The sequence below is a fragment of the Dermacentor andersoni genome, chromosome 2 (assembly GCF_023375885.2).
Source record: "Dermacentor andersoni chromosome 2, qqDerAnde1_hic_scaffold, whole genome shotgun sequence".
NCBI classification, from domain to species: Eukaryota; Metazoa; Arthropoda; class Arachnida; order Ixodida; family Ixodidae; genus Dermacentor; species Dermacentor andersoni.
In genome coordinates this window covers 153,166,748-153,299,997 of record NC_092815.1, presented here as the reverse complement: position 1 = coordinate 153,299,997, position 133,250 = coordinate 153,166,748, and the positions used below count along the sequence as shown (strand labels likewise).

At 46.1% G+C, this 133,250-nt stretch overlaps 1 protein-coding gene across 2 annotated transcripts; it reads right to left on the bottom strand.

The window, feature by feature from the left end:
• Nucleotides 1–24,370: 24,370 nt before the first annotated feature.
• LOC126540573 (rifampicin phosphotransferase-like) lies at nucleotides 24,371–122,798 on the bottom strand. 2 transcript variants are annotated; one of them, XM_072286567.1, is made up of 40 exons: nucleotides 122,684–122,798; nucleotides 114,830–115,011; nucleotides 111,236–111,486; nucleotides 107,757–107,822; nucleotides 105,955–106,065; nucleotides 104,956–105,068; nucleotides 103,613–103,665; nucleotides 102,379–102,431; nucleotides 101,899–102,014; nucleotides 100,574–100,721; nucleotides 100,250–100,305; nucleotides 88,955–89,094; nucleotides 84,517–84,623; nucleotides 83,855–83,893; nucleotides 83,249–83,364; nucleotides 83,099–83,169; nucleotides 82,960–83,024; nucleotides 81,171–81,318; nucleotides 80,516–80,633; nucleotides 79,553–79,653; nucleotides 76,675–76,746; nucleotides 76,486–76,592; nucleotides 72,246–72,318; nucleotides 71,352–71,456; nucleotides 68,860–69,018; nucleotides 64,131–64,265; nucleotides 60,693–60,777; nucleotides 56,494–56,579; nucleotides 52,219–52,281; nucleotides 51,512–51,604; nucleotides 46,263–46,322; nucleotides 43,285–43,376; nucleotides 42,450–42,513; nucleotides 40,054–40,217; nucleotides 38,961–39,039; nucleotides 36,517–36,562; nucleotides 34,085–34,161; nucleotides 31,301–31,403; nucleotides 27,349–27,423; nucleotides 24,371–24,503 (listed from the first exon to the last, which is right to left on the bottom strand). In XM_072286567.1, exons 1-40 carry the CDS (start codon nucleotides 122,775–122,777, stop codon nucleotides 24,430–24,432), a joined length of 3,960 nt encoding a protein of 1,319 aa, XP_072142668.1. In that variant the 5' UTR covers nucleotides 122,778–122,798; the 3' UTR covers nucleotides 24,371–24,429. The 2 variants fall into 2 exon arrangements, with proteins under 2 accessions (XP_072142668.1, XP_050043369.2); XM_050187412.3 differs by having other exon boundaries at nucleotides 88,955–89,085.
• Between the last annotated feature and the right edge of the window lie 10,452 nt (nucleotides 122,799–133,250).

Here is a 133,250-nt window from a genome sequence, read left to right as displayed (position 1 = left end):
CATAGTGAGCCTTGCAAAAGCGTCGAGAATGTGCTAACTTCTGGTGGAGCTCCACACACGCCCAGTACAAAGTCGCTTCCATGTCACAGGCCAGCTGCAGATGCGTGCACTTTCATCGCAAGACGAAACTACGTGAAACAAAGAGAGCACATTCGAAAAAAAGTCAACTTCAACGCGCTAAAAACCACGCAGAGCATGAACATATACACCTTTTCGAAGCGGAAGGTGTCAACTAGGCTCAAAAGAAGAGGTTGTGTGGAGCCGTGGCACTTACTTCACGAAGCCGTGCGTTCTTTGCCACTTCCTTGGACGCATACGCCCCCCCCCCCTCCCTGCCAACGCCACCACATCGCACAAACATTCCTAAAGCGTCGCCAAATCAATGTTCAAACTTGACAGCCATTCGGCGGTCAACATTTTGCTGTCTTTTTCACGCATTTTGGATGGCGGTAGTTATCGGCCTCTCCTGGGATGTGAAGGCCAGTTTCCTCACCAATTCGGTGCCTGCAGGCATAACTCCAGATGCATTCAGTTGTCACCGTTTATTCAATGGTCACGCGCATCGTTGTTGCTTCGTTAGTTCAACCTTCATTTAGACGGATCCAGGGACCAGGAAAAGGATTCGGTTTGTGGTCAGCTAGTCTGTATGCACATGAAACGAGTTGGGGCCAGAGAAAATGCCAATCGCGTTTAACTTTTCTTTTTGTTTCATTATTTCATCGAGTGACGGTGAGCTCGCCGCGACGCTGACAGATCTTCGGTACCTTGTACCCGTAGTATGGGTTAGATAAGGTGGAAAATAAGATAATGCGAGACAGCGTCCATCATCAAACCCTGCAATAACCCATACACTCATAGGCAATATGACTGTCACCCGTTAAATTGTCTAGTTTTTCCCTAATTGTACAGCTCTTTTCGTGCAAAAGTGCCAACTGGAAACAAGAGTCGCAAGGATTTGAGAAATTAAGCGATCTACTAAGGGAGAGTACCAAGGCAACAGCCAAACAGGAAGGAAAAGCGAAAATTAACAAGTTTAACCGTTATTTATGAAAATATTCATGGATCAACATCTTTTTATTTAAAAAGGAAGTAGAGAAAACGCCGCCAGAAGTGGAGGACAATTCCGTGTGTTCTGAATGACGCTGTTACAGTTATCATTCGAGCCGCCTAACGTATAGCCACTTCTCTGCTGTGTCAGCATCCATCGTGCCTCCTTACCATCGGGTTTCACACCCTCTGCACGTTCAACCTCAGCTTTGTGGTGTTTAAAACAACCTCAAGTGCGTCTTACGATTCCAGGGATAAGAAAGAAGACCGACCTGCCTACCTTGGCCTTGAAGCAAGCAGCTCTGGATTGTTTGCACACTTTCTACTTTGATCGAGTACATATATATACAGATGGCTCTTCTACTCAGACCAGCTCCACCAGCGCAGTAGTTATACCATCCCGTTCACTAAGCATCCAATACCAGATTTCTCACTTGACAACATCGACTAGTTCGGAGCTTGTAGCCCTCCGAGGTGCCGTTGATTATATTAATAACCAACCGGCTAATCGGTGGGCTATATTCTGCGATTCGAAGGCGGCCTTACAATGTCTTCTGGCATCTCTTCGTCGCGGGTCATGTGAACAACTCGTGTCGGAGATACGACAAATGCACCATCACATGATCGCGAAAGGACACGACGTCGTGTTTCAGTGGCTGCCTGGTCATTGCGGTATCTCCGGCAACGACCTCGCTGACGAAGCTGCTAGAAAAGCTCACGAGGGAGCAACCCTTGTTTCAATACCTTTATCGCGGACCGACGCAGCCCAACACTTAGGCAAGCTAGCGCACTCTTTGACATTGGAGAAGTGGCACACACCTGAATTCACTCACCATCGCTTGCATTCCCTCGATCCCTCTATGCAACTGCGGCTGCTACCAGGTCTTCCGCGAAATGAGGAAACAGTGCTGTGCCGCTTACGTTTGGGCGTCGCATTCACAAATGCTTATGCATTTCTGATTGGAATGGCTGATAGCGCCGAGTGCAATGCCTGCGGTGTCGAGGAAACCATAGAACACCTACTGTGCTACTGCCCATCTTATGAAAATGAAAGGCAAGACCTCTGCACAGCTCTCAATCAGCTAGATGGAAAGCCGTTCACCTTGAACAAGATCTTGGGATCATGGCCTCGCATCTCACAGCTACAAAAGGCCACAAAAGCGCTGCTGCGATATTTGAAAGCGACCGGATTGAGTCAGCATCTGTGATCCGGACTGAGTGACCGACTGATATCTCCAGTGGACTTTCTCTCTCTTTTCTTTTCATCTTTCCGTCCCCCTTTCCCTTTCCCCAGTGTAGGGTAGCCAACCGGGCTCAGTCCTGGTTAACCTCCCTACCTTTCATTTATCATTTTCTCTCTCTCTCTCTCTCTCTCTCTGCTGTGCTTATGTAAGTGTTATTCTAACCATCCGCGGTGGGCCCAGTATCTGTAGAATCGCAGCTTCCTGCGCCATACGCGGTTGTACGCGACTGGCGGCCACACATTGTTACGCAACTTCCCAAATAACAATACGAGTCGGTTGTGGCACTTAACTTGTTAGATCAGTAAACAAGGGACCTAAAAGAACTATGATTGTCCCACAAATATATGTTTCTGTATAATTCTTCCAGAGCTAATGAAAAAAAAAACGCTGCTATAGTCGGATACAACTGAAGTGTGCAATGAAGCCCCGCCAACGCCCTTATAACCGCCAGCCACTGTTCCTCCGCGAGGCTGCAAATAATTCATACTTCAAACTTTTTCTGTAACCAAAATGAGGCAGTAACTACAAAAATAATATTAATAGCGCGTAATTTTCCCTCACCTATTATAGTGTGTTATAGTGGAATGGCGAATGCCTAATTCTTTATTGAACTGAAATAACAAGCTTGCTTCTCTGCAGCTATTTTCAAGGTGTCTACCGACCGCGAAAACCGGGAATTCTCAGGTATTTTGAGTAGTCTGGAAAAACTCAGGGAATTTGTGCCTCTATTAGCGCAAATTAGCTGTAATTTTATTGAAAGGGTCCAAAGTCGCGGTAATGCTGGCTCGAGTACAGAGAGGAATCGTAATGAATCGTCTTTGACACCCTGTCGTCGGCTGGAGAAGTTGCCAGTGTACGGTCAACGACCGACTTCCCGGATTTCCGATAATTTGGACAGCTTCACGGCACCGCCACCACGTGCCCCATAGAGTCAATGTATCAGAACGTCTGAAATTTTCCGACGCAAGAACTCTTCGCCGTCCGATTTTGCGGACGTTTTGCCGCGACCGCAGATCCAAAACAGCATTAATCAAAGCCACCACTGCATCCATATTGATTACCTCGCCGCCTCGAACCGGCGCTCTCGCTTACAGATCCGCTGGCAGCCGTAGCCACCGTTGCGGCAACGTTAGGCTTAACTGCTTCGCCGTTCGCTATGAAGCTTCTTGCCGTTGGGTGCCGTGTTTTTTACTGGAAGAACTCGCTGCTGTCAGCAATGGCACGGACTCTTTGTGGTCCTCGCGATTGGCTTAGAAGCTTGGAGAGCATGGTGCGTTGTATAATGCCGCTTCCCGAAAGTCAGCTTCGCCTCGATACGGAAACGTTGCTTAGTGAAGCATACGCAAAAGTATTGCAGTGAAGCATAACAAGCGTGGGAAGGGCCTATTGCCACGGGACTCAGTATATATTCCTTAATTATACACGCGTGCACCCGGTATTTCCTGTCACAGTACGAGCACCGATAAGCCTGATACGTGTACCTACAGGCCTTCAGAGCGTTTTCGAATGTATGTGCCTGTGGTGGTTTGAGCCCCTAAGGGCAGTAAATGACGCATTTATTTCTTCCCCCTCGCCGATTTTTCGGACGTTTTCGCGGCCCCTAGGGAGTTCAATAAATCATACGTGGACTGTGTAACTGACCAAGAAGATTCTTCAAATTGTCCGTGGGACGAACGAGTGGCGGAAGGACAAGAACAGAAAGGGCCTACGCATTGAGGAATGAACTGGATAGGAAGCGTGCTGCCGCCGTTTTGAAGGAGCTTGAGCTCAAAAAACAAACTGTTGCCTGACGACGAGATGCAGGTGTCCCTCATCCAAACCAAAATAAACTCTTTAAAGCAGTGAAACACAGCACTAAGGCGTTGTGCCCGGGCTGCGAGTATGTCAGGACAGTTGAGGTTGACTTACGGGCTGTTGAGAGAGAATCTTAATCGTGACAAAGTTCGGGCCTCATACCACTGAGCTTGCTATCAGTTGATAGAAATCGTTCATATTCGAAAATATTTGCTCCTGTATGCATCTCCTTTTTATTCGTATTTGAGAATGTCCGACTCCACTTGCAATTTTTTTCGAAGACATTTTATCTGCTGTGCATTTTTAACTCCTCCCTTCCGTACTATTTTTGAATAACATAAGCACTACTCCTTAGTATTCAAATTGGAATAAATAGCTTTTTTTTTCATACGCCCATTAGAGAGTGACAGTATCTGGCGATATCGTTTCAGGCCGTCTGGACATAAAACATAGTTCTGCATCACTCATGGAATTCTGCAAAGGCACCCAGGGAAAACCTGGAAAAATCTGGGAATTTGGAAATGTCAACTTGTTAGTCACCCTGATTTGTTGTGAAGTTTCACTTCAGTTGGCAGTGAAGTTTCATGCAAAATGCGCAGACTCCATACATTTTGTCCATGTCTGTTACATACCTCAATGCTTCCGCCGATGAAAAGACTCTTCATGAACAGCAGACGCTTCCGGAGGTGTCAAGTACGACGCCATGTTGACAAGGCACATGACGACCATTTTGTTTGCTTTTGTGATTGACTGGCGGAGTAACACATCTCCGCGTGGTCCATGTGCCTTTGTTGCCAACTGCTGTTTTTTAAGTCCTATTCTACTAAAGTAATCTTTATTTTACACGTTCGGGGGGCTTCCTTACTTCTTCTTGGCAGTGTTCATCCTGCGCTTCTTTCCTGGGCGAGTCCATTTGGGGTGGTTCTTTATTTGCCAAGTAAAGGAGAGGTGTATCGCACGGGCGTACCTGTAAAATATACCTTGTTTTATTTCTCTTTTGTGTGTTTACGCGCTTTTTTGGCGAATGGTGGGCGTTATTCACATTTGTACTAGTAAAGGTACCCCCCCCCCCTAATTTACATAGAAAAGTTACCTTGGGTACCTGATAACTTTTGCATGAAGAAACGAATGCATGAACTCGTTATTAAAGTGGATGATGTGGAGAATAGAAGTCACCGAAATAACTTACTAATTTATGGCGTTACTGGGGACTCAGACGAGGATGCCGAAACACTGGAAAACAAAATAAAAGAATGCATATTAAAGGATATACTCGGCCTTGAAGTTAAATCTATTGAAGGAATTCATAGGATTCGCAATCGTTACAGTCAGCGCCCACGCCCAATCATTCTTCGAATTTTCGATTGCAGGGAAAAAGCCAAAATTCTTTCGTGCTGTAACAACCTCAAGGGCACACAGATACCAGTATCAGAAGATTTCTAAAAAAGAACAAGAGACATCTGATCTAACTTATGGTGTTCAACGGCAGTTGAACGGGCAAACGGTACAAAGGCCTCACTATCATTTGATAAACTAAGACTAAACGGACTCATTTACACGTGGAATCATGATAAACACACCACAGTAAAAATAACTAGAAAAGTTGCACCTACCTTAAGTGATTCCCACACCTCGTTATCGGCACAGGGTAGCACGAAAGAACACAGAAGAAATGACAAGATAAGACGACACAACGAATTTCTTCGCCGCTTTCGATATTGTGCCTGAATGCTCGAACTGTCATTAATAAAGTTATTAAATCAGAAGAGGTAATCATACTGTATTTTCCAGATATTGCAATAATTACCGAAACATGGCTGCATGCCCATATACATGATACTGAAATTGCGCCTGCCTCATATTCATTGATACGCACAGATCGTGACGGCCGCGGAGGCGGCCATAGCTATTATGATAAAGATCAGTTTAAAATTTCAAGAAGAGCCTGGAATAGCTAACCATGAATGTGCTTGGTGCACAATTCAGTTTAATAATACGTCATTGTTAATAAGTGCTATTTACAGACACCCTGAAGCGCCTGAGGAATACCTTTTCAAAGTGCATGATTACCTACACAGCAGTAGTAATAACCGTACAAAGCTGTTATTAACTGGGGCTTTTGATCTAGCTGGGATAGACTGGAATAAGTTAACTATCGGCAACAGAGATGCAAAAAACTGTGAGCGCCTGTTTGATGTAATGTTTAGTTTTTCTTTATCAGAGATTGTTAATGAACGTATGCGTGTCCAAGGAAATGCCTGTTCAGTACTTGATCTTGCTTTAGTATCGCAGTCGATAACACCACATATACGCGTTGAAGAAAGGATTTCAGATAATAAGATGCTGGTTCTAACATTTTTTAATCTGCGTATGAGCGCTGGGTGTAAGGCCAAACCATCTCGAATAGCTTTCAAAGACTATAGCCAAACTAACGATGAGTGTTATTGACTACTTAGAAGAAATCTTGGATAGTTTCTCAGCTCAATCCTGCGGAAGCGTTAATGGCCTTTGGATAAAACTAAAAGAGGCTATAATACATCGCGAAAATAATTTCATACCTACAAAATTCAAAAGAACTGAGCGGAAAACACCGTGGATCACGCGGAGCATAATTCACCTAAAACGAAAACTAAAAAGACGTCGAAGAAAAGGGATAAATTCTGCGGGGATAAGAGAGCTCACATGCACATTGAAATTAGAAATAAAAGCTAAATAAGTTAAAAATTTCAAAAGGAATCAACCGCAAAAGTTTTCGCGCTACTTGTAGAAGCCAGAAGGCGTGAGCAGTAAAATAGAAGGGGTAGGTTTGGTCATAAAAGACATGCGCGTTGTAGCAAATACTTTTAATACCTATTTCCAATCCGTTTTCACGCGCTGGCTAACCTCGAGTATGCCCGTGGCAATCGCTGACACCCGGATGGGCGAAGTTGTGATAACAGAGTCAGGCATTTTAAACTTGCTTTTGCAAATAGACACCAAGAGGGCGCCGGGGCCTGATAATATATCAAATGTATTTTTGAAACGATACGCGATGTAGCAGTCTCCCTTTTTGCAGATTATATTTTCCGAATTGCTGAGTACAGCCTCTCTTCCCAATGACTGGCTATGTGACAAAGTAATACCCATTCATAAAGAAGGCAATAAATTACCCGTGGAAACATATAGACCAATATGACTAACAAGTTACTGCTGTATATTAGTGGAACACATAGCAAGTAAAGCCGTCATGACATACTTAGAATAAAGAAGAAGAAGTATTTTAATGACTGGAAAATGTAGAGAGGTCGGCCGGATAATGGAGCATCTGGCCTGCTACTCTACGTAAGGGAAGGGAAGAAAGGAAGAAAAAGGGTCGCAATGGCGGATGATAATGGGAGGAACGAGGTGAAGGACACATTACACAACTGGTATCCCAGGCGTGAGTCCAGGCCCGTGTCACCTAGGAAACGTGAAAGAGCACGCATTGTCTCTCTCCTCTGCCAACTCTGTGGTCATCCGCCTAGCAAGAGGTCCTCCGACAGTGGTCCATTGTGTAAATGTCTCAATGTATCTGCCATTGTCAGTCGTTCGCGCGCATACTCAGGGCACACCACGAGCACATGTTCGATAGTCTCTACAGCGCCACACACTGAACAGTCCGGGGAGTCTGTCCATCCAATAATGTGCAAATATTTGCGCGTGAAGGCGACGCCTTATCGCAGTCTGTGTATCAGGCATATATGAGGGCGTGGAATTCCACGCAGAATAGGAAATTTCATATCGGGATCCAGCCTTTTAAGGCGGACGTGACGAGCGTCTGGCTGGGCCCAGTATCTTCTCGTCGCACTCCTCATTAATTCCGACAAGAGGCATGTGATGTCTGGTCTGGAGAATGGCACTACAGTTCGCAGGCCATTGCTGAGGGCGCGCCTTGCTGCAGCATCGGCCATCTCATTACCATTGAGCGCACAGTGTCGCGAGATCAGTTGGAACACTATGCGGTGGCATTTTTCTTGAGCGCACGAAAGTAGCTCGATGATCTGCAGTGCGAGAAGCTGATATGCGGTGTGGCGCAGGAAGCATCGCACACGTAGCAGCGCGGGTTTTGAGTCCGTGAAAATGCACCACTCTTGAGGTCTTTCCCCGCAGATGTGGCGAATCGCTTCCCGAATAGCCACAAGCTCTGCAGCGATTGATGTAGAATTATGATCTAGTATGAAACCTCGAGTCATCTGTTGGGCTGGTATCACCACAGCTGCTGTTGATGCCTTTGGTGACGCGGAGCTGTCTGTGTAAACATGAACATATGTCTGGTATTCTGACCAGATGTACGCGAGAGCAAGTTGTTGTAGTCCACTGACGGGAACCAATGATTTCTTTAGTATGCCGGGGACATGTACGCATATGGAAGGTTGAACCATCACCCACAGTGGTTTGACGGGGTGATAGGGAAGGGCATAGGCTGATGTTACGTGGGGTAGATGGCAGCGGAGTGCACTTGTGAAACTGCTGTCCGGCCGCTCATGTAGAACCGACGTCAATGGATGGCAATGGTGTCGTGTCAGTAAGCGTAAATACACGCAAAGTGGTTCGTGGGACAGGTATATCGATAATGCGCATACGCGGGCTTCCTCAATTGTGCCTTTGTTGGAGGCACGCCGTCGCAACCCGAGGCATATTTTGAGTGCCATGCGCTTGAACGCTCTCTAATGTCCGTAAGCAGGAAATGCTCAAGTTTGAGAGTATCGGAAGGCTGTATCGAATGTAGCCTACGAAAAGAGACTGATAAAGTCTTAGTAATGAGCCTTCCATGGGGCCCCATTTCATGCCTGCTGCGAAGCGAAGAACATGGCAAAACAGATTAAGTTTTTGCTTCAACATATTAACATGCCTCGCCCATGACAAACTGCGGTCGATGATAATGCCTAAGAATCTGTGGTGGGAAACATAAGGCATTATGACACCGTTAATGAGGATCGGGTAGCGGCACACGGATTTGCGCGTGAATGCAACCACAGCACATTTTTCGGCAGCTAAGAGCAAACCCTGACGCCGTATGTATCGTGAAGTAGATGACACAGCCTTTTGTGATTTCGCACGTAGTGGTGGGCGTGTTGTACCAGAAGCCCAGATGCAGATGTCATCTGCATATGCACTGATGTGGATGTGAGATGGAAGTTCGCTCACCAGGCCAATCAGTGCCACATTAAATAATGTTGCGCTGAGAACTCCTCCCTGGGGAACTCCACGGCATACCTGATGACGGTTAGTCTCTCCGTCAGGCGTGGACATGTAAACGAAACGGCCGCTGAGGTAGCTCACAATCCACAGTCCGACGGCGCGCTGAAAGGAAATACAGAAGGACGAAATCCACGTACGATCTCGCCCTTTGTCGCCGAGCTCAACGACAAATAAATTGCCATCTCGAGAAATTAGAAAGGAAGCGCTGGAGAAAGTTCTGCTCATCACTGTATCCTCGCAAGCCGCTGTCACGTATTTGGCATGTAGTCAGGAGCCTACGTTTTCCCCCACAAGAAACGTACCCTTTCAGAGCTATGTCCCTTTTCCAACGCCGCAATGATGTAGAGGTAGCGGAGGACTTCTGCAAAATGATTGTGGGCACAACTCAAGCAGCCTCAATCCAATTCGAAGTTCTTGCGCCACCTTCCTCAAGTGACCACTACGACTTGCTCTTTACGATGCCCGAATTAGGGGCTGCTCTTGCGTCGTGTCGGCATTCATCTGCTCCTGGTCCTGACGGGATCTCGTACTCGTCTCTCTCTCACCTTGGCAGGGCTGGTCGCACTGCGCTGCTCAATTATTACAACGACACATGGGTCTCCGGTATTGTTCCGCAGCAGTGGAAGATCAGCCGCCTGGTTGCTCTCTTGAAGGCTGGAAAGACTCCTTATGAGCTTACCTCATACCGGCCAGTTGCATTAGCCAGCTGTGTTGGAATAGTTATGGAACGAATGTTCCTGGCGAGGCTCGAATGGTTTCTGGAAAGAAATGATCTTTATCCGAACATGATGACCGGTTTTCGGCGGGGTCGTTCTTCAATTGACAGCGTCATTGACCTCGTTACGACAGTGGAACATGAAAAACGTCAACGCCGACTCGTCGCCGCTGTTTTCTTAGATATCAAAGGGGCCTACGACAACATCCTTCATGAAGCCATTCTCGATGCCCTAGATGACTTGGGTATTTGCGGCCGGCTCTACCTGTGGATTGGGAACTTAGAATAAGATAACGTATTATATCCTAAGCGACACGGTCTTAGAAAAGGCTTGTCAACTATAACACAATTGTTAGAGAGAACACATGACTCCGCATCAATAATTAACTCAAAATTCCAAGCTGATGCTATTTGTATTGATTTTTCGAAGGCTTATGATCGCATCGTGCACTGTAACCTAATCGAGAAAATAAAGTCTATCGGAATTGAACACAATATAGTAGAATGGATAGCAGCCTATCTGTCAAACCGAAATTAGTAGGTTACCATAAGTAATTATGACTCGGACCACCTCGAAGTTTATTGGGAGGTACCACAGGGGTCTGTATTGGGACCATTATATATTTCTCATATACTTTAATCGCATCGCTGGTTGTGCAAAAAAATGAGTAAAATTGCGGCTCTTCGCCGATAACTTGGTAATTTATACATGCGTGCAAGGAATCGATGGACCAGCTTAGACTAAATAATACACTAAGCAATATAGCCCGCTGGTGTGACATGTGGGGAATGGAAATTAATCTTCAGAAAACACAGTATATGACCGTAACTCATAGAAAGGCGATCTTTAGGTTCAGTTATACATTACTGGGTAACAATTTACAACAAATTGACACAGTAAAATATTTAGGCATAACCTTTACAAGTGCGTCAAAATGGAATACCCATATCGATAATACATGTACGAAGGCCTTCCAACACTCGGTTTCTCGGGAAAAAAATTTATTGCAGCACCATCCTATGTGAAACAAGCAGCATATAAAACTTTGGTAAGGCCAATTCTTGAGTATATTAGCATAGTGTGGAACCCGTACTAGGAAGGTCTCTCACAGAAATCAGAAAGTATTCAAAATAAAGCGCTGCGATTTATATACCATAAGTACTCTCGACACGAAAGCGTAAGTGCTCTTAGGAGCCAAGCAGCACTGCCTACCCTTGTTTGTCGGCGTCGTGTGGCTGTCATGAAGTTTCTTTTTATACTATGTAATGACAATATGAATATAAATAAGCGGTATTACGTGCAGCCACCACACCGACACTCCCATAGAACCTGTCATAATAACACATCACATCATAATAACACATCAGGCAGTATTCGACACAGTGCGACAAGTTTAGATATTCATATTTCCCGTGGGCAATCGAAATCTGGAAGCAGGACCAACACGTGTCGCATCAACCACTGCGAATGCCACCGTTACGCCTGGATCCCGTCCGGCACAACAGGTCAACCAAGCTGTTTGGACAGCAGTTTTAGATTAACTTGCTCAACTAACGTTGCTCATTCAGAATTGCCTGCATCATGGCTAATTCTCTGCAGCATCTGCCACAGGATGGAATTCTACAGTGGAATTGTCGGGGCCTAAGCTCCAAGTTGGGAGAAATTAAAACCAAGCTTCAATACAATAAGCTACATGTATGGGCACTGCTTATTCAAGAGCATAATAAGCTATGCTCCCTGTCAAATTTTAATGGGTATCATAACCCATCAATTAGAGATAGACGTGCTACTACAATGGCTTCAGCTCCGGGAAAAGCTGCAGTTTATATACCGTCGCATACTGCTCACACAGTGATTGATCTGGAGCCATGGTGTAGTGGTAATCAAGAAGTTGTCGGGGTCCTGACACGACCAGTGAAGACTCCTGTCATTCTAGTGTCATTCTACGCTGGACCACAGCGCACACGTTTGAACTTGGGGTGGATAGCCCATCTCCGGTCTACGTACTCGGGAATTCCTATTCTCGTGGGTGGAGACTTCAATACCCAACATACAGAATGGCGGTACAAGTACAACTCCCGAAGAGGATACGAAGTTAAAAACATCATGAGCGATGCCACTTTTACACTGTTGAACCATCAAGCTGTGGCTACCTGTGCTGTACCCGCAGTATCTAGAACAAACACTCCAGACCTCACGTGGTGGTTGGGTCCTGGAATGCCGCAGTGGCGGGTGGAACCAGATACATGGGGCAGTGATCATATGCCAATAATGATTGGTTTGCACAGAACGTGCATAAAGAAAATTCGACGACGAGTAACACTCACGCATTGGGATAAGTTTCGGGAATCATCGATTGATAAAGTACCCTCAGAGCCCTCAGAAATTCTTCCCGCTTTGCAAGAACTGCTACGGAGGAACACCACTGTAACCACAGTTGACGAGGAACAACTTCAACCGGACCTCGCCCTTTTGCAACTTTGGGCAAAGCGACGTCAGGCAGAAGTGTATGCGTCGAAGAATCCCGATGCACCAGGTAGCCGTGCACGTGCTAACCATATAGCGGCGAAGGCGCGTCGGCACGAAAAGCAACTTTCTCGACGACGATGGTATGAGTGGTGCGAGAATCTTGGATCGGGCATTGGAAACAGAGGGCTTTGGCGTACGTTCCGGTCAATGGAACGCGGTCATAAGCAACCTGACCCTGCAGTGATCGTTAGGTTAGCCATGCAGAGTTCGCCACATCAATTTGCAGAACACAGCTGCTAGAACGTTTTTTCCGAAATACGATCAAGCGTCACCTATAAACTGCCCCGAAATTGATGAGTCTGACACAACTTCCAAATCCGAAATATCCAGCCCTTTGAGCATGGCCGAATTAATAGCGGCGATTGAAACTTCGAAGCAACGAACAACCCCTGGTCCCGATGGATATTCCTTATGAGGGTTTCAAGAACATGGAAGGAGCGGCTCTCTACGCACTTCTTCAGGCTATTAATAAAGTATGGGAGACTGGAAACGTTCCACCTGATTGGAAGCATTCAATTGTTGTCGCGATTCCGAAACCAGGAAAGTCTCCAAATAGCCTGCAGTCTTTACGCCCAATTTCACTAACCTCAACTGTCTGCAAGCTCACTGAAAAGATGCTGGCCACACGTGTTTCCTGGTGGCTTGAACGCCACGATAAATATCATCCTGCTCAAATTGGATTCCGTTCTTACTTGGGAACTGAAGACGGACTTTTTATCTTATCAGACGATGTTTTACAGGTTTCACCACACAGTCACGCTGTACGCACGGTAGTAGCAACAGACATAACGAAAGCTTATGACAATATAGACCATGAAATCATTATAGCCAACCTCATCGACCTGGGACTTCCACCGCGGGTGATAAGATTCACCTATTCATTCCTTCAGAATCGCACATTTGCGATTAGAGTAGATGGAAGGCAAGAAAGATACTTCACATTGAACAGAGGAGTCCCACAACGTTCGGTTTTGGCTCCTCTTCTCTTCAACGTTGCTCTAATACCTCTAGCCTGGCAACTACATCGGATTCCAGACGTGAGGTTCTTAATCTATGCGGAAGACGTCATTTTGTGGTCCGTGCATGAAGATATATCTAGACAAACTCAACAGCTTCATGAAGCCCTTGATGTTCTGAACAACTACGCTCGGAAAGCAGGGTTGGACATTTCCGCCCAAAAATCAAGCTATGTTGTGGTGGCCAACAAGAAAGGACGCACAAGAATCACGCAGCACCCCTTTACATTTAGACTCGGCGCAGTGACAATCCCTGAGGCTTCTGAGGTCCGCATACTGGGTCTCGATATTCACCACTCCGGCAGTGGTGCACACTGGTTCCGTAAAACCAGACAGAGTTCGACAAAAACACTTCACCTTATTCGTCGCATTGCAGCAAAAGCAGCTGGAGCTCGTACTGACGTAGCTCGACGGTTGGTGCGTGCAGTCTTGCAGCCACAAATTTTATATCAGGCACAATTTCAACGGCTGACTTTGGCACAGCTGGCACAGTTGGAGACGATTAATCGCAATGCTATGCGCCCAATCACAGCACCGACCCGCATCACTCCGATACCAACCTTACAGGAACATGTCCAGCTCAACACGATTGCAGAGCTAATTTTGCAACGTGAAAAAGCACGTGAAATTAAAAAGCAACTTATTCCGGCTGTCGCTGCGTTGCATGCTCATTTTCAACGCGGCTCTCGGATTGACAATCAGCCCTATCCAATGCCTCCCTGGGAATTCACCAGCCTCACAACTAATAAGCCAACGAAGTTACGACGCAGAGATACAACAGGTATTATTGACGAACACAATATCGTCGATGCATCATGCGCTAACACCTGCAAAGTCTATACGGATGCTGCCATTCTCCCAGACGGCGGAAGGACATCATTCCTGAGTACTACGCATAATTTCATCAGCGGCCACCAGCGCTATTTATCTACGGAAGCCGGCGCTCTAGTAATGGAACTTCAAGCCATGCACGACGCTGTGCAAGATGCGACATCTAAGCTGCCTACCATCAAGCAACTAGATATCTTCACTGATTCTTCAGCGGCTATTCAGGAACTCAAGAAGGTTGATAAGGCGATAGAAATCTGCGAGACAATACACACTATGAATAGTAAAACAGCTACTCGCGTCAAGGTACACTGGATTCAAGGCCATTCAGCCAACCCTCACAACATTGCTGCTGACCAGCAGGCACACTGCCCTCCTAATCCTGATCTTCCGCCTATTCCCCTCCCACCTCAACCCCTTAACTCGCTCCGAGTCCGTAAAAATTTTCTCCGGCCGGACACACGCGCTCTAATCCCACCGTGTGTCTGCTCCCTCCCCCTTCACCTTACTAGGGTGGAGGAAGTTGTGCTTAGGAGGCTTCGGGCCGGGGTGGCCCTTACACCGGCTGTTATCTCAAGGTGGAACTGGTCGCATTTACCACTGTGTGCTACGTGTCCATACCGCTCCGTTCCTGTGATGGAAGCAGATGGATACCACCTAATATGGACACGTACTGGTTCAAAATCGGAACGCTCGCGTCTCCTACTGCAAGCCGGCCTCCGCTACAGTGTGACAACCAGCTATGACCGCTGAATACATGAGAACAGATTCCACAAAACACTGCTTCAATTCATACACAACACAGGCCTCACAGCACACATATAATACAGATATACGCACCAAGAATTATGCCTTAAGGGCAAGTCTTTATCGCAATAAAAAAAAATCGAAATCTAGAATGCGTTGCCAAGGAAATTGTAGAATCAGATTCTGTGGATGTCTTTGTCACAAAATTGGAGCCATATTTTGGTTGCTCATGAAAGTATTTGAGCGCGTAGTTTAAAGATAATGACTTGGTTGAATGATTGGACACTAGTTCACGTGTGATTGTATGCTGCCTCATGATTTCAAATGTAAATATTGCAATGTGCTGAATAGCGGTGCTTTATTGAGCCCCAATAACTACAAGAATGTTATACGACTAATATTGCAATCGTTTTAAGCACCTTTTGTTATACCTTGATTCATGAGAAACAAAAACATTGTCTTGTGTTGAATGCCAGTATTGTTGTATGGCAGTTTTGTTTCATTTTCTATATTATTTTCCTTTTTCTTTACTTTTTTTATCCTGTTTTTCGCATGCTCATGTGTATTCTCACAATCCACTTCCTATTTGGGCCTATGCAAAGGCCTATAGTATTGTTAAAATAAAAAAATAAAACCAACCATCCGACCAACTTACGCCAGTGAGTGTGTGGCAATGTCTACGTACTAAACGAGAAGGAAGGGAGTTAACCGAAAGGCCCGATTTTTATTCGTCATTTCATAAGAAGCCAACAAACACTGACACCAAGGACAACCTAGTGGAAATTACTTGTGCTTAATTTGTGAAATAAAGAAACGATAAATATAATAAAAATAAAAGTGCCAGCGAAGGTTGTGTGATCGTTCCCCACCTGCGGCAGCTTGTTTTTTCATCCATTTTCATTTCCATTAACTTATCATTTCTTTATTTCTTTTATTAAGCACAAGTAATTTCCCCTATTTTGTCCATGGTGTCAGTGTTTGTTGGCTTCGAATGTGTACGTACAGTCCCCTGCAATGTGACCTGCAACAAGGGTGCCAGTGATCGAAGGGGCTCTAGACTGTACGGCTGCACAGACACAGGTTAAGTTCCAGAGCTAAACACAGCTTCAATAGGGGCATTTATTAAACTGCTATTTCGCATGTCAGAGCCACCGCACAGCCCTATATTGCACGCGACTATACGTGCCGCCCTTTAACACGAGCCTCTTTCACCTCGGCATGGGTAACCGTACATGCGGGACTGGGTAGGCACCGCTGTTCGAAGAAGCTCTTTGACGGCTAGTATTGACGCCCACAAATCTTCAGAATAATTTTCTTGCGTGATCTGACTTAGAAAAGTAGTAAGCAAGGAACGAGGTGCATATTTTGTATATTTCAATTTCTTCTTAACTCTCGGTGCCTAAACTAAAAATAGCTAATTATTACTTTCATTCGTATTCCTTGAGGTGCTTCTTTAAAGTTTTACATAGGAATTCTCAAAAATTGCTTGAGCAATAATTATCTGCTATGCATCCGTTCAAAACACCAATGATCAGGTCATAATTTTACGTACGCCAATATAGTCGCGACTACTACGTCTTCAATTAAACTGTTAAAACGTATAAGCACCGAGAATGAACTCATTGCTAGAGGTAATGAAATAGTTAAGGAGCTACTTCGTGGATTCACTTGCTCTGTGCCGGTGTTCAATGAGCTTCTCGCCAACTTGTGCCACTGGGCATGTGCCACTAAGTGTGCGGCAAGCGAGGGCACAGTTCTCAGCGTTCGCAGGCATCGGCGCGCGACACTTCTCGTCTCGGAGGCCACGCACGGACGTCTTAGCTATGCCGCCAGATGGCGCGGCATCTCCAGAATGAAGCGCGAGAGAGAGAGGAGCCCCGTTGCGGCATGACGCTTCATAAGCGTTCGCACACAATGGAGTACCATCCATTTCGGAGGCCACGTCTAGGCTTCGCGGTGGCGGCGCTACATGTCGCCGAGTATACTAAGGGAAGCGTAAAGGAGCAATCCCGCTGCAGTACACGCCTCAAACGTAACTCGTTTTGGAGGGTGGCAATACGTTGCGTGACTGTATTGATCCAACGCTAAGCGCATTACCGTCGACAGTCGTCGTAAGACGGGTTCCACCACTTGCTTTGCTACGCTTAGCGATGCATGGTTCTAATGAGGTACAAATAAATATTGAAACTTCGTCGAAGCACCGATTATTTTTGTCATGAATTAAAAATCATTCTATTGTTCACAGACTTCATATCTGACAACTGGTCATAGCTTCCTCAATCTGAACCCGCCGTGGTTGCTCAGTGGCTATGGTGTTGGGCTGCTGAGCACGAGTTCGCGGGATCGAATCCCGGCCACGGCGGCCGCATTTCGATGGGGGCGAAATGCGAAAACACCCGTGTACTTAGATTTAGGTGCACGTTAAAGAACCCCAGGTGGTCGAAATTTCCGGAGTCCTCCACTACGGCGTGCCTCATAATCAGAAAGTGGTTTTGGCACGTAAAACCCCATAATTTTTTTTTCCTCAATCTGAGGACCACGTGCATTTGAAAGACGAAAGTTATCATAGCGCATACGTTACAGCAGCGTCTCTGCTAAGCATCCGAGGGCGTAGAAGAACCAACAAGCCAGCATTTCCACTATCTTGAAGTAGTTTTCGTTGATTGCTCATTTCTTCGACACATTTCCAGATTGGTCAGTGTCAAAAAAAAAAAAAACAATGTCATGCGTCACTAAATTTGAGTGCGCATACCGACCACGTCTGATAGATGTCCTGTGCATAATGTTTCTGAAGTTAGTATTATGTATTCCGAGATACTTCTTTTGCAAGGCCAAAAATTTACCAAACATTAACTCAGCACTCAAAAAGCAACCTTCATATTAGCTACTGCACACCAATCTTACATTAGTCCATTACAGTAAGCGTAATCTTATTGTCTACTGTTGTTGCATATAATGTCCGAAACTATTACAAAAGCCTGGGTGTAATTGTGACGAAAATATGTCATCAGCAATAGTATGACCAGGGGAGCATCATCATAGCCGCGACAGTCTTTACTGCGTATCTGTGTTATCAACCTCCGCACTAGCTCAAGTACTTCACCGTAGTGCTTTCAAGAAACGAGGTCGCCAAACCTTTTTATCGGTTGCGGCGAATGGAGGGATCCTTAATGGCAATCTGCGACCTCGGCCGGGCAGGAGAGACTTCCGCTGACAAAATTATCCTGAAGCCTGTTTACTACTGTAAGACACTGGCACGAGCGTATCTTCAGTTTTTTAAAGCGAACCCATAGCCATCATACTGGAACAAATCCTCAAACCCTTCCTGCAGCGTGACAAGGCAGCTCTTCAAAGGCATGTAAGTGGCTCACCTTGGTCCAGCCATATTCTCGTTCTTCGCAGGTAGAGTTGCTTCAGTATCGCCCACAGGGTGGCCGTAACTGCCAAGGCCATCGCAGTCATTGTATGCTTGCCTGGAACTGACCTCTTTATCGCGCAAACAAGTCCGCGTGAAATCGACTGCCCAGGATGGCGCAACTGATTGCTGAAGAACGGTTTGCGACAAAGCGTCAGCTGCCGTAATGTCAGGAAAGGTGCGCTCGGCGGATACGCGCACTCGCAAATGCCTTCGATGGTCCCCTCGGCCCCCTGCGTAGGTATAACGTATGTCCGTATAATCGTGAATTACAACTTGTATCGCAATGACATTTTATTATTAGCTTTCTTTGAAATAGGATCCCCCATGACATCCAGAGGAATACATCCTGTTAACTAAAGATAATATTTTCTTAGTGAACAGTACATAAAGAAATTGCTATCGAGTACGACAGGAGGTGACAAGTGCTCGTGGTAAGACACTATTTGTTTCGTGTACTCATATATGAATGAAATTTCTGGCGACCACTTGAAGGTTCTTTATTGTTTGTTTTTGCTTGGTACTGTTTTGTTTTATTCCTAAGCGCTATCGTAAGAGGAAGCTTTAGCTGAGGCCCAACTCCAACTTCAGTATTCAGATACATGTCAACTAGGAAAATTATTTTACGATACATCTGCTGGAACTATTTCAAATAAACTTGTTGCATTTTAAAGAAAAAGAGCAACTATAGTGATTTTAGGGAGCCAAGTCTTGAATTAACACATGGAATATTTCACGAAGATTGTAGAAAGTTCGTATATTTAAATAAAGTGTTTAAATGAAAGCAGGAAGATTAAAGATCTGTGACTCCGCATCAATAACAGATATCGCATTTGTGTAATTCCATCTGTTAGATTATATAAGAGATTCGATATATAGGTTTACAACTTAAGTGAAACGGTGATAATTTTTACGGGTGCGGGGAATTGTAATGGTAGTACTCAGAAGTTAGTGTTATATTTCGGAGCTGTCTGTAACACATGAAGCTTGTCCCTTTTAGACGTATTATTAGGTGCACATTACAGAAATTTGATATTCTTCATTACCGGTTAGGTACTGAGTTGTAAAATTCGTGAAATTCTCGTTAAAGAGCTAACTTCCTCGTAAGTTAGTAAATTTGAAGTTTTAAAAACCATTGCTCGATTTAATACAAAATCTCCATCCTACAATCACTAGATTCTAATCACGTTCTTTTTCTTCTGTTCTTTCGTTATTACTTTTTTTCTATTGCGACCTCATCAACTTGGTACCGTGCTTTCTGAAACATATGGTCCCTCGACTTACAGGTATCCAAATATGCACTCCCGAGCTAAAGCTTCCTAGCAAGAAAACATGGCCGCTGGATTGATATTACCAAAAGTTATCACTGCGCTAGGTAGAGAGGGAAAGAGTGTGAGAAGTATTATTTACAGAAAAGGCAGAGAAGAGCTCGACCTCAGCTGCTGGGCTCCAGTCTGCTGCTCTCCACTGGGGAATAAGCAAGGGGAGGGAAAGTATAGGGTTGAATGATCACGAGGAGAAGCCAAGGTGTGGATGCCTATGTGCAACCGAACAACGTTTTTATTACAGCAGCTCATCTAGTCGGTCGGTTGGTTCGGTTTTCCTCCAAGAATGGCTTCCGTGTTGTGCAGGCACTTCAGCAAATTTTTCGCCGTCTGTCTTGCAGTTGTAATACGAGGCATGTGCTGAGGATAGCACACTTCGACATTATAGTTGCCACCTGACAGCTGGCTTGGAAACTGTCCAGAGTCTGTCTCTTCTGAATATGCGCTGAGCAATCAGATAACATTTATTCAGCGTTTCAGGCGTCCGGCAAGGCTCGACGTCAAGACTATTCGACTGGCCGATGAGGTGTGCGTAGCCGTTGGTGAAAGCAAAGCCCAGATTTGTCCTGAGTAGGGAATATGCCTGACTACACGTAACCTTTGGTGGCGTGCGCAATTTCCAATCTGGATTCAATAGATGCGATTGTCTGCTAACCTTGTCAGTAATTGGGCGGCCTCGTGTATTTATGGATTCATAATGCCATTCTGAGGTAAAGCCCGGAACTAAATTGTATGCCATCACCTAGGCGTGACGCCGTTTGTGGTTGCAATGTAGAATAAAGAATGAGGACTGTGTACAATTGTTATGAGGATCCTCCATGACAAGCTTAATCAGGGACTCAGTGTCATGCCACGAGTAGGAAATTCGCACTTCATCGAAAAACGAGAAGGCCAACCTCGCCTCACAGTCAGCGAGTCCATTACCAGCCACGCAACCGTGACGAGGCACCCATTGAAACGTGATAACGGGGCCACTTCGCTGGGAACTGTCGACAAGTTCTGCGATTTATAGCTAGAGGATGTCATGTGGTTGTCTTCTTTTTTTTCTCAAAATGTCATGTTACCACCTGCAACGCTGATTCAGAATCTCAGAGGACCGTTCAGTTCAGAGATGCCTCAGCTTTGAACGAACGAGCAGCCTTCCGTGTTCCAGCCAATTATCCAACCATACGTGTTATTTTCTGCTCTAATTGAAATCGCAGGGTAATTCAAAGTTGTGCGACAACAAACGCTGCCGTTGTGGCACATGGCGTGACCAAACCGTAGACTCTTAGAAAAAGGTACACCCTTTGGGGTGTATATCTGCCACACAACAATAATCTTCGGCCTTGCTTGCGTTTCCTTTCTCGGAAACGCCGCGCCCACTACTTTCCGGTCGGGAATGCTATGTCATGTTGATAACGCGCATGCCGTTCGTTACTGAGAAGTACAGGGCTCGCCGCGTTAAAGAAAGGAAATGCGGACAAAACAGGTGACGTTGGTTGTTTTGTGGCAAGATACAACCCAAAGGGTGCAATTTTTTTTAGAGTGTATATAGGATATTGAGTGCGCAATCCCACTATACAATGGGTTCTAGCTAAGGCGTCTCAAGCTGTTTTAAAGAAAGAGGGCTACAAGATAAAACGATTGTACCAGAGATGTTTTATAAGCAGTCGCCTTGCGCACCCCAGTGAATTTTTTCATCATTGATTCGCCAGGTAGTCAAAATTATTTGCCTAAGTTTGTGATTACTTGCACAATTACGCAAGCTAGAAGGTCAAATTGCGATTCGCATTAAAGAACATCATACCCAAAACTTTCCAGCTCTCAAGATGTTTCCGGGTTACTTTTTCTCTGTTTGAAAGTTGTGGCGCAAAACGTTCTACTTCGGCGGCAGCTTCCTATGGCGCGGCAGCGCGGATTTTACCTTGACAGCGATCTGCGATGAGGACAAAGTCTACGCGTCTGAGCGCACCGACGGCCGATAGCTTCGCGCGCGCTTACTTCTCGCCGCTTATTTTGATCTGAGGCGAGAGGTAGCACGAAGGCTAATTCGCTCGCGTCTACTGCCGCGATTCCTCACTCCACAAATTGACAGTGAGTTTCCGTGGTCATAGATTGAGATGTGTGCATTTTTGCTTGTACAAGTTTGACACCGTGCTTGTTGATTCAGTTAGTAAGCGAATTTTACCAGTTTATACGGCCTATACTACTAAGTTGCTATTGCAATCGATTACTCGCCTTTCGGGCAAAACTGCAACTTTTTGGCTTCTTATGATTTGACTATATATGCAATGATTGAGAAAACTCTAACAAACTGATGAAATGTGAAAGGCGTTAAAAGGATACTACAGGCGTTCGAAAAGAACAGGACGTATGCAGTGAAGGGTAGGCAACTGTATGAGTTGATCAATTTTATTAACATGCGTTAGTATGAGGACATCGCGTAACCACGTAAACAATATTCATAAGCCCCTACATAGAAGGTTTGTAATGCAAAACTAAGACAAAAATTACTTTAGAATACTAGCGATTCTTGCAAAAGATTATGGTGACTGAGCAAACGAAAGGGGCAATAGCGCCTCTCTAAGCCACTTCCATAAAGAAATTTACGGTAGTGTTTTTTGAAACCCTCCTACATGGATAATTCAATTAAAATTCATTCTTATGCTGTAAGATGGGACATTAAAATTATTCAAAAATTTACCGACCTAACAGTTTGCTGTCGCCCTCGCAAAATATATACGCTTTTCAAGTACGATCGAATGCAATCACTGCAATTGCTTACGTCTCAGATAAAACAAGTTCACTTGGGCAAGTGCTATTCGACAAACGGCATTTTTTTCAGTTTCAAATACAATCATTTTTATTTATTCGATATCATTGAATGTGCATGAATTTCGCAAAGTATCATAACAGCAAGTTCGATGGGCTTTCCCGGCTGTAATTTCTGATAAGATTCGCAGTAATAAAAATTAAATAAAAAAACTGAAATTACATTGGTACTTTTTTCTCACGGCATTTCCAGGAGAAAAGCAGCCCCGGTGTATGACATTCACAGCCCACGAAATGATGTTCGGTTCAATTTAGGTACCGAGAAGTGTTGAAGTATTCCATTTTATTGACATCTAAGAAGCTGAACTCAATATCTACGGAAATGTATGTAGCGTGTGACAATTGCTATATTCTTCACAAGAACAGTGTCGAAATGCTTAAGAGAGCTATCAAGTAAGCAGATGAAATTTCTCAGTTGCTGTTCAGTGGAGGCCTTAAATTCAAAATTGTTTGGGTTCATTACAAAAGGAAACAATCCATGGAGAACAAAGCTAGAGGTGTTATTCACACTTGAATAACAACGGTGGTTTAAAATGTTGGCTTTAGAAGGACATGAGGGTCAGGGTGACTAATTCCGATATGAGTTTGCTGATATTTCACTTCGTGTTAAGCGTGCTATAAAGTAAATTATCAGCTCAGGTCGAGCTTAGGCTACTGTAATCGCTAGGCAGAGGCGAGGTCATTACCGCTCTGAGTAGTCGAGTGTCCCCTCATTAAGAAGTACAGGAGCGCTACACGGGCAGGACTTGGCAGGGATGTTTTCCAGCTTTGTTTTGCGAAATTGGTTTAGCATCCCGGCAAAGACTTTCTGGCAGCACTCAGATCATCGGATCAAAAAGAACCCATCTGAGTCAAATGTCCTCAGACCTACTCACTCGTTGCCAGGTGTCCAGGAACTGTTTGCGCGGAGTTTTTATTTTTTCGAAATTAAAACACGCACATGGTGAAGTGCGTGTCTATGTTCACGCCTGTCTTTTGTAGGTCAGAGATTGAAATCCTTAGGTACTATTCCACATCAAGTTTTAACAAGACCTTAGGAACATGACCCCGCATCACGCAGCTACAAAATGCCACAGAATCGTTGCTGCGATTTTTGAAGGCTACCGGGTTAAGCGGCCGTCTCTGATAAAGAGCAGGGAACTCTTACTACGTCTACGATATCCACCACGCACTTTTTCTTTTTCTCTTAATATTTCTCTCCTTTTTCCCCCAGTGCAGGGCTGCCTTTGAATCGCCTTTCATGTATCCTCTTCCCCCCTCTCTCTCTCTCTCTCTATCTCTCTCTCTCTTTACCACGCAAGATCTAATCTCGGTAGGTTATGGTTGGACTTCCAGAGCCAGCACGCCTTTTTATTAGAACCATTGTCAGTCGCTATCATGCACCTGTTATAATTTGAAGAATTCGTGCCAGTTATGATTCCCAAGGTTCCCTGATAAAGCCACTGCCGTTATTGATGTTCACGTCAGTAGCATCGCTGAATCTCAAGTGTTTCTAATGGTCCAACGGCGAAGCATGCTGGCCCACCGAGATATAGCCTCTGCAAAGGGCATTTTAACTTTCCACGTTCTCAGTCACACTGACACCCAGCCTTCATGCCTCAACGCCTTTCCTAGTGGCACTCATTTTCAGCTCTTACTTAGACATAATTCTAAATACCGCTACAAAACAACACCGTTTAACCATTTGCGAATGATTTATTCGCACGTTTATTTTTTTCTTGACGAAAAATCTTGTCAGTCGTCTTCGGTGGCCGGAACCGTTATTCTTCTCAGCAAACCTTTGTTGCCATCTAGCTGGAGATAGTCACCTAAAGGGAAACAAAAAATCAATGCAAGCTCATGTGCATATGGGTTCAATTCTAGTGTAAGTGCGTGTTGAGCTTATTTACTTTGTCATTTTGTTTTATTTTTATTTTCGTTAGGATGTGTGTTTAAAATATCACACTTTGTCGCACCGTTCTGGGCATGGTCGATGTTCTAATGTGTGGCTATAATATTTGCTGTGCTTTCTGAAAAGAAAATAAACTGTTGGGAGTTAGCGCTCTGTTCTCTCTTCTGTCCCCTCTGCGTTCCTTGCGCTGCTATACAAACTTTAAAGGATGTTTTACCAACAAGCCCAATCATACACCTTTTTTAGTGTCAGTGTAGGTCTGTTATATGTGTGAATGATTGAACAATTGTTAAAATGCGAATATAACACTTCGAAGAACGCCAACATCTGATCATTTCATTTTTTTTTTCAAAATCTTGCCAGGGTTTAAATCGCCTGTGAGATCTACTAGTTTGCGTTGGTGCCACCAATGCTTTCTCAGTGAGGCACCTGCTAAGGTTGTCCAGTATATTCTGATAATCATCCAGTCTGAAAGCGTGGCATTTACATTTTCTGCAACACTTGTTATTACTATTCTGCGATGTCCATAATCCGCAGTCTGTAGCCTCCTATACTCTGTGTTTTGAATTTGCTGCTATTACGTACTTATCCTCTCTCCATAACTTGGATTATATCCTTACGTTGTACTATGCGCTATTACTTCATTCGTAAGTGTCGGTTTTTGGTATCCGCATACCAAAATATACAGACACTGACAGTCTGTGTGTAACTGCACGCGACACCCATCAGACTGGGCGCCACGGCAGCTTCACTCAAAAGGAAGGGTCAGGACAGACGGTAAAAAAGAGCGAGTGAGGAAACAAAAGGCACACAGGTATTTGTGCAAAATTTAACGAAACGCATTACTAAAGGGACCGTAGTCGATCGAACACGAGACACATAAGGTACCTCCTTCAGCGGGCGTAAGTATACAACAGATCTTCATTTGACAAAAAAGAAATTGTGCGAAAGACAAGCTAAGAAACAGAGAACAAGAGATGGCGCTGTTTTCAGACATTAGGCTGCACCAACAATATCGAGCTAATGCTGCTGCGGTGGCCGAATGCCCAGCTCTATTACGGAGCCTGTTCGACTCCCAGAAGCGATAGCCGGATTCCGATAGAGACAGTATGCAAGTACATTCGTTCGCCTATGCATAAAAGCTACTTACGGGGCCTAAGGTGGCCAATATTTGTCCTTAACCCTCCAGTAAGGCATGCCTCGAAGCACCGTGCAAAGCTTTCGGCACGCTTAGCCACAATAATTAGCTCGAGCACCGGTCATATTTTGCAGGTGCTTCCCCGCTACAAGGACACACGAATACCTGCGAGCTCATTGCGCTCTTAAGTGCTACGGCCAAATGAACGTGTGGCACGAAGCTGTCACATCAGCTATCCACATTGTCTAGACATGTGCACCATGTGTCCACGTGAGAAGTCGTCCCGTAGGCCCAGGGGCTACGACGTTCCGCTTCCGAGCCCGAGGTCATTGACTGTATTCCCGGCAGCAGCAACCGAATTCATGTGAAGGCATGAGAAGGCTCAGTCAACTGAGCCTTCTATGCCATCGATGCACTCCAAAGAAATTAATTTTATTAAAATTGATCTAAAAGCTTTTGCCCCACCCCTCCCACCTTTCCTAGCGTCTGCTGTAGCCTGTTTCTTGCCATGCGAAGAAAAACTCCATGACTTATATTCGACAATAAAGGTTATACGAAACCCTTCCTTATAGAAGAGGACCCCGTTTTGCAGTAAGCCTATGGTTGTATTCACAGTTATTTCAAGAAATCGGTATTTTGATGTAGCTGTTCTGATGCGTGATTTCTCTTGTTCTGTTTGTTAATTTTGTATGTTTGCCCCTCTTTGGACGTAGGCAGATATTTCGTGCAATTTCCTACACTCGCATACTTTTGAACGCCTGTGCCAAACGATTTCACTGCGTGAAGTTGCATTTCTTCTGTATTTATGTTCTCGTGCATTTTTAGGTGTGCGTTTCTGAGAAATCTCTGTGGCGATTTAGCGATAAGCGCGAGAAAGATGCGTTAGAATTAAGTCTCATCTTGTTCAGGTCCCGAATCCATGATTTAAACCACGTTCACCACATTGCACATCGCAAAGTACTGTTCCTAAGCCCACTCGACACACGTCCTGCCTCTTCGATAAGAGAGGCGCACCTGACGGGGGTCAGTTGCCCCACGTACACACACACACACACTCGTAAATATATATATATATATATATATATATATATATATATATATATGCACTGTGTATGTGTGCGTGCGTGTGTGTGTGTGTGTGTGTGTGTGTGTGTGTGTGTGTGTGTGTGTGTGTGTGTGTGTGTGTGTGTGTGTGTGTGTGTGTGTGTGTGTGTGTGTGTGTGTGTGTGTGTGTGTGTGCGCGTGTGCGTGTGCGTGTGCGCGCGTGTGTGTGTGTGTGTGTGTGTGTGTGTGTGTGTGTGTGTGTGTGTGTGTGTGTGTGTGTGTGTGTGTGTGTGTGTGTGTGTGTGTGTGTGTGTGTGTGTGTGTGTGTGTGTGTGTGTGTGTGTGTTATACAGAAGAAACAGCATTCTAAGATTGCATTCTGAGAGGACTGACGTTCTGGCAAGACTTTCAGAAGGATCGACATTTGGGCGAGTTGGTACTGGTTGAACATCTTTAAGGGGCAGCGCAATATGACGCAGACAGAAGGCAGGAACACACAGGACAGCGCTGACCTTGAGAAACTGTGTTAAAATTTGCTGGAAGCATCAAGTGACCCTTCCAACCAAGTGACAGCACACACCCGTAGCAAGCATCGTGGTGATGCCTTCGACACCGACGATGCATGGAAGGCCATACTCTCGAGCGACGACGGCACCTGCGAGAAATGCGACAAGCATGTTTGGTTTCTCTTCTCACGGCGAGCGTTACGTGAATTGAATATAGACACACGATAACGAAGAGCTGCACGACGTTTACACCACACTCACCGCGTATTCAGGGAATTGTGCCTTTCGGCGAAGCATTGCATGTACAGTCTGCCAGTTTTTTAATTACATCTTTAATTTTCAGCAATAGCGCCCACCTCGATAGTATGTAAGCGTATTATAAAGTCAAGAAGCGACGCGATCGAGGATAGTACGCGCAAGCGCACGAAGCAATCAATCTTCAGTGCGAGTGTAGTTTGTAAGGCTGCACACGCCCTGCCACTTATCCGCGCGGATTTGAAATTTAGCAGGGATCTTTGTAACCAAATGTCACGGAACGACTGACAGAAATGTATGCTAAATGCCACATTCACAGACGGACAGAAAATAACACCAAGAGGAACTATTGTTACTGAACTTTTGGAAACTGAGAAATGTGGCCCGACGCTTGCGTTAAGCATCACTGCCGCAGATGAAGGTTCTTGGTACCAGCAAGGTTGAGCGTCGGACTAATTTATTGTGCATTATAGATGCTCCCCGACGCATTCAACTCGGACAACAGAATCAACACATACGGCACTAAAAAGAAACGCACTTGTATGCATCGCATTTGTTTCGTGCATGTAGTTACCTTCTGACCGACGAAGTAAAACTTTGAGAGGTAAGATGTTTTTGCTCCCGTACGGAATTCTTGTTCACGTAAGCTCCGAAACGTCTTCGGAATTCGCAAAATCACCGAAACGTCTTGCCTTTCAAAGTTTTTCGGCGTACGTCTTTCTTTTCCCATGTTTTATCCCGACCAGGCGGGCTTCCGTAGAACTCGCGATTACAGGGTTACTAAAGCTTAGACTCAAGCGTTGCAGTTGGATACCGCTAATTTATTGCATTACTTGGCCTGCGAAGGGAGCAAAAGAAATAAAAGGCAGAAGAAAAACTGAAATCACTCAAGAGGCTCGACGTATTGACATGTATTCACCTGAATGACGGGGCCTCATCGCGCAGTAGACGATGCCAGCATTTAGATAGTGTTTTCCGCGTTCGCTCCCACTAACGCCAATGTCACCGCTTATCACTGTTCTAAGACGCTGACTTGCCCTGCACTCGATGCTCGCGCGGTATTGTTAAAAATCAGGAAGCCGTTGACTGCGTAAAACAGAGTTTGGAGGAGAATTGGACGCATTGTTCCATAGTTCAGAAGGCTATAACATGCGGAAGTAGTCGCGCGAAAAATATCGGGCGGTAATTATTAACAAGCACTTTGTTTCAACCGTTTTCGTTTCAATATCGAAAAAAAGGAGGAAAGAGAGTAAACCAGACGAATTTGCGCGGTTTCCTTTCTTCGATGAAGGATTGTTCTTGCACGTATTTTTATTTTTTATCCTATAGCTTTGTTTCCATATATATATTATTCTTCATCGATATCATCTGGAGTAGAAATATAGGTTTTTCGCCGAGGCTAACAACTCAAGCTCCCAATAAAATATCTTTATTTCTCTATGTCTCTCGTTCGCTCGCACGATTTGCTGAATTGTAGGAGGCTTAAGAGACAAAGGGACCTGAAAAGGGAAGTACTGGGCACAGCGCACACACAAGAAGTTGATGAAGTGTAAAAAAAATGCGCTAGCAACCGTAATGCCTTTTTTTTTCGCGAGCAATGAATGTGGCTGTCCTGTCGGAATCTTCGTTCTGAGAACGCTTTGTCATATCGGTTTAACACAGCTCGCTGAAACAGCAGCTGTACCACGTCCCGACGAACAATTGTTTCACTTCTGTTATGCTGGTATCCAGAAGTAATCGGCAACTAAAGATTGCGGGGAAGCGCCAAGTCCGAGTCCCGGCTTGTCGGTCATGGCCACTCTGTAAGTGCCTGTGTGCTCTACTTCAACCTATCTATCGCTGGCGATATCACTGCTGCTGCAGCTTGACGTGTAGGCTGGGTGGACATAATGTTCCGCGCTGGCTCTTCCTCTGTCAAGACTCTCACGGCCTCCGGCGGTCGCCTGTACCACGACACCCCGCCGGTTAGGTTGAGTTCACTCAATCACACTCTGGAGCATGACGCCGAGCGGCTCTTCCGAGAACGAGGTCTTCCAGGTGCACCTGTGCCCTCAACCTATCTGACATTTGGAGATTTCATTTCGCAACATTAGGTAGATCATTACGGAACGGAAATGTGCTTAAGTGATGAGGACATCGGGAAAAAAGGTGCATTTTAGCAGATTGAGGAGCTCCGCCACACCCTGGTTTGAAAAGCGACGCCGAAAGCAGGTGGTACAGAACAATTCAAAACAATGGCCTTATCCAACTCTGAATTTCACGTAGGTTTGACATCACGAGGTGGGAAAAAAACATACAAGGTACCATATTTGAATTATTCCATCATACAAACGAACTCTGAAGTGTTCGTTTCAACTGATTAAACATGCAGGGGAAACAATGCAGCAGTAGTGGCAGTTCATAGTTGGTGCGTGGCACTGGTATGTGTTGATGGTCGGTATGTCGCGTTAGGCGGGTGGAGGGATTAAGACCTAAATTTTCTAAAATGCATATGTGGTCGCCATGCTGAAATAATTAGGTCTGAAATTTTCTTAAAAGGCGATACGCTTATGAGGTGATAATTGAAAAACCTTAAATTTTGGTAATTCGGACCTACCTGCTTATAGGTTGACCTGCATGCAACGCAAGGCGTTCATTCGCAATATGACTAGGTTGTGTAATAATTTTTTTACTATGAGTACAAGCTAGACGTCAGTAACGTAGATGAGGGGAGAAGACAGCATTATAGAGAAGTTTTTGTTACTCTGGCAGTAGACTCTGACATTTTCGTACGATACTCAGGACTTTGCTAAGTTTATTTTTCAGGTAATCTGTATGGCCTTCCCATGGCATATACTCAGTATCTGACTACCAGAACGCATTCCTCAATAGACAGGAAGCCTCACCGAGCACGTCGCCGCCCAAGGCGAGGATTATCTGCTTTCGCGGTGTCCACGGCATGGTAAAGCGCCCCCCCCCCCTCCCCCCAATCAATCTGGGCAGCACGCTCCATACAACCGCGGGCACATTGTTGGAGACAATTGATGTTGTGAAAGGCGATGATATGGCATGATGAGGACACTCCTGAGTTAAATTTGTAGACTTCATTGGGGCAATTGAAGGTCACCGCGCTTTTTCAGTGATGCACGGCAGCAGACGAATGGCCACTGCATCGTCCATGGTGTGTGTGAGGAGTGGCTTCTAGCCGTTCTGCAGATGACCGCCACCTTTCGCACGCATCAAATACCACTGAGTTCTTTTTCAGTGATGCACGGCAGCAGACGAATGGCCACTGCATGGTCCATGGTGTGTGTGAGGAGTGGCTTCTAGCCGTTCTGCAGATGACCGCCACCTTTCGCACGCATCAAATACCACTGAGTTCTAGGGCAACCACCACCGTAGGAGTGTAGACGCTGTCTTCGCTCACAACCGTCCCTGTTCCAGCGCTTTCGAACATCGTACCTTGATATCTCTACCAGCTGCGTAACCAGCGCCGTACAATTTCGTCGCTGAGCGAGCCAGGACCCTGCACGGGGCGCCAGTACGAGGACGAGCCGGCTCTGCGCCCTAGCTAGATGGCCATGGCCAGTCCTGCGCTGTGCTTCAGCCTCTTACTTGATGGCGATGTTACTGCTATAGTACGGCGCGCAGTAGCAAGATTTCCTACAAGCAGTGCCACGCGATGGCACTGCGGTTACTTTCAAGCCACTAGTTTGTACTAACTACAATTTGCCGAATGGCTACAAGGTACGTAGCTCTGACCTGCACTCCCTCCGCAGATCCAGAACTCACCGTGCGACAGTGGGCCGCCAACTTCGGTCACGACTCCGGCCAACAGGGGGAAGTACGGCGTCCAGCCGGTGTCGGTGGCAGTCGTTACCAGTATCTCGCCCTTCTGTGCATTGAAAAAGAAGGGTCGCTGCAGTAAGGGCTAAACCTCTTTTTTTTTTTGCTGCATAGTGCAAACACGTGCAGCGCATAACACGTGGTTAACGATGTATAAGGTAACCTGCCACTTCTGCTTAGCACTGAAGTATAGAAGAGCCACAGTGTCGGCCCTCTCTTGAACCCAGCTCGCGCTGGCGGCTAGGGGCCAGGAACTGCTGGACACATATGGGACCTGAGAAGAAGGTTCCACCCCATCTGGTGCCGGCGCGCACCAACCGTCACTAAGGGCTCACTACAAAAGTTGTTTCTCTCTCTCCTGAACGAGTATTTCTTGATATGTCGAAAAGAAGAATTAACGGGCATTCGGGCATAACAAATAAGAAAGACGTAGACATTTTGATATTGAAAACTTGCTTTCTAATGTCTTAGAGCATGGTGGAAGTGCACTCTTCAGCGGTGCAAAAATTGGCGTGCGATTATGTACCTGACCATTTTGCGTGCCTTTATGAAGTGCTAGCCGACCTCCCAGCTTTTCTCTCATAATAAGTACATCTCTCTTTATTGAGTGTTAAATGTGACAGTAAAAGCTACCTTTAACCTAATCTTAAGCTTCCCGAGGAAGACAGCACGTGAACTAGGCGCACACACAAAGCGCAGACTTCCAACGTGGTTTATTTCGTGAATGCAGGGAAGTTATGAGGTTGTTTAAAATATAAAAACAAGGAACAATCGCAAGGAAATTGTGCACGAGGCAGCAACAATAATAGCAAGCCACGTGTGCATTAAGAGCGCGGGATAGTCCTGATGTGCCCATCTAAGAGTTATATTTATTTCCTTGATAGTGATAAAGATGGTGAGCTAAGCAGTTGTCACCGCTTTTACGATGTGAAATGCCTCGATGACTTCTCTTTGTATTTTACAGCGAAGTTTTATATTGCTAGCCAATTCGTTCATCCGTCGCCTGTACGCCGAAAGCTCTTTCATACGTGGACCGATGCCGAATATAGTACAATGCCGGGCCGACCCGCGGTGGAGGTGAAGCAGGCGTTAAGCACTCCCCATACGTGGGCCGATACCGAATATAGTGCAATACCGGCCCGACCCGCGGCGGAGGTGATGCAGGTGTTAAGCACTCCCCAGACGTGGACCGATACTGAAGGTAGTGCAATGCCGGGCCGACCCGCGGCGGCGGTACAGTTCTTCATTTAAGGGGCCCACATTCACTGCTTCGCTGGTTCTTCACAGAGTGAAAAGGCACTGATTTATTTTTCCTTCGAAGGGAATTTCGTCTGTTACAGATAAGGCAAACAACTTTTGCTGTCGCATCTCTTGCAGTGCAAGGGGATATTACTGCCCATGCCGGTGCGCGTGGACCGCTTGTGTTCCTGTGCACGCTCATTGAAACAACGGCCAGGTTGACCTATGTAAGACCGACCGCACGACAGAGGTATCTCGTAGATAACATTATAGATGCATTTAGTGAACTTGCTTTTATGGTTCTTTTGGCATGAGCTATACTCCTTTTTTTACTTTAATCACTACTGGGCACACTTTCTTAAGTTTACAAGGTGCTGAAAAGATGACGTGAATCTCATATCTTTCTGCAACCTTCTTAATAATAGGACATAGACAATGCAAATATAGCATGACAAAACGGGCTTTTTGGTACAAATGTTGCTCTTTACTTTTTGGAGGTATTAGTATTTGAAGCAGGCTCTCGGATGCACTGCGAATTAAGTGATGCGGGTAGCCAGAAGACAGCGGTCGCTCAACCTGACATTTGAAACTAGATGACACTGTGTGTGTGCACAAGATTTCTGTAGAGCAGAGAGGTAACCAGACGTGATGATGCCTCGTTTCACAAGCTTCGAACATGCACTTTTGTAAGATAATAGACTTTTGTTAGACCTTAGATTACACGAGCCACGAACGTGGGCATCTGTGAACTGCAATTTAAGGTATAAAAAGTGGATGTGACTGTCCTTAGTCATTTCATGGATGAAATGCCTAAGGACAATATAGTTCTATAACGTTGCCCCTCAGAGGAGAAGGAGTTCAGAACATCAGTGACAAATCTGTCAAGATCATTATTGAAATAATTTTCTAAAATCACTAAAAGCTCGTCGACACACCGAAGCACATGTAACACTGGAAGCTTAGAAAGTTCTCGGTCTAGGTGTCTGTCCAAAAAGGCCATAAAACATGCTACACAGCACAAGAGCAACTGAGGAACCAATGCAAATACCAGAGTTTTTTTACATAAAGGTGCCCGTTGTGAAAGGTTATAAATCGCTTCCCTTCACAAGATAAAGCCACTTGGAAGTCTGCTCTTTGTGTGTACGTCTATGTTTCTGTTCACGCCACGTTTTCCTCCCGCAGTTAAAAATTTTGCGGAATCTATGAACCGACTAGCCCAACAACATACCTTACTACTTTTGACAGTAGTCAAGACCGTGTTACATGTCAACGCTTGTTGCAACGTTTTGAGTACATTCACTTTTTGGCATGGCTGATATCTGTTGCGATAGCATATTTCTTACGAGAACACCATTTTATGTCATGTTATTTTTTCTCTACCGCTATAATGTATTCACGAAAATTACAGTGCACGCATCCGCCAAAATAACACTCGTACTATAAGCCGCATTCTGGCAGCGCTGCTTGCGTAAAGTTATGGCCTCGTATTACCTGTATGAGGTGGGCTTCCTCAAAAGATGGCACCACACGGGCTTTGCCTTCAACGACGCCCTGAGACATCGGGCTTCCTGCGGAGAAATAATATGGCGCAGAAAACAAAAATTAAGCAAATATTTACCACTTGTTTGGGGAGAACACAATTAAAATACATGAACCGCTGCTACATGAAACGCGCTACATGAAAGGCTGCTTTGAAAGTTGAGTTCATGTTTTATAATTGTACACCGACAGCCAATTTGGCTGTGGTATTTTTTTTTTTTACAATGAATTAGTATGCATTTCCCTTGCTTTGAAATGTGCATTTACCTTATCGGCTTATTGATATACTTACAAGCAAAGCGTCAAGAAACGTACTCACACATTATTATACTAATAGTATTCGACTACATTCTCCATGAAATAGGCGGGTTTTTGTCTTTCCAATAAGGAAATGCGAATATAGTTCCATTAAAGTATTTGTCAGTGACAAAGTTGACATGAACATCTGTTAAGATAGTTTTTTGACTGGCTGACACTCTGGTGGCCTTCTCTCTCAGTAGTGTTCTGCGCTACCTCAAGACGGTCACCATGGTAATCGCCAATAGATTATCGCATTTACGCAGGAGAAGTGTGTTGAATATTGCCCAGGATTAGTAGTAGAAAAAATTACTGCATACGAGAAAGTCTGCAAGCAATTTTTTCCTACACTTGAGAACTACATTTCGGTGTCGACAGCTATATCGAGACACATCACTACAAGAAGCTATGGCAGCGCCCATTGTCGTCAGCATAAATCTGCTGAGAAGTTGCTGCCAAATTACATCAGTCAAGTTGCAGGTGGACAAATTTCAAAGTCTGTGCTCGGGCTTAGACGTGAACACCCGAAGACGCGAACAACGTAAAACATGAACAACCATTAACCTTCCGTTGTTTTATTAGACAGGCTGACCAATATCACATGCAGTGGCTGTGGTGTTGGGCTGCTAAGCACGAGTTCGCGGGATCGAATCCCGGCCACGACGGCCGCATTTCGATGGGGGAGAAATGCGGAAATACCCGTGCAGTTAGGTATATATGGGCAATTTAAAGAAGCCCAGGTGGTGCAAATTATTCCGGAGTCCACCACTACGGCGTGTCTCGTGATCAGATCGTGGTTTTGGCAGGTACGACCTCATAATTTAACAAGTACCACATAGGAGTGAGAGACTTAGCGTTCCCAAATATTTAGGTAAGCAAAGCTGCGCGGGTTACTATTAGGTTGTATTGCATACATCGCCGTAGGGCACTTGTAAGTATAAGTGTAATACTTCCTAAACAACCTACTGAATTTACATTACTACACGCAACTGCAAAGACAAAAAAACCTTAATTCTAATAACCATTTCATGATGACCTGATAGTATAAATAGACGACTCGCCTTGTGAAACTTTTTTGGCTACGAGCTAATGTGTCATTGTTAATGAGGCACGACTGCATTTTTAAAGTAGCGCAACACCAGAATCACATTGGCATGTTCATGAACCAGCCTTACAGGCACGAGGCTCAGTTTAATGCCTGTGGAATATCTTTGAAGTGAAAAAATTGTCTCCTTGTCCTGTTTTTAAACCTCGGTCTGCCATCCACGAGCGCGAACGTATTCCTACAAACTTCACCAGTGACGAAGCAATCAAGCGTTCCCACCGTATCAGAAAACATAGCTCGATGAGTTCACTATTTCTGCATGGCGCGCCTCATACAGCCCTCGGATAAAGTTATTTGCACCAAAGACACGAGTTCCGTTACCCAGCACATACGTAGCGGTATTATACGTGACTATGACATATAGGCCACCTATATACGTTACATCGCCTTGAACGTGCCAGGCAGTAGGACGACGACGCCTTGACGACAATAGAGTGCGGATGACCGAATGACGTTGATGGCCTGACGAGAGTCGGATGGCGAAGCCCGAATGACGGCAAGGCAGGGATCACGATAGCGGGTCGACCGCGAGCACATAGCGAGTGGCCCAAGATAGTAGACAGCGTGAGCTACTGAGTCGGCGGAAACCGTTGGAGGCACAGGGAGACAGAGATATAGGAAACTGCGTCAGCTATGCGAAGAATGGTAATTGCATAAAAAATTTCACCCCTTGGTCCCCTTATTTGTTTTTGCTCGTACTTTTTGAAGTAACAATTTGGCCTGCGGGTTTGCCGTTTGAGGCTGCGGAATAACAAATCAGTTAGTCCAGTAGCGCGCCTAGCTGTCAAGATGCCAAGAGTGTATAGAAGTTAGAATAAGAAATTATTTTGTTTTCGCTGGGGGACTGTACCTCCTCACTTTTATCTATATTTGTGCTAAACATTGCCATACGAGACGAATCTGTCATTCACCTAAGTAATGCTCGTTTACACATCGAAGTTAGTTCATGCAACGCTTGCTGCTTCTAAAAATAAGCACTTACCTTTGACTTCGAAGTCCCCTTCAATGTGCCTTTTGATTCGTTCAATCTGAAAAAAAGATAGGAAACAAATTATTGGACGTTATAATAGAAACCTACAGTGCTTTCAAGATGCTGAAGAAATGCATACTTGTCTCGTTTATAGAATGCGTACTTCACTATGTCAAACTAAACCTGCTTGCTTTTCAATAGAGGGCGATGCATAATTGCAGGTCCCTATGGTGTCATCACCTTCGTCAATAGTCAAAAACACGCCCTTTGCAAAACAAGTTGTATTACCGCAACGTTTCGACCGCTCACAAGGTAGCACGAAAATCGGGCACGGATTCTGCTGCCGTGAATGCTAAGCCTACAAATGAAGCAACCCTAGGGGTAAAGTAGTCATTTGTTATACTTTTGTCACTTTTAATTGTACATGGTAATAGGAAATAAGTTCCCGCATGAAAATAATGTAGTCGTGCACGGACCGAAGCGTCTCAGAAAATTTTACTTTGTCGGTCTTGATCAGCAAGTGTGTTTACATTAACAACAGTAAAGTGGACCCTTGCGCCTTTCGATCCTGTAAGTGCATTTTTTTTTTCAGTAGCACTCAACAACTAAGGTAGCGCAGCTTCTTTTTCTCCTTGACCGACTTAGTTTATTTCGTTCTGAATCAACAAATATGGGCAGCGACTATGGTTAAAGTATGCTAGTTTATTAGGAAATAGCATAGGCCGTGCGCTAAATGCTGCGAAAGAACTGTGAACTAATGTAAACGTGCAAAAGACCAAAATGTGTCCATTTCGTTATTTTAATTTATACCTATTTGTAACAAATCAATCACAACGCAAAAGATTGCAGCGTACTCCACAGAACGCTCTTCATAGTTATATACTACGCACAAACTGGTGGAGCGACAAAGAACCAAGAAAACCCGCCGTGGTTGCTCAGTGACTATGGTGTTGGACTAATGAGCCCGATCCCGGCCATGGCGGCCGCATTTCGATGGGGGCGAAATGCGAAAACACCCGTGTACTTAGATTATGTGCATGTTAAAGAACGCCAGGTGGTCGAAATTTCCGGAGTCCTCCACTACGGCATGCCTCATAATGAGAAAGTGGCTTTGGCACGTAAAAACCCACAATTATCTTAAAAAACCAAGGAAGTTGAAATTTTGCGTATTGTTGGCCTACTTGTTTCTAAGCAAGATCAAGATAAATTTACAAACAAGCTAGTGTAGAAACTAATACAATGCAATACCTCTTGGAGTTAGACGGACAAAAAACCAGACTACGGAGATGCGTAGAAAAGCTATTCAGTAGTGAAAAAAACAGTGATTGCGATGCAAGGGGCCATATACGACAGGAGTTGTACTTAAATTGTACGTAAAGTTATAAATCCAACTTTGTTTATTTACACGCGTACGATTCGCGTGCGAAAGACAATACATGAAAGTAATTTCATTTTATTATCTACAAAAAACAAGAGCTTTTGTCATTCGGCTTTACCAAAATTGAACTCAGACATGTTCTTCTCGCGTGGAACGTATGACATCTTTTAAGATATTATCCATTATATCCTTACATACGCTTTAGCGTGCGGCGCTATAAATAAATACACTGGGTATCGGCCGTTCTTCAACGAAGCTCTCGCCAAAATGGGTCACTGAGTATGTGCCTCTAAGTGTTCGGAAAGCGAGGGAACAGTTCTCTGCATTCCCCAAGTTTCTCCTCTCGAAAGCGACGCGCACACTTCTCGGCAGCAACGCTAGATGGCGCAGCGTGTTCAGAAAGAAGCGCGGGAGAGGAGACCGGTTGCCGCACTGCGCGTTTCTTGGCGTCCGCACGTACCGGCACGCAATTCATTTAGGAGCACATGCGCAGTCTTCACGGCGCCTCCGCTAGATGGCGCCAAGCGTTCTTAAAGAAGCACGAATGAGGAGTCGCGCCGCAGTACGCGCCTCATACATGACTCGTTTCGACTGTGGCAGTACGTCGTGCGGCTATACTGTTCAATGGTAAACTGATTATCGTCGGTAGATATCGTGAGACAGGTTATGATGATTTTTTTCGGTCTCTTAACGAGCGTGTGTTACACTGAAATTGTCATATATTTCATTGTGTAACAGCTATGATGCCACAATATGTGCGCTGTCAAAACAAAATGGGCCATGGCGGACGAAAGTAGTGAACGGTTTTTTTTTGTGCTCACCATTGCAGGAAGGTGTCAGAAAGAACCTACGCTCGTCTTTACTGCTCCATTTCTAGATTTTGGTGTGGTATGATGTTCACATCGAAATAATACCACTATTAATAACCATTCAGTAGGCCCGTCTCTCCACTCCCTATCTCCCCTTCCGTATCCATGACTATAGGCACAGAAGCAGCGCGCTGTGCCGAATCGTTTTTTATATTATTTTGGACATCCTAGCGTCAACTTTGCATCTTCAAAGTAAAAAAAGGACTTGCCGGTTTTGGGATTCCCACAAATAGGGTTGGATATCTGTCTTTGTCAAGCTGTGCGTGAATTTTCTGACGCCGCTGAGCTCTGTGAAAAGGCAACAAAAGGTGAAACAATATGGAAAAAGAGTGCATAGTCTAGTGATGTTCAGGTCAACTGGATATTCTCAATTGAACCATACTTTACAATGACGCAAATCTCAAACCCACGAATAATGCGTTATAAGCTACATCCGAAGCAGTCACTGTACTTGATAAATATATCATACCGCGGTAAAGCAAGGGGAACTGCACAGATATGCATATTCGTTTAGCTAGCAGTATCTCGCCAAAGGTTGGGCGAGTTGCTTCTGCACGATGCTAAATGTAATAACGCGATTTTGTACAAGGACCAAAACCAACGAGTAGACTAGGACAAGAGCTTGTCCTTGTCTACTTGTTAGTCTATGTCCATGTCCGGAGATGCGCCGTTACATTTTGAATGACATCCCCAATTTGCCAAAACCAGCCAATAACTTACGCGCGCTTACAACAAAGCTAAACAACTCCACGTTTACTGTAGAAGTTTAGATTCAGTAGAGAGGATATATTGCTCCAAACAAGCAGCATACATTAAAGTGCTAGTTAAAAGACAAATTCTAAGGATATGCATATATTAGTACCTACAATTACTGGCCTCATAAATAGGTATATTTGGGTAGATCTGTCCAATTTTCAGCGTAGGCACATCGCAGGCAGTCAAGATCTGGTTTCATCGTCTATCAATCAACCTTTTGGTGTTTTCCGGCAGCCTCGTGCGTCGAGGCGCAGAGATTCAGTATTCACATTCAGTATTTATCAGTATTCAGTATTTATTCATTTTCAGGATTTTAGGTATTTAGTTTCACATTCAGTATGGTTTGCGTCCGTGCTTTGCACGGACGGAAACCATACGGGATCGGCGCTGAGGGCGACAACGTTAGCCGCTCACTCCCAAGAATTATCTGTGCTCGTATCGCTTCGCCGACGGTTGGGTTCATTAAAGAAAGGAAAAGACGACGAAAGCGCTGAGCTCATTCACGCTACCGAAAGGCTGACCATTTTCTGTAGATCGCTCGCTTACTTGAGAACGAGCTCTGGATTCCTCGTCCGGAGGAGGATGCCAATCTCCTCGAAAGTCAGGAAGAACAGCAGGTCCGCCGAAGGGAGCCGGCCTTCGTGAACCATGCGCCGCGCCAGTTGGTGGCACACAAGACGCAGCTGGTGGAAGACGCGCACTGCAGCGGACTGTGAAAAAAAATACACCCGTGTCACGTGAGTGTCAGTTATAGATGAACAGACGACAACAGAAACAACAAAAGAAGTTATCTTCAGTTGTTGCCACACACACTATCAGCTCTACACTAAGAAAAAAGAAGCCTCCTTGACTGAAGGGCTCCTTCCCGACACAGTTTCAGTTTTCATACTTTCTTTGTTGTTGCTGATTGTTGCGTCAGTTGTGATGCACAAGTTTGTTTTGACGTTAGGAAGCTCAAATGTCATGAATGCGAGAAAGACATAAATGAGCTTTCCCGCTGTTTAACTTATATTTAAAGTAATAATGGATAAGAAATAAGTTCGCGAGAAGCTTGACATTCATAATAGCAAAAGGAAAAGTGATAAGGCAACTGGAGGAAACGACACGTTGCCGTCAGTAGGAGCTGAAGCCACGTGCTTCACATGATGCGCGTCACGGGGACGTTCTCGTACCTGATATGCTGCTATTGGGGAACGCTATGCCCCATCACTCAAGACGGGGCTGCGGAAGAAAATTCCACTCCCAGCTTTCTGTTCTCGTGTACGATATCCCTAGATATGCACCCTCTGACCACACGTCGGCAGTAAAAGAAACAGTGTAATTGTCTGCGTGGTAAAGCTCGCAAGGAATGCATCAGTGGCTTCACGAGAAGAAGTTCCTGCTTAATCATTATGAGTAAGCTTGGGAACTATCACGCGGCGCTCCTTCATGCTTGTTTGCTCTTCTTTCTTTTTTTTCGCTGATATGTTCACCATCCCGTGTTTTGAGAGCACGAGTCGGGTTACAACTTTCCAAAAGGCCTGCCGAAGAAGTAGTGAGACGCAGAACAAAGGTCAGAGAATGCAGAGGGGAATGCAGTGGGGAAGGCCTAACACCGAGTTGGGGTGCCAATAAGCCGCGGTATTGACAGCAACGGCGGTAGGCTATAGACAGGCCAAAACAGAAGCGTCATGCCTACTGCAAGAGAATAATAGAGTAGGTGAACTTATTGCACTAGATGATTCAGAATCACGTATAACGAGAAATGGGGGTGCTGGTGTTCCCTTAATTGCAAATATAGTAATTAATAACAATGTTTCTGGCGTATCGGTGGATACGGAAATAGATATATTTAGTGGATACTTGAAAGATTTTCCTTGTGGCATGTTTGGCATGCTATACTCCAGATTGATAAGATGAAAAAGGAAATGATGTGGACAATTCATACCAAAGGTACACAACATACAGAAACCACAGCCCCTAAAGCTCAATAAATGTCTCATTGAGACTGCTCTAAAGAAAAAAATAATGTGTTTTTCGTTGCACTGGATGCACAGGCGGCGGTATAGTTCATGGGCCAAAGGCAGGTCTTAATTGAAAGGATGACAGTTGGTGAATGTTGAGTTAGGACAGGGCTATCTTTTGTAGTGTATATACAGCCTGCAAGCGCAGAATGTGTTACTCTACTGCTACGTTGTAGTGACGATGAAGAAAACAGTCGCAAAACTGTGCATGACGGAACCAACTTTTTCTTGGGCGAACCTGTGCCCACAAAAGCGAGTTACCCTCAAAGCACAATGATAGCGGCAGATACTGTCGGTGACCGCGGAAATCTGATCTGCGGGGCAAGCGCCTCGGTTTTTATATATGAGTCATCGAAGGTTGCAGAATAATTGCTGGTGCCCGCGTGCCTTCCATAAAGTACTACACAATTCGCGTCGCGCATACGATCAGATTACACAAGGTTAGGTGACAAAAGACAAATGATGGAACCATCAATACTATTCGTAAAATTTCAGACACATGCAGGCGCGTCCTGCGCTGAGCGATAACGTTTTACCTTTGTTAGCCGAAGAAAAAACGGTCACCGGAGAAAGGTAAACAAGTACACGTGTCGATATCTTCCCGCAATTTGCACGCAGAGCACAGTGGTGATCTTATCCATTTGAATTTGAATGTGAAGTAGTTCGTGTTTGTCTAGTTTACGAGAATTCTGTGTAGACGTGCCCTATTGTGCCTGTCACGGCTGCATGTCATGCGAAACTCGCACCTAGGACCGTAAGTGCGAAAAGTCCATAATAATTTTCCGAATGATGGATAATATTTTCCTCTTGCTACAATGAACCATCACTCCTTACAGTTGCTTAACACTATGAATTCAGAACAGCGGGTCGTCATGGTGCGTATGAACCTGTGAATAAATGTTTAGATTTTTTTTCCACGTGTCATACTTCGATACCGACCTTTGCCGCCTCTCGCGCAGCAACGCCACCTCGCGCCTTTGGCATCACCAACTTCAACATGATCCTGTAATGGAGAGTTTGAAGTTTAAAATGCAAGAAATGGAACTGAAGCCTTTTATTATAACCTTATTTTACTTGTTTTAACTCTCTCATTTTTATCTAATCAACTTACCGAGCATTCATTCAAATTCTCGAGGATTGAAGAAAGTCAATCCTTAAATTAAGTTATGGGGTTTTACGTGCCAAAACCACTTTCTGATTATGAGGCACGCCGTAGTGGAGGACTCCGGAAATTTCGACCACCTGGGGTTCTTTAACGTGCACCTAAATCTAAGTACACGGGTGTTTTCGCACTTCGCCCCCATCGAAATGCGGCCAACGTGGCCGGGATTCAGTTCCGCGACCTCGTGCTCAGCAGCCCAACACCATAGCCACTGAGCAACCACGGCCGGTAAAGTCAATCCTTGCAAGTGAGCAGCGTTAAGGCAAACTGCAATTCTAGAGCTGCGCATGCAGTGGCCTGCCGGAACAGCTCTTTACACCTTCCACTAAAAGGGACGGTCGAGCTTACGAGAGTGCCATCACGTAGTGCTTTCAATGCGCACTATAGCGCGATTCCAAGCGACAGTAGGGAATCGACAACGTCGACCCAAGATATGGCTTTCACACAGCGAGTGGCCACGGAATGGTCCACCGTACAGGCTTGCACTACATTCGTCACATGTCAGCTATACAAAAATTTGCTTGATGAAACTGACAAACTGTAAGCTTGTCTTTGCGCTTCGAAAGTGGCTGCACGATACATTCTACATGCACGGAGTAAAGTTTTTTTTACCTCCGAATGGTAGAAAGCCTGCGAGTTACAGTGGAAAGGTCCCGTGAAGCAGCCGGTGCTTCTCCCTCGACCTGGGGTGCCCTTGCTGCAGCCTAGAACATGGCAGCGAAGACAGACAGCGCACAGAAATCTATATATTCACGAAGGTCATACACTTCACTGACAGATCAGTATGTACAGACACTTTTACAGAGGAAAAAGCCGCACGAACGAATACCGCAATCACCTTGCAATATAATTCCATCAGGTCACTGGAAAATCGCAGGTGCAACGAAATCACCAAGTTGTCAAAGTAGAAACTAAAAGTACTAACGCTAGAAAAATTCTATAAATCAAAGGTCGCAACGTGCATGTAAAATAGCATTAGCGCAAATCGCGAAACCTTTCTGTAGCAGTACGTTTTAACAAGACAGTAGTTTGACTTAAAAACAACACATTAAGGAATCTCACAAGTTAGAGTTAAATATAGTATTTTATGTCTCAGATATTTATTTCCATACTTCCTTAAGAGCAATAAAAATTTAATAAGCTAGATTGACGAAGCCCCCTGACTATTTGAAATATTTTTTGAAGGATTACATTGTTTAGGTTGATTATATAGCTCGTACTTTGCGTTTGCGTTTTATTCATGTATGAAGTGTTATTTTCTTGTTTTTGAAATGATATTTCTTTTTGTTACATTCAGTGTTGGACTACGAAGTCGTTGTAATTATTGTGGGCTATCCGCTCTGCATGCAAGTGGTTGATGCTGCGGAGCACAGAACGCCTTGCATAGGGGTCATGCATTTATTCAGGTGCTGTGAGCGCATTCTGTCCTGTACACTTATTTGGTGTTCCCGTGACGTCGAATAAACCAAAAACTATCTAAAAAAAATAAAAGCAAACTCGACCAGCCATCACCTGTGACAGATCGACTGCTCCTGGAAACAATAAATCAGAATTTTTCCTCGCTAAATATAGCTTGGCATGTCATGCCTTCGGCTCCTCTCATCATCCCCATGAAGTAGGCCTATCTCATAAAACATTGTCGCGGTAACCGCTGGCCACACTCACGCCCGAGGTTTGCTTAGGCTTTGTGACAGGTAGTGTCATCACTAGCACTGGTCAGCACGTACAATATATACAGGAGCTCACCGCGGTCTTTTGCATTTCTTTGTGCTACCACAGCCAAGCGTGAGAGCAACCGCATCACCGTGACAGAAGCTCACGGCACGAAGTGCTCTTCAGAGAAACGTTGCACGACATGCTGCCCACATCGCTGTGCTGAGCACTGCGTAGCAACGATAAGTTAGTGAGCGAGCGCAACAAATTTGAAGGGGCGAACGCTCCGTAAAATGCGGCGCGTAGCGTCCATTACAACGCTTGGCGGCATTAGGTGGTCAAAGCGCATGCGCAAGGTCGGCGCGTGCCCCGCCAGCGCAGACGGCACTGCTAGGCACGGATACCAGCACGCCGAAACGCTGTAGCAAAGAAATGTAAGGAACTAGCCATAACATTGATCCAACGACGTCATTGAACGGCCTTCGTCTCGTGCGCATCTGTGATCTCGAAGACAGGAGCTGTGGGGCAGCACCATCCTTAGCGGCACTTTAGTCAGATGCGCAGCGCAGTATGCCACCCCGGCCAATAAAGAAGGTTGTTACCCTTCTCAATGCGGCGCAAAGCTACCTGGATGACGCGACGTCGTTCTTGAGAAGGGGCACGGGAGCGCATTCAAGCTCTCTGTAGCGGAGTGCGGGACAGCAGAATGCGACAGCGACCGATCGGCTTCTTTACTGAAGCCGCTGCCTTTTAAAAATTAATTTTGTCTTATTTTGTTACGATATGCGCATTGCACCGTCCCTGTAGAAATCTTGGTGCTAATTCGTTGACACGAGTTCGACTGGAAGGCAAGCGTCGTTAAGCGTGGTCCTCATTTTTGGAGCATTGATTTACTTAGGCTGTATGTCTCTCGGAGAGCTTGAGTTACTGTATGTCGTCTTTAAGATTACTGTAACCCATGTAAACGAAGCACAAAGGCAAGCTTAGCCGCATATCTTAGTGTTGTTTTGCTCCCGCCAGTTCGAAGTTGGTTCTTAACATGTTGAGCGCTGTCGGGATTATGTTCACTGTTTCACTGCTCAAGTAATGTCATTCGTAAGCAATAAAATTTGCGGAAGATGTTATTTTATGGCCAGAACATACCATTCTAACGTGGCATTAATATGGCACGCTCGCATAAAACACTACAGGATGCGGTTTGTTTTCGATACTAGCGGCTGTTTATATATATATATATATATATATATATACATGTGCGTGTGTGTGTGTGTATGTGTGCGTACGTGCGTGCGTGCGTGCGTGTGTGTGTGTGTGTGTGTGTGTGTGTGTGTGTGTGTGTGTGTGTGTGTGTGTGTGTGTGTGTGTGTGTGCGCGTGTGTGTGTGTGCGTGTGTGTGTGTGCGTGTGTGTGTGTGTGTGTGTGTGTGTGCGTGTGCGTGTGCGTGTGTAGAAGTGGCAAGCTATTCTCGCTACGTGCGATCTTGTGCATCACTTTCATTCAACTACAGAGCACCAAATCCTGTTAATGAGCTTCTTTCCTTCTCAAAGAGTTCGCGTTAGCGCAACTGTCAATAGGGGCACCATGAAGCGATCTCGACCATGCACTATTCGAGCTGCTTGTATTGTCCTGTACAAACGCAGGCGTCAGGCGTGCATAAGATTATGCGGACACGTCCCTGGCTACAAACCGTCCATTGACGTCGTCTGCGTCGTGTGGGTGTTTAATCCAACCGGGTATGAGACTTGCTCATGTGAGCTCATAGACCACATTTCCACCCTTTCTTTGTTTTTTTGTTTTCAAGTTTTATGCCGGAGAGTGGGTTTCACAACCACATGTAGGAAATTTTTCATTCCGGAGGGCAAACTAACCTAAAGAAATCCACATGTACACAAATGTTAGCATTTATGTTTGCCCCCAGGCAACGCGAGCTTACTTACCTTTAAAGACTTAACGAGAGACGAAGGATCCAGTGCCCAGGGCTTGGTGTACAAATCGAACTGAGAAGGAAGAAGTAGACAATGTTTTAACCACGTTAGTATAATTATTAGTCATACTTTGCTAAAGTCAATTTGTCGAAGCCAGTGCTCACGTGGATACTTTCACAGATTGGCGCATCTCAATTAATGTTTACCTTTCATCCATTTCGCGCTAGGCTCCCGTACAGCCGTTAAAATATTGCAGCTAAATGTACTGATGAAGTACGAAACGAACGAATTTTGGCAATTTATCTGCGAACCATTTGTTTCGCGCCATTCCTCAGCGAACGGTTGCTCATAGTGGGTTATCAAAAATGTCGATGGAGAGTCGATGAGTGCAATTTACTCGTGAGGCTGACTTAGACACTATACAATAGCGATCAAAACATAAGTGAACAGCATGGATTCTATTGGACAGTATTAGCTTAGCTTGCGTAAAACGTATGCAATACCGTTGTGTACATTATAAAATAGCAGGTAAATGTGCTCATGCGAGAAAATCGACTTGAAGCTTTGTGGGTTACGTGCACACGCTCACGCTGTTTTCTTTTTTCCCTTTTTTTTCGGCATTTAGCACTGTTGGTTTGGTATGGCTTGTATTGCCAGTGTGATAACATAGCGAGGACACAAGGTTGCATCTCCCAACCAAATTCGCCCTTACTGCTGGTCTTCGTTGCGATTGCGAAATAAGTAAATATATGCGAAGTAAAGGCACCTGGGACAACCTCCAGGAGGGGCTAGGCAGTGACCATTACGTACTTGAAATTCTGTTGCGTGTCAAACCCAGACCACCCGCGAGATATGAGTATGTGGACTGGGACCTTTTTCGAAAAATCAGAAATGAAACAGTCCCGCCAGACGAGACCGTATGCAGATCTGCTAGAGTATCTGAATATGGCAGTTAAAGGAGCAACCAAAAAAATTATTACGGATCTTGAAGTTCCTAAAATGGACTCGAGACTCGCTCACCTTTTGGAGGCCAAACACGTCCTCTCAGCCAGGTGGAAGACCCAAAAGCTTAATCGTAGACTCAGATCGAAAATCGCGCTTCTTAACAAGGAGATTGAAACCTATTCGGCCCAGCCCGCCCGGCAGCAATGGGAAGAGACGTGTACCGAAACGGACGGGCGTATGCGAAGATGTAGCAAATGGAGCTTATTGAAAAGTCTCCACAACGAGAAACAGTCTAAGGGCACCCTTAGCTTTGCAACGGATAGGCTCATAAAGAAGCAAACCGCAATCGGTCTCACCGACAGGGAATTAGCCAACAACTTAGCACATACTTATCTCCCCCTCGCCAAAGACACGGATCGCTCGGTAGAGCGTATAAACTACATGCTACTCTCGGCACCTGATCTAGACGAACTTCTCACCGTGTCAGAGATCAGGCACATTCTCTACAATCTAAATGGCAGATCAGCCCCGGGGCCTGATGGAATCGCGAACGAACACCTCAGGAATCTAGACGATAGGGTAATCGAGATAGTCACGGCCGAAATCAATGAGGTATGGAAAACTGGACAGGTCCCGATAGACTGGCGTACCGCACTAGTGGTACTCGTACCCAAACCAGGAAAACCTCCACATATAAATAATCTGCGGCCTATTTCCCTCACATCATGCATCGCCAAGGTTGCGGAGCACGCCATACACAACAGGATCACTGAACATATGGAAAACAAGGAGCTATTTAGACACAACCTAATCGGCTTTAGACAGGTGTTGTCTACACAGGACGCTATGCTTTTGCTTAAGAGAGCAATCTTTGATAACCCTACTCCCGATGTGAGAGTGATCCTCGCACTGGACCTACCCAAGGCCTTCGACAGGGTCGCGCATAAACACATCCTGACGGAGATTTCCTCTCTTAACCTGGGTCAGCGGTTTCATGATTACACCGAATCTTTCCACGCGGATCGCAAGGCACACATCTGACTAGGCACGATCACGGGAGGACCCTATGAACTAGGCACCTGCGGCACCCCGCAGGGCTCGGTCCTCTCCCCACTGTTATTCAATATAGCCATGCACAAACTCTCCACTCTCCTCGCTGCAATCCCGAACGTGGGTCACGCCATTTATGCGGACAACATAACGATCTGGGCGCCGGGCGGATCGCTAGCCATGCTCGAACACTCGTTACAAAGCGCGTTGGAGGCTACCGAAGACTTTCTTTCAAACACGGGCCTTGAACTCTCCCCCGCTAAGTCAGAGCTACTGTTATACCGCCAGAGCAGACAAGGGGTCAGAAACCTTGCGCCTCTGGAAACTTTGCCAATAGAAATTCGAGCTAGTAATGGGCATCTGATACCGAGGATGGACTCGGTCAAAATTCTAGGTCTCCTCATTGATACCAAGAGCTGTAACTCGACGGCTCTCAATAGGCTCACTGGACAAGCTAGTTATGTCCTAAGACTTGTAGCCCGCGTCTCAAATCGAAGAGGCGGTCTCAAAGAGGACAATTTGCTCAGAGCTTATGAGGCATTCTTCCTGAGTCATGTTATCTACAACGCGCTGTACCTTAATTGGGGTAAAGCGGAAAAGGTCAAGCTCGACCCCCATATCAGAACCGGCCTCAAGCGCATGCTCGGCTTTCCGCAGTCCACAAGAACTGAGAAGCTGCTGGAGCTGGGACTCCATAACACCATCGATGAGCTAATAGAAGCTCATACAATGGCTCAAATAGTGAGACTATCATCCACTAAGCCAGGGATCAAGATTTTAGAAGAAGCGGGAATCCAACCCAGACATGAACCGGCGACCAAAGTTAGCTTGACCCGGGAAACCAGAACTCGCATCATGGTTGACCCCGTCCCGCGAAACGTCCACCCAGTGCATAACGAGGGTAGAAGATTCGCGAGAGCCAAGTCCATCCTTAAAAAGATCAATCAGCAGAAACTAGATGCCCTCTTTGTCGATGCTGCCAGATATGACAGTGGGGATAAGTTCGCTGTCTCGGTAGTAGATGCGGGGGGCAACCTGGTCAGTCCAGCCTCTATCTGTGCGAAGTATGCCCATGTGGCGGAGGAAGCGGCGATCGCTCTGGCTTTTCACAGCTCAAAAGTTCCCGCTATCGTCTTCTCGGACTCGCGCACGGCGGTTAGATCCTTCTCGTCCGCCTCGTGTCTGAACAGGCGAACAGTATTTTGAACAAAGCACTTCATAGAACTAGGGAGAGCAGCGAAGGAGGATACCACATCTCGTGGTTCCCAGCCCATCTGGATAGCTCAATTAACCCGCTTGGATGTAATCCTAACTAGCAGGCCCACCCGAGAGCGCGCGATTTCATGTACCACGCTATCGCTGTGGATAGCCAGGCTTGGAACGAGGTCAACATCCACAAAGATCCGTTATGTACTTTCCAAGAAATTGTTTCCCATTATCGACTCGGCAGGAGGGAATTTCCACCCCCTCACCCCAAATTGAACAAACCTCAGGCTAGCACAGTCAAACTTCTGCAAACCCTTTCGTACCCCACTCCTCGGTCCCTTAACAGGATAGATCCTGACCACCCACAGTCGTGCCTCAAATGTGGTCATGACTCATGCTCTTTCGAACACATGCTCTGGCTGTGCCCAGCCCTTAATGCCTATCCACCCATCACGAAAGAACAATGGCAGTAATCCCTCAAGAGCAGCAATCTCCACATTCAACTCCAGGCTGTCCAGAGGGCCCACGACATTGCGGCGGTACTTCATCTCCAGGTCCCATCGTGGGCAGAGCCACCGACTTGATCTTCGGGAGCCTTCGGCTATGGCTCCCCAAGATCTCAGTCCCTCAGGACTCCAATAAAGTTCTTGTCATGTCATGTCATATGCGAATACCACGCATTGCGAGAATCGGTTTAGGCGAAGCTTTCATTGGTGTTTGCGAAGAACGTTGTTCTCGTTTAGCGACCACCTTGCACGGTTAAACCAAACGACCAAGCCAGACACATTTTCACCGTGAAATTCATCGCTGAATATAAACTAGTGGTACTCGAGCATACCGATTCCACACACGACGACGAAAGAACGAAGGATAAATGAATCCGAATAATTGAATGACGATGGTGGTATGACGAGGACGGCGTGAAGACAACACAGGAATGACGATGCAATGGTGACGACGGAATGGCCACGATCGAATGACGACGACGCAATGCCGGCAATGGAATGGCCACGACGACGTGACGACAATTGCATGACGACGACGCAATGACGGCAGTGGCATGACGACGGAATGGTGGCAATCAAATAACGACAATGGTATGACGACAATCGAGGTGGCAGTGCTGAAATGTAGACGACCGCGTGATGTCGACGGCATGACGACATTGCGATGACGACAATGAAATGACAATAATGGTATGACAACGACGGGGTGACGACGATGGCATGACGGTGACAAAATGACAACGGCGAGAATATGACAGCGTGTTGACTACGGCATGACGGCTCCCAAAAGACGATGCCTGCGCGATTACAGTGGCGTGGCGACGACAGCGTGATCGAGATGGAATGATGACTACGACGGAACTGACAATGCCGAAATTGCGTTGACGGCGTGACGACGGCAACGTGATGGCGACATGGCAACGCAGCGACAACGAGTGAATGAAGACGACGGAGCGATGACGATGGCATGAGAACAAAGAAAGGATCACTATAGCAGGAAGGTGATAAAATGACGACGGCGTGTTTGTGTTGGAGCCCACGTCCGCACCTACACGTATATCACCTGCCGCTCCGGGCCTCCTGGTGCATCGTCGGTTTGCCCCATACCCGGTACTGGCCAATCATGCAAAACAGCAACTCAGCACGTGAAAATGGGGTTACAAGGCAAATAAAGACTCGCTGTAATAAATAAGCAAACAAATTGTATGGCAGGTGTTTATTTAGCCTTATATCAATTAAACTACTGGGTCATGTTCAGTCATTATGCGAGACATCTGTTGTTTGTTTTTAAGGGCATAATAGACGTCACCATTGCCTTATATGTCGCGTTAATGTCATCCTACTAATTTGTATCACAACTTTGAGCAATAGTTGTGTGTTCGCGGTGAGGAACACTCTAGTTCAGCTTCTTCGTCAGCGCACGCGCAAGGGGCAGTGGTTCTTTTGCGCGTGTCCATGTAAACTACCCGAAACACTGCACGAATACTCTAATAAATGCCGCCAAAATCGCTCGTAAGTAAATATAACTACGATAAAAAACAAAAGCCGACAGACCTCCTTAACCGACCGATGACCATGCTTCGTTATAAACTCCCGAAATTTCCGACCGCACTCGTTCTCGGATTTCAACAGCCACTCAGTCGCCTCCTGCAAGAGGAAAGAAGTCGGATTTAGTGCAATTCGTCTGGAATTGCTATGCCTGTGATTTCGCAGAGTGTCTGAAGGTTTAGCTATTGCTAAACTTGTATTCACGTATTATTCGCTCAGCATTCATAAATTTCTACCTTCATCCACAGCTTTCGACTAACTGACTGCTAAAAAACTGATGGTACAAATTTTATTCTCTTTATTAACATTTCTGCGTTTTTTTAATGTTCTCTTTAACCATTGTACGACAAATAGTTTGTATTTTGTGTTGACGGCTGATATTTACCTTCGGGACAATCACGACTGTCAACCTCTTCTATGAAAGAAATGTGTCAGCACAGCTATTATTTAATATTTGCTCTTTGCACCCTCTTGAACACGATAACTTCTTTTGCCCTGTCCTCATAGGAAGTATAGTTATCAGTTCTTACGTGAAGCATTAATATTTAATGGAGGCAGGAACAAGGACTACAAGAGTACGCGAGGCCACGCTTTGTCTCCTTGTCTCCGTTAAATGTTTGCGCTTCACACAGAAATGATGCAACACCACCTAACCCGATCAGTTACGCTACTAAGGAGGTATAGGCAACACCGCTTGTCTTGCGTGCATTCACCTCAGTAGTCATGTTGAGGAATTTCTCCCTGCCTGGAGACTCTCTCAGCACACGGCCCAGCTCCTGCAGTAAAGATCATCATCATCATCATCATCATCATCATAATCGTCGTCGGTAGCCTATTTTATGTCTAGTGCCGGACGAAGGGCTGCACATCGATCTCGATCCGATCCTTCTAAAACTAAGCCAGCGGTCACCAACAAATACATGCAAATTTTCTGATTTCACCAAACGACCAAGTTCGGGACCTCCGAATATGTCCTTAAACCCATCTTGTATTTCATTTCGTCAAAAATAAAGATTGATTGATTGATTGATTGATTGATTGATTGATTGATTGATTGATTGATTGATTGATTGATTGATTGATTGATTGATTGATTGATTGATTGATTGATTGATTGATTGATTGATTGATTGATTGTCCACCATCCTCGACTGAGCTTCCCTTCCCACATTTTACTTCGCCAGAACATTAACCATAACCTCTCCTCCTATTTTTGCTACATTTGATCTCGGTTTCTTTTCCAGTTCTCCCAGAGCAGCGGGGTAAATTCTGTTTTGTTGGTAAAACGCATTGACAGAGCTTCGCATCACTAGCATGCGTAATTTACTGCAAATTTCGTAATCTGTCTCCTCACCTTGAACTTGGCCTACACATTGCCCATGACGCGCTCCTCATTTTAACCAAATATGACTAAGGTACCTTCATTAGTTCACCGAAGAGCTCGGAGACACAAACTACGAAAGTCTTACGACGCGTGAATATCGGGGGGAAAAAACGAGGGTTCATTAACAATTTCCAGCTTTTCTAACTGGATCAGAGGCCTAGGCATTTTGTCAAACACGACACTTACCATGACCACCCCTACCATTTACAAGAAATATAAGCATGTCATAGCCTACAGCGATGTCGCCACAATAGGCAGCACAGCTGATAGCGGCTGAATGACATGTTCTAAAACTTGACTAAGACTTTTGTTTTTCAAAAGCTGAATCCGAATCAACTTATTTAACTTTGTACAGTGATGTTGTACAGCATTCCACCGAATCTCGCTAAATTTAATCTCGCTGGCATTTGTAGTTCTTCCAGGGCAACGGGCTAAATTCTACCCTGTTCTTCGGACGCACTCATAACGCTCCAGAGCGCTTGCATACGTAATTGATTGCCACAGCACCAGTTATCCACCCATAGTGCACTTTGCCTACACATCAACCATTACCTCGCCCTTACTGTCACCAAACTTAAACAAGCTGCCTTGTTCAGTTCCCCGAAGACACCAGGCGCATCCAATATGCGTACCACACATAACCCCCTCCTCTTCCCCGCCCCCACAAAAAGAAAAGAGGGTGCAATATTTATTCGTAACGCTTCTAAATAAGCCAGAAACGTTCAAACTTCGCAACACATTGCACTTAAGCTGCGCGCATTCCTTCTAAGGATAAAGTTTCTGAAATGCAAAGCTCTCTTGGTATGTTGCGATACCTAGCTGTAAGGGCATCATGACACATTAGAACGCTTGCTTAACATTGTTATTTTCTTTGCAAGAGCTGTATTCTATCAACACGCATTTGACATCACACACAAACTTGCCCTAGCATTCTCCCTTTGGTCGCGAAATTTCACCTTGGTTGTGAACTCTAATTATGCCACGGAAGCGGTTTAAGTTAAACGCCGCTCGTGAAACAAACTAATAACGCTCCAGACGACTTGCACACGTAATCTTTGTTTAAAAAAAAGGCGCAGTCACCCACCTATTTGACACGTTGCCTACGAATTATGCCTACCGTGTCCGTAATATTATGCAAATGTGAACAAGGTGTCCTGTTTAGTTCACCGAAGACACTGGAGAAACAAACTGTGAGCCTCGTATAACCAACAAAAATAATGGGGGAACGAGCGTTCAGTTTTTATTTACAGTTTTACGTTTAAAGCAAGCACGTCAAAGTCTCGCAACGCGATTGCCCTAAAAATTCTCCCTATTTGCAAGGAACTCCAAGTTCGTACTTCGCGCAATTGTCTTAGTAGTCTGGCGAACATGTTGAATAATGGCAGTGTGACACTTTGGAACGCTTGCATAAGTAACTTTTTTACAAATGCTGCAGTGGACCCACACATATTGAACATTTATCGCCCGTCACTGAGAACACGATTTCAAAACACCAAAGTATAAACACCGTGCCTCGCATAGATTACTAACAAAACCGGGAAAAGCAACTAAATACCCTATGTAAGGGTGTATTTCGAAATGTTAGGAGAAAGTAGGTACCTAACAAATATTTTCAAAGCACATAAGTAGCCTACTCAGTTAAAACTTATGGTATACGCATCTTCCAAAAAGTGGCCCCTGGGGCCGTATAACGTAAAACTATTCCAATGTGTTTTTATTCCAATCTCCTGACGTCAAATGTGCGTAACCGCCGAAGCAAGCATCAGGCGGTCACCCACAAGGTTGTCTGAACAAACCAATGAAATGTTCCCATCGTTCATAGGAGGTCCCTTTTGTTTGCTTGAAAAACGAATAACATTCTCTGCACTGAGCGGCTTGTCTTATCTAATTGGCTCACAAGAGGCGAGCAGCATGCTCAAGTGGAGAGGGATTCCATGGGGCCGAGCCACTGCATTGAATATCGATAACCGGATTTAGAGGGTAGTGCCAGCGTCTGCGATTGGTCCGCTTTCTCTTACTTAGCTTACGTTGGCTCGCCGACAATCGCGGTGGCATGCAACGGAAGCTTAATAATGACGCTAAAACGGATCCTCAGCAAAGAAGAGTTGGCAGAACAAGGTCGTAAACGTGCTGAAAGTTCTCGATAACGTTACACGGCCACACAAAAAGTTTTATTACACGCAAATAAACCCATGCTCTAAAGCAGAGGTAAGTAGCCAGTTTCTGAGCGATCGACAGCAGCCATCTTTTATTCCTTTCGGAACGGGGCAGCCTGCGGCAATTCAGAAGAAAATTCAGTTTTGTTCGGCATATTAATGCATCTTTACCGCGTACGCGTCACTTTGACGCGGTAAGATTTTGCGGTTTTGTGACGTCGCGTGAGAGGCAGGTAAAGTGGGTGCAGCCCGAAAACTTTTGACAAATAGCCGAGGGCTAATGGCAAAAATGCGTCGAATCAGAAATGACAATTTTTGTTTTGTTCGGTCAAATTATGCGTAATCAGTGTGTACACGTCATATCAGATGGGGAGCTATCGCGGTTTCCGTGACGTCGCGTGACAGACAGGTGAAGTGGGGGTGGTCCAAAAATATTTTTGACCAATCGCGGTGGGCTGATTGCAGAATTGGAATAGAAAAGTTTGGAATAGTTTTATGTTATAGCGCCCCTGTTTACTGAAAATATCAAATTTCTACATTTTTTTTTTCTGCCTGTGAACGCGTGCTAATATAAAGGTCTAAAAATAAAACGGACAGACAACGTCAGAAGTGGCACATGCCCATAGAAAAAGAAAAAACATGGCAGTGCTGTTGTGGTATTTTAATGGCTCTGCACATTCGACGATGATGTTTTCATTGACGTATGAAGTAGCACAAAACAAGAAGACGACACTAGTTTGCAGGTTGAATTTTCGCGTGATGCACCCTTTCTTTGGTTGCAGACAAGACATGATAGGATTTTTTTAGATCGTAGGCGCACTAGAAAAAAAAGACAATGCCAGACAGCGCCTGAAAATTTTTTACCGTTATATCCCAACGATTGTCACGGCTCACGAGCATTATTTCCAACTGATACAGCTAATGATATCCAAGTGAACGTTTCTCGCGATACGTAAAGCCGTTAAAAGTCCTTGGATACTTGCGCACATTTACGAAACCATGTTGCAAAACGTGCAAGGCATTATGAGCAGCTGCATATATATATATATATATATATATATATATATATATATATGTGTGTGTGTGTGTGTGTGTGTGTGTGTGTGTGTGTGTGTGTATAACCACCTACACACATAGATACACTGTTCTAAGCTCTCCCATGACCTCCCTACCTTTACCACGCGACACACTTCACACACATACACTTATCAAACACATTAAAGACACATTTGCTAACTTACGTTACCTTTGTTCACATTTAAGATGCCCAAATGTCGGATGAAAGATTTATAGGCAGGTAAGAAATTTTATACAGTTTCTAGATATTCTTCTTTTTTTGTGTGCCTTTGAAAGGGCGGGGGGTGAAGGAACCGATTACAGAGCACGCACATACTGCTGTCGGCGTTGGAAATTATCGCGCTCAGATTTGAGCACATCATTACGCTCACCTGAATCATTTTAGGCACATCGGCACTCTCCACCTCTGTGCCATACAGTATTTGAGACAGCTCGCTCCAGAGATCATTGCTGAGCCCTAAAAAAGAAGGGACGTTTTCATTATATACGGGGAGAAAAGCAAGTCTAAGGAAGATAAAATCTCAGAAATACATTGACGAAAAAGTCGCATAGCACTTTTTTCGTATTTTACAGTGTTTCTTTAGGCCATGGAAAAAGTTTTATGGGGCACTAGGAATGTACCTCAGGCCAACGTCTATGAATTTCATAGCATTAAACTTTTATCTCTCTCTCTCTCTCTCTCTCTCTCTCTCTCTCTCTCTCTACGTGGCACGTGTTGAGCAACAGAAAGCTGGATCGCTGATTTTTCAGGATGGTCTACAATTTTCTCAGTGATAATTTTGCTCTGAATATATTATTTGAGATGTTGAGTAATCCATACTGTCTAATTATGTAATTAGGCACAATACAAACAACACTCTGACTTGCGCCAAGCGACAGCAAACCTCATTATACAGGGTGATCATATTTGTGTTATGCGGAATTTAACAAAAAGTGCCTGCTACAAATAACCTAATTCCAGTCCTTGAATTGTGTTATTCAGAGGGGTGGACATTACATGCATGAGCAATAGAAACACATATTCAAATGGTTAAAAAATATCCACTAATCATCTTTTGAATAAATTACTTCAAGGTACATATTGGAATTTACGAATTTGTTCCGGTGAGTTTGCAAGGCCTATCCGCTTGGAATGATCAAACTTGTCGTAAAAAATGCACTGTTGTTCCAATGTACTTTTTAACGAAATGATCTTTTATTCATTGTAGCAAATAAATAACTGGAACGCCCACGAATTTCGTTCCACACATTCGGAAATATTGTCTCGAAACTGGTGTCGTCCTGGAAATTCATTTCATGTGGATATGTCTTACAAGTTTACCGGCTACAATTCGTGCATTGTAATACGGGCCATAAGGTGTTCAAGTAAGAAGTTAATTAGTGAAATTTTGTTAATTAGTTGAAAATGTTTTTCGCTTTCTCGTGCTAGTGATGTCCGCCTCTTCGAATAACCGAACTCAATGACAATAATTACGCTACCTTAAACAGGCGATCTTTAAAAATTCCAGAAAACTTGAAACTCATCACCCTGCATTTCTGCTCACCTTCGTGGCACTCTCCTTTTATTTTGGTGTGAGACCAAGTCACGTGGAACACAAGTATATGCCTCTAAACAAACCAGAAACCAGGTTTTGGTAATTTTATTTTAGCTACTAGTTAACCGACACGTTACAGATTTGCCCTTATATCAGCCCTATATATATTTGCGAAAATTTTCAGAAATTATACATTTTGGATGTAATCAACTTTTTTTTTTTCAGGAAACTAGAAAAACTAGAAACTGGAAAAATAGGGAAACGACAAGAAACGGAGACGTACAAAAGCAAAGTTCGCAATGGGGGTCAGAAATTTTGGATGTGGAAGTTCATAGTGGTTTTTTTCGTTCTTTCTTTTTTTTTCTTAACTTAGGTAAGACATTAGGCAGTATAATAGCAAGAACTTGGTGGTGCAACCTACCGCCCCGTCCAAAAGGGGACGCTCATAACTACCATCCATCCATCTATCCATCCATCCGTAACTTTGTGGCTCCGGTGAACGAATATTTTCTGAATGGTAATACGAATACGGATATCCTAAAACTCACTAATAGGGAGTCTTATTTTAGTTCCTACACTTCTGACCGTTGGCAGGTTACTGGGCTACTGGAGCCATTAGTGGCTGTAGGAAAGCTGATAGCGAAATATTTTGATGCTTTATTGAACTACAATGAGTTTCAAAACTTTTTTTTGTGACCCATGAGTGCTCTCGTCGAAATGCGGGCACTGCGACCGGGATCCGTTTTTACAATTGCTGGTAGGTACAGCGGGGTGTGGCGCTTTTCACAGCGGTCGACGTTTCTGCGCAGGCGCGAGTAAGACCGGGTGCGAGAGAGAAAATCCGGGGGCTTTTGCTCCTTGAATATGTGAGTCTGCCTGGGCACAACGGAGGAGGTTTCTTAACGCGTGTTGTATGCCTTTGTCCCCTAGGTATGCCGGCATTGCGGAGTGCAGTCCAGTTTACGCTCCGCCGCTTGCTGCCCGCACGGTGAGGCAGTGGGCACGGACGCCCCACTTGGTGATCGCTGTGTCTGAAGGGGCAAGGTTCTGACTGGTGTTGTATAAGTCGCGGGTCGCTTTTTTAATCGCCACGATAGATTGCATCTTTTACTAGCACAGATCCAGTAGGGCACATGTAACCGGCAAACGAAGGCCTCAGGAGAGCACCTGAGGTTATTCGCGCTTTCCAGATACGCTAGCGCCGCCGCGCGGATTTTTTCGGAAGCCGGGAGAAGGCGATGGATTACCCGCTCACGCGGTTTCTGCAGCTGTGTTAAGGTTTAAGTACTCTTCGATATGAAAAAAAAAACTGTCGATGAGTGAAGAGCAACCGCATATACAGTGTGCCACAATGCACAAATCGTGCGATATTGGGAAAAGTAAGCTTGCACTACTTGCTTTCCAGAAGATGAAAAACGGAGGAAGTTGTGGGCGGTCAAGCTCCGCATCGGGAAGCAAGTGAGCGAAGAAATGGGCGGATGTAGCGAGCATTTCAACAAAGACGACTTCTTTTGGGACCACTTTGGGGAGTGTAATTGACTGTTTCGCTGCTCTCAAAGATTCGTTTCATTTTTGTGGCGAGCTGATTGTGAAGCTTTGCCTTAAAGACGAGTTGACGCCCTTACGAAAGCGGCTGAAGAGAAACGCCGTGCCTTCGCAACAGATACCGCTGCGGTCCCACGCAGCAAAAGTGAGGCCTGGGGTTGGCCGAAGAACGCCCTCCACAGATCCTCAAGGTAAATTTAAGTACGCAAGTGTCACCACTTATTAAATTTTCTGCCTGCACTTCCGCTGATTCGGCAAATACCCTGCGACGGTGCCTGACGCTGCGCCGCGAGCATTGCAACCTAAAGAACGTATTCCCCAATTGATCTTATAGTCGTTCTGTGTGAGAATGAAGCAGGTGTCCAATGCACAAGGCATTCGCTGGCACTTCTTTTTGGCCGTAGTGAAAGGTGTGTACCGATCGGAGGCCGGTGCGCACACGTTGCTGGTTTTGTATTCGTTTTGTTTCGTCTTAACTCATCTCTTCTATAACAATGTTGCAGGAAACGAGGGCCAGGACTACGTACCTGAAGCGGTCATTGATGAAGAATACGCGTGCGGCCTTCCCTACAACACGCGAAAACGCTAATCGTGCTGGCAGCGGGGCGCGCTGGCACACCTCATCGTCTCGCTCATATATTGTAAATCGGCACTGCTAAAATATTCCCGTGTTATCTCGCATTTTTAACAAGCATTCCGCAACTAAGCCGGTGCATGGAGCCATGCATCTCGATGCGAATGCACATAACGTTTATTTTATGCAGCCGCAATAGGGGTACTGCGCTTTGTTTACGTACGAGCGCGACCGGTTAATTGTTTGGTGTCAATTCTCGCACATCGCGTATATACTACAAAGCGTGAAGCGAAATAGTGACCTTTACGGCGCCACTTACATTGCAGACTTGAACTAGTATAGCATGCGGTGGGCCTGTCACGGCGCTTGTCTGCAGGCAGAGTGACTCGACCTGGACAGCCGCGCTTCTCGTCTCTCGTATTCCACACCATATTATATGGCCAGCGTTAAACGTAGCCACTCCTTCCACAACACATCTCTGCGTTTTCTTAGCAAGGTCCAGGATCGCGCTTAGAGGTACCAGAGGCCCGGCGGGTAAAGTGCAAAAAGTTAACGATTGCCTCACTGCCAACGCTTTACTGCAGCCGTTAAGTAGCATATGTAAGCCACTGCATTATTAGCCTTGCGTGCCCTCCGGTTTGACTGTGCGTCATCAGATGGCACTACCAGAGTTGATGCTGCCGCATGCCCTTCCGGCAACCCGGTATTCCGAAATTGGCTATGCGTTTACGGATGCGCTAAAACCCTCCAATCTCAGCAGTGACGCGGCATATCCGAAGGGATCCCACAAACGTTGTCAACGACCGTTCGATGTTGAGAGATTAATGTAATACTAACTTCGGTAGCCTAACCTGTAGCTGCATCATATAGTGTTCAATGCAAAAAACCGGTAACGGGAGTAAAAGCGCATACTCACCTCGTTCTGCAGCGCCAAGTATTTGAAGTATGACGGCGTTGTAGAGGGAGGACGCCATTGATACTTTCATCAGGAGCATTCCAGGCTGCAAGAAACATTAACGGTGACCTGGAATACCGCGTATCTTGCGGCATTTTATATACGAATAAAAATATAAATATGTCCTAGTGCGCATAGTTGGCGTTAAAGGTTACCGCCGTTGGGGAAACGAACATTTATTTAATTGCGCCATTTTGATCGAATAACAAATTCGTCCAACTTTTAATAAGTGCGCTTTGTTCTTCCAATGCAGCAGCCGCAGGAAGGACAGATGATACAAGAACGTAAAACTGACTCCCCGAGCGCTCAATTAACAACTCTTTTTTGTTGTTCAACGATTCCGACGATATGCAGGCCCACAATGCCACAATGGGGATCGAGCCGAGCAGAATCACCACAAGCACAAACAATGTTATGGCGTGGTACCTCTAGAATTATATCAATCATCCGATGACAGTCCAACGGAGCCCTCTCATATGACATACGTGTTTGCGTTGCTTCTCACCATGGCCTCATTCCGACATTCTGGGCCGGCATATCGTCGGAATTGCTGACCAACGAAACCTAACGTTTGTGGCCCCAGTTTCACGTTCTTGTATACTCTGTACTTCCTGCACTGCTACCTTAGTATGGCCTATATATACGAACAAGCCCCCATCAACTCGTTCATGATCGTTCTATGCCGCCTGTCTACGCCAAGGGCATAGACAAATTATAATTTGCGAATGAAATTTTGATAGCCTTACATCGTTATTTCAGTGGTCCTAAGCTATTTCGCACACCATGATTTAGCTTACTCATTAGTATATTCTAAACGTTGGTATTATGATCCACTTTTTTAAGGAGTGTGGTAAACCACCGTTGATGTATTGTTAAGTTTTTCAAAGCACAATCCAACGCATGCTTTCCTTTGCTTGCGCAATTTCTTTGCGTAATCACAGTTTTCTGTGACCACTTCATTTTGACAAATACGCTCGTTCTACGAAGCCTACAGGTAATATTTGTCCAGTCACGTAAAACAATGACTGGCTTTTCTCTTTACAAAGACTCTTGCTTTTTCTAGTCATTCTCGCAAGTTCGCTAGAGGTGGCATTATTATTAGTCAACGTGTAGCAGCAAGACGACCGCTGCGCCGTTGGATTATTAACAGGCACATGACACCGTCCGTCATTCCCACACGAATACGGTTAGCAGCTATAGACTATCGTGCACATCCTCAAATTACTTTTTATGGTGAAAGGCAGGGCTTAGGGTGCCGTTTTCAGCCGAGTGGAAAGCACAGCGTCCACAAAGGAAAAAACTCAGTGCCATTCCACTCTCTGAAGGTGGATGACCAGGGAAGCTGTTTAGCGCACTACACATAGGTGACCCAGAATACTGAAGAAAGGTACGAACATATTTATCGTCCTAATCTGTGGTCATCGTGGCGATATAGGTAGGCACACACATTCGCGTATCACCTCTGGTATTACGTGTGTCCGTCACGTGAGACAATGAATGGCTCATACCCCCTTAAGCAATGGCTCATACCCCCGTAAACGCGGCCTCCCCACTCCTACAACAGAAGGGAAGTGAAATTCTACGCTTGAATGACGAGTGGCAACGGAGGCAGCTGTGGAAGGCGACGACGACGACGACGAACGCGTGATCAGCGGTACTAGCGCATTTCGCGGTTGGCGCCGATAATATTTTCGTAGTCCTTTTGCAAAAAGTTGTACGAAACATTTTTTTTCATAAACACCTGTTATTACCCTTGTTCCTGGGACCTCTTTGGGTCCCACGTGTGACAAGGGCAGTTCAAGGGCGTGTTACAGGTCCCGAGCCCACAGGGGTATGTGCCACAGAGCTTGGACCCTTTCTGTACTATCATCAGGATCGGTCCACATGATGATTTGTTTTAACGCGATAGCGTTAAGAGCCCCGTGTCGCGGAAAATTCGGCGTTGACGTCCCGCGAAATTCATTTCAAACCACACATACCCAACCATGCAGGCGCTCCATGTAATGCAAGGAAGTTACTGAACTAGTTGAATTTCTCAAGGTGTTCCTCGTCTCTGGTCAGCCAGTTACATAAAAAGAACTGCCAAAGTACTAGATGGTATTCGCTTTTAAAAAAAAGTGACCACACATAAATGAAAAGAGCGCTTGACTGGATTGTTAAAACAACGTCGCGGGTTACCAGCTGACGCTTGCGTCAGCAGTTACGTAAGCTTGACATCAAGACATTAGAATAAAAACAGGTTGGAATACTTTTAGATTATAGGGTCCATGCTCTTCCTAAAAGGAGCCATAGCCAGTAAAACCTTAACATTGCGCAGCTCAGCTGCCGCTTTTCCTTTTTTTTTTCTTTATTAGAACAGTGCTGTGGCTTGTAAGGCGACTTGAATTAAATGAAAGTGTACCAGCCTTCGTTCTGTCAAAATTGAACACCTAATGCTAGAACCTATTATACATAAGTCACTACTTGTACACATATGTTCGGTCAGCTATTGTAGCATGTTGACAGCTCTTAATAATTGTTTCGCATTCGTTGCTCCGTAGAACTGCAACATATTGTGAAAATCCGCTATAGCTGGCCCAGCAGAATCATTTGGACAGCTCACGAGGTCTTCAGGTATTGCATCCTAAGGCCATGCTTTTGCCGTTATCGTGAAAAATCGCGTAGCCTGAGTGGCTGTGGACCTGCGGCCGTTCAGTAAGAGCTTCGTGAGCATCTCTTTCTTGCCCAGTTAGGTTGCTCTCTTTTCGTTCTAAAATCTGACCCAACAGTCGTGCCTTGGCCTCAAATGTGTCGCTGCGTAATGACAGGAACTGCTTTGAGCCTTCGAGTGGTGTGGCTGTTCGAACACCTTACGCCTACGCTTATTGGCTCCTAGCCGTACTCCCTAAGGAGCTGCAGAAAATAGCGCCTCTTCCTCTCCACAATCACTATCTTTGTACGCCTTACGCCGACGCTAATCGATCAAACTCACTCAATCAAAAATGCTTTCCAACAGGTGGTACACATTGTTTCAACATACTGAAGGAGGATTCATAGCTCAATGCAGCAAGAAGACCGTCTATTTGTACAGCGTGCATGAAGCGGAGTTAGTGTAGACGCAGCAATGCATACATAGGTTGTTTTGTAAAACAAAAGCAGTGAGAATGCGTTGGTAGTAAATATGTTGAGTAGACATGTCAACTTTCTATTACAAAGAGCTCTAGCGTCCTTTAAAAAAAAATCCACGTAGGGGTAGAGAGGGTTTTAAGTGATTAATTAGGCATGTCGTTCCGAAACACGTTTGCTGCAAACTGGAGCAAACAACCGGTACCAGGTTCACTTGGTGTGACCTTCACCATATTTGAAGCTCCTTAGATACTTCGGTAGAGCAGAAGCCGAGTGAGCCGTGCAATTTCATACCTCTCGAAGCTTGTGCACGTGGCACTTGATGTAGTCGTACATCTGCGTGGCGGTCGCCATCCCATCCACTGAGAGGCGGAGCTGTGCAGTTTTCCTCGAGGTCTCCTCCACGCCGTTAGTGAGCGTAAGCATAGCCTGAAAAAGAAAACGAAAGAAAGCTGTCACACGAGACGCAGTAGGTGTGCTTGCAAACTACACGATGAAGGAGTTTACCACTTTCAGAAGAATGCTGCGCTCTGTGAGTTTCGGGTACGGAGGGCGACTTCTGACAGAAAAAAGAAAAACAGCGCGATGTCCTGGAGCGAGAAAGACCTCAGCGCAATATTATTTTCTTTCTTTTTAGGTTGTGTTGAAGTCAGGTGGGGAAATATTTTATCCAAGTGCGCTATGGTAATAAAAGTGGTTTACTACAATTTGGTTTCTTCAACAGGCAATTTATATACCTGACTGGTCCATCTCAAAATGGACTTTGCAGTGCATTTTTCCGTGTTTCAGTATTTTCTTAACATTTCGTCAACATTGTTTCAGAGCCTCGTTCATTTCCTAGTCAAGTTTTCACACGTGCTTATAATTATTTATTTACTTATCTATTCTTTACGATTTCATTTACTTTTTCTAGAAGAAATGTCCCCTAATATTTTTCAGACATTTATTCTATTATCACTTCTTTAGGGTAACATTTTCCAGTAGTGACCAAGTGTGTAAACGTGTGAACACACACACACACGCATATATATATATATCAATAATGAGAGGAGTTCAGGTGAGCTTCAAAAGATGCCACAGGTGCACCACTCTTTATTTCTTAAAGAGGAAGTTTGTCATATATATATATATATATATCTTTTGGTTTTCGACCTATCGTTTTGGCTTTTTTTAAGCTCAACTGCACTCCTTTCATTACTGATTATGTTGAAAGCAATCCAGTTCGAATTAAAAGGTTTTAATTGAACTGGATTGAACTGTATGAACTTGTATGTTTTAATGCCATCTCTCAAGCGGACCTCGCTTCACAAGGAGTGTAGCTTCTACGCTTTAGTAAACAGACTTCGTGAATGACAGATGCAATCTTTTTCAACGTGTGAGGTGGCCGAATAATTGTTTAAGCAGGAGCAAGTGTTGGGGCAAGCACTGACACAAACAGCCAATACAAACGCTCCATATCTGTTGGATCTTCCGGTCGTTAGAGCATTCTTAAAGGCCGGTTACAGCAAACGTTTCATCGAAATTTACTGACGCTGTTCAACGAAAGTGGTAAATTATACTATAGGAATTCGTATTCTTTCAGTTTTGTTTCCTCGTTTTTACTAGCCACTCATACTTCCTTAATGCAGTCGCCTTGCATTATTTTAGTAGAAGGCGGTCTTAATGAAGGGACAGAAGGAGTGGCACAGCCTAGAGCGCCTATTTCTAGCTTCTACTGGCCATGCTGGCCCAATGGCTATGGAACTAGTGACTTCCTACTGCGGAGCGCGAGATCAGAGATCGGAGCACAAGGCCAGAGTTGCGAGTCCCGGGCACGGCGCCTGGATTCTCGTGTGGCTGGATGTAAAACCGTTCCGGTGTGGTGCCTTAGGTGCAGGTTAAAGAAGCACGCTTCCGGAGGCGGAATGCGCAATTTCCAATCCTTACCATCTGCCCACACCGAGTTTAAAGCCAGTGTCGGTTTCGTCCAGCGGATGTTAGGCCTATCATGGCCGACAAATTCGCGCACGTGTACCGTCTGCCTACCAATACCAACGGATGAGCAATTAAAGCAAATAAAACTGATTTGATAGTCTATTCGTTGTCATAGCAATCTGAAATAAAACAACACTCTGGTAAAGGGCGAACGCAAAGAGTGGTATGTGGTGACATGGCATGCTGCCAACATCGGTACGTCACTGTTCTCGGTCCAAGGCTACACTGATCGCACTGATCGCGTGCGCTTTCGTCATGAACAAAATGGGGCCGCGTAGAGGGGTAAGCCTGCATGGTGTTATTACGGTGACACATCTCGTAATTCCCAAATTGCGCTGTTTGCCTTTTAAGCAATACAGCCAACAAGTGATGGCCTCTTTCATATTGCAGTGTAAGCAATTGCGTTGCTAAGTTGACAAAGAGTGATGAGCATGAAAACGAGAGTCAGCTATCCAAATCAGCAACATGGCAGTCCCTCACCTCCCAGTTCTATGTATATGGTCTCCGAGTCGTCGTTATTGAAGGGATCCGGGCGCTCATATCGGCTAACGTCAGTGTGATACAACGCAGACTGTATGCACGAATATGCATGGTTATTATTTCACGTTAGCGCTGCACGGTTTTCACTGTATTTCAAGCGAACAACGAGCGGTGGCGCCACGCGTCAATGTAAACAAATGTGCCATTCCGGTAAATCGACGTTCAAAAGCGGAAATTTGATTTGTAAGATTTCCTGCAGCGAATATGCAAAAATACAATTTTGGGGGATTGGTAAAACTGATGAAGAGCGAGCGTCACACGAAGAAATCAGTAACAACAATTCCCCGGTAGCCGTGTCAGTGCCTGGATAGGGCTATCGTGTAGTTGCAGTGTAACGACAAAACCATCACAGTGTCGGTCGACGACTCCACTCCAACCAACTGCACGGGTTCTAGACTATGGGGGGACCTTCTGCAGACTGTCGGCGTCGGTGCAACGTGATAGGGGCGCCGACACTACGGAGACCAGTCGCGGTAAGCCTATCACCAGTCCAAAATCGGCGTTGAGTCGGTCCACCGTCGTCGTGCCTTTATGCGATCCCTGTGCCTTGTCGCTAATTGTACAGCGCGAAAAAAACACACAAACCTATTGAAACGTTCCGTAAGTCATTCCTATTACTCCGTGTGTTTCCATATAATCTTTACAGAATGTACATAAATTAAGTATAATTTCTTGTAAAATTTTTTTATAAAAGTCGTACGGAAAGCATACGGAATTATTGTAATCAATCCGGAAAGTTTCGATAGGAAAGGACAGCAAGAACAGAAGGAAGAACTAGCACTTGTCATCACTTTCGTTTTCAAAATGAAGCGTTGTGTAGATACTCTATGTTTGCTTGGCGGCGGTCGTCTGGCATCTCTCGAGCACAGCGAATGCACAGCGCATACAAAGCAGCTCAAGCGTGAGCACAACACTCACGCAATGCAACAAAGTCTGGCGTCTCTCGAGCACAGCGCTCACGACACATACGCTGCGACAAACGCTAAGCCAAACACAATAAACTCAAGCACCAATGCATTAATTACACGAAGCAACGCGCTCGAATTTGAGGTGCTCTCCGGGGCATACGCACACGTGCACGCACACGTGCACACACACACACACACACACACACACACGCACGCACACACACACACACACACACACACACACACACACACACGCACGCACGCACGCACGCACGCACACACACACACGCACACACACGCACACACACACACGCACGCACGCACGCACACACACACACGCACACACGCACACACACACACACGCACGCACGCACACACACACACACACACACACACACGCACGCACGCACGCACGCACACACACACACGCACACACACGCACACACACACACACGCACGCACGCACGCACGCACACACACACACGCACACACACACACACACGCACGCACACACACACACACACCTATACACAGTACGCAAGAACAGATACGCATGCACACACAGACACGCATGCGCACGCATGTTCACGCATGTGCATGTTCAAACACGAACACACATGTTCGCGCACATACACATAAGCACGCACCCACGCACACGTACACTAAACCACGCGCACGCTTACGCAAATGCACACATACAGACACGCGCGCGCATGTTCACAAACGCCATACACGCATTCGCGCGCACGAAATTTCCATTGCGTGGACACATGCGCACACGCACGCACAAGAAGTACACACGCACAATCACTCTCTCTCCCTCCCTGATACATCTCAAAAACCTCCACGTGCGAACTGCCTGAGTGACATTCTTTTATCACCGTTCCAACGCCAGCTACAATCAATAGCTTTACCGTTAAATTCCCCGCCTCTTGTTCAACCCAATGTGCCCTCTGCCGAGAGGTTGTAAAACGATTGGCTCCCGTCGTGTGACTTCAGCGCCCGTCCCTGTACAAAACACTGCTTTATCGCAAAATCAGTGTTACGACTGCAAATGCATATATATTCTGTTAGAAAAGACTATCCTCTCCGCGCTGTCAGCTAAAAATTTTGTAAAGTCGGCGGCATTTTGAAATATAATTTCCTAAAAATTGTGCCCCTTCAGTTACGCTGGTGGATTGCCTTGAAGAATGCCGAAGGAGCATTATCGAAAATTCCTGGACAAAGTTATGCTCAACAAGCTCAAAAGCTCAAGGTTCGTACTCGATTGGATAGTCGTTTTCTTTTGTGGAATATTCACATTCTACTATTGATTCAGAAATTTCAATACTCCAACCGCCCTAAGTACAACCTAAGTTAACAGCAACAGGTGTGCCACCGCGAGTGCCTTAGGCTTCGAGAATAAATTAATTTTATATCCATTCACTACTAAAACATTCCGGTGTGACTCTTTTATAATAATATGCCATCTAATCTGTTCTAAGAGGTACTAAGCGTTTTCATAATAATAGATGAAAACTTCTAATTAACTATAGACTTTAAATCTGTATGTCGTCTTTGCCCCCTCATTTCCATTTACGACTGTTTCAGAAACGGCTCACCTTTGCCGTGTAGTACAACTGCACAGGAAGCTTCCACCTGACCATCTTCTTGGCCCGTTCCACGGCTCCATTCACTTCCTCGGCCGCGTCACGTCCCATTATACTGTGTATGAGGGATCTCTCCATGAGACTCGCGTCCGCTCCGATTCTCTGTTGTCCCTGAAATGTAAATAACACGTTGCAGCATACTTTCCCTCATACAATGTTGACTTAATTCATGAAACCGCGTGACGACGACTCAGCGACAAAGTCCCTTCCTTGCCAGAGTTATCAACAGGAAGTGTTCCTTTAGATTATGATACATGAGGTGACCTCTACGTGAGTGCGAGTAGGACCGCAATGACCGCTCGTCAATTATCTTATGTTGCTTCGAAACATCATATATATATATATATATATATATATATATATATATATATATATATATATATATATATATATATATAGTGCTGGAGGCACTGGGCACGATGCTGGTCAAAGTAGCAGACGACGACAAGAAGTGCTTGCTCGCCCGCTTTGCCATAGCTCGGACCGACATGTTCAGGCCTACCGCTGCAACGCCACATCAAATGCTGCTGGGCAAACACCCCCACTGTATACGTGTGTGCGTGCGTGCGTGTGCCACGTCACAGACAACTCGTCGACTGTTTTCATGACAACTGCAAACTATTTATTCACGGAAGCGCCCTCGCCCTCCTTATCCCACATCGATACATGGAACGAACCATCGCTATCTTTATCAGCTGATCAATCCCTGTGGGCCCAGTGGCTGTGCCACATCACAGACTCATCCACTGCTTTTTATGATCGAGGTCAGTGAAAAATAGGCTATGTTTGCTAAGAAAAAAAAAATTATGGGGTTTTACGTGCCAAAACCACTTTCTGATTATGAGGCACGCCGTAGTGGAGGACTCCGGAAATTTCGACCACCTGGGGTTCTTTAACGTGCACCTAAATCTAAGTACACGGGTGTTTTCGCATTTCGCCCCCATCGAAATGCGGCCGCCGTGGCCGGGATTCGATCCCGCGACCTCGTGCTCAGCAGCCTAACACCATAGCCACTGAGCAACCGCGGCGGGTATGTTTGCTAAGAAATCCAGTGACAACATTTTACTGCAGCTACCGGGTCTCTAGTGCTCCATTGCCATTTCTGTCGAATGTGTCGATTTCATTAGGTCATTACTTTTGCAATGGGGTGATATTGAAACTAACCCTCGTCCAAATATGGCGATCTTACTTTCTGAATTACAAATCTTGACGTCAGGTCAAACAACGCTAATCAACGAGGTAAAAGAACTAAGGTCTCAGGTACTAACAGCGGACAAAACATTAGCCGAACTAAGTCAGCGGTTAGCAGTCCTGGAAAGCCTTTATCATAACCTTGACCCTTTGCAAGCTGAACTGTGTTCCGTACGAATAGACACAGGCCAGGCGACTCGTCTAGTACGGTACCTTGAAGCTCGCGCGGACGACGCTGAAAATCCTGGGAGACAGATTAACCTGGGTTTTGCGGCCTTACTGGCGCTTTGCCATGACAAAGTTTTTCACAGACTGAGGAACTAATCATCCGTCATTGCCACGACCATCTAAATATAAGCATTGGCCCAAAAGAAATAGAACGCGCTCATCGCCTCGGCCGTCATTTACATGACCGCCATCGCCTTGTCATCGTTAAATTCACCTTTCACAAAACCATGGAATCAATTCTGTCACAAGGGCGAGAGTATAAGGGCGCGCAATACATCGTCGGGAAAGACTTTTCCTACTGGGTACGCGCTGTACACAGACACCTCCTTTCTTCAGCCAAGGCAAAATCTGTTCTTTTCAGTCTCATTGATTCGAAGGGCTACACCTATGATGAACAATCGCAATCCGTAAAGGAATAGACATTGAGCTGGCCGGTGTTCCATTTGGAAGGGGTAACTGCGTAAGACGAAGAATGAGAAAGTCGTTTAGTATTCCTTCTCAATCTGGAATATGCACAGAAAGGTTGTGTGGACTTGTGTGGACTCTTTCACTCCTCTGTAAAAGATGACTGTACCATAGTTACTGCACTGTGCCATCCTCTGTGCCATCCCCGGGCTGTGCTGGTCCCTGTAGAAATTCTTTGTGTGCTTGTGTTCCTGTGTGTATGGTACTTCTTGAGATTTTCTTCTTTCTTTTCTTTTTTATTGTTGCTTGTAAAGCCTACATTACCTTGTTTCTGCATCCAAATCGTCGTTACATCAAAGTCCTTACTTTGCGCACCATCTCGTACGGGTGTTCGTGTTTCATACCTATTTTTTCAGGTTAACACTATGCAGCGTGAACTAGCTTAGATGAATATGTGCCACCACCTGAGAGCCTGCTAAAAAGCCTCGATTTGTAGCCCTTATTAGCTTCTCCGGAAACGGTTTTTACCTGAGTAGCCTAAGCTCAAGATCCTTGTTTGGAATTGAACACGTCGTCTTCAAACTATACTTAGGACAAGCCAGATTAACCGCTATACTCACGTTGGACAACCACAAGAAATAGTTGTAGCGCTGCATCGGCATCCATACGGGAACATACTGAGTTTGGTCTTGTTCGAATGCGTATGAAAACCGCATGGCACTGTCCTGAAAACAGACATACGGGTGAGCCTTTCTTTGTAGAACATGGTTTAAGCAAGCCAGTAGCTTTAGATGCATTAGAGATTATTAGAATATTGTTCAAACTACACCATCAGCGACGTTTCGTTAAAAAAAAATTTAAGCATGAATACAACGAAGTCTATGTAATACATTTCGAGCGCATGCCAGTTTCAATACGCGATAGCCAAAGTTTATAGTTTGTGAAACTACAATACAGGTAAACAGACAGCCAAAAACCACGCTAATGTTTTCCAGGTAATGAATAAACCTGCGCGTCATCTTTCTGGCGTGCTGGTAAGTCAGGGCAATCAACAGAGGTACACTCATCGTCAGTTTCATTTGAGCCACTTTGAGAGCGCACTAGGTCAATTCGTTTTCTGCATCTTGTGCTAACATGACTAACAAATTATTTTACTTTCATGTTGTATCCGAAAGTTCTAACATCTATCTTTTCAAACTCATACTTGTGTATGCTGCCGACTCTCTATGGGGTACCTCACTTCACATCACTTACCCGTTGTCACTAGTTTGTGGTTTTATGTGCAAAACAATATTATGCACTGTTTATCTCTTTCAAGGTGACTGGACTCGATGTCATTCACTGGCTTCCCTTTTAATTTTAATTGTTTACACAATGTTGATGTTTCTTTCTTTTTGTTGATATTTATTCAATTGACCAATTTGACCAATTTCAGGCTCCACATTTTATGTTATTCTATCATATTCCTTGCATTTCATCGTGGAAAATTCGAAGAAATCAGCATTAAGACGTACCCTGATGTAAATATCAAAAGCAGTACGGAGGAAACATGAAGTCAGTGGTGGCATTGCTCCTGGAAGAACTTCACTGGAAAAGAGGTCAAAACATATGTTACTGAAGGTGTTCGATTAGAAAAAATGGTTACTCCAGCTAAATAACAAAGCGGTCCATTTGTTCGACATACATAATGAGCAAAGTGCTGGGCTGTGTAGGTATAAGCAGACTGCCTTCATAGTTTCCCAAGGCATAACCCCTAAATAATGTTCATCAATGATAACAGCTTAAGCGCTTAGAAATTAGGTCGGTACACGGTCTCATTTTTTTTCCCCTATTTCACCTAGCTTCTCCGAACACTTCGAGACCTCGTGCGAAGAATAAACGGATTGGCAGTTTCGCCCGAAGGCGAAACATTGAAAGCGACAGGAAAGTCTATCATTGGTGTTGAAGACGCCTTAAAGAGCTTGTGTGACGTGAAGCATCGGCAACGGGGTTGCAGGTGTCGCATTCTCAATCGTGCGCGAGATGAGACCGAAAGAAAACCGTCGGTGTTCGTGAGCCTCCAAATCAACGATCAGACAGATTTGCCCCGACGTGCACTGCCCGTTACGCTGACGTGATTTTCGAACAGCTGCTTAGCAATAACGCTTATGTGTGTGTGCGTGTACGGCGCTTATCCGCGAGTATCGGAAGCCAGAATGCTGTCCTGGCTTCAGCATGGCCGACTCAGTGCAATACGGCGGTGCGTCCTCTTGGCTTTTGCTGCCGGACGCACTGCGCGTCTGCGGCGACCTTCTCACCCTCCGTGCGCTGTCCGCGCATGCGCGTCGACACCGTGACAACACGACAATACCACCGGTGGCGCCAGCGGTGGCGGCGCAAACGCGTCTCGGGCGTACCTCTAATTGCTGTCGCAATGAACCCAGCGTACACGAGAGTGCCGTGTTGCATGACTGGGCTGAAAACAAACCTTATCCGTTGTCGCTGCGAGGTGTAGCGAACGCACGTCTTTGGGGAAGGCAACCCATATCTGCGCTACTGTATAGTACTTATCAATTTTACGTTAAACGGCCCGTACAAATGAGGCCTTCAGGCTATCTCATATTCCGTCGGTGGATGATAATAGCAGATGGCGCTTACGCGCTTTTTTTTTTTTTTTTTTACGGCCGAACTAATGGCTCCAATAGCGCTGCAATTAGCTTTTACATAATTCAGTGGGCTAAGCTCCCCTGGTACGATCCCACGTTACTTCTATTTTAGGCACGTACCGGGGAACGTGTGGACGTAAAACTGTATTAAGCCGTCAACAATCTAAACAAAGCTTAAGGCGTTAAACAGACGAGGACCAAGTGAGACACAGACGAAATATACGGAAGCCATTATTGATGCTTGTGGCTCACTTCGTCTTCGTCTGCTTAGCACCGTAACGTTTGTTTGTTAGTAACGAACCAACTAGCTCAGCAACACGTATTACTATGGCATCATTCCTCTTTCATACTTTCTCCCGCTGCCGGCAGATATGTGCGAATTTTCGCAATTTGTGCAAGTTTGAAGTTTGAAGTGGACAACGGGTGCAGCGGTGGCGTAGAGGTAAAACACCCGCTTCGCGTGCAAGAGGTCCATGGTTCGAATCCCCGTGCCGCGCAATTTTCCACCGGATTAAAAAAAAAATCCGCGTGTTGATAAAAATTGCATAAACAGGCCTAGAGTGTGGCTTGATCCCGGTAACCAGAAAGGTAACGCACTCCCTCACCACAGCAGGATTGGTCACCCTGGTGCAGTACTTGGCCACAACCTCCTATATGAACACAACAATCGAACCCCGGCCCTCAGTCCCCAGCAGCTGCGAAGCAACTGACCACGGCGGCGGTCAGGCCTGCGACGCTGCAGAGGGTGCTAAGAATCCCTGGCTCCGGACAGGCCGCCATAGGAATATGAACCTGGCAACGTTTAACGCTAGAACATTATCTAGTAAGGCGAGTCTAGCAGTGCTATTGGAGGAATTAGAGGGCAGTAAATGGGATATAATAGGGCTCAGTGAAGTTAGGAGGCCAAAAGAAGCATATACAAAGCTAAAGAGCGGGCACGTCCTGTGCTACCGGGGCTTAGCGGAGAGACGAGAACGAGGAGTCGGATTCCTGATTAATAAGAATATAGCTGGCAACATACAGGCATTCTATAGCATTAACGGGAGGGTGGCAGGTCTTGTTCTGAAACTTAATAAGAGGTACAAAATGAAGGTTGTACAGGTCTACGCCTCTACATCTAGTCACGATGACCAGGAAGTCGAAAGCTTCTATGAAGACGTGGACTCGTCGGCAGGTAAAGTCAAAGCAAAATACAGTATACTGATGGGCGACTTCAATGCCAAGTCAGGATGTCGGTTGCCTACAAAGTATTTACTAAGGTAATCTCAAATAGAATCAGGAACACCTTAGACTTCCGTCAACCAAAGGACCAGGCAGGATTCCGGAAAGGCTACTCAACAATAGACCATATTCACACTATCAAACAGCTGATAGAAAAATGTGCGGAATATAACCAACCTTTATATATAGCTTTCATTGATTGCGAGAAAGCGTTTGATTCAGTCGAAACCTCAGCAGTCATCGAGGCATTGCGGAATCAGGGTGTAGACGAGCCGTATGTAAAAATACTAAAAGATATCTATAGCGGCTCCACAGCCACCGTAGTCCTCCATAAAGAAAGCAACAAAATCCCCATAAAGAAAGGTGTCAGACAGGGAGATACGATCTCTCCAATGCTATTGACAGCGTGTTTACAAGAGGTATTCCGAGACCTGGATTGGGAAGAATTGGGGATAAGAGTTAATGGAAAATACTTTAGTAACTTGCGATTCGCTGATGATATTGCCTTGCTTAGTAACTCAGGGGACCAACTGCAATGCATGCTCACTGACCTGGAGAGGCAAAGCCGAAGGGTGGGTCTAAAGCTTAATCTGCAGAAAACTAAAGTAATATTTAACAGTCTCGGAAGAGAACAGCAGTTTACGATAGGTAGTGAGGCACTGGAAGTGGTAAGGGAATACATCTACTTAGGACAGGTAGTGACTGCTGATCCGGATCATGAGAGTGAAATAATCAGAAGAATAAGAATGGGCTGGGGTGCGTTTGGCAGGCATTCGCAGATCATGAACAGCAGGTTGCCATTATCCCTCAAGAGAAAAGTGTATAACAGCTGTGTCTTACCAGTACTCACGTACGGGGCCGAAACCTAGAGGCTTACGAAAAGGGTTCTACTTAAATTGAGGACGACGCAACGAGCTATGGAAAGAATGATAGGTGTAACGTTAAGGGATAAGAAAAGAGCAGATTGGGTGAGGAAACAAACCCGAGTTAATGATACCTTAGTTGAAATCAAGAAAAAGAAACGGGCATGGGCAGGACACGTAATGAGGAGGAAAGATAACCGATGGTCATTAAGAGTTACGGAATGGATTCCAAGGGAAGGGAAGCGTAGCAGAGGGCGGCAGAAAGTTAGGTGGGCGGATGAGATTAAGAAGTGTGCAGGGACAACATGGCCACAATTAGTACATGACCGGGGTAGTTGGGGAAGTATGGGAGAGGCCTTTGCCCTGCAGTGGGTGTAACCAGGCTGATGATGATGATGATTAAGTGGACAACAGCACTGGTTTCGACAATAACGTACGAGCTGCGCAAACAAACCTCGTGGTCTTCTCGTGCTTTGGGAATTCTAGATTTTGAGCATTTGGGTTATCATAAATGCTGAACGGCCAATTGCGAAGATCTCGAATTACACTGTGCCGGAAAGATGAAATCGCAAATTGTGTCTGCTGACCAGCGTCGTAGCGTTCGCCGCTTATTTTAAGACATATTATGTGTGAGCCGCCAGCGTGTACATAAGGCGGTACTTAAGAAGGATGCGTGGCACGAAGCTAAAATTCAATAGAATAATCAAGAGGAGAAAGCAATATTGCGAAAGCTGCAGCTAATTTTATTCCGGGAAGCACCCAATATGCAGAAACATGTCATGCATGCGCAAACCTATTACACTCGATGAACGTACAGGAACGCTGTAAACATAGTCTGAAATTACAAGTAAGCTATAGCAGATTGTGGCTATGGCATATTGTGGAAAGCCAGGTGGTTAGAAACCGCAAAACGCCGCGTGGTTGACACTTCTTATATTTCGTGGAGATAGCATATCTTTCTAATGACTCATACGAAAATTTCTCATATAGCATACAAAATTCTGAAAAAAAACTTTAATACTCACGATACGTTTCCTTTGGTTAGTATTTCTTTTGGCGACTTCAGACCATTGTCAAATTCGTGGATCATTTCGCAATCAGTTTCTCTCAAGAACGTTGTCACAGGCCGAGACTGCAAGCCACAGCGTAGGTAATAAGGCAATGCGTGCGCAAGTGCGCTTCAAAAATGAGCAACCGAATAATTGCATGCTTACCTGCAACATGAAGAATTTTCCATCGTAGAGCGCCCACTCAATATCCTGTGGTATTGTATATGTCTTCTCAATCTGTGTGAAAAGGTAGGCAAAAGCTTAAGGAAGGGCTTGCGAACGTGTAAGACTGGCCCGAATCCTATGAGAATTGGCAATGGGAAATTATTTCCGGGAAACTACACCATATCTCTTGATTGACACAGGCATCCCTTCTGCGTTCAGCTGGTATCACAGTACAACGACACGCATGCTTATTTACTTTTGTGTTGGTGTGTGTTTATCTCTATACTTTCCACAGTTCGTGTCGTTCCTCTTAAATACTTTATCACGCCGTCGTTGAGCAGAGCTCCCGTTCACGTACTATTCTAGGGCTGTTTTATAGGCACGGACTACTTTTTTAGCCTCATCGATCATGAATGTCCCCTATCAATCTAGCCCTAGCTGTGAAAAACCAGCGCTCTGGTCCACTAACTGTGTGCTTAAAACCCATCATGCTCGTACGACCTTGCAGAATCGCACGTCTATTTCTAGCAAATCCGTGTTTTTTTTCGAGCAGTTGTAGTAATAATTTTCGATATCTGGTAAATAAAACACGCGCTTTATAATTTTGCCTGCATATGACCTATGACATAGCCTTGTACTCACGGCAAATGTACACTCGGTGTTACATTTTATTGTGCCAAAAGCTGTTGAAAGGTGCAATGCGGCATTTACTGTAAGTAACATAACTTACCCCCGTATAAGATAATGGGTGCTCGGGCCACTCTCGTGCTTCGCAGTTTCGCCAAATATGAAGTCATTGTGTCTTTGACTTCTGAGGCTCGTGCGCAAACGTCCTGCACTCTGTCCAGGGTGTCCCACATAATTGAGCCAAGAATTTAAAAATGAACGGTGCGTCGGAAGCGAATTGAACCGAACGCATACTATTCGCAATAGCCTATAGTAACTCAGACATTTGTTTCTTTTCCCCATAACTCACTAATTATTTAGTTTAATTATCCAACTCTTTAATTATTAGCTGAGGACTCCTTTCTTTGCGAGCCGGAAAGAAGGACTACGTGAGACGTATCGTAAAGGAAACAACTCGATCGGTGGTTTCTGAAGGTACTCTGCAAATCTGCGTATCATACCTGGGGTACTCAGCCACTAATTGAAATGTTGGGTAATTAAACTTAATTAATGAGTGAGTTAAGGGGGAAAGAAAAAATTGTCTGAGTTACTGTAGGCTATTGCGAATATGTGCGTTTGGTTCAATTCGCTTCCATGCGCCTTTCATATTTAAGTTATTGGCTCAAGTTATGTGGGACACCCTGTATATAACATGCAATAATATTTCTGAATATAAGTATTCTGCAGTTATCTACAGCGCCCGTAATTAACCTGAAAGCTTTGAACTTTCCCAGTACATGAGACGAAACAAAAGCCTCCCCTTTCATCCGTTTTTATAGAGTCTGAACTAGGCGAAGCATTTAGCTTTCCCAGCACGCTCGGAAACTTTTCTAACAGCGGCTGCTTGATGCTTTTCCCCACTTCTACACGTAATTTACGGCAAAGGCCATTATTAACCCGCACATTAGATTTTGCACGCACGATAACCCACCACTCAGTGCATGATATTAATTTAGTTCTCCTTAGAAACTGGTTAATTCGCACACAATTATCCGATCACTTATAGTTGCAATAACGCCTTTCTCTGTAAAAAAAATTATGTGCATAACGTTCATATTTCTTTATATGTCGGAACTTCAACTTCGCCCAAGGCGAGAATTTTTAATAAATGCAATGCAGATATATATCGACAGCTACAGCTTCAGTTTATTCTCGTTATGTATCTTCCCTGACACTCTGAAGGTAGTACATTGTTGGTTGAAAGACTAAGATGAAATTAAACACCCAAGAGTGCAATAAATAGCTAGGCCCACGTAGACACACGTATACAGCTATCGTACGTTAAGACCCAAAAGTTCAGTTGCAACTTCAATGGAGAGTTATAATCAGGTCTCGGGTTGAGGCATTGCTGTCTTTATGTACACAACATTAAGTGGTTGAATTGCATGTGCCAAACTGAGGCCGTTAGAAGCAGGACGGAATTAAGAAGCTTTAGGCCGGGCCAACTACGATGCCGCCTACTCAAATACATGTAACACGCAGAAATGCTCTTCTGCGATAACACCTGCACCGATAATAACGAACTTTGTTACATTTCAGAGCGACTCTTGTGTTCTAGTGACCACTGCAAGCCGAATTTTTATTTAGAATTGTCTTTACAGAAATTGATGAAAAGTTATAGGTAGAAAAAAAAATAGAAGCACGAAGTTGACAAATCCGTATCTCTGCACGACAAACCCATATCGCATTTCTGTAGGCTACATTTGTTTGGACAAACAAAACGAATAAATTTGACATATTAATGTTTAGCTTACCTAATTTTGTTATAACGTTTACGAAGGTCTTGCGAAATTCCTACTCACATATTAGCACCGTGATTGAGAGTCACGTATAATACATCAAGTTTGACAACTAACAAATTTACTATTAAATGCAATTCACAGAATAGTTATATCGTTTTATTGCTCAGTTACAAACTTGTAAACCTGATAGCTTCGCACTGTGAGAATTAGCGATTTTTACAATATTTATTTAAACATTTATAACCTAAATAGAAAATTCGCTGGTTACAGTCACTACAATTTAACTTTTTCTTTAGAATGTGACAATTAGTTGACGTGGTTGCCAAGAAAAACGCATTCTTCTTTCCCGTGTATTTAGATAGCTGCCCCCGAGCTAATGCTCCCTCTGAAGTGTCCTACATACCGGACACTCTCCGAATGTAAGTTAAAGTTACGTATAACATGAACCGGCAGAGTGAGCACGACATTACCTGCATGCCAATAATGGCCAACTTTTCGACGTCTTCATCAGACATGGAGGGGATCTGGGCCTTCTCCGAACTCAATGGTACCGTAACCACACCATCGTTCTCTGCAATGAAATGTCGAGTCACGTGCTGTGGATGGTTATGAATAGATTTGGCATTCGTAGCGGCATCCGACTGGAGCACAGAAGCAGTATCAACAAATCTTAACACTTGCCACACTATACGGAGGACAGGGCTTGTCATGGCAGGTGTACGTAAAACAACTTCTTCGCCTCAGAAATGTGTTCTTTCGACATAAGAACAAGATATAGGCTGCTTACAACAATCCTAGTGAACTAGGCTGAAGTTCCTAACGTTAGTATGTAACGTGCAACTTCAAAAAAATCCAACGCTGCTTTTGCAAACACGCAGTCTTTGCCTGAGCATTGGAGCACAATCGTCGTTTGACGGCATTTCATGGCAAGCGCTATGGTAAATTTATGGCATCCGAAAGGTGTGAAGCTGCTTTGGGCCTACAGACCTATAATTCTATTGACCCACTATGGTGACTCAGTGGCTATTGCTGCAGACAAGGACAGGGTAGTGAGTTTTTTTCTGAGCTGAGGTGGCCACATTTCGACGGAGGCCAAATGCAAAAGCCCTCATGTACTTAGATTTAAGTTGACCTTAAAGAACCCCCGATGGTCACAGTTATTACTACGACGTCTCTTGTAGCTGCAGAGTTTTGCCCATGAACAGATCACTCGACCAATAAAATCTCAAGACGAGCCTCTATCGTACGCAGTTCAAACCCCGAGCTTTTCTTTTGTTTCAGGTGACTGTGCCTATAAAAATGAAACATAATTATTTGCGTACATGTTGATTTGTCGATGAATTAACATTACAAAAGTATTGAACACTCTTGTAATGGGGCATTTATTAGGACAACAGCCCTAATCGCATGATGACATAGACTTATAGGCTCACCGGACGTGGTTGTGTAGACTGACTTGTGGCCTATCTGTTTTGACTCGACGGTCACTGTCTGCGTTCCCGTCTTCTTCAAAACAAAGGTATCCGGGTCTGCCGATGCCGATACAACAGACTGCACAGGAACAGACCCAGGTGTGTTAACCAGGAATTGGCAAAAGAGACCTATCACGCTCGTGAAAATTATCATCTCACGCATGCCTTTTTTTTTCTAATTAGCGGCAAAAGAATGGTTCAGCTGCCGCATAAATTTGGAAGGTGTAAACACTGATTCAGTAAATGCGCATCATACTACAATGCTCAAAATATTCTAATGATTGTTTCCACTGCCATAACGCCATTATATCAAATGAACTTTTCTCACTACTAAAGGTCACACATCATAAAATTAGATATTTGCATGTACAGAATAGCGGAACGCGTTCCTAATAAGTCCAGAAAAGAAGACACAGTTGCAGTTTGGCTTCGTATGTATAGAACACCATGAGAGCCCATACCCTCCAAAAACATACCTGTGAATGTACTCGCAGTCAAAAAGAAGGAAAGTAGAAAAAAAATGAATTTACTTAAGCTTCGACAAACTGTTGCTCAGAATCATTTATGGATTATTCAATGAGAGTATCGACATGATAAAAGGTGATGCAACGCTTACTTCACCGATGCCGTAGTTGGCGGTCACAGTGATTTGTGATGGGCTCCCGGTAAGCGGGTCACATGTAAACATCACGCCCGCCGCAGTTGCGTCCACCAGCTCCTGTACCACTACTGCCATTGGCACGTCCAGTGGCTGTCCATATTGCCTGCGAAATACCGTGACAAAGTAGCAGAGAGTAGTACATAATGCAACGCTCAGAAAGCCATTGGTCGACAGTCGAAGGCTACAAACTGAAGAATGCAGGACCTGTCACACGTTTCTCCTGAAACATTAGGGTGCCCGGCGTCATAAAGCAAAGCTTAGTATGGTTTCATTGCTTTTGTTAGCATGGTTCCAGCAATGAATAGCACTTAGTACATTTCAGATTATCTCTACTTTCGAGCACACGTCTAAGCTTGTGAAGCAAGGCTCATGGAAGGCAAATGCTTCTCGACGAGTTTTAGCAACAACATACACCAGTGCAACTGATGGCACATGAGAAATAGCCTCGCGATTTGAGTCATTTCGTTGGTTTTGTTCTGCCCGTGTTGCCCCCCCCCCCCCCCCCCCATATTATACCATAACCCATTTCCAAACCGCAGTATCATTCTTGTATGCCGAGCGTTTCAGAAAGCGCAAAATATGAGCTTGGGAACGCAGACAGCATGATACGTATGTCACTGCGCACATTCACATAAGCATGTATGAAGGTCATGACCTTCACTTCTTTATTTACGATAAGATACCTACGTAATAAACACGGCATTGTTATAATCATTCAGAAAAAGTGCAGCACCCTGAGAAGCTTGCCATATATTCCACGTCTAACTGCTGTCATAGGTTTTAACAACCGAAATTAGCTGCCGAGCAAGAAATGAGCTGTGTGAGGATGTTCGCCAGTGTGCGAAGCGGTAATTTCGTGCTTCTCGAAGCCAAAGGCCTGTTTCGTTTTCCGTCCTTCATGTATCTCTTCATGCACCCTGCCTGCAAGTTTGTGTGTTCTGAACTTTCCCGTTGAGCTCACCATGACTGGTGGGCTCTATTACTCCGCGTTTGACAATTTCAGGAGAGAAAGAGCGCAGCAGTTGCAGCTTCCTAGGGTGCCCACACGGAATACAATAGAATGTCAATCAAAAACACAAACGCTGGCTCCAAAATAAATTGTTAAAGTAACGCAGACACACCAACACGAACTCACATTGATACATACATACATACATACATACATACATACATACATACATACATACATACATACATACATACATACATACATACATACATACATACATACATACATACATACATACATACATACATACATACATACATACATACATACATACATACATACATACATACATACATACATACATACATACATACATACATACATACATACATACATACATACATAAATTGCCATCCACTTGACATGTCTGTATAGGGTTCATGTGCCGTTCGACCACTATGTTTAACTTGCTACTGTGCATTTAGCTCCGATTTGTCGTCCCGTCCTTTTGCCTCCTTTACACTGCATCCGGTTTGAAAAGACAACTTCCCAACGCACTTCCTGTTTGTCTGTATTGTCCTCATGCTGCAGCGCTACAGAAACCACCCACGAATGAACACAACTCGCCCATCATGTTGCAAAATTGCAAAGCTTAACTTCCTGTCACAACATTGTTTATGTTGTTGCTTGCTGGACTTGGTTTACAAAACAAGACATGCACAATTCACAAAGGCAATATTCGTATACAAATATGGTGAATGTTCGCAGCCTTGGTTGCTCGTAATTTAACCTCACCTCTTATAGTTCACATTTGTGAAGCTGTACTGCGATGCCCAGCACTTCACCACAGCGCTGATGACCTTCAAATAAAAGCATCATAAGCATAAGATAACTGGGAAACGACTAGGTGCTTAAAACAAATTGGTCTTATTACGTTTTCCTGGCCCCGAACACCAAGCAATGTGGTCATTTGACCGGCGGCTGACATGTCCTCAGAGTCTTCACCTGCATTCAAGAAGTGCCAGATGAAAGTGTGAGTATTCACACATTTTTTTTTTCGTTTTTCAGTAATTTGAAATCTTACCTATTGCTGAAGATCGGACAGCAAATGCGGTGCCGTTGTGAAATGTTGAAACGTGGAAAGAAATTTCTTGCGCAACTTTTGTAGGCATTTTCATTTCTTCAATAGCACCTACCACCCTGCACGCGATAAAGATAATACGATAAAGCTGAAATCTCCAAAGAGGACAGTGAAAAGTAGATTACTATCCCCCAACCACTGGGCGTCCGTCTTTTTCTATCTTTTAAACCACAGCTTTTCATACATTTTAGGAAGTCATCTTTAACTTAAAGCACTTGAGCCTGTAATAAATTTCTATTTGTAGTATTATGCTTGTTTCTTTATTTTCTTGCTTGCGCGTTCCCTCCGTTCCACGTGTGTGTGTGTGTGTCTGTGCCTGTGTGTGTGCCATCAACGCTACAAGTGCCAATGATGCCCATAAATATACCCAAGATTCTTAACTTTTTTGTCATCCTTCGAGTTCTCACAGTGTCCTCTTAGTATTCAGAGATAGCATACCTTTCCAATATGAAGTCGCTCTTTGCTTTCTTATTCTTAGAAAATCGTTATCCTGAGCCCTTCTTAAGATATGTTTGCTTTATTATGCATGTCTAAAAGCATGAAACTTACCTGGAACACACTTCTTTCAGCGCTGTTTGCCAGTCATCTCTGCAAAAATTTTTGAAAAATGTGTGGTAGTTACGTAAACACGCACTGAAACAAACGAATGGCGCCGTATTTCTGCGCCGACATCTCCTCATATCGTGTAAATAAAAAACGAGCGTGACACTCTCGCTTTCCTTTAGTTTTTCTCAATCGCGCTACCTATCGCGTAAGTTCGGTCCTCACGCAGACATCTTATAAGGCCCGAATTGTTAAGCAATCATCAGTACGAAAATTTTTATTAAGTATCCGTCTACTGCTGCACCGTAATTTCAGAACTTCTCATGCAGTCGCTTTTTTTCGTCCGTGTATTGGTGTCATCTGAAACACCCGCATGACGTCACTGAGGTGAAATATTGTTAAATCATGTACGTAGGCGTTCGCATGCAAAGAAAGCTGTGCTGTCCTTGCTCCTTTTTACAAGAAAGCGCATACGCTCCATGAAATTCTGCGAGTGAAGCTGCATCTTTAATAGCACACAAAAGTAATTTGTAACCTGCAACAATGTTCCTACTAGAATAGTCAAACATACCTTCCACAAGTAAAGACGTTTCTCACTTTAGCTCAGAACGTTTATTTCTGCGCTAATACGCTCATTTTCATTGAATAATTCCATCTAAAAAGCTCACCTGCCTCTTGCAGTCTCAATTTGTTGCACCAGTTTACCGAATTCTTCGTTCGCAGAAAAAAGCTCGTATGACTTGGTTGTGATGATAAATCCACGAGGTACTGAAAACTGAATATGAAAGGCCATTAACTGAATAGTCGAATGAACATGCGGTTATGGTGCAGTAACAAAACGCATTACTTAAAGAGGTTATGCATCAAGCAACTTTTTATAACAGTTCACCTGTCAATATATTCAAAGGATAAAAAAATTTCGTGTGGAATCACACAGCACTCGTCCCATCCAAACCCGCATAGTTTTTTAACAGTAGTAGTAGAGCCGCATTTCATTCTCCCGTGACGTGTTTGCTCGGCGCCCAATAGCCGAGGACGTTGATGCCGCGTGACAACATTGGCCCGCCATGCTTCTCCAGCATGCTCAGCTTGCTGAAGGTGTAGTCATGGCCTCCGCTATGGCTAGGCGCGCCGTTCCCAGTGACGTCACTTCTATGGTCAAAGCAGCTTCTGTGAGGTGGCTGCTATTGCGCCATTTGTCCGTCATGTTGACGCCTCGTTGCCATGGTTGCAACACCTTGCTCGTTGGTTGTGTGATAATTAGGCGATACTTGAAATGACTGGTAAAACGTAATGCCGCAGTTCTTTTTTCACAGTACTCGCGATATCGTCCGAACGTTAATTGCATATTATATTTTTAACCGATGCTCAATGGGCCACAGAACGTCGTCACGTCGGTCGGCATCTTGCTGCTTCATCAGTGCTGCCCATCTTGCCCATCTAGCTTTCTTGAAAGCACTATATATATATATATATATATATATATATATATATATGTGTGTGTGTGTCTGTGTGTGTCTGTGTGCGTGTGCGTGTGCGTGTGCGTGTGTGTGTGTGTGTGTGTGTGTGTGTGTGTGTGTGTGTCTTCTTATGTCGAAGGCCTCTTCTTTCATGTACGGCATGTTGAATAGCAACCAGTGCCCGTTAAATAATTTGTCAAGAATATTCGTGTGACAAACAGGCTTTTCCTAGAAATACCGTTTCCTTCATTACGACTGAATTTCTCTTGACGGGGCAAGCATCCGCATTTTTCTGTTTTATAGAGATGGAGATTGCTTTCTACTTCGCTATTTCTTCATCTGTGCTGGTAGATCGGCCATGGGTGGCGATCTTGTGCAGAACTATAAATTACGCTGTGAATTCCCTCACATCGCTCTCTATTTTCGAGCTTGAGTAAGAAGTAATTACCGTTATACTGTTTAATTTTTGACGGTTTCATTCCACACTGTATTCTATGCATGTATTTGTAAATGATGACTGTAATAGATTACTTCACACAGTATTCTTTCATTTCTTTTAGTATATTTACTGTGAGCGAGAGAAAAACAAGCTTTGATAAAATGCTGGAGACGTGAGCCTGGCGTTTCTCCCTAGTGCCTTTCGTAGCTTGATGCTTACGAGGATAAAACTGAGATCACCCGGTATGTTCATTGCAATGTTACTAATTTAGATGTTCCTAACTGAAAGTGAACGATTTATTTGTGCGAAATTTGAAATGCTGTCAGCTACTGTGCCACAGCTTGCGCCACAACCGAGACATATTACAACGGTCAAATGATGATGACATGAGATTATATGAAAAACGTTCCGGCCATAAAGCGCGTTTCATAAACCTGCTTAAATAGTCAATAAAAAAAACAGCCACAAGCCGGTACACTCTGCACTTCCCGCAATTAAAGCACAACCGATCACATGCCATAAAAGGAATTAATAAATCAACCTTTCCTAATCCTATCGCTTAAGTATTGTAGGCGTATGTCATACAACGTATTATAAGGGTAATGTTGCGTGTATGCTTCGTTGTTCTGCTAAGGGCTATGAATCACGATTATTTTGAAATCAGAGCGCCTGAAAAACTGCAGACGATCACAGCTGCATTAGATGTAGCTTTCATTTCATGGTCCTTCGCCTGTGCCCTTTCAACACATTAACGAAACGTAATTCATTCCTCATTGCTGAGGCTGAATGGCGATAGTAACATCTTGGTGAGGGCTAGTCGGCTCATCTTTCGCAATATGATCAAACAGCGCCACTAAAACGTGGACACGCGGGCAAACTAATGCCTCAGAAGAAGCACGATGGTGGCGGAATATAAATGGTCCCGCTCGGTAAATAAGATTTTGACAAGCGTTAAAGGGCCGCTCACCAGCTTTGGGCAATTGCGAACCGACAAATGTGGTGCGTACACCGCGCGCCGACAATCCTGTCTGCAACGCTTCAAAGCGATGCGTGGCACAAAAACCGCTTAAGTTTCAAACAAAAGCCCGCGCGCACTTCCTCTCGAGGGCTTCCTGCCAGAAAGTCGAGGTCACACACACGGTCACCTCCATGCAAAAAAAGCACTGTCTGCAACGTCACCGACCAGGGCACGTGACTTCAGAAAATCATCCAATGCGGAACGCGCCGTGCCACCACTAGAAGTTCGCCGCGCAGCAAAAGAAAAAAAAAATAAACAGAAAAAGACAACTGAGGTTGGGTCCGTCACGGGAGTGTGACATGGTTCCTAGACTCAGGTATGGGCCTCTTGCCGACGCTAGTCCACGCAAAGGGACAGAGTGTGTCTACAGGCAGTGACGCTCGCATCCCGGCGGCACGAGAACACGACATTTCAATTTTCTTCTATCTACCCCAACAATGAACCAATTTCAAAACTGCTTTCGGCAAAACGCTCCTTAGGCGGAGCCTTACAAGTTCCCTTAACCGAAAATTTGTAATGGGGCCTGGTAAGTGGTTGCTTACAGAGCATCAGATACTCAGACATTCGTATTGAGCCATTCGCTCCGTTAGGACACTATATATATACCTTGACAGTACCCCCCCCCCCTCTAATTACCTCGCAGAGACATGCACTGAGAGCCATACAATTTAATGTATTCGTCACCTCAGCCCGACCCTTCCTACAACTTTTCCGTGGTGACCCATCCTGGCCCAATTGCCCCGGCCCCCACGTGACCAGGACCATCGGTTCCCTCTCACCAGTCCCCTCGCAACACACTGACATGCTGCCGCGCCTCACATTGACCATTCGAATAGTGTCAGATGAAGACCTATAAGGTCTTACCTCTCTACTACACTACACACCCGAGTTCAGCCTTTGATATCTCATGATACTTTACGTCGAATTTCTGCATAATATGTCACCCTGCTTGGTGAGGAAAGAGCCTGCTCACGTAAAACATTCTTTCATTTCGAGCAAGCGTTCTGGAAGGTTTGTACTCTTTGCATTTGCCAAACAGGTTAACTAACAATTATAATCTGCTGTTAGCGTACTCCTCTAGTCGTCAGTATAACTAAATTTACCGCTTCATAATGGCTTTTTTTTTCCTGCATGAAGAAGAATGTATAATCCCTCGTAAATATTACAGGATGGTAGTCTGATGCTCAGACACTCAGTTCGATCCGACCACGATTGGAACGGGGCACGATGAGTAGGTGTTACACCAGCTTGTGACAACCTTTCTGAGGACTGATTTGCGGTATTTTCTTTTCTTATGCTCTCAGCTATCTCTGCCTGATCCGCAACATTTCACTCTAGTATGTTAATATGAAGCGTAAAGTGCACTGTAAACACTAAGCAATGTAAAGGTGCACATTCGTTGCATCTTAGAGGTAAGCGGTGCACTTTACCCTAAATTGTCATATTATTATCACGGGTATTGGCCTTATGACATTGTTTTTCATCTTAAGCAAACACCAATCGAAATAACTCTCAGAGGAAAAAGGCTTAGGACACTGTGGTAACAGATGTCATGTTAAGGCACGCATAACGTCAAGCTAAATGCTTATTGCTCGCTGGAAATGTTTATGGCACTGACATTATCTTCAACACCGACGAAAAAGAAACATCATCATAGTGTGCGCGGCTCCTACTATGAAACAAGCTAAGCAGAGCGAGCTAAAAAAGTGGGAGCGGTCGCATCTCAAAGCGGCCGCCTCGCATCGGACGTGGGCGGTCATGCGCCATCAGATTTGGGAGGGGAGAAGACCTTCCTCCCACTGTCGGTGCACGGGAACCGAAAGCGCTGCCAGTGATTGTGTTGCACGGCTTCGTCTTGCCGGCTCGTCAAAGTTTCGCTAACACATATTCCCACAGCGTGTGGAATGTGCTGGAATATTTAAAGCCGCGCTTTCTGCCTACCTACCACAATGTGCCTGGCGTGAGGCAAAGAATACTTCGCAAATAGCTTTATCAGACTTGATGCGGTAAGCTATATGGGCTTCCACAATTGTTGCTTTACGACGCTTTTATGAGCCCCGCTCTTTATTCCGGTTGGGCTTCCATATTCAGTGCTCCTGCAAACAACAGCACCGCACTTCTCATTTATGCCTCTCGAATAAAGTAGGTGTCCATTTTTTTTTCGATTTCCTATGCCTACAATGACGCACCGTTTGCACTTCTGTGGAGATTGAATCCAGCACAGCTAGCGATGATCCTTTGCCCCCCGTCAATTGAGGAACTCTGCTGCACTGGTCCCTGATGTCAGATACAAGTGGAAGCACTTTGGGCAGCTCGTGCTCTGCACAACGTCAGAAAAAAAGAATCCCTGTAAAACAGTATTTGTAATAGACAACTGCATGCAGTATTTACAGACTGAAGTAACAAATTTTTCCGAAGCACTAGTTCTTTTTTTTCATGCCAGGAGGACCGAAAGTGTGGGCTCTTGATTAAACTAAAGGCGTATGATTAAACATGACGGCTTTTGGGCAAGACTGCTTCGTTATTGTGCAGATTAAAAAATGGAGCACTCGACACTTACTTTAACGTAATAAAATTTGTAGTAAACAGAAAATCTGGATGAACTAAAGCATGCCAATATGATAGGCTTAAAAAAGAAATGTATCTATACTGGTATCAAGTTGTTGAACCGATACACTAGAGAAAACAGAAAAAAGGTGTCAGCAAACTTTAGTGACTGGGCCATTTGTGAACTCATTTACTGCGAAAACAGCCTGCTCTCACGGCGCACCATCTTCACAAGAATGTCTTGACAATACACAATACGTCTTCCAGGCCGCTGCGGGATTGCCTTTCCTGATCTGATATAAAGGATTCTTGTCGTTTGATTGTAATGCTTTTTTTAGCATCAACCGCTGACAACCGACCTATCGATAACGTAGGCTGAGCGACGCTGGGATTACTGGCGAAGCTGTAGAAGGCACAAAATTAGGCTACAACTGTTAGATCTAGAGATGGGGCTTCTAGCCGTGTACAACGCACAATGCCACTCGGGAAAAATAATTACTCATAATTGGACTTGAGAGACATAAGGAGACAGCGAGAGATTTTAATTACGAATGAATGAAGGATTGTTTTATTTGAAGCGGGGCGACGGTTTGGCCTATAAAGGGACGGGGTTGAGGGGCGGGGCTCACGTGACTTGAAAGCTTAGCTTAGCGGTAGGGTTTGCGTGCTACTTCATGTTCAATAAAGCACAAAGTTAAAGAAAAGTGAGGTAAAGCGCGCACTAAAATTTACAGGCACGTGACATCTCGTACCGGTCTGTATCTCGCAGGATTGCTACAGACGCCGGCCGAACCAGAGCACCGCCCTGTTATAGGGACGTCGCGCCGCTATGCAGGCGCCCTGTGAGTGGCATGCTCAAAGCGTCTCTTGATACCTGAATGCGCTTGGACACAATGAAGCGTGCAATGCTACTTCTTTCCTTTATACATGGCCTCAGAGGAGAATCAATAATAAAGAAATAACCGCGAGTCTAAACAGACATGAATGCTGTTATAAATGAAGGCTAAATGAAATCCTAGCACTATGTGGCGAATAAAAATAACTTTTGCACAAACAAATTCATCCTAAAATTTCACAACCATTTCTGGATGAATTGTTTGTGCAATAGAATGGTATCTGCATAGGGTCCAGTGTGGCACCCGTCTTATGCCACACTTTTCTTTCAAAATTTGACAAAGCTCTGAGCAGCTCTTTACATGACGGTAGGGTAGTCAAGGGCTTCAGGTATCTTGATGATTTTGTGATCTTGTCAGACCTGAAAGACCCTTTGGAACTAGAATCGGTCTCAAGTGATATATTTAGCTCATTTAGAGCGTGCACGAAGGCTCTAAATTATTCGGAACAACTGGCTTCAGACAATGCAAATAGGTTTTTAGACTTAATACTGACCTTCTCTAACAGTGGTCACGTTTGCTGGATGTATGCGCCTCGTAACCAGAAACAGCTTCTACCATTCGAATCGTCGCACTCTAAACTAGTGATGCGTCGCATAGCCGCCGTCTGCATCAACAATGCCCTCGATAGAAGCTGCCATCATTCAATGGAGCGAAGTTTTCATGAGCAGATTAAACGTTTACAGCTGGCCGGCTTTCCTGACACTGTTTTCAAAACAGTAGCCGAGACAAAGTTGAAAAAAGAAACAGAAGGCAGAGCACTTAGCACTGCCAATGAGGACCGTAAGCGAGTGCAAGTCATGGCTTATATTCACGAGGTTTCTCACAATGTGAAAAAAGTTGCCACAAGGCACAGCGTACGGGTTGTGTTCTCGGCGCCATGCAAGACGTCAAGGCTATGTGCTAGGATTAAAAAACGTAAACCTAGGAATGCCTGCAGTACCAGCCATAAGTTCACAACTTGCCTCAAAAATGTTGTCTATCGCATACCGTTGAAGTGTGGTCGCGTGTATATAGGCTAGACGGGGCGCTGTATTAATTCCCGCTTAAAAGAACACGAAGCGGCCGTCGCGTCAGGAGGAGGGGCAAACGTGCCTACTCATTACCGAATGTGCAGCTGTTCAACTCTTCTAGAAGACATACAAATTATTGGCAGGGGAACCACACGATACGAACGAGAACTGATTGAAGCGTACCATATCCGAAAACATGGTCACAATCGATGTGTTAGCGTACCCTCGTTATCGCTGTCAAAGAAAGAGATAGCTTATTTAGAAAAATGTGGTTACTAGATGTCATTTTCGGTGTTGATACTCACGTGGTATGCACGACGCATGCGAGCTCTGGCTGCCCTGCCAACTTCTGTGTGGTTAATTTCATTAAACTTGTTACTAGTCCCAGCGTGTATCTGTCTACTTCTCTCCTAGTGTTTGCGTCATAAAGGCTAGGTTCCGTCGTTTCTAAAAACTTTAGAAATCGTCGGCGTGCTTACACAGAGAAAACTGCGCAGCGGCATTCTGCATAGCTTCCCTTAACGTTTTGTGCATGGTCTGGTCAACTGGGTCGCTTAGACTCGTCTACGACGGTAGAAAGTGCTGCGCTCAACTGAAAAGAAAGTCTACACGCTCGACGCTGAACTTGGACGGGTACCAGATTCGACAAGTCCCCAAAGTCCGATTTCTTGGCGTTACCTTAGACCACAGGCTACTCTGGCGCCGCGGTGTTGATCATGTTGTGACGTCATCGTCACCCAGGCTACATGTGCTCAAGCGAGTCGCTGGCATACGCTGGGGCAACCACCCGACGTCGATGCTACGGCTACATACAGCGTTGGTTACCAGTCGGATCCTGTATCAGCTACCTCTGATGTCACCCTCAGACAGCCAATACGAGCGCTTAGAAGCCATCCACAGAAAAGGTATCCGACTTTACCTTGGAGTCCCTCAGCCAGCGTCAAACAAGAAAGTGCTCTACGAAGCTGAGTCACGCCCTCTACGACTTCAGGCTTCCCAGGCTCCCATGATCCAGCTACTACGATTGAGTGAGTCTACGCCCGGTAGAGCCCTCTTACGACGTATAGGTAACAGGCCGCGCTCACATTTTTATGCAGCACTGAACACGCTTCGCGTATGAGGATTGCGCTGCTCGAGACAGAGGGAAAGGATAGAACCACCCTGGACATTCGAGGACATCACATGCAACTTAAGTGTACAACGATTGCAGTCAAATAGCTGCATTCCATCTGCAGAAGCCAAGTCATTAGTCCTGGAACACCTGAACATGACTTACCCGAATCACCTACAAGTATACACAAATGGCTCTGTCAAGGCAGACGAAGACCGCTGGGCAGCTGCATTCTATATTCCCTCTCTAAGGTATACGTGGTCTGGCCGTCTGGACTGTATAACCTCGTCGACAGTTGGGGAAGGCGTAGCAATAGCTTCTGCTCTGCGCAAACTAAAGACTTTGCCTCCGCAAAATGTGGTTGTCCGTACGGACTCAAAGGCCGCGTTACAGCAAGTATACCGTGGTCTGCCATCCCTCAAGTTCCCACGAAAATCACTAGCCATCGTGAAAGCACTCAACAACAAAGGCTTCACACTAAAGTTTCAGTGGATTCCCTCCCACATTGGTATCTACGGAAACGAAAAAGCTGATGCGCTTACATACGCAGCGCTCTATCATCCTCCCAAAATCAAGACTCCAAAGAGTGATCAAGTGCAAAAATCTGACATTTGAAATCACTTTGCGTCGCTTTGGGTTCCACCGCATATGCCCTGCGTAACCAAGAGATTGCACCAAGAGGAAGCCTCACTTCTATATCGAATAAGGACAGGATCTGCTAACACACCGGCCTGATTATTTAAGACGGGGCGAATCAATTCTCCGAACTGTACGGCATGCAACAAGACAGGAGACATTGAGCACTTTTTGTAGTCCTGCCAGCAATTCCAAGATGCAAGGGACGCTCTCCTGAAGAATCTGCAAAAAAAAAGACCTTCCGCATGCGCTCATGCAACACCTTATATTTCCCGAGGGATCAGATATAGCCCAAAAAGAAACTTCACGTCTCCTTATCGAATTCTTAAGAGAGACTGGTTTGATGGACATATGGTGAAACCCTTCAGCGGTATTGTGCGAGACGCTCGGGCGGAGCAATTGCCGGCCTTGATCAGCAGGCTAAACCCGCCTGTTGCTACAATTCACCACCACCACCATCACCATCACCATCAGCCCCACTTTGCGAAAATTAAGCGTCTATTCTACCCGAGACCTCGTCGTACTCAGAAACTGAGGGCCAGCGCTACAGCAATTACATCGTAACCTGCCTGGCGAGAAGTTTACTCGGCAATCGCTGGCGTTGCTTAAAAATCTCAGAGGTGAACTTTCAGAGCGTCGGTCGCACGTTGGAAATGGATACAACGAAAGAGTTGACGCTGTCGCGCCAAACGCAATCATAGGCCCTAAATTGAGAGGCACGAAGAATCCGTGCCAAACAACGGAAGCAATCCACAATTATTTCTGGCCGCTTCACAAAACTCCGCATCAAACCTGTGTGGTCCAAGGACTGTGGTCCAAGGCGAAGGAGCCATACTTCTCTATTGCGTTAGAACTAACCTCGCTGACACTCAGGCTTAGTTATTTAGGACTGGATGATTCCCCACCCCACTTTGTCCCTTATCTGGTGAGATCGGTGATATAAAACACTTTATGTGCGTGGCTATGCCCGCAGTTTGACGCGGAAAGAAAGGCTTCGCTTTGCAACCTACAAAATAAAGGCCTTACACACGACAGCTACAAAGACGCTGCGTTTTCCGAGGGTGCCCGTGGTAAGCCGCGACTGCTGGTTGCCTTCCTTCGAGACACGGAGCTGGCCAACGCCAGGTGGCGCACCCTTGCTAACATCGTGTGAGATGCTCAAGCGGAACAATATGTCGGCTAAGCATGCCAGACTAACCGCGCGTGCTGCAGCACCACCAGCACCACCACCGCCATCTTTAGGAAGGAAACAGGAGAGCCCCCCCCCCCTCCTCTTTCAAGGAGAGAGGTAAGACAAATATCAGCGAGAATGAAATATTGATGTAGGTTGCGCGAAGAGTTTATAAAGACCGTGCATAATAGTGGCCACCAGCAGTGAGCTTTGTCATGGAATCCGAGTGAACGATATTATTACGATATGATTCCGCGAGAGACGAGCAGCCGCGAGAACGACGAAGAAGTTGGTCGGTGCCCTCGGCACGAGCGAGTGTCAGCCTGGCTGCCTGGCTTCAGTGTAAATAGCGTGTAAATAGCATCTCTCGTCTGTGTCTTTCCACACGTAGCATTTCTGGTGGAGGTCAGCGATCCCCGTCCTCACCACGGAACTCCGAAGTGGTCGGCACACCGAGCTTGTCACCATGCCTCCCGGTGACGCACCCGCCTCCGCAACGGCTTCGGCTTGTCCGACTGCTCCAGTCGTCACGGTTGCCCCACATCGTGACCCAGGTGTGTTCTCTGGCCTGGAGGGACAGGATGTCGACGACTGGATCAAGCTCTATGAACATGCCAGCGCTAATAACAGGTGGGACCCAACGATTATGCTCGCCAATGTCATCTTTTATCTCGGCGGCACCCCACGCGTCTATGACGAAATAACCAGTTGGGACAGTTTCAAAGAAAAACTGCGGGAACTGTTCGGCGACCCCATTGCGCGCAAGGCTGCCGCGAGAAAGGCTCTTGCATCTCGTGTTCAGTCACCTACCGAGCCATACGTTTCCTACATCCTCGACGTCTTGGCTCTATGCCGTAAAGCTGACGATCATATGTCCGAAGGAGATAAAGTGGCACATGGGCTAAAAGGCATCGCCGACGACGCCTTCAATTTGCTTGTTTTCGGCAACGTGTCGACTATCGATGCCATTATAAAAGAATGCCGTCGCCTTGAACAGGCTAAGAGCCGCCGTATCTCAAACCACAGTGCGCGCCTACCCAACACTGCTGCTACGTCGACATGTGAGGGTCGACCACGTCAGACCACCACCTGTGACGACCTCACCCGCATTGTTCGCCGCGAACTCGAGGCCGCCTCTTTGCCAGCCTTCTCCACGCCGCATCCCGATCCGCCAGCAACCACCATTGCGATGATTCAGGCTGTCGTCAGACAGGAATTTGAAAACATGGGTCTGAACACCGTGTGTTCCACGTCTCGACCCAGCGTTCCCCAGTTATCTAGCGGCCCTCCTCGTCCCCGGCAGTCCTTTTCGGCCACATCTCGCCGCAACCCGTCCGAATGGCGTACACCTGATGACCGGCCGATCTGCTTCCACTGCTGTCGAATCGGCCACGTCGCCCGTCACTGCCGCAACCGATGGCCACCACCTCCTCGGACTTACGCCCCCACTTATTCCCGCACCTTTGGACCTTCTGTACCCTATGCCACCCGCCATGAACCTACTACTGCTGATGTCCCTGATCCGAACCTTCGCTACAGCCGCTCGCCCTCACCTCGACGCCACCAGTCTCGTTCGCCCCAACCCCGCCGCTTTTCTTCGTCACCTATCGCCTCCCGCACCCAGCCGGAAAACTAGGCACTGCAGCTTCTGGAGGTGAAGCTGCGTTGTCGACCCTGCCCTCAAATCCTCTGCTCACGTTACTTACTAACCGAAACCTTCTTGACGTTGACGTTGACGGCTATCCTGTCACGGCACTCATCGATACAGGAGCACATCTTTCTATTATGAGTGCTGCCTTCCGACGACGACTGAACAAGCTCCTCACCCCAGCCTCGGCACGCGTCGTCCGCGTTGCGGATGGCGGTACTGTGCCTATCATCGCCATGTGTACGGCACGTGTCAGCATCGCCGGCCGCCACACTCCTGTACTCTTCACTGTAATTGCTCATTGCCCCCACGACCTTATTCTCGGCCTCGATTTTCTCTCCGCCCATTCTGCCCTAATTGACTGCTCTTCCAGTACCCTTCGCCTCGAGTTGCCGATGCTCGCAGAACCTTCTGACGCACCCCACTGCCGCTTACGCTCCACTGGCTTTCTTCGCCTGCCGCCAAAGTCCATAGCCTACATTGAACTGTTGTCTTTCCCACCAGTTCCTGATGGCGAGTACCTCGTCACTCCTCTGCCCGACATCCCAATACAGTATGACGTCACCGTGCCTCACAGTATAGTCACTATTACTGCGAACCACACTCGCATGCCTGTCAGTAACTTTGGATTGGCAAAGCAAATTCTACCGCAAGGTATTTGCCTTGCCACCATTGATTGTCTCGGCGACCAATACGTGGCAGCGTTATCGACCGATGGTTCTCGCGACCTTAGCATGCCCATAGCGCCAGCCTCGGGCGTCGATCCCAACATAAAGAAAATGGTTGCGACGGACCTGTCCTCTACGCAGGCTGAAGACCTTTGCGAAGTATTATCGTCCTACCGCGATATTTTCGACTTTGACGATCGCGCTTTAGGCCAGACGCTCGCGGTCAAGCATCGCATTCTTACTGGCGATGCTGTGCCTATTCACCGACGACCGTATCGAGTTTCTATGTCGGAACACCGAGTAATTCAAGAGGAAGTGAACAAAATGCTCGATAAAAACATCATTGAGCCTTCATCGAGTCCCTGGGCGTCACCTGTGGTGTTGGTTAAGAAGAAGGACGGCACGTGGCGCTTCTGTGTAGATTACCGTCACCTGAACAGCATTACAAAAAAGGACGTCTACCCGCTCCCACGTATAGACGACGCCCTTGATTGCCTGCACGGTTCCAGATATTTCTCGTCTATTGATCTTCGTTCGGGATATTGGCAGATTGCTGTTGACGATATGGACAAAGAAAAAACCGCGTTCATCACACCTGATGGCCTATACCAATTTAAAGTAATGCCGTTTGGATTATGCAACGCCCCTGCCACCTTTGAGCGTATGATGGGCTCCTTGCTCCAAGGTTTCAAATGGTCCACATGCCTCTGCTACCTCGACGACGTCATCGTCTTCTCGCCAACGTTCGACACTCACCTTGAGCGTCTCACAACTATACTTGATGTATTTCGAAAGGCGAAGCTTCAACTGAACTCATCGAAATGTCGTTTTGGCCACCGACAAATTACTCTTCTGGGCCATCTAGTTGACGCTTCCGGAGTACAGCCTGACCCCGACAAAACTCGCGCTGTCCGAGAGTTTCCGGTTCCGAAGACAGCCGCAGACGTTCGAAGTTTTGTAGGGCTGTGCTCGTACTTTCGTCGTTTTGTTCCAGATTTTGCGACAATCGCTAGGCCCCTAACTAATCTTTTGAAGAAAGGCGTACACTTCTCCTGGGGTACTGCAGAAGCCGCCGCCTTCTCTCGTCTCGTCACTCTTCTAACCTCACCACCCATTCTCGCCCACTTCGACCCCAATGCCCCTACAGAATTACGTACAGATGCCAGCGGTCATGGCGTAGGTGCCGTCTTAGCCCAGCGTCAGCGTGGCAAGGATCGCGTTATTGCTTATGCGAGCCGCCTCCTAGCACCATCGGAGCGCAACTATTCCATTACGGAACGCGAATGCCTTGCTGTTGTCTGGGCGGTTGCAAAGTTCCGTCCTTACCTTTACGGTCGCCCTTTTTCCGTAGTCACTGACCATCATGCTCTTTGCTGGCTCTCATCGCTAAAAGATCCTACAGGCCGGCTTGGTCGATGGGCTTTGAGGCTACAGGAATTTTCATATTCCGTGGTGTACAAGTCTGGCCGCCTGCACCAAGACGCTGACAGTTTGTCGCGTTACCCTGTCGACGACTCTGACTCCTCCAATATTGCCAGTGCTTCTTGCGTATTCTCGGTATCCCAGCTGCTTCATTTCGCCGACGAGCAACGCCGTGACGCCTACATCAGAGCACTCATCGACCGTTTTGAACACTCTCCGGCCGATGCTACTCTACGCCTATTCGTCCTCCGCGACGGTACTCTGTACCGTCGTAACCTTCATCCAGACGGCTCTGAGTTCCTGCTTGTAGTACCTAAACACCTCCGCTCCACCGTTCTAGAAGAGCTTCACGACGCACCAACGGCAGGACACCTCGGCGTATCTCGAACCTATGACCGTGTACGTCGCCGTTTTTTCTGGCCGGGCCTTGCCCGTTCCGTACGACGTTACGTCGCCGCTTGTGAACTTTGCCAACGACGCAAGAAGCCTTCCCAGCTCCCCGCTGGTTACCTGCAGCCGCTCGACATCCCTGCCGAGCCCTTCCATCGTGTCGGCTTGGACCTTCTCGGCCCATTTCCGGAATCTACATCAGGAAACAAGTGGGTTGCAGTCGCGGTGGACTACGCGACCCGCTACGCCGTAACCTGTGCTCTTCCGACCAGTTGTGCAACTGATGTTGCGGACTTCCTGCTACATGATATTATATTGATGCATGGTGCTCCGCGTCAATTGCTTACAGACCGCGGCCGCACTTTTTTGGCCAAAGTCATTGACGACATCATGCGTGCCTGCTCAATACAACATAAATTTACCACCTCCTACCACCCCCAAACGAACGGCCTCACTGAGCGTTTGAACCGCACCCTTACAGACATGCTATCCAAATACGTTTCAGACGACCACCGTGACTGGGACCTGGCTCTACCTTACATTACCTTTGCATATAACTCTTCCCGTCTCGAAACTGCTGGCTTTTCCCCGTTTTACCTCTTGTATGGCCGCGAACCGACGCTACCACTGGACACTGTGCTTCCGTCCGCCACAGCTTCAACTAGCGATTATGCCCGTGATGCAATCGCCCATGCTGACCATGCTCGCCAACTTGCGCGCGCTCGTCTACAAGTGTCTCAAGACAAGCAGAAACAACGCTACGACCTTCGTCACCGTGATGTCCATTTTGTGCCCGGAGCCCTCGTGTTGCTTTGGTCCCCATCGCGTAAAGTCGGCCTTTGTGAAAAACTGCTTTTCTGTTACACAGGCCCATATCGCGTGATACGCAAAGTGACCGATGTCACCTATGAAATCGTGTTAGCCACGCCCACGACGTCCTCCGCTGTAACAACCAGTGACATCGTCCACGTTGCCCGACTCAAGCCCTACAACTCTCCGTGCCCCTTGGATATTTAACAGCACCGTGACGGTGCTTTTGCCGCCGGGGGGGTAATATTACGATATGATTCCGCGAGAGACGAGCAGCCGCGAGAACGACGAAGAAGTTGGTCGGTGCCCTCGGCACGAACGAGTGTCAGCCTGGCTGCCTGGCTTCAGTGTAAATAGCGTGTAAATAGCATCTCTCGTCTGTGTCTTTCCACACGTAACAATATATAGGGTAAATGTCTACTGTAATGGGCGATTTCTTATAAAATATCCGTAATAGAAAATATTCCCGTATAAGAGAGTGTACATTAAACGAAACAATGCTACAACTGGAGAAAATTTTATCTCTTATGCTACGATTCTGCGGAGTCATTTTTTAAGGAACGTGACCGTTTATTTGAAATTGTCGTGCTGCGGATTAACAGTGCGATTAGCATTTTACTGGTATTTCATATGATGAAATGCCGAATATAACAACGCTCCATTTTATCATTGTCACTTTGCGCACTGAATGTACGCAAAGCGTAACCTGCACGTAATGGTTTGATGTTGACATAGATCTACACAAAATGATAAGCTGTGGACGTCGCTAACTCACTTTTCTGAAGAAATGTAATATTTACTAAAAAACATGCTTTACACTGTTTAGCACTTTATCATCAGCCGTGTAGGCAATAATCAATTTACCGGGCTCCCGAAAAAGACAGTAGTAGTTAGCATTTTTTATGTAATGTCGCAACCATTCATTTGTTTTCCGCATTTTCTTTCAAGTACCACTTTGTATTTGAATTGTTCATATTTCCCAGCATGTCGTGGCCTTTTACATTACTATATTATGTACGTCAGAGCCAGCAAGCAATATGCCTTTCGCTCTTTTTTCCTTGGATATTACTCGTTCGGCCTGAGCACATGATTGTTTCCAACGCACGCCATAATGAGCGGCCAAACTGTAGCGAGTAAACCAACAAACAAAAATAGAACCCTTTTGGAGCGCTCACCTTCAATTATCTTGTGCCTAATATGTTCCGGAATGTGGTCAGTCATCCGCTCGGATCTGTGTGTAGAAGAGGAATGACAACGTTTGTCATTTCTCAGTGGCAAATGCTTGTCGTTCCTTGCTACCTTTTGTGCTACATTGTCGCGTACGGCAGCAGTGATTTGCGGCTTTTTGCAGCCATATTTAGTTCCTTCGTCATAGAATTACAGAAAAACTTGAGAACAACATCGCGACATTCGTAAATACTATCTAGATTATATACCATAGCCCGTTTAGACTTGCTGGAGGCAGCGGGTAAACAAGAGTAGTGTGCTTGTTTACTTACCTGTTCACAGAAAGTATAAAGCCGGACCCGTTGTTCTCCTCACATTTGAGGTCGATTGCAGTGAGATGGACATCAGAAGAGCTTTCGTCGCTCGCTAAGATCAACAAAGGCGCCGCACGTTTTACGTCGACTGGTAGGAAAACCTGGCCTGTGCGAAAACAGTATATGCAAGTCCATAGTGCTAGTCATGCTATTGCATTTACGACTAAGTGATCAAATACATAGTAGCGTACATAGTATAGTAGACCAAGAAAATTGAGTTGTTGACGCGCCGTACCGATAAACAAACGTACGTTTAGCGCAGTCACTTTCCGAATAGTTATCCTTGTAAAATGGAGATTGAGATGCCCCCTTAAAAATGCCAAGCGAATGTAAAAATTTCCGTTTGGATTAGGTGACGCCGTGTTGCGCATATTTTATGCATTTTTATGCAGGTATGAGTAACTTTCGGAGTGCCGTTTTACGCCGGCAAAAGCGTACGTGTCAGAGCGCCCGCCAGTGTGTGCTTCTCTCAATTCAGAAGCGTTCTTGAGCTGCGCAGAAATGTGCCGCCCCAGCGCTATAGCTTCGCTCGTAAATGCTCGGATTCGCGTATCAAAAGGTTGCGGAACGGCAACCGCGTTACGCACGCGCCGGCGCACTGGCACACGTTGCGGGACAGGGCGCACGCGTCCAAGCCCGGCGCGATCGCGGATGTCTGTTCCAGATAGATGTCAGCGCTTTGGCTGCCGCGCGTCTTTCGCGCGCCTCGCTATACGAAGCTACGGCGTGGCACAATCAACACTCAGTGAAGCAGATTTATGTCGCTCGAGGATGTACTATTTTTTGGCGTTCTGCGCCAGTCTAACGACTACAAAAATAAAACAATTGCGTTCATTGTTACTTAAACATTTTTTGGAGCGCCGTCAATAACAAAGCACGAAACGGTGCCTGTCAAAATGTATGTGAGCGAGCTATGTGAGCGCGCTCTGGCGCGCCCCTCTTGTCGATACAAGCCACCATTACTGGCGAGGCGCGAGGAACGAAAAGCGCGGATGCGCGAGCTTGCGCGCGTCGGCAAGTGTACACCCATGAGCAAAAGTATACGGACCACAGGGTCGCCGCAAAAACTGAATTCCTCCGTAATTAGCCCTCATAAGCGGAAACTGACGAGTGCACTAGAAAATTCGTAATGTCAAGTTGGGACTGAAGTTTTTAACTTCAAGTTGCATTCACAGACAGAGGAGAAAATGGGTTTCATCGCACAATCCCTGGTCCGTATACTTTTTCTTACGGGTGTACGTGCGGTCTCGGCTTAAGACTCCCACGCCGTCGTAGAAACTCACCGCTTCCTATATGTGTCTTGCTACGCTCTGCATGAAACGCTTCGTCCATCCTAACAAGGCTGCTGTCAATCGGCCGCATCATGGACGTAGGAGCGTAGATGGACCCGTAAGAAACACTGCGGCAAATAAAAGTGACAATCTTCCTTAACGCAAATATTTACGCGCAGAACACAGTATGCACACATATTTATTATTGGCAGCATTCAACAAGTGACGTTCAACTTTTTTCGTTTCTCTAGCTCAAGATTCTAGGGCCGCTTATATATCGACAACAAAAAGCAAAAAAAAGTAAATTCGCACAAAAGTATTATGTAAATTGTAACATCCTTATGCCAGAAGGGCGTTTATTTTCCAGCAAAGTAAAACTGGCGAGTATCAAAGGTCCTCTTTGATCCTTCGCTAAATGCGCAGAGCTCTATGTACTGCGGCATAAGCCACGAAGTAACCACTCTGCCGTCTATCGCCTAGGTGTCAGCTCACCCGTTTTCTCCTCCGTAGTTGGTAGAGCGAACCAAATGATACATGTCGCCGTTCTGTAAGAGATCAATAACGTGAAGTTAGATGCTACTTCGCACCTCATACAATAGATACTCTCCCTGCTCTCTCCCTGCTCATGGTCTAGCCGCTACAGAAATTAACACATTTCCAGTACAATCATTCTAATAGGATTAGTACTATGGCTGCAACCACATGTGTTGATGAAACGTAGAACGCACATTCCACGTAAGAAGGACCTAATCTACTATTATAGGTAGAACTTGAGTAACCTAGCAAATGTGGGAAAAAATGTAGTCCCCTTTTCTACCTAAATACCTAAATACAGTCTGCTGAAATGGACTAGCAACATGAATATACGTATAACGTCATTAAATGGGATAAATAACTGTCTCTGCATGTTTATAGTTGCCCGATGTGTGCCTATGAATTGAAATAAGGAGCTTTTGTTAAGATAAAGACTAGAGCTACATAAGAAACGTATACTAATTGTTATAATGTCGTAGAATTTTTCGAATGCAGTCCTATTCTCATGCGTCTGTAGATGCAGGAGTTCAGGACAGCAGGTGCATAGACGCTGACACATGCAGATTCAATAGAAGCGCCTTTTTTGTCTAACTCTAATAACCTTTTAAAATATTTGTTCTTTACATTCACTACCCGATTTGGCTCGGCTGTATTTCTTACAGGTTGAGCTCATTGTTGAGCATTGTGTCCCTTGTTCTTCAATTGAATATAAGCTTTGAGCCCAAATATATGCGGCGTGTTATGTTAAGCGTACTACTGGTACATGTAATATCTGTTTCACACTTTCCTTGCCAATTTTTCCTGTTGTGTGCAGCATTAAGGTATACAGCCCAGTCAGCTATAGTCCTAATATGTTGGCCTAATTTTTACTTCTCTGGCGACAACGTAACACTGCGTGTGTAGGTTGTTGCAAGCGTGCGTATCATTATCTTTAAACAATTGAAATATTTATTTGGGTAATTAAAAAAGAAAGGTGCAACGGATTATATACCAGCGCCAAGCCTTAGACCAAATGCCGTCGTTATTATGAAATTACACCAATTCTCGGTATTGCATGGCTGATGCTTCTGTGACTTTATAAGCCATAAATGGTGGGCTGACATGAACCTCCGTGTTTTCGGATATAGATATAGCAGTGACGTGCCATGCTTTTATTAGCACTAAGTACCGCAGGTAATTAAAAAGCGGTCACCTCAAGGTAGCCTAAGTGGTGGTGCTCTTCATAAGTTCCGCGTGGTAGGCTTCCTGGAACAAACGATTGAGTTTGTGTCAATGTTTGCAACTGACAAGATACAATTTGTGCGCATGCGCACAAAACACACAGAAGGTGGACATAACGACGAATAAAAGTCGACAATGTGAGAGCAATGCTAAGCAATAAATAAATTGGTCAGTGGAGCTACATACAAGCGCTAGGTGGTATGCAATGATGCCAACGGCAACTAAAGTTACACATCGCACATATATATATATATATATGAGTATAGCTGCATTGTTTTATTTTGCATAATCATTTTATCAACTTGCCAAACATATGCGTAGACTTTACTATTGCATCTCGCTATGACAGTGAGAAGTGGTTTTCATATTTGCTTTTCCCTGTCTGTATTCTAATTGCTCATTTTATTTATTCTTATTAATATTGTTTGTTTTTTCTCATTGTATCTTCCTTCGACCGCAACTCCTCAAACGATTGAACCTTCCTTGCTATCTACTACGCTTTTGTAAATTTTTGCCGCTTAAGGAAATAATAGGGCAGCAAATTAGGCGTTGACTGCGCGATTAACGCCAGTGATGCGCTTCCCGCGTGGCGGTTCACGATTACGATACGCAAGGCGAGCAGCGCGTGATTAAACGCGCCGTTGCTCATACGCGGCATGTTTGAGAACACTGCAATGGTATGGTGCAAGCGGGCATGTCACCTGCAGTATTATCAATCCTTTCCGCGTGTGTTCTTTCAGGCGTAGAAAAAGAATGAGTACGCAACAATTAGGTAGTTAGAATCTGCTGATTAAATGTTTTCTCAGGACGCTCTATCCTTTTCTGAATGGAAGATGTGGTCTTAACGGAACGCTTGAGAAGTTACTAAATAATCATGACTGATCCCACAGGATACAAAGAGAGTGCGACTTCCCCTATGCTACGACTACACACATACACTTTATTTCGTGACGTCCTCCTAGATGGCTTACTTTGAAACTTTGGCTAAGGTGAGCTGGAACAGCTTGTATAAGAAAGCGCAATAAATTTTTCAAGCATTGACCGCTTACATTTATTGCGAAAAGAAAGTGCTAAAACGGCGTGTATATTTCTACACGTTCGAGGCCTAATTGTTCAAATATCTGTCAATGGTCGTATTGTAATTCCCTTGAAGAGTATTCGAAGGAAGACCACTTAGTAAGTAAACAAGTTGAGTACGTCGCAACCACAACAGCGACAACAGACAAAATTGTCGAGTCGGAAGCAGGAATTTGCAGTCTTTCTTGCACATAGCAAAATGGATGCTACAAAGTTTATCAGCCAATATACGTTTACCTTGACTCCTGATTTTGTACCCCCAGAGGGTCACCTCTCTGGTCTCGCCGTCCACAGTCACCTCACCAGACATCATGCCAGCTTGATCGTGCGAATCCATTTCACTCACTAGCCTATGACAGAGCGAGAAAATGTTTGTCAGTCGTCGGCGTCAAGATAACGTCTCGTTGCCTCTACGCGCGAGCAATTATTGAAACAATCACTTTGTTTTCTGGAAATAGACTGAATTAAAACTTGCTGTTCTTTGCAATCGAACACCATTCCGCAGAATAGCTAAATAAATTATAGTTACATCATCAATGCCAGCTTTATATGCCACCTTCGTATAGAGCATTCAAGTGCTTTTTTGCAATAAACCTGAAAATTGTCAGCCAGCTACCAATGTTTTCGATGGCCGATGTAAGCTGCATTCGTTTTCTTGTATAGGGACTGAAATCCGGGAAATATGATAAGCATTAATTTTGAGAAAAAACACCAAATAACGAGCGACATAGAACAGCCTGAGAAACAACAACAGGTCCGGCCTTCCAGAGCCAGTGCTTGCAAGCCTAATCTACGCCCCTCCTTCACTTAACGCTTCGTTCTAAATAAGGCTGTTGTACGAATTTTGCATCACAGGTGCATTGACTTTTATATATAGCTAAAATCAGCTTGGTCAAGAAAAAGGTAATAGGGCGTGGCTCTAGCGAAGAGAAGCAGCGTTGGCAGTGTCGCCGTGGCCCGCTTCTGTAGTCTTGCAAAATTACCTCGGAGTGCGGAAAATTTGTGCCTTGCGGGTGTTCTAGTCAGTTTTGACACATTGGATGACACGAGCTTGTGCGTTCTAGGTTTCGCTGTGCGATAATATTTGTCTGCGCTGGAAAGTACCCTGCATCCCGATACGAGAACGAACAGCAAAACTTCCTCTGGGCGCTCCTCCAGTTATCGTGTATCGCTGAATTTGCAAAGCGGATCCCAGAGTAAAAGGCCGAAGTGGCGGACCACGAAGGCATTACTCACCTGCGAACGTCACGGAGCATGGCAATGAGTGGCATTTTCGCTAAGCTTTCGGCCAACAGCGTTGGAGCCAACTCGGCTGGCATTTCCAGTGTGTGTGAGACGGCGGACCAGCTGCACGGAAAATTGTCGAAGCACATGTCAGAACTGGCCTTCACCTTCTTTTTTTGTGAAACAATAAGTGTGATTACGTCACACATGAAACTTCTCCAGTTTTCCAAAATCATCTTTTATACAGCGCTACCAAATTGAAGGTCCAATAATTAAAAAAAAAAGGCATTATAATCCGTTGTTTATTCAGCGTTCTCTTAGAGCTCGACTTCATTCCTTGTGCCACAAAACCGCGTGCAGTCAAGAGCAAAAGGTTGAAGATTGCGAGGTCAGCAAAGAATTAGAATTTCTTCAAGCATAGCTCCGCAACCTGGGATTTATTCGATGCATTTCGTTAATCCAACACACGCACGTATGCTGTACAACTGGATTTCAACCAGCATGCTCTGGCTAAGAAGAAACAAAAAAACAAATTGTCGTGGCACCATTGGTCTCGAAACTTTCGCTCGTGGCTATATGTCCCAGAATAGTTCGTTGTGCGAGCATAAAGCTTTCCTGAGGTGCAAGCTTCAGGTATGTCATATCTGAATAGATGGCTAACACGATCATCTGAAATCTTCTCAGCCATTTGCTTAACCATATTGGCTCGGCCCGTACTCATCAGCAAGTTCTTTATCTGTCGAAAATAAATTATTGAGAAGAGAAATAAAGCATAACCAATTATTTATAAGAACACCGTAAATTTGCTCGCTTTCTCTCCACTTGAGGTTGTAAATCAGTAAAGACGTGCTGCGAAGTTGAAACATTGTCAGCAGAGAACAAAAGGTGATTTAATGTTTGCTTTGATGCATACGTTGATTTAGCACTGAAAATTACGGTAAGCAAAAATGGCAAGATGAATGCAAGGAATGCAATCATTATAACAAAACAGAACTGTCCATGTCCGGCAATGGAAGGACCACAGACAAAAGCGGATCTTACAATAAAGAAGTTCACTTTTCAGATGGAAATACTATATTCTTGAAGTATAGAGCATTCGAGGCGGCCTAAAGAAAGCAATTTTTATAACGAAACAAACATTGCAAGGCTTCTAAAATGAAAATCTGTACGTCTAGGTTTATTCAATGTTTGTCTCTAATGTCGCATTATGCAAAAACAGTCTGACTGCGGCGGCGTTCACTATGCTGACGAAGAAATGTCACACAGGAATAACATTTTCCTCCGTGTCCCCTTGCGCTGCGCTACAACTGCGTACACATGGTCTAGAAGCACATCGTTCGCGTGCATTCTTGTAATCAAAACGTGTGCTTTAGCGCCACCTTCTAGCTTAGATATATTCGCCTGCGGGCGCCGAAATTTCATTTTTGATCCACCATCTTTCTTTGTTCTAATGGAGGTATCAGCAAGACAACAACATACGGAACCCTCTGGACAACAATGCTGAAGTTTTCCTAGAATATGTAAAGGGACCAATCGACACTCTCAGCCATTCTTACCATGACGTCACTATTGATGGTATTTGAGGTTCAGAAGTTGCCGAAAGTCAATTTAGAACTGATACTGTTCATTCCTGCTGTCCTTTCACGTACCAAATTTTCTGATGGCGCGTTCATTATTTTGGTATAATTCTGTGTTTAACACTTTAGCTATCAAGAAGGAATGTAAACGTACCCGCATCATGAGCGGAACATATTTCCTCTAACTTTCTGGTATTAAAACATAAAAGGCCTGAGAGCCGTAATCTAAGAACTTACATAAATCCAAACTTTACATGAACTTCCGTTTCCTGCGAAGTCAAACTTCCCGTTTTTCTTTGCTTCCTGCATAGAAAAAGCAATTATTACACCTACATTGCAATATGTAATCGATGCAGTCATTCAACATTCTCAAGAATACATTTAAAATATCCATGAAGAAGGCAAGCACATTCTAACACATTTTCTATATTATAATTCCGTTGTTGGGCTGAAATTGAAGCTTCACTATTTGCAAACACAAATTCGTCCTTATCAAATCACACAGTATTCTTACTCATTTCATTGAATTTCTCATTTCCTATTCAAGTTCATGCCTAGGCCGATAACATTTGTAAGTGAATGTTCCAATCGTTCCTGAAGGAACGTATTAGTGAGGATTTTATCATTCGAAGCGGCTCATGTAGCTAGTACCAAATACTTAGTACCGGACAATTTCCGAGCAAGTTGTAAAAGTGGTAAAAAGTTTGGCCCGCCGCGGTTGATCAGCGGGCATGGTGTTGCGCTGCTACGCATGAGGTCTTGGGTTTGTCTCCCAACATTGGCAGCCGCATTTCTGTGGGGGCGAAATGCAAAAACGCCCGTTTACCATGCATTGGGGGCACCTTAAAACACCCTCTGTGCCCAAAATTTATCCAGAATCCTCCACAACGGCACGAATTATAATCAGACCGTGGTTCTCGAACTTAAAACCCCAGGCTTAGGAAGAAAGTCATCATTAAATTTTCAATCTTACCGATTATCTTTGTGCGCATCGTTCGTGGAGATCGCATACAATATTTATTACTGCGATCGCGAGCAGGAGGCACGAAACAGACTGGCGCCTTAACGTGCGCATGTTCACACCTATTATCGCCTCGCATAAAAAAGAAGAAAAAAGAAAGACTGTAACAGCAGAAGTGGCGTAACATGTATTATGCCTCTTACATAGATAGATAGATAGATAGATAGATAGATAGATAGATAGATAGATAGATAGATAGATAGATAGATAGATAGATAGATAGATAGATAGATAGATAGATAGATAGATAGATAGATAGATAGATAGATAGATAGATAGATAGATAGATAGATAGGTAGATAGATAGATAGATAGATAGATAGATAGATAGATAGATAGATAGATAGATAGATAGATAGATAGATAGATAGATAGATAGATAGATAGATAGATAGATAGATAGATAGATAGATAGATAGACAGACAGACAGACAGACAGACAGACAGACGGACGGACGGACGGACAGACAGACAGACAGACAGACAGACATACAGACAGACAGACAGACAGACAGACAGACAGACAGACAGACAGACAGACAGACAGACAGACAGACAGACAGACAGACAGATAGATAGATAGATAGATAGATAGATAGATAGATAGATAGATAGATAGATAGATAGATAGATAGATAGATAGATAGATAGATAGATAGATAGATAGATAGATAGATAGATAGATAGATAGATAGATAGATAGATAGATAGATAGATAGATAGATTAGGCAACGAATACTAATTCGAACTCAAAATCTTATCAAAGTCTGCGCAGCTGTTCGCAAGCCTGTTGAACTAGGCGTGGAGGCAAAAGACGCTTGCCGTAAGCAGGATAAAAATTTCTGAGCGGGCAAATAATGTTAATCGCATTAAAACTCCACCTGCCAATGAAGGCTCAGCTAAGAAAAAGCGATATGTGCTTGGCGATATGGAAAAACAGCGCTGCTGACGGGGCGCCCGCAAAAGAAAAAAAAAGAAAGCGGCCCTCAGCGCCAGTATTGAGAAAGCGTTGTTCCTCCCAAGCAGACGCGAGACCGCAGCGGGCACCTTTTTTTTCGTTTTACGGAACTATATATCTCTATACGATGCATTATTTCGCTCACATCTAAACTACTGCTCATTAGTTTGGGGTACTGCTACACAAACCGGTCTGAAAAAACTAGGAACTCTCGAAAAACGGGCCCTCAGATTAGTTCATAACCTGCCAAGTAGACACTATACAAAAAGCTTATTTTTCAAGAACAAGACTATTAACGTTTTCACCCTCTATGTTTATAGACTACTACGCACCTACAAACTAGAACAAAGAAGATGCATAAGTAATATATCTGACCTAGCCCCGATTGAATTATTTCATTCCACATATCCACGCCGGCATAAACCACACTGGGTATTACCAAAAGTAAGAACAAACTATGGGCGCCAAATGGTAGCATTTCAATTTCCATTCTTACTTAACAAATAAATTGATGAATATATACACTTAGGAAGCATTAGCTGCTCTAACCTTCGCAACCATTTTCTCCTTAACGCGCCCCTTTTATTGTCCAACACTTAGGCATCTGTGAACGTTTCTGTGTGTAATTGTTTTATAAGCGTATTTTTTGCTGCTGTTATTTCGCTGTTTTGTAAGCGTTTTTGTTCTCAGTTGCTGTACTTGTCTTTCTTTTCAATCGGTTCACATTTCTTCACACACGCATGTGATTGTGTATTCTGCATACTTGTTTTTGTACTAATGCTTTGTTTGACTTTGTATTTGCTGTCGTGACAGAAGTGCCGTCGCATGCCACTGCTCACCTGCTGTACAGGGGGTGGGAACTTAGTCAAGCGCCAATCGCTTTTATTCCCATCCCTTCCATCAATGTAATGGTGATGGAAATAAATCATTATATTATATATTATATTATAACCTTGAGGAGTTTGGCGTGTTTCTCTTTGTCATTTGTCTCAATGTGACTATTAAAAACGGTGAAGAGGCTACGGTCATCGATGGTGAATTTACTTTTGAAAAACGCTCAAGAAGTGTCTGTTCAGAAAACTGGGAGCCACCAGCACGTGCAAGCGTATACCGCCCACAGTGTTGCTGTATAGTTACGAAAGGATTGACTCACTGTAATATTTTTATCGTGCAAAATAACTCGAGAAGGACGAGGACTGCAGACAATATGTTGTTTCCACGTTGAGAAAACGATACCTGACAACAGAAGTTCAGAGTTTTAGCGAAATACAATTCACGAGTGAATCAGCTATAAACACCGTAGGAATTCAAGTAAGCGATCACTCCTTCCATTTCTGCATATCAAAGATGCAAATAGAGGCAGTTCCCTTATATCAGTATTACTTGCCCGGAAAGACCAGTAGTAGGTATGCTGACTCATCGCCTTTGCACGACAGGGGTTTACAGTATCACTGAGACTCCAATTCATTAACAGCGGTTGAACAAGTGATGCCTCCGGCTTCGAGTAAATGTTTCTAAATGGGTACTCGCCTAAACTTCACCTGAAGCAAACAAGCCCCTTCCTCCAAGCGGTGAGCTCCGGCCTAAGATATCCCTTGCTTGGCCAGTCTTATTTATATTCTTTGTAGCCCATCGAAATTTCCATGACATACACACTGGGACAAAAAAAAAATTTCCTTCTTCTGAGTGTCCTTACTGTACCGAATACTTGTCCTGAAACCACTTGTTGAGCCTGACCTGAGCAGTCCATTAAATGCGACGCGCCACCGACGGTTGGGAGCCAAGCACTGAAGCCGGACACCGGCCGCCGAGAAGCAACTTCCCGCGCTGCGGTCGAGCGTGAGTGATGCTGGCAGGGAGTACTGCGCTCCATCGGGTGTGTACAGGCCGACCCAGAACTCGGCCAGGTGATTCCGAAGGCGAGAGACGTTCACCACCAGCCGATCACCTGCCGTGTTGACACCGTAGAAAAGCACCTTGTCTTGGCCCTGCGAGCGCAAAAAAATATGTTTGGTAAATGCGCACCTGGGGAGACAATCCGGTTCCGATTCGCGATCCAATCCGACAATGAAATCGGCAAATACAACCATTTGCGTTTGTACTAAATAACAACGATGTTCTCGGGTAACGCAAATGCTGAAATCGAGGACTGAACAGAACAGTTGAATAGTTGCCTTTCATGTGAGCTTTGAGCAAAACGAACACTGACCTCAAAGTATAACCGCACAGAACTGTTTTGCAGCGAATGCACAACGCTGGACGTGTTGCGAATGTTTGACCCCAGCGTCCCACTTAACGAATGTCTTGAGGCAAGTGGCACGTGTGCCGGGAAAGCTATAGTAAACACTCCACCCACCTCGCCCACTCTGCAGGCAATGTGTAGTAAGCTTAAAAATTAGAGAAGTTATATACTGAACCCGAAATGAGTGCGCCCCCCCCCCTCAATCCACCGCAAGGTTTCATAAGATAATCAAATTCACTGGCATGTGGCACCACAGACGGAATTCTGACACATTCGTTAGTCAAGCACAACAGATCGCTGAATACGCAACCAAACTGTGCCGAGAGAACTGGATGAGTACGTGCGACGGGCAGCAGGGAAAGCTGTCGTCGCGCAAGACCTGGTGCCTGCTCAGACAGCTGATCGACCCGTTGAGCAGCAAGACGGCAACCAACCGCAACCTCACCAAAGTTCTGAACGCTTACGATGGCAACGGCCAAAAGCTCATTGAAGACCTCAAGGTGATCAACCTCAAGACGAAGAGAGGGCGATTTCCGATACCGGAGGAGTACGAGGGACCAGAAAATCCGGCATTAGATGAACCGTTCATCATCACGGAGTTATTAACAGCCATAGATGAAAGTAATAAGACGAGCGCACCCGGAATGGACGCCATTACATACAAGCTGCTCAACAACATGAGTTATGCGGCGGCGCGCGGGCTCCTGGGTCACATCAACAGAACCTGGGAAAGCTCGAAGTTGCCCGCAGAATGGAAAGAGGCCGAGGTACGGTTCATACCGAAACCTGGGAAACCTCCGACGATCGAGAACATGCGCCCGATCTCGCTCACGTTCTGTGTGGGCAAGGTCATGGAACGCATGGTTCTCAGAAGAATTCAAGCACAGCTGGACGAGACGAGTCTGATGCCGGCGACCATGTATGGATTCCGCCAGCACCTGAGCACCCAAGACGTCCTGATCCAATTACACGAACTAGTGATTAAAAGAGCAACGAGGCACGTGCCCCGGGGTATACTGGCTTTGGACCTCAAGGGGGCCTTCGACAACGTGTCCCACGCCAGCGTGCTCGAGAACCTGCGTAAGACGGGGTGTGGCCGCAAGACCTACGGCTATATTAAAGATTTCCTAACGGCAACTATCCGGATAGGAAAGCAATGGTCAGAGCCTGTGGAGCTCAGAGACCGGGGTACCCCACAGGGGTCGGTCCTGTCGCCTCTGCGTTTCAACCTGGCCCTCCTGCCCCTGCCCGAACTACTCAATCAGATCGAAGGCGTGGACCACGCCTTCTATGCCGACGATATAATGGTGTGGACGAACCGCGCGGGGTCCAATTCCTGGACGGAGGAAGCCCTGCAGAGAGCGGCAAGGACCGTTCACGAGTATGCCACGACCTGCGGCCTGAGCTGCGCTCCGCAGAAATCGGAGCTGCTCATGGTACAGCCCGGAAGACCAAAGAAAGAGCCGCCGTCGAACATAATTATCACCATCGACGGCACAGAGATCAAGCCAACGCAGCAGATCCGGATATTGGGCCTGCTGTTGCGCAGCGACGGCAAGGCGCACGCAGCCGTCAACAAAATCAAGACCACATCATAGCAGGTCCCGAGCATGATCCGGAAAGTCACCAACCGGAACAGAGGAATCAAAGAAGATGCACTGCGCCTGGTGCAGGCGTTCGTCGTGTCACGCGTAACGTACTCCGCCCCGTACCTCCAGCTTGCGAAGGTGAACCGCGAGACGCTGAACACTACGATAAGGAAAGCAGTCAAACTCGCCATGGGCATCCCAGTCTACTCGTGAACGCAGAAGCTGCTGGAAATGGGTGCCCACAACACGATGGAAGAGCTTGTGGAAGCACACCTATCCCACCAGAGAATAAGGCTGAGCCGGACAGAGCACGGTTGGGCCGTCCTACGAAAGGTAGGATGGCAAATTGAACAGCAACCGAACACAGAGCCGCTCCCCACAACGTGAAGAGACATTATTAAGACCAAGCCCCTCCCCCGGAACGTGCAGCCGGGGAGGAACGACGAGAGATGCTCTGCGCGGGCCAAGGCACTGGCTCGACATCTGGAAGAGGACCCCGAGGTTCTCTACGCGGACGCCTCGCTTCCCAACACGGAACCAGAGCAACGGCGGTCGTCACCACCATCGATAAACTGGTCACAGGCGCGTCGGTGCGGACGACGAATACAGCCGAAGCAGAAGAAGTGGCCGTGGCCCTCACACTCGCACAACCGGAAGTGAGGACCGTGGTCACAGACTCCCAGACCGCCTACGCGAGCTACCGCAAGGGGGACATCTCTCCCGCGGCAAATGCAAATCACCGGGAAGGGACGTTGAGCTCGTGTGGGTCCCGGCTCACTCGCAAGTGGAAGGCAACGCACTCGCCGACCACCATGCCCGAGAACTGTCAATCCGGGCCGAGGACGAGCCAGAGCTACCGCACCCCGTGACAAGTTACAAAGAAATCACCCAAATGTACAGAAGCAGCAGATGTAGGCTTCCCCGTCCGCATCCGCAACTCAGCCGAATGCAGCAAACGATCGTGCGACGCACGCAAGCGGGGTCGCTAGCGCACCCCGTGCTCTTGCACAAGATGTTCCCAACAGAGCACGACACTTCATGCCCATTTTGCAGACGATCAAAAGGCACTCTAGTACACATCCTTGCAGAGTGCACTAAGCTCAAGAACCCCCCACCATCCCTACCCCCCACCCTCCCCAGCCCCAACCCTCCCGAGCGATGGCAGACCTTGTTGTCCAGCCCCGACCTACCGACCCAGCTCGGGCTGGCGGCTAGAGGCCTGGAACTGCTGGACGCATATGGGACCTGAGAAGAAGGTTCCACCCATTCTGGTGCCAGCGCGCACCAACCTTTACTAAGGGCTCAGTATAAAAGTCGATTCTCTCTTTCTCAAGCACTTGAAGTGAAAAGCTTTCAATTCCCTATAGTCACTCGCTACATGCTGCATGATCCAAAAGTACCACTTTGCCCAGCTCTGGTTATTCATCCGGCCAATTTGTCCAGCGTAGCCTGTTAGCAGACATTCTTATTTACTTGGACAGACTATTAGGCGCTGCTTGCCTTGTCCAGTTCTTCTTTCCTCGGACATTCCTGTGTCCATTCCAGTGGTGCGCTGATGGCTCCGCTGCTCACAACGTCATCCTTGTGTTCGGATTCCAAGTACCCGAAGCGCCGACCTTTTCTATGCAGCAGATATGTAAGTTGGACCACGGCCAGCTGATAGCGGAATAGATAAATGAAACCTGCGTAAGAAAAGAAGCATTTTCACTGTCAGTTCTATGTGATTGTATCATATACGTGCGTCCTCCTCCTCATTATCCACGCATAATCTTACGCCTTATCACTGTACTTCCAGCAAACGATTGTTGCTGAAATTGCTGCAGGTGCTCTTGCTTAGGTGCTGCAGTGGAGCAATAAGATTTTTACGTGAGACGACTAGAGATAAATGGTCGCATTTATAAAGCGCAGAGTTTTATTACAGACGATTTGCAGCGCAATAGCTCGCTTGTTATCAACACGTATATATCGTAAAATGCCTCTTTACATAGTCATATGCTATTCTCACCAGAGTCGACATTTCCTCTTCGCAAGGGTGGAGGGGGGGGGGGGGGAAGGGGAAGGTCGTTTCGTAACCGGCGTGCGAGGTTCCGGAATTTTAGCTAACACTCCAACATTGAAAACTACGCAAAGAACCATTTTCTCTTCGTAAACAGGAAAAAAAATTGACGCAACCCGCTGCAGGAATGAGCAACTATATTTCAAGTCTAACCTCACACTAACCCCACCGACATCTCTAGCGCAGCCTCGTATCTTCGGAAAGCACATTGCAAGCACGCCTCTTACAGTAGCGTTCCTGACTTTACATGCTACAGGGATGCTTGCTTTTCTCATAGGCGGAGGCTGCTATAGAAGACAATGAGCCGGGTGGGATAAGTGAAACTTCATCTAGAACTAAGCCTGTGTAACTATCACGTGAACATGAACACCGTTAACAACACGCGAGATCACTTATGCCGCTGTGAAGAATGTGCGAAGAGTACTGTCCTCGTTCACGTCGATAAACCCGTGCGCGGGTGTTACGTGCGCCACAGTTGCGCCAAACACCCTTGGCGCGTGTGTCGCGTCGCACAGCGGCAGGTTATTCATAAAAGTGAGAGAGCGCTGCTTTCACCCATTCTCTTATGCTGGCAGCCATATAGTTTTTAGACGCTATGTGACATTGCGCCGCCTTCGAAATTGTCCTATAACGTAACGGAGTATCTTGTACCGTATCTTTCCGGAGTACGATAAATCATTCGTCATGCCATTGTCGTCGCCCTGCTGCTGTCGTCACACTAGACGTTCGTGTCACATTGCTCGCTCCATGTGGTTCCATGTTCGCTCCATGTGGGCCGGCCTTTAAGGCCGGCCCACATGAAGCGAACTTTCTTGACGAACTTCCGGCAGCGTGCCTCCGTCGCGTTGCACATACATCGCGACGAAAAACAGGCGACCACCGCCATCATTTCAGTGTTGCTGCAAGCGCCGTGGTTTGTTGCACAGTAAAATGAAAACAAACACAGTTTTGTTTTTACAGGTAAGCCATCTATAATTTAGCGGCAAAATAGAGAAAGACCTATTATTTATGGTTTCACGTTGATTCGACAGTTTTACTTTTTCCGATCAAAACCTACACTGCAAAAAGCGGAGAAATAGCTCGAGTTGCTCATACTGTGCTTTGACGCGCGGATTTCGTGGTCATACCTAGGCGCGTCAAACTTTCGCGATCGGAAGTCGGATGCAGTCGAGCACTGTTTGGTCTGCGCTGCCCGCCTGCGTTCGCCGCTTCCGGCGGGCAGCTGGCCGCCGGCTGATGGCTGAGGGGCGGCAGGCTTTCCAAATACGTGACGCACATTTTGTTTGCAGACTTCCCAGGTAGTCAGGTCTTCTTCGTGTGTGTCATGCCACACTCGAGCCGTGCCTTGGACGTAGAAGATGAAGTTCACAAGCACGAGTGTCGTGTCCCATCTTTTACGATCACTGACGCGTTCATACCAGATGAGCCAATCCTCCACGTCCGTGTCATTTGTGCCGGTGAAAATCCCTGGGTCACGAGGGTGCGATAGCACTGGATGTGATGAAGCCTGGGTGGATGGGACGGGGCGGCGTCGTTTGACGGAACCGACGTGGCGTCCACTACGGAGATCCAGAGCAGAACATACCCCGCACGTGCAGCAAATGTGACGGCGTAGGAGATCTGCACCGGTGCTTAATTAAACGCACTTGCGAGGGCTCCGAACCACAGTAGCGGAAAACAGTCAACCTCGTCTCCTTCCGTTCTCGCACTGCCGGCACATGCCATGCTGTAACGATATTAAGCTCGGTTTGATCAGCGACGAACCGCCACGTATTGGCCGCCGGCCTCCGGGCGGATGCCGCTGGGCGACCGGCCGCTGCCTTTTATTGCGATAGCAATTATATGGACACTCCAGGCGCATTTCTGCCGTCGCCGTCGACGTCGCCGTCACCGTGAGCTTCCGTATGAGTGAAAGCTTGCGAGGGTGAGCAGGCGAACGCGGTTCAGTCTCGCGTGCCCGAGCGAAGAACGCGGCCCGGATGCGTGCCCTCTCCTGCGGCGCGCGAGGCAGGGGGGTGAGGCGAGGAAGGAGGGGCGTTCTTCTCCGGCGGCTGCTACGGTGCCTCGATGTCCTCCTCGCCTGCCGCTCCGTAGAGAGTGGAGGCAACTGCGGCGTCTACTGTGGCGTTGGCCAAGCGAATTGCGGACGCCGTAGTAGACCCATTTGGCGGACGCTGTAGAAACGCGTTGCCGGTGCTCGTGTCTGCGGTCTGCGACGTGGCTAAAGTGCGCGCCCGTGCGGGCCTCATCTTCAAGGCGATCTGTGATGTTCGCAGAGTGCGCGTAGTGCCGGTAGCTTCGTATGCGCTGTGCTTTCAACGTTTCGTACGCGTTGATGCGACAGATGCACGTAGGTCAATTGGCTCGCACCTTGTGCCTCGATTCCTAACTCCAGCGTTTTCACAAACAGTTTCCGCTGTTATCGAGCGATGTGTATTCATGTTTACCTGTGCGCGCGTGACACCGTGCTGGTTAATATAGTTAAGACATGTTGACGGGTTAGTTGGTTTGAATCCATGATATAATGTGTAAGCGCGACTAAACAAAGACATCGAAAGAAGCAGACACACAAAGACAGCGCTGTCTCTGTGTGTCTGTTTCTTTTTACGTCCTCGTTGAGTCACACTTACACATGCTATGATTGTTAATTTAGTTAGTAAGCGAATGTTTACAAGTTTATAAGGCCGATAAAACTACTACTTTACTTCGCACAGCTATCTACTAATTTGCTATCGCGAACGGTGCTTTACCTTCCCGGCGGAACTGCGAATTTTTTTCGCCGTAAAATCGCTCCATGTGGATCGGCCTTCAGACTAGGCAAGCGTTGTTCTTTCATGTAGTCTCCCTCCCTTAAACAGACATGTTTCTCCATCTGGTAATGCCTTGCCGAACTCCAAATAAGGCTCAGCTACAAATCGCAGTAGCTGCCTAGATTTGACCGTGGTCTCTACGCGTCTTGAACGAATGATTCCCAGTCATCAAATCCCATGGAAGTGACCGTATTCCCACATATCTGAGGTTAAAGAGACTATTTAAATACTCCTCTACGACTCTCCAACGAATTTACTGGTCGGTGTTTTATGGAGGACTGTCCGGCATTTCATGGAGGACTAGCCGGCGTTTCATAACATGTAAGAAGTATGTCAGAAAGGAAACCATTCAAGTCTGGCACATGAAATTCAAAAAGCTATGCAAGAGGCTACGCATGGTTTTCAGCCTTTCCCGAAGCGTGAGTAAATTTAAGCTGAACTGCAGCGACTACAAGCGATTCGCCGGCAGGCTGAAAGAAGATATATGCCAACTAGATCCTTCCACGATCTCAGAGATGGAAACGACTCTGTTGGATCCGCGTCAGCGCTAATCTAAGATAGGGAGAACCGTGCGTGGACTGGGCGTATCACCGCAACAGCGTGTTCCTTTGAAATATCTCGCTTTCCACCAAGGTCTACGAGCGATTGAGATTGCTGAAGGCTTTTGCTGAAGACTTGCCGACTTGCAGCACCAACGCCAGGCACGTACCCAGGAAATTTTTTTTAGGGGGGGGGGGGGGCAACCCAAGGTGACTTTTCTATGCAAAAGAAGGGGGGGGGGGCGTACCTTTACTAGTACAAATGTGAATAATGCCGACCGTTCGACATGAAGACGCATCAACCGGCAAAAGGGAAAGGAAATAAGGTGTATCTCACGAAAGAAGCTCAGGAAGAACACTGCCAAGAACGAGTAAACAAGCGAAAGCGCAAAATAAAGATTTCTAGTAGCGTTTTTTGAGTTACCTCTGGAAGAATTATGTAGAAATATGTATTTGCGGAACAATCACTGTTCTTCTGGATCGCTCGTTTACTGTTCTACCAAGTGCCAAAACCAGCTTGTATTGTTATTTGGGAAGTTGCGTAGCGATGTGGGGCCGCCAGTCCCGTACAACTGCGTAGAGTGCAGGACGCTGCGGTTCTAGACGTACTGCGCCCACGTAAAACATCCACATAAGCACAGCAGATAAGTGGCTACGTCAGGCGGCCCCACTGATAACTGTAGAAGCGTCATTTAAAACACAAGGAATCATTCTTCACTTCCGGCGGCGCATTCTCTACTTGCGTTTTAAATGAAAAGGTGTTGTCCCATAAATATATTCAAAAACAACCGTTAAATTTGTTAATTTTCTCTTTTTTTCCTGTTTGGCTGATGCCTCGGCTCTCTCCCTTAGCAGATCGCTTAATTTGTCAACTCCTTGCGACTGTTGCTTCTAGTCGTCAATTTTGCACGAAAGTGCTGCCCAGTTAGCGAAAAACCAGATGAGTTGACGGGTGATATTCATATTGCTTATGGGTTTAACGGTTAGTGTAGAGTTTGATGATGGACGATGTTTCGCATGATTTTCTTTTCCACTTTATCTACAACTCATATCACGGGTATATGGTTTCGAGGATCTGCAAGCATCACGGCGAGCCGTCACTCGAGAATATAATGAAGCAAAAGGAAAAATTAAACACAACTGACGTTTTCTCCGGCCCCAACTCGTTCCACGAGCATACAGGCCAGCTGACTACAAACTCAATCCTTATCCTGGTCCCTGGATTGGTGTAAACAAAGAAGGTTGAACTAACGAAGCAACAGCGATGCGCGTGACCGTTGAATAGATAGTGACAACTGAACGCATCTCGAGTTAATCGCGCGGGCACCGAATCGATAAGAAAACTGGCCTTCACACCCCAGGAGATACCGATAACAGCCAACGAAAATGAGTGAAAAAGCCAGCAAACTATTGATGGCCGAATATTTGTCAAGTCTCTATAGATTGATTTGGCGGCGCTTGAGGAATGTGTGTGAGGAGTGGTGGCGTGGGCGGGGGGGGGGGGGGGGAGACATGCCGCATAATTTCGGGGGGGGGGGCGCACCCCCCCCCCCCCCCCATGAGTACGTGCCTGCCCAAGGCGCACTTGCACCATGTGCCACTCCTGTGTCTCGGGACTCCCCTATATATGTAATATTTTCGGTGGAGGATCCTGAAGCTGCACTGGCAACTTGCAGGCGTTCTTCGTACATGCGTGCGTACAGTTTAATGCTGGACAGTGTTTCAGTATGTGTCGGCGACAAAATGTGATTGGAAGCGAATATGACGCTTACCACAGCAAGTTCACATGCAAGTTGTAAGTGAATAGGTGCTCTTTTGGATCATTTCGTTGCGGTGGTAGTCATGTAGTGCCACCTTGCGCTGGCTCTCATTTACTTGCCAGAGTCGCGCGCCTGTGTGTTACCATTGCTGTGTATCGCAAAACGCAGGGAGCAGCATATTACCCGATAACAGGTGCCCGCGGTGCATTCTTGCCGTTGGCGTCACCGCCGCCGCCATCGTGCTCTCTCGGTATCCACAGCACATACGCGGCTCGCGCATTCAAAGTTAGAGGGTTTCCAGAGAAGCGGAGTCCATTCGTATGCAAAAACGATGCAGCGAGCGGACGCACTCTCAACGCTCCACTCAGTCAAGCGGCCGAGCCAGGACAACGATCTGCCTTCCGCTGCTGGCACCAGCGTTGTGCGCGCGCCACGGTGGCTCAGTGGTTATGGCGTCGAGCTGCTAAGCACCGGGTCGCGTGATCAAATACCGGCGGTATTTCGATGGGGGGCGAAATGTAATAACACCCCTATGCCGTGCATTGGGTGAGAGCACGTTTAAGCACTCCTGGTGGCCAAAATTAAGCCGAGGCCCTCTCCCCAGTGCGCGTGCCTCATAGTCAGACCGTGATTTTCGCACGTAAAACTCCGGAATTTAATAAATTTAGCACCATGTGCACACCAGCGTCATGCTGAGGTGCTGTGGGTAGGCGCTCTTCTGACAGGAAAGGATAGCAAACGTCGAGGCAACGTTATTTCCGCGGGCAGCGCTGACTAGAGCCGACGGTTTCGCGTCGGCCTCGTCTCGTGCGCAATCGAGATGCGACGCCTGCAACGCTCCCTGGCGGCTCTCCTCAAAGCGCCGGCGTTCTGGCATGCGGCGTTGCGTCATCACGTCGCACCCACGTCCACTTCCACAGATAGAAAGACGGACGAGTTGGAAGAATGCAGGGAGTTCAAACGTCGCCACGCTAAACCTTGCTATATATCGCTGTCATTGCTTCGTCTTTCGGGAGCAACTGGCTACATCATTTATTTATTGCGATAGCATAATAGGGCACTCTCGGAATGCCAATTTCACAATCCCCGAAAATTGGCTGCCCCTTGACGACTAAGGGATTTCTGCGCAAGCTACGCGTCCTAGGCTCTCGAAATTACTAGGGCGCCCCTCAGTCAGGGGCACCGGACAGCGGAGATGAGAACGCGCGTGGTGTCAAAACCGGTCTAATCACCATCATCAGAGAGGCCTAGGTTCTCCGTAAAGTGTTACCATTTACGGATTTACTGATGTAGCAGGGGCCGCGGACCGCAGCATAAAAGCTGGCAGTGACATATTATGACACTTTTTCGAACTACAACACGTTTGAAAAAAACGTTTTTTGTGCCCCGCGAGTTTTGTCGTCCAAGGAAAACCGTAAAAGGACGGTGCGTTAACCTTTATGTAGCTCCCAACGCTTTACACCAGCAGTTAAGTAGAACATGGTAAGGTCCAACACTTTCAAGCCAGCTTTTGTGGCTTTTCGCTTAAAAGTTCCTTTTCCGGTACTTTCAGGTGGCGGTAACACTCAGCAAATCGCAAACCAATGCCTTCGTTCACGTTATCTTACTTCACCGAATTTCACCACCTGAGCACTCATACATCTGCAAATAGTGTGATGTCCCAAGCACCCTATGTCATGTGGTACGGGGATGTGTACGAAAACATGGCTCCGTAGACATCGAAATACTAGCTGAGGAGCAGCGGGAGGCCAGGCTAACAGACCTGGACCCGAAGAAACAGCGCAGCCTGATCGAACGTGCACTGGAGATGGCCATGGCCCGCGGCTATCTAGAATAAGGAGGCCGCCCCGCAGGGCGCACGCTGCGCTTGCTCAGAACAAAAAGTTTATTCCCTCTCTCTCTCTCTCTATCTCTCTGTACTGTAATGGGAATCAATAAACTTCGAACATCACTGCAGTATTACCATTGAGTGCACCTTGGTAAAACTCCGCGTCACAGGATGTCGCTAGCAGAGCGTCTGCTGCCGTACACCTTGCCGGTAAGCTGGTATTCTGAAAACGCTGGTACGCTTATACTGGCACGCTAAAACTCTCTATTAGCAAAAAAAGACACTTGCTTCTGCCGAGTTTTAAACGGCCAGCGGAACGGCTCGCAGAGGGTCGAGCGAAATTACGAAACCGCCAACTCACCGTGATCGAGCCATATTTTTATTCCTCGCCTGTAGAGTTCACCAAATAGCGCTAGCAGAGCCGCGGTGAGTGCCGCGGCTGTCCCAGCCATCATCGAGCACGTCTGAACACGGCATCCCTTATCGGCGCCTATATGTCCCCGTGCGCAATCGATAAGACAGTTGGCCGCGATCTTGACGGAACCGATTAGCGGAGACCCGCCGGATATACGCGTGCGCTGGGAGCGATTGCGTTGGACTGCACAGGACGAGATGCTCTTGTGGCACACCGCGTCGGATGCGTCGTCTCGGCGACAGGACGAGGCAGCCCATGCAGCCTATGGTGCCCGTGTGTGCCCCTCTCCAGCCGCTCTCCGTGCGTACTGGCGGCATTGAAGAGGTCGTGGCCGCACGGGCCCCGCCGCTGCCAGCGCCTTCGCCGTTAGGTGTCCACGTTCCTTAAATGCCTGCCGCAGCCAGTGTGTGCTAATCACTCAAAAAAAATGTCTGCACAATGTTTGTAGAAGATATCCGAAAGAAAGTTCCTGTGGATGGTGCAAATCAAGAGTGACTTGGGTAACCGACGAATTCCCCTCGTGTGTGCAATGCGTATACTTCTGCAGCTTGGCTATAGCGTTAACTTCGGAGTTCCTTTTGAGCCACGTGCAAAGCACTTCGACAATGCAAACATTATTTTTTGTCGTTCTTCTTGTTGTTGTTCGCTACATCCTGCAGAATGGCCCAGAATATTTAAAATATTAACTTGCGTGCAGCCTCTGGATTGTTGGCTGAGTCTCCAACACATCTTACTCGTAACTTCAAGCTGCGCCCCACAGCATTGTGTGACAGCCTCTTAAGTGCTATCATTAAGATATTTCTTTTTGCTCTGAAGCGCAAGTAAGTCGACACACCCGATCCGCATCACCGCGAAGGCGACAACCTACGCTATTCTAATTAGGAATTCATGCACGTGCAAAAATCCTGCGAGAACCATTGCGAAGGAATCCATGCTTGAACGGAGACGCGCCTCTTGATAATTTCACCAGTGTCTAACCAGATATCTGCGGCAAATGATGTCCGAATCGGTCCACTTACATGACAGTAAGACTCTCTCCACGATTAGCCCTCATTGAATTTGTCTTTGTTGTATGAAACCATGTCTGAGCAGTTGTATCGGCCAGACTTTCTAAAATATGGTGCGTAGAGGTTGGTGCCCCACCAGATAAATTACATACTGCTTGTGTCATCTTTGTAAGATATTTCTTGAAGGAGCAGTTGATCTATTGCTGTAATTGCACAAAAAAAAATTGTAACTTTTTTCCAGGGCGTGGGAGGATCGTATGACCAGGTTCCACGACATCACGACACACTACCAGTTACAAAGACACCTATACCCATTCCCTCACGCTGGGCTAGACAGGATGCAAGCAGTACACTTCAGACTATTACAAACGGATTCTTACAGAAACCCCAAACTCATGCACGCCATGTATCCAAACATGTACACTACAAACAGATGCACATCGTGTAGCGAGGTTTCCGCACGTAATCACATGTTATGGGAGTGTCTGGAGTTAACAAACAAGTTGGGCAGTGCCGACCCCTCGCATCTATTCCACCGCCAGCCACCTCTCGCGCTGGAAGACCACACTGCTCAGCTCGAACCTAACTGCCCAACTCTGGACCGTCCAGCAAGCCGAGGAAGCCGCTTCGAGACAACGTCTCCCAACCGCGTCCGTGGCGGTTGCCCAGACCCACTAAAAAGACGCCGGACTCGAATCTTATTGATTTGAAAATAAAGTTTACGCTCCTCGACGTGAACAACTTCTCATCGAAGCAAAGTGTTCTGATAAAAAAATTCACCAGCGATTACGATACACCCTAACGCAAAATTTGAGTGCAGCTCTACACGTGTTTTCATGTTGCGATATATTGGCTGGCACGGACAATCTGTCTCGTGCGGCACGTTGCAAAGGGAGCGAAGTGTGGCGGGTCTGCTTCGCTAATTTCGCGAGAGCCAGCGCGTGGGTGAAGCGTGGGTGCGATTCACAGCAGCCGCTGCCAAAAGACCTCCCAGATGACGCGCGCTACTTTGGCGCCATCTCGTAGCGATTGTCGCCGCACTACGTTTTTCTTCTCACGCGTTCTCCATACCCTACTCCGCTTTCCTCCTCATAGTTCCGCTGCACCCTCCTCTTCGCTTTCCTCCTCTCGGCTTTCAACCTTCACTGTGGTCGTTCGCTCCGTTGAGGCGTCGCCAGTGCCGACGCTCGCCACAGGCACGGGCACCTAAGAGCTGCGCTCTAAAAGATTTGAACCTCTCACATACAAGAGTACAAAGCGTGGCGATTCCGCCCAAAGACTAAACAACTGAATACTGGTAACCGCAATTCCAGAAGAGACACAGAAGAGACACAGAAGCACAGGGCAAGCGTTATACATTTTATTCTGAAGACTTCGCCTACTTAAAAACACAGCAGACCAGGATTGCGCAAGCGAACTGCCCATCAAGCATACCAATGCATCAATCAAGACGCGTTTAGATTACAGCATCATTTCTAAAAACTGATTTCCTTTGCTACGCAAAACAATCGACGTATATTGCTAATATAGGCACTTTCTTTCTTTCTAATATGATATTCTTCCATGATTTCTCTGTCCAAACATTGCAACTCCTGCCTAGAATTCCCAAGGGTGAAGCATAGAAAGTGATAGCAAGATTTATATCGTGTTCCACTGCAGGCGCTTCAGAACACTGGCGTGCGGAGAAGTGCCGCCATTGGCATGAAGGCGTCGCATTTCCATGGTGCACGTGATGAGATCAAAGGAAAACGTCGGATAGCCATGTGGACCCGTCCAACCGCTCGATACGTACTCGTAACTGGTCTCAGCTGGACCGCTCGTTTCGTACTATCACCTGCTCGCGGCAGCTCTCGATGACACTTGTTTAGTTTGCTTGGTTAGGTCTCGTTCGCGCTTGTTTAGATTGTCATGGTTTTGATTGTTTTGTAATCTGGGGCCGTATAACGTAAAACTATTCCAATATGCTTTCATTCCCATCTCCTGTCGTAACCGCCGACGCAACCATCGGGCGGTCACCCACAGGGTTGTCTGAAAAAAACAATCATGTGCTGCCCTTGTTCATGGGAGGTCACTTTTGTTTGCTTGAAAAACAAATAACATTGCCTGCACTGTGCGGCTTGTCTTATCTAATTGGCTCACAGGAGACGAGGAGCATGCTCAAGTGGAGAGGGGTTCGATGGGGCCGAGCCACTGCACTGAATATCGATAATCGGATGAAGAGGGGGGTGCCGGCGTCTGCGATTGGTCCGCTTTCTCTTAGCTTGCGGTGGCTCGTCGACAATCGCGGCGGCACGCAACGGAAGCTTAGGAACGACGCTAAAACGGATCTTCAGCAAAGAAGAGTTGGCACAACGAGGTCGTAAACGTGCTGAAAGTTTTCAAAAATTTTACACGGCCACGCAACAAGTTTTATTACACGCAAATAAACTCATGCTCTCCGGCAGGGGCGAATAGCCAGTGCCGGAGCGATCGGCGGCAGCCATCTTTTATTCCTTTCCGGACGGAGCAGCCAGCGGCTATTCAGAGGAAAATTCAGTTTTGTTCGGCATATTAGTGCATCTTTAACGTGTACGCATCACTTTGACGCGGTAAGTATTTGCGGTTTTGTGACGTCGCGTGAGAGGCAGGTGAAGTTGGTGCAGCCCGAAAACTTTTGACCAATAGCCGAGGGCTAATGGCAAAAATGTGTCGAATCAGAAATGACTATATTCGTTTTGTTCGGTCAAGTTATCCACAATCAGTGTGTACACGTCATATCAGATGGTGAGCTATCGCGGTTTTCGTGACGTCGCGTGACAGACAGGTGAAGCGGGGGTGGTCCAAAAAAGTTTTTGACCAATCGCGGTAGGCTGATTGCAGAATTGGAATAGAAAAGTTTGGAATAGTTTTACGTTATAGCGCCCCTGATTGTATGCGCAACGCGAATTCTGTAGTAGTTTCTGGAATCCCCACGTCACCAGCGATTACACTGGAGCCTTCGACGAGTCATGTATAAAAGCCGACGCACTTGACCCGCAGATCAGATTTTTGGTGGGAGACGAAGACGAAGAACCTGCTGCTAGCCTGTCTGAGTAGCTCTGCCTACATTTATCGTTATTTTCTGGTAATATTACTGATCAGAACGGTTCAACACGTCTGTCGACTCGAAAAGGTACCTCCCGTATCGGAGACCGACGGGTGCTGCGCCACCCGCCGCCTCACAAGGTGCTAGAAGGAACCAAGCTGGCAGCGACGAGCACACCGCCATGACCTCCCAAGGGCTGACACCGGGTCAGAAACGCCAGCTGGTTTGTACAAGCCAGCCTGACTGCAAGCGACAAGACAGTGGTGAATCTGAAGACGAGTCAACTATCATCGATGACGACAACGTGGCGAACGCTTCAGACCTAGACATGGACGAGGGTGGTTTCCGAATTGTGCGCCATCGCAAAGACAGGGCGGAGGGCATTCCAGTGTTAATCACTGCAACATCCGAAAGAGATGATTTAAGGCAAGTAAACCCTATTGTCTTGTATTCTCAGCTTGAAACGATTCTCGGTGGAGCACCAGTGAAGAGCCACTTCACAGCACATGGAGCACTGCTCTTAAATGTAGAGACAGAAGGACAAGCCAACGTCCTTCTAGAGACCAAGAATATCGGTGGCATAGTCATATCTGCCCGTGTCCCACACAGTTATATGAAAAACACGTGCATTGTTAGAGGAGTCCCTAAATGGTACTCGGATGAGGAGCTGCTCACCTACCTGAGACCTCAGGGAGTATTCCATGCAAGAAGAATCATCCGTCGGGTCCAAACCTCGTCATCAGAATGGGAGTCAAGGCGCACTAACTCAGTGGTTCTCACATTTGCTCCAAATTCTGAACGCCCGGAGAAGATCAACCTTGGTTTCACCAGACACGAGCTTGTCGACTACGTGGAGACACCACCATGCTGTTTTAAGTGTCAGCGCTTCGGACATATCGCTAAGTACTGTCGTGGGGAACAGAGGTGCAAGCGCTGTGGGGGACATCATGACTTTAAGACGTGTGCAAGTAAAGACAACTTTGTGTGTGCAAATTGCGGCGGTGACCATCCTGCTAGCTACGGTCGATGCCCGGCGCGGACAGCTGCTCAGCGAAGAAATAAGATGTTTGTTATGGGTCCAAACAGTGCAAGCGCACCATCAAACACGAAGAAGACGTCCAGAGCGCCACAACTAACTGGTTTGGAAACAGAGTACGCATCTCATTTCCCGCGTCTCACACCGATAAACGAAGTTATTGAGTCAACGCAAATGGTCACAGCGGCTGAGAAACCTGTTCGAAAAGAGTCCGAAAAGCGCACCTATGCGGCCGCAGTAAACCGACCTCAAGTACCACTTGGCAACAGTCAGCAGGAAAACTGCCAGCATGTGATACGCGCTTTGTTCACGGCACTACGTTCCCACGTCGCGAAGATGCCTGCTAGTTCAACGAAGGATATGCTGGAAGCAGTGCTGGCTCTTGAGTCAGTAATACTCTGCTCTACTTCCACATACACTCAGTAGCATAATGGCAATGTTTCGCCCACTTGGTCAATTCCGTCGTCCAAAAGTGCCCTTAATAATGCAATGGAACTGCGCCGGTATTCTACAGCGTCTTTCTGAACTCAGCCTTTTCCTTCGAGACATACCTATACCAATTCTAGCCCTCTCGGAGGCCGGTCTCCCAAATGGAAGGACAATCCCAGGGTATATCAGACATGGAAATCCGAGTATACCATCATTTGCAAATGGAAGTGCGATGGTATATATCAGACGGGAAATACCTCACGTCACCTTACCAGTGCAAGACCTTTGCTCTACCTTCTTGGAAGTCACCGCTGTGCAAGTGTGCCTAGGAAAACGAAAACTCAGTGTGGTGTCGGTGTATATAAGTCCGCGCAGGAAGGTCTCCATGGAGGCATTCATAAAGGACCTTTGCATTCGTTGCCCCTCTCCTATAATAATCTGTGGGGACTTTAACGCACATCATTCGCTTTGGGGAGATAAGACTGCAGATTCCCGAGGCAAGGAACTAGTCACAGCCGCGGACGCTGCTGACTTGTGTATCGCGAACGATGGCAAACCGACTTTCTTCAGACCACCAGATTCATGGAGTGCCATAGACCTCGTGATTCATTCTACAGACCTTGTCGTATCGTCAACAACGGCCCCAGACAGGATGGGCAGTGACCACTTTCCGATCTTCACCAACATCACCGGATTTCACACTGCTGGGTGACAATTCTGTGCTGTGACCCGCTGGGACACATACAGAGAAGCGTTGGACGAATCCCCTGGTGAGCTGTTCGCAGATATGCTGCGGAGCAAAAGAGTGGCTACCTCAATGTTGAAACTGCCAGATCATTTCCCTACTCCTGATTTGAAACTAAAGAACCTCTGCGCAGCGCGTAGGAGAGCGGAGCGAAAACTAATGAGAAAAACGGGAAATCCATCTGCGAAAACTGAATACAACAGGATAAACGCTGTCATCCGTCGTCACACAAAAAGATTAAGACGAGTTCAATGGGCTGCTTTCTGTGAGAGTTTATCGGCGTTTACTCCCATGACAAGGATATGGGGAGTAATGAATAGCCTATCCGGAAAGATTCGCCTACACAGGCCATTCGAAGCACTTGCTTTAAAGCAAGGAAAAGATTTGCAAACCCTTGCAGAAGATTTTGCAGACGTATACACATCTGGCAGATCAGCAGGAGCATCGAACCCTCTGTTATCTGAAGCATTCCATACCATGGATACGCCGTTCACCTTTCGTGAGTTGGATTTGGCGCTTAGCAAATTAAGAAGACGCTGTGCTGTGGGTCCCGATTCGATCAGCAATCAGATGCTGACAAATCTGCCATATGAACGAAAACGAGCACTTCTGGACATATTTAATCACGTCTGGAGCACAGGAGAGATCCCAGAAGCGTGGAAGACAGCATGGGAGGTGCCAGTGCTCAAGTCCGGAAAGGATCCTGCAAACCTCACCTCATATCGGCCAGTATCGCTAACATCATGCGTATCAAAGATGATGGAAAGACTAATGTGTACGAGGTTAACATGGTATCTTGAGCAAGGAAATAGACTGCCATCATGTATGACCGGATTTCGTCCACGGTTGAGTGCCCAGGACAGTGTCTTGGATCTACTAAGCCATATCGAGCACCATCGCGTAGACAGCCTTTCCACACTCGCCATCTTTATGGACGTTGCCAAGGCATACGACTGTGTGCTTCATACAGGCATCATCAACGGACTCCGAGCCATGGGCGTCTCGGGAAATGCTCTTCGATTCGTCCATGAATTTCTCAGTGATCGATATGTACAAGTTAAGCTGGGAAGTATAATGAGTGTCAAGCGACGCATTTCCCTCGGCGTCCACAAGGAAGTGTCCTATCCCCCTTGCTTTTTACCGTTGCCATGGCCAGCCTTCCAGATGCCCTGAAAGTAGGTCGGACGGCAGTTAGAATGTCCATCTACGCAGATGACATCTGCATTTGGATCTCGGGGTACCAACACAAACGTTTGGCCCGGAAGCCCAGGCCGCAATCTCCACTATCGATCGCCACTTATCGACGCTTGGCCTATCCTTATCAGCAGAAAAATCAGCCTTCATGCTTTTCCCGGGAGTGAGACGCAAGTCAACACGTCTGACGCTGAATATCAGAAGGCATTCAATTCTTCGTGCAACTCATGTTCGATTCCTGGGCGTCACCATCGACAACAAGCTACTATGGCGTGGTGCGGTCGAAAGTGTTGTGGCTGCATCAGTGCAAAGAATCAACGCACTTCGTCGATTGGCAGGTGTACGTTGGGGAAACAATCCTATATACATGCTTAAACTGAACGCTGCACTGATAACAAGCCGCATTCTCTATCAGCTCCCTCTGATATCACCGTCATCGAGTCAATTCGAGCGCTTGGAGGCAGTGCACAGAAAGGGACTTCGCTTGGCGATGGGAGTTCCAACGGCGGCTTCAAACAAGAAAGTCACTAATGAGGCAGAGTCTCTTCCACTCCGCCTCTTGGCATCTCAGGCCTTGCTGACGCAGCTATTAAGGCTGGGAGAGTCACGCGCAGGCACGGCGCTTCTCCGGCGGCTAAGATCAAGAACTCACTCACATTTCCATGCGGCGCTGAACACCTTCCGATTTTTAGGATTGGAATGGCCTAAACGAAGTCGCCTTGACCCGCCATGGTCTTTTCCGGATGTTACCTGCAGCCTCAATGTACCCCACCTACCGACGAAACGCACCATTTCAACTGCCGAAGCCAAGTTTATTGTGCTGGACCACTTGAGCGCTGTGTTTCAAAGCCATCTACAAGTGTACACAGACGGTTCGGTGTGCGCACAAACAGATAGCTGTGCAGCGGCATTCTGCATACCATCCCTTGATGTGTCATGGTCTGGCCGACTGGATCGCGTAGTTTCCTCTGCAACAGTAGAAAGCGCCGCAATCACCGCGGCTTTGCGGAAACTACGTGCCTTTTCTGCACGAGATGTCGTGGTGCTGACGGATTCCAAGTCAGCATTACAAAGATTACATCGGGGCCTACCTCTAGAGAAATTTACAAGGCAGTCTCTGGCACTGATTGACGACCTAACGAGCAAAGGATTTAACATAACGTTTCAGTGGATTCCATCACACGTAGGAATTGATGGAAACGAGGAAGCTGACGCCCTTGCACGCCTAGCGCTGACATGTGTCCCAAAAGTGAAAGCTCCAAAAGCTTTTCAAAACCCTAAGGATGCAATCCGCCTTCACTTTAGACAGATGCACAAGAATCCACACGCATCCTGTGTGACTCATGGATTTACACGCGAACAAGCGACGCTTTTATACCGCATCAGGACCGACTCCGCATACACCCCAGCTTGGTTATTCAAGACTGGACTTCGAGCTTCCCCACTCTGTGTTTTCTGTGGTGACATTGGTGACATCGAACATTTCATTTGGCTATGCCCACAGTTTGACACAGAAAGAAAAGCGTTGGTCGACAACCTGCAAAAAAGCGGCCTCACGCACAGGACCTTTGAAGACGTTGTTTTCCCTGGAGGGCCCGCGGCATTCAGGAAGAGAGCGCAACGACTGCTGATATCCTTCCTGCGAGACACGGGGCTCATCGACACCTGGTGACACACCCCCTGATCTCAACTCGAAGGAGGATCAGGCGGAACAATTGCCGGCTATGTATGCCAGGCTAACCCCGCCTGCTTCAACATCACCACCACCACCACCACCACCACCAGATTTTTGACTATTGCTGACTTTGCTACATGTCCCTCTCAAATTCTTTCCGAAATTCGCGAAATGAAGACCCGTAAAGAGCAGCGCTCCACTTTCGCATTAGGGAGTATCGTAATCGTCGGTGCATTTTTATCATTGCCACCACTTCAGAAACATCATCCCATTGTCGTCATGCCGTTGTTGTCATGCCGCTTTCGTCCTTCCATCGACGTCAATCTTTCTTCGTTCTTGTATTTTAACCATACTGTCGTCATTCAATCGTGATTACGCCGCCCTCGTGAAGCCGTCATCATGCCGTCATGGTGGCATTATTTATGAATATCACTGACATTTCTGAATATGCTGCTTCAGTTACACCGCCGCCGCCTCCAAAAGATATCACGAAACACGTATTCCCCAATTACCTGACAATGCCTGACATGCACAAAAAGTCTGATATGCCCGTTTCGGAAATATACCAATTGGCTCAGTCTCACTTGTTCGATAAGTTTCCAGATTATTTTCAAGTATTCACAGATGAATCTGTACACAGCGACGGTCAAGGCGCCTCTGCAGCTTTTTTCTGCCCTTCGACTCAAGTGCGGCGTATCTTTCAAATACCTCAACCAAATTCGTCAACAACTGCGGAGCTAGCAGCGATTAATGTTACACTGAAATACGTGCAAGAGGAGTTAAATACATCGAAGATTGCCATCTTTACACACTCCGGCGCTGCCCTTAGCAGGTTACAATGCATTGAGATTGATTGTCCAGTTTTGTGCAGCATTACTGACTCCGCGAGCAAAAATTCATCACTTGGGGTATCTCTCGTTGCGCAATGAATACCTTCCCACGTAGGAATCGCCGGAAATGAAGAGGCTGATCGGCTCGCTTTAACTTGTGCTCATAACAACTGTGACTGCCCAGAAATTTTTTGCAAGCTTGATGACGCTCGTCTGCTAATTCGTCTCCACCTACTCAAGCAGCACCCAGACCAGCGCGTCGCAAATGGAATGTTCCCGTCCCGTGTTCGCGGTCGAGGCTTGCCTCGTCGCGCTAGAGCACAACTACTCAAGCTCAGGGTTGGCTGCTGAACGTGCACGAACGTTTATACAGACAAGTACGTGTGGCCAGTCCATCGTGTACGTCTTGTGGCTGCTGCGAGACACTTCAGCACCTTATATTTGAGTGTCCTGCATTCAGTGCGCAGCGCATATCGCTAGTGAGAGACTATCATCTCCTTGTCCTGCGGTGTACGACACTCGACGAATGTTTG

What these genes read in the sequence shown, in the direction of transcription:
- LOC126540573 (XM_072286567.1), bottom strand. Translation starts at nt 122,777, where the DNA reads ATGATGGCTGGGACAGCCGCGGCACTCACCGCGGCTCTGCTAGCGCTA. An exon ending in ATTGAGACTGCAAGAGGCAG is followed by an intron (nt 83,894 to 84,516) that starts GTGAGCTTTTTA and finishes AAATTTTTGCAG; the next exon opens with AGATGACTGGCAAACAGCGC. An exon ending in GTCATCGGTCGGTTAAGGAG is followed by an intron (nt 46,323 to 51,511) that starts GTCTGTCGGCTT and finishes CTTCCTTCTCAG; the next exon opens with TTCGATTTGTACACCAAGCC.